This window comes from Eleginops maclovinus, chromosome 4, assembly GCF_036324505.1.
Source record: "Eleginops maclovinus isolate JMC-PN-2008 ecotype Puerto Natales chromosome 4, JC_Emac_rtc_rv5, whole genome shotgun sequence".
Taxonomy (NCBI): Eukaryota; Metazoa; Chordata; class Actinopteri; order Perciformes; family Eleginopidae; genus Eleginops; species Eleginops maclovinus.
The window spans coordinates 25,867,772-26,011,950 of record NC_086352.1 but is presented as its reverse complement, the minus strand read 5'-3'; the positions used below and the strand labels follow the sequence as shown (position 1 = coordinate 26,011,950).

General features: G+C 39.8%; 6 protein-coding genes and 2 long non-coding RNA genes across 10 annotated transcripts; 3 read left to right on the top strand and 5 right to left on the bottom strand.

Moving 5' to 3' along the window:
• Window positions 1–10,599: 10,599 nt before the first annotated feature.
• LOC134863337 (uncharacterized) lies at window positions 10,600–16,839 on the top strand. The gene is made up of 3 exons (XR_010165657.1): window positions 10,600–10,812; window positions 15,840–16,066; window positions 16,394–16,839. It is a non-coding gene; the product is annotated as an uncharacterized LOC134863337 (long non-coding RNA).
• hsd17b12b (hydroxysteroid (17-beta) dehydrogenase 12b) lies at window positions 16,747–33,671 on the bottom strand. 2 transcript variants are annotated; one of them, XM_063881802.1, is made up of 11 exons: window positions 33,329–33,671; window positions 26,558–26,604; window positions 25,656–25,731; window positions 24,906–25,013; window positions 24,553–24,617; window positions 23,659–23,703; window positions 22,827–22,861; window positions 20,882–20,963; window positions 20,149–20,214; window positions 19,545–19,704; window positions 16,747–18,101 (listed from the first exon to the last, which is right to left on the bottom strand). In XM_063881802.1, exons 1-11 carry the CDS (start codon window positions 33,504–33,506, stop codon window positions 17,950–17,952), a joined length of 1,014 nt encoding a protein of 337 aa, XP_063737872.1. In that variant the 5' UTR covers window positions 33,507–33,671; the 3' UTR covers window positions 16,747–17,949. The 2 variants fall into 2 exon arrangements, with proteins under 2 accessions (XP_063737872.1, XP_063737874.1); XM_063881804.1 differs by having other exon boundaries at window positions 19,555–19,704; window positions 33,329–33,669.
• A 1,738-nt stretch (window positions 33,672–35,409) lies between these two features.
• Window positions 35,410–40,529, bottom strand: LOC134863578 (uncharacterized). The gene is made up of 2 exons (XR_010165682.1): window positions 40,360–40,529; window positions 35,410–37,836 (listed from the first exon to the last, which is right to left on the bottom strand). It is a non-coding gene; the product is annotated as an uncharacterized LOC134863578 (long non-coding RNA).
• Window positions 40,530–51,284: 10,755 nt separating this feature from the next.
• ttc17 (tetratricopeptide repeat domain 17) lies at window positions 51,285–68,220 on the bottom strand. Its single transcript, XM_063882345.1, is given in 26 exon segments — window positions 51,285–52,256; window positions 52,827–52,970; window positions 53,063–53,182; window positions 53,638–53,721; window positions 55,043–55,202; window positions 55,767–55,887; window positions 55,992–56,145; window positions 56,604–56,671; window positions 56,674–56,898; window positions 57,607–57,726; window positions 59,336–59,570; window positions 60,258–60,482; window positions 60,981–61,052; window positions 61,212–61,368; window positions 61,519–61,634; window positions 62,212–62,364; window positions 62,540–62,652; window positions 63,031–63,191; window positions 63,706–63,845; window positions 64,399–64,546; window positions 64,713–64,822; window positions 65,218–65,349; window positions 66,577–66,688; window positions 66,844–67,013; window positions 67,313–67,402; window positions 67,998–68,220. Coding segments are annotated over 26 exon segments (3,633 nt in total). The 5' UTR covers window positions 68,169–68,220; the 3' UTR covers window positions 51,285–52,124.
• On the top strand, window positions 67,425–74,706 carry traf6 (TNF receptor-associated factor 6). 2 transcript variants are annotated; one of them, XM_063882347.1, is made up of 8 exons: window positions 67,425–68,333; window positions 69,218–69,543; window positions 69,706–69,856; window positions 70,316–70,474; window positions 70,576–70,647; window positions 71,511–71,588; window positions 71,691–72,020; window positions 72,662–74,706. In XM_063882347.1, exons 2-8 carry the CDS (start codon window positions 69,218–69,220, stop codon window positions 73,265–73,267), a joined length of 1,722 nt encoding a protein of 573 aa, XP_063738417.1. In that variant the 5' UTR covers window positions 67,425–68,333; the 3' UTR covers window positions 73,268–74,706. The 2 variants fall into 2 exon arrangements, with proteins under 2 accessions (XP_063738417.1, XP_063738416.1); XM_063882346.1 differs by having other exon boundaries at window positions 67,427–68,430.
• Window positions 74,707–75,073: 367 nt separating this feature from the next.
• Window positions 75,074–97,383, bottom strand: trpm5 (transient receptor potential cation channel, subfamily M, member 5). Its single transcript, XM_063882344.1, has 26 exons — window positions 97,263–97,383; window positions 95,555–95,622; window positions 92,811–92,967; window positions 92,522–92,702; window positions 91,455–91,630; window positions 91,154–91,331; window positions 90,343–90,407; window positions 89,766–89,951; window positions 89,342–89,441; window positions 89,084–89,202; window positions 88,027–88,374; window positions 86,298–86,441; window positions 84,019–84,142; window positions 83,668–83,813; window positions 82,791–82,903; window positions 82,600–82,701; window positions 81,464–81,722; window positions 79,098–79,216; window positions 78,813–78,945; window positions 77,694–77,868; window positions 77,353–77,521; window positions 77,074–77,252; window positions 76,510–76,642; window positions 75,694–75,766; window positions 75,501–75,591; window positions 75,074–75,381 (listed from the first exon to the last, which is right to left on the bottom strand). Exons 1-26 carry the CDS (start codon window positions 97,287–97,289, stop codon window positions 75,236–75,238), a joined length of 3,711 nt encoding a protein of 1,236 aa, XP_063738414.1. The 5' UTR covers window positions 97,290–97,383; the 3' UTR covers window positions 75,074–75,235.
• Window positions 97,384–99,062: 1,679 nt separating this feature from the next.
• cdkn1ca (cyclin dependent kinase inhibitor 1Ca) lies at window positions 99,063–100,193 on the top strand. The gene is made up of 2 exons (XM_063882552.1): window positions 99,063–99,542; window positions 99,655–100,193. Exons 1-2 carry the CDS (start codon window positions 99,119–99,121, stop codon window positions 99,753–99,755), a joined length of 525 nt encoding a protein of 174 aa, XP_063738622.1. The 5' UTR covers window positions 99,063–99,118; the 3' UTR covers window positions 99,756–100,193.
• Window positions 100,194–102,903: 2,710 nt separating this feature from the next.
• kcnq1.1 (potassium voltage-gated channel, KQT-like subfamily, member 1.1) lies at window positions 102,904–142,838 on the bottom strand. The gene is made up of 17 exons (XM_063880691.1): window positions 142,271–142,838; window positions 135,783–135,873; window positions 130,503–130,629; window positions 129,988–130,066; window positions 128,859–128,955; window positions 119,413–119,553; window positions 117,652–117,762; window positions 116,932–117,027; window positions 116,653–116,769; window positions 114,686–114,824; window positions 110,611–110,667; window positions 109,191–109,320; window positions 106,283–106,358; window positions 105,650–105,744; window positions 105,190–105,236; window positions 105,028–105,089; window positions 102,904–104,329 (listed from the first exon to the last, which is right to left on the bottom strand). The coding sequence occupies exons 1-17, from the start codon at window positions 142,627–142,629 to the stop codon at window positions 104,060–104,062; spliced, it is 2,094 nt and encodes a 697-aa protein (XP_063736761.1). The 5' UTR covers window positions 142,630–142,838; the 3' UTR covers window positions 102,904–104,059.
• Between the last annotated feature and the right edge of the window lie 1,341 nt (window positions 142,839–144,179).

The window sequence follows — 144,179 nt, the reverse complement described above, 5'->3', positions numbered from 1 at the left end:
TCGCGTGTATTCGTGAGAAAACGTAGTTTGGAGACCAGACAGACTCCTTGGGGATTTCTCGTGTAGTGTGTGTGACCCCCTGTCGCCATTCAATTGCATAGTGTGCACACCACAACGACTTCAAGACTCCCGAGCGAGTTGTGTAGTGTGAACTGGCAAGCGATCGTACGACTTTGAAAGTGGTGTAGTCTGTGCAAGGCATAACTGGGAGAGCAGATGTGAACAATTAGGACTTAGTGAAGAGAAATGTTTTGAGGTGCTTTTTGAACATGGGCAGGGATTGGGCAGAGCGGACGTGGAGTAGTAGACTGTTCCAGAGTGTGGGAGCATTGGCAGAGAAGGCCCTGTCCCCAAAAGTTTGCAATCTGGTGCGGGGAGTGGCCAGCAGGTCCTTGTCAGAGGACCGCAGGGAACGTGACTGAGTGTAAGGGTGGAGAAGATCTGTGAGGTATTGTCCATGGAGAGATTTGTAGGTGAGCAGGAGGATCTTGTAGGTGATGCATGACTTGACTGGCAACCAGTGGAGCTGTTGGAGGATGGGAGTGATATGCTGCCACGGCTTTGTGTGGGTTAGAACCCTGGCAGCTGAGTTCTGGACATACTGGAGTCTGCTAAGGGCCTTGGTGGGCAGTCCAGACAGGACACAGTTGCAGTAGTCCAGACTGGAGGTGATGAAGGCATGGATGAGTGTATCTGTGACTGAATGCGTGAGTGAAGGCCAGAGTCGTGAGATGTTTCTGAGGTGGTAGAAGGCAGACTTGGTGATGTTGTTGATGTGGGACCGGAAGGAGAGAGTGGAGTCCAGGATGACGCCCAGGTTGCGCACCTCAGGAGATGGGGAAATGGAGCAGCCATCCACAACCAGGGCCAGGTCACCAACTTTCCTGAGCAGTGGTGCAGTGGCCACCACATTGAGCTCTGTATTATTGTGTTTAGTTTGAGTAGATTTGTGGTCATCCATGATTTGAGTTCCTGCAGACAGTTAACAAGTTGTGTGGGTGGGAGCTGGGAGGAGGGGTTTGTGCTGATATAGAGTTGGGTATCATCGACGTAGCAGTGGAAGTTGAGTCCATGTTTACGGATGATATGACCTAGGGGTAGCATGTAAATATTGAACAGCAGAGGACCTAGCACCGAGCTCTGGGGCACGCCATGGTTGACGGGTGCTGTATGAGAGTTGGAGCCATTTAGGGTGATGAATTGTTTCCGGTCTTTGAGGTAGGACCTAAATCAGGACAGTGCTGAACCACTGAGCCCGATGAGCTCAGAGAGGCGGTGGAGAAGGATGGTATGGGAGACTGTATCAAAAGCTGCAGAAAGGTCAAGGAGGATGAGGATGGAGATGAGGCCATTGTCGGCAGCAAGCAGAAGGTTATTAATATCACTGTCGATGTCCAATGTCCAAAAACGACGCCCCACCCAAGTAAAGGCCCCAATGCAAATACCTACACCGCAGATGGACTCTGCCAAGTTAGCTCCCTGACTGCGGCCTCGGCTAGTCCCTCTGCTGTCAATAGCCAACCCAGCGATGTGGTAGCTGCTCTGACCACTGCCCTCACTACAGCCTTGATGAATGTGCAGGGACCGACCCTTTTCCCCAGAGAAGGCCAGCTAAAGGTCGGACGCTATGATGGACTCACTTCATGGGAAACTTACTGGGCCCAGTTCGACCTCCTAGCGACTGCGAATGGCTGGTCCCCTGCACAGAGAGCAGTCCAGTTAATCTCCGCCCTGGAGGGTGAAGCTAGGAAAGTACTGCTTGATGTGACTGCAGCTGATCTTGAGAACCCACTAGCTATTTCCAGAGCACTAGAGAGACATTTTGGAAATACTGCCCCGCAGTTGTGATGCGGCAGAGGTTTAATGAGCGGATGCGGGGCCCTGGAGAGAAGCTCTGAGTTTTTGCAGCGGAGCTGCGCTACCTGGCCCAAAGAGGATTCCCCGATTTCGATGATGCAACCCGCTTGGTGCTGACCAAGGAGGCATTCATTCGTGGCCTTCAACCCATCCCATTACGGCAGCAAGTCCGGCTCGCAGACCCACAGACCCGGGAAGCGGCTCTAGAGAAAGCACTGGCGGTGGAAGACATCCTCCTGGAGGGTTTTGAAAATGGCTCCACACAGACATTGAAACACCCTAAGACTCAAGCATATAAGCCTCCTAGACCAAACCCTCCTCCACTGGGCCCAGAGAGTCCACTGTTGCCCCCAGAGGATCGACAGAGTCAAGGCTGCTATAGATGCCATCAAAAAGGCCACACATGGCGCTTTTGTCCAACCCCTGTCACTGCTCTGGAGGTTTCAGTGCCGGGAAACGGGCGGGGCTCGGTGTAGAGGGGAGTCAACCAGGCCAACCCTTGCTCCCCAGAGACTGTGACACTCAGCCGGTGATTAGAACACTTCACCTCCCCTCTGCTCACACCCTTTGTTCCCTTGACACCTTCCCCACAGACTGCTGCAGAATACCTGTACTGGTTAATGGTTAAGGGACCCATGCCCTGCTGGACTCAGGCTCCACTGCAACTGTTCTACACCCGGATCTCCTGCCAGCCAGAACTCAACCCCAAGCCACAGAGGTCCCTCTCATTACTGTCACCGGGGGAGAGGCTCCCATGCTGGGGAGGTGTGAAGCACACATCCAACTGGTAGCATATTCAGTGGGTCAACCGGTCTGGGTTGCAGAACTCAGAGAGAACTGTTTGATTGGACAAGACTTTCTGTTGAGGGCAAGAGCAGCATTGGATTTTAACACACAAGCTATTACCTTTCCAGACGGGGAGTCTAACCCCTTCCTCAGGGACCAAATCTTCCGAGAAACTACTGAGGGCGCCGGGGACGTTGTCGTGCAGGGAGCCCGTCATTTCATTTTAAGCTGTGTGCAGAGGTTATTGATGTCAGTGAGGGGCATTTCTGTGATCCGAGGTAAGGCGTCAAAGTATGAGTTCCACCTTGTTATTGTGGGGACAATCAACTTTCTATCACTAACCTTTTCCAGGCCCCTGCTACGACTGTGGAGTGGCTGGCCTTCGTCCACAAAACTGAACATTTGGCTGTAGCACTACGATACACAGCCCTAGATTCCACGTTAGATGACAGCCATTTATCAACCTCCTTGTTCGCAACTACATTAAGTGTATGGGTAGGATAGGATGGCACCTTACAAAGGGGGACCAGCAACCAGCCTTTCCTGTGACCCCTACCAGAGCACGGCTCAGGCCCCCCCCCCCCCGCCGCTGGAGAGACCCACCGATGCTGCCGCTGGATGTCCTTCAGGGGGAGGTGGTGACCCCGCTGGGGGCAATAGTGCCACGGAATACTACTCCACAAGTGGATCATGTAGTAAGGAGGTCGCGGAGGGAGCGGCGGAGGCCGGATCGCTTTCAGGGTGTTGCTCTTCCTGGGGGACGAGGAATTACGGGGGGGGGGGGCAATGTAGCGACCCTGCAGCGCTGACGGGGGAGAGACTCAAAAACGAGGGGGGGGGGGATTTATGGGGGGAAGATGTTGCCCTAGTTAGCTGGACAGGGTGGATAGAAAGAGGGGGTGGGAATTATGAGAGTAGAAGAAGAGTGTGGAGCTGCAGAGATTGAGAAAAGCGAAGAAAGACAGAGAAAGACAATTGGGGAGAAGAACATGCGCCGCCTAGATAGTCTAGCCTGTTTTGGGCAGTCTTCCAACCCCGGGGTTAAGTCTGTTGTGAGGGTAATAAAACCCGGTTCTCTGGTTCAACTGAATCCTCCATGTCCTCTTCATTGAACTAGCTAGCCAGCCGTGCGGCAGAGCCGCCAATGCTGCTATATTATAATTTTAGTCTTAGAGTTTGGTTATCCTGTTGTGGCATGTACAGTAAGTGTTCTTTTTGGGGGTTTTAAGGGCTGCATTTACCATGATGTCGGTCATGTCATTTTATGAACTAACAAGAATCTTCTAGCTCTTCTGCTATTTGTCTTTGAACCACTTCATCGTCAGATTCACATTACTAATGATTATTTATCCAATATGCACGAGTCCCTTCATTCGTTATTGGTACTATAGGCAACTAATGGAAGCAGTCAAAAAGAATACAGCATATACAGGGGTAAGAACACAAAATAACTCTTCTGGTTTTTAAACACTCAGCACTTCATTCTTCATCATTACCTTTAATTTGACAGTAAATGACTGTCTATGTTTCCACTTATCTGTTTCATTGGAACAAAATGTTTTTCTTGACATCAATGCAGATATTGCACTAAGGGCTATATATCAAAAAGCTTCAGGTAATTCTCTGGAGAAAGTGATGGCATTGTTGACGATGATGCAGGTAAAAAATTGGATCGTGACCCTGCAGTGCAGTTTGAAAATGACTGAGCCTGATTCCTTTACTTTCAACACTAAAGCTCTGAAGTTTTTCTTTGTTTAATGAATGTCACCCGCTCAGCTGAATCAGACAGACTATGACGCATATCTTCTCCTGAATGTAGTTATTAGTCAACGGTCTTTATAGTCAATTTATACACTGCTTAAATATGTGGCTTTTGGGAATGGAGATTAAGTATTTTAAAACTGCAATACATGTACCTACATAACATTTAGAAACTGCATTTAGCAAATCTTAATTTTAGGAGCTATTATTTACACAGCGCTTGGGGAGCAGTGTGGGTCGAATCCATTGCTCAAGGACATCTCGTCAGTGCCCAGGAAGCAAAGTGTCACCTCTCTAGGTACCAGTTCACACTCTGTACTTGGCGACCCAAGCCAAATCTCTGCCACCCCCTTGACCTAGCATCTGTAGCTTGAGCTAAATGTAGATCTTATTTATCATAACATCTTTGGAGGTGTTCTTAATTATAGAAGAGGTGGAGCACATACACCATTAGAAAACTCTTTGTTTTAAAATAAAAGCATATCGGTGCAATAGAACCATCAACTGAAAAATATCACATATGCTTCTACATAATGCAACCATTGCCCTTTAAAATCCAATCAACTAAATAATCTTGACAAATGAGACACAGCTCTGTAGAATTATCAGAACATTTCAGAGTCGAATATTTTGTTTCGGCTGGTTAAAGGCGACTGGATTACCCTAGTGTTTCTGGAAATACAGTAATGTTCATTGTCATGCTTATTGAAGCAGAAGTCAACTTTGGTCCTATAATTATGCAATACTCACAGCTAAATACAGTGGGGCAAAAAAGTATTTAGTCAGCCACCAATTGTGCAAGTTCTCCCATTTAAAAAGATGAGAGATGCCTGTAATTTTCATCATAGGTACACTTCAACTATGAGAGACAGAATGGGGGAAACAATCCAGGAAATCACATTGTAGGATTTTTAATGAATTAATTGGTAAATTCCTCAGTAAAATAAGTATTTGGTCACCTACAAACAAGCAAGATTTCTGGCTCTCACAGACCTGTAACTTCTTCTTTAAGAGGCTCCTCTGTCCTCCACTCGTTACCTGTATTAATGGCACCTTTTTGAACTTGTTATCAGTATAAAAGACACCTGTCCACAACCTCAAACAGTCATACTCCAATCTCCACTATGGCCAAGACCAAAGAGCTGTCAAAGGAGACCAGAGACAAAATTGTAGACCTGCACCAGGCTGGGAAAACTGAATCTGCAATAGGTAAGCAGCTTGGTGTGAAGAAATCAACTGTGGGAGCAATTATTAGAAACTGGAAGACATACAAGACCACTGCTAATCTCCCCCGATCTGGGGCTCCACACAAGATCTCACCCCGTGGGGTCAAAATGATCACAAGAACGGTGAGCAAAAATCCCAGAACCACACGGGGGGACCTAGTGAATGACCTGCAGAGAGCTGGGACCAAAGTAACAGAGGCTACCATCCGTAACACACTACGCCGCCAGGGACTTAAATCCTGCAGTTCCAGACGTGTCCCCCTGCTTAAGCCAGTACATGTCCAGGCCCGTCTGAAGTTTGCTAGAGGGCATTTGGATGATCCATAAGAGGATTGGGAGAATGTCATATGGTCAGATGAAACCAAAATAGAACTTTTTGGTAAAAACTCGACTCGTCGTGTTTGGAGGAGAAAGAATGCAGAGTTGCATCCAAAGAACACCATACCTACTGTGAAGCATGGGGGTGGAAACATCATGCTCTGGGGCTGTTTTTCTGCAAAGGGACCAGGACGACTGATCCGTGTAAAGGAAAGAATGAATGGGGCCATGTATCGTGAGATTTTGAGTGAAAACCTCCTTCCATCAGCAAGGGCACTGAAGATGAAGCGTGGCTGGGTCTTTCAGCATGACAATGATCCCAAACACACCGCCAGGGCAACGAAGGAGTGGCTTCGTAAGAAGCATTTCAAGGTCCTGGAGTGGCCTAGCCAGTCTCCAGATCTCAACCCCATAGAAAATCTTTGGAGGGAGTTGAAAGTCCGTGTTGCCCAGCGACAGCCACAAAAACATCACTGCTTTAGAGGAGATCTGCATGGAGGAATGGGCCAAAATACCAGCAACAGTGTGTGAAAACCTTGTGAAGACTTACAGAAAACGTTTGACCTCTGTCATTGCCAACAAAGGGTATATAACAAAGTATTGAGATGAACTTTTGTTATTGACCAAATACTTATTTTCCACAATAATTTGAAAATAAATTCTTTAAAAATCCTACAATGTGATTTTCTGGATTTTTTTTCTCATTTTGTCGCTCATAGTTGAGGTATACCTATGATAAAAATGACAGGCCTCTCTCATCTTTTTAAATGGGAGAACTTGCACAATTGGTGGCTGACTAAATACTTTTTTGCCCCACTGTACAATAAAACACGACATGGGACTACTTGAACGCAGTATTTTTTCTAAAGTCTATTTTTAAAAAAGTCCTGAAACACGGATCAAACTTCTGTTCCTTTAAAAATAAACTCCTTTTCAGTTTTTGTATTTCGTTCCACTTACAAGCATAGCCAGTCCTATTCGATTGCTTTCCTCTCTTCTCTCATCCAACAAAAAAGAATGGCTGATTGCTTTGGGGCGGACAAAGTCCCACAGAGTAGCTCAATTATTGACTTTGCTAAGTCAACCTTTAACGTTCAAATCCTGCTCACACTCTTGTCCTTGTGGTGGCCCAGGGCCCACTGAAGGCACGTATTCAGCTCACAGTCCAGCAGACATTAATTCCTCTCAATCTTCACACTCAATTTAGTCTTGAATGTTCCTGCCAATATGGCTGAGCCTTGGAATTAGAAGTGGTAAATTATACAAATAACCCCTTAATAGCATGCCTGGCCCGAATGAAGTGAACCCTCCAATGTGGAGGCGATTTCCAGCGTGACAAGTGAAATGGAAGGGCAAGTCCAATCATGTACGTACATGTATTCAGTGAGCAAGATATGGTGGCATAATGAGCATTGGTGTCCACAACATAAATTATCTAGTGTTTTTTTGCTTGTCATTATTTTGGGCTTTCCATTTTCACAAAGAAGTGTCAACACATAAGTGGTGTGGAAATATTATGATAAGAATAGAAATATTTTCAAAAAAAGGCAGATAAAATGTGAGTCAGGGTTTACCTTCAAATTTATGTGGATAAGTATTTTCCAACAACGCAATGGCCTCAATGAATCAGAAATTCGGCCTTCCGATTTGCTCATGTAAGAATAATCAATTATTGAAATGGAACATTAAATTATATAATTCACTGTTTCTCGATGGGCTAGATTGTTGTACTTCCGGTCATACTGGATGTTATTGTTGCCTCAGTTAGCATGAAACTAATAGTATCGTATATTTGAGTGGAGGGAGAATGACACGTGGAGTTACATACTAAACACACCGCCTCTAACTCTCACTCATTGACGCTGCAATGATACTATTACGTGTTTAATAACCAATAAACCTCAGAAGAATTGTATAATAGAATATCATAATGGGAAGCATCATGACTACGCCAACACATGGCGATGGTGACTTCATATGCCCATGTGACGACAAGGGCCCAACAGGACCTGGTCCCCGCTGCCAACCAATAAGAGAATATGAGACCGGAAAGACCAGAGTAGAAATGTGTGATCTAAACAGAAGATAGGATCCTGAACATTTCATATTTCATTGTGACATGTTTGCAATAGAAAGAGAAAGGTTACATGATAAAGTCCAGAGGCGGGGAGGAAGTCGGATTTAATGGGGATACTGGGAACAGAGGGAGAGGGGGTAAGAGTCACCAGGAGGGCTCTCTTTACTATTTTAAATGACACAAGGCTGGTGAGTAGAATTTAAGAAAGGGTAAATGACATGATATCGAACGAACGACTCTTTAAAACAAACGAACTGACCTGATTGGTCGATTCACCTTCCTCTCGCTCGTTCTCCCACGGACTAGTCGCTGTGCCAATCGTATGCTGTTGTCTCTTCAGTCTAGGAAGCCCTCATTGAAATTTAGCCAATGAGAGACAGGAATGCTTCTCGTTTATTCCTCTCTAGTCATTCTCGTTCAGTCAGTCAGTCAGTCAGTCAGTCAGTAGCGCTAGCCTAGTAGGCTAAATGGGGACTTGAAACCTTTTCATCAATATAATCTTTCTGCCAAGCTTTTAAACATGTTTGTTGGCATATTGAGCCGTTATTTCTTTATTTAGTAGTCCTTGCTGAGAGAGAACAAAAAAAAGTAAGACAATAAATTTGCGGATCAAGCCGTAGTATACTCCATTAGTATTTACCTTCAGTAAATGTCAAGGTGAATATACACATTAGCCTCTGTTGTATTGTCTAAAAGTACACATAATCATGAAGTTGCAGCTATGTATTTGACTTGAACTACGGTGTTGTGTTGTTGACTGTTTCCACGATCGTTCGCGAACGAGGAGCTGAGAACCGTGCATTCCATGATTCCCCGCTGAATGACGTTGTACCGGAAACGCGACTGAACAAACGAACAACTCTGAACGATTCTTCTTGCCGAACTGACCGACGTGAACTGAATCCCGGAAAAGAATCATGAAATCCATCTCTAGTTACACACTCTTGTACAGTAGGTGGCGGTATGCACCTTAAAGTTGGTTGCGATCCGCCATTAAACCCAAAGAAGAAGATAGGGTCCTTCTCCATGCAGCTGTGGACAGCTAACTGCTTCAACGTGGACTGGGAATCAGTTGATATGGGGAAGCGCCACAGCTGTGTTTCTTTTGTAAACTTATCATATCATTTTATTAATAAATGCTGTTAAAATTAGATGAGAAGCTTCTTGGATTCTTTTCGCAAATTCCTCCTATGCTCGGAGTGAATATGTGGTGTTGGAATTGTCATTATCTGCGAGAAAACACCAACCTCAACACAGCAACAACTGGGTAGTGACGATAATAAACTGCCCTCAGGGGGACTTGGAGTCACAGCCTAAAATATGCTGGTGTGAAGGTGGGGTTTATGAAATGTTACAAGAAAGAAGCAATTGCAGCAGCAAGTTGTTGCAGCAGTGTAACTACAGAGTTAGCAAACTGGCCAATGGAGCCAACCATCAATCATAATATAAGTACTTTTTAGTAAAATCAGAAAGATTTATCTAAACCCCGCAATCCACCGGATATGCAGCAACAGGCTTAAAAAGACCAACTGTGCAGCAGATAAGTATTAGTTAATACTAATGCAGTGTCTATTCAGACATGCTCACAGCTTTCTTGAGAACTGCTTATCCAAAAAAGCTCCCTCAACACTGCATTAAACATAATCTGCAATACAACCACCATTTTATTTAGAATAAAATTATAAGACCTCAGGTTTAGAGGTTAAATTCCTCATTTCAAATACAGCAATGAACAACAGATGACTAGGTTGACAATGCAGGAAGCAGTTTTGTAAAATGCTAAGCAAGAACTTATCAGCTCTGATATGTAAATATGATCAAATAAATACCATGGAAATATGTTGAGTTCTAAAGGATATATTGCCGACTTCTCACTGCATTTGAAGCGTGTCAGAAATAAAGAATGTTACTGGGCTAATTTACCGGCCTTGTATTGAAAAGCCTAATTTTGTCATAAACATAAAAATAAAACAACAAAAGTGTGTTCAATTTTCAGGTAAGAAACAACCAGTTTAGGGGGAGATGCTTTCAATAAAAATGCTTATCCATATTTCATACATTATAGCAAATAGAGTGTATGCACATTCTAAACAACAACCATGCAGTGCAAATTCTGCACACACAGGCAGGAAAGGTTTACATCAGAAAATGTAGCTAGCGAAAAAAGCAGGACTAGCTGTACAGCAGCACATTCATTCTTAGCACAGGAGGAACAAATCTTACCTGGAAGATGTGATGCAGAAACAGGAGAAGCCCATTTTGAAGAGTTGCTGTCTGATGTTTAAGTAGCTATCCATTAAAGCAGACATACGACCAGTGTTGGGGAGTAACGGAATACATGTACCGGCGTTACGTATTTAGAATACGAATTATGAGTAACTGTATTCCGTTACAGTTACAATTTAAATAGATGGTATTCAGAATAGTTACAGTGTTGAAATCTGTTTCATGATTTTATTCACTCTCTTAATAAATTGAGGCAACGTGATGCATTTCCCAGAAGCCCCAACATGAAAACGAATGAAAATGAGCTATTTGAGTTGCGTGATCAGTTGCCTACAATGGAGTCGGAAGAGAAGCAGCTAGAGGTAGAGCTGGAGCCCGAGCCAGCAAAACAGAGCCAGGGCAGGAATATGTTTCTATCTTGGAAATTCAAACAGCATTTCACATTAAAGTAAGAGAAGGGAGAATTAAATATAACTGTGCAGTGCAACCTTTGCTTGTCAGCAACCAACCTCATTTCTGCGTCCAAAGAGTCCACCTCCAACCTGAAGAAGCATCTTAAAAGTTTGTAAAACATTTTTTTTTAATTAGCCAGGGGTAGTCATCTGCTGTAGTTTTACTGGTCACCTTGCTATTTTATAATTGTATCAGTATCTGTATCCGTATGTGCTGATTTACTAGCCCCGGAGCCATTGAAAGACTCTTGACTAGCCCTGTTTGACCTGCTAGTTATGGTTAGCTAAAATTGGCTCGTGTTAGCTTAGACTGCGGTTACATTTTTGGATTATGCAGATTTGGGCCTAACACATTTAGCCAATTGGAACAGAAGAACACACCAGAATAGGCCTGTTTAGTAAACAGGATTTGATGGCGGCATTCCTACACTTATAAAATGTAATTCAATCTGGAAGTATTCCAAGTATTAAGAATATGTTACTCAGATTGGGTAATATAACAGAATATGTTACAGATTACATTTTTGGGCTTGCATTCTGTATTCTGTGACGGAATACGTTTTGAAAGTATCCTTCCCAGCACTGCATACGACAAACATAATTAATATTAAAAGGGCTGTAGTTACCTGAAGCAAAACAAAACACGAATCATCGTCCACAAAACTGTACTCAAGCCACACCACCAAACAGGTTAGCTTAATCATAATATCCTATACGAACAGCAGTGTTGGCAAATTAGCATAGCAACAGCTGCAGGTAGAGACATCTTCACGCAGTCTGAAAAAACCGCCGCCATCATGACGAGGGTGCGTTTGATTTAGGGCGAGCCTCAGGTAGTCATCATGTGAGACGTCTGTCTCAATTTCCAAGAAAACTGTCACTTAGGCCTACCTAAAAAAAAAAAAAGAGAAAAGTTAAGTGAAGCGTAAATTCTTGAGTTTGGAATTTGTGTTATTCATCTAAAATGTTACTAAAAGTTGAATACATGAAAAACTATAGGTCTGGCAAAATATTATTATCGTGAATAAACAAACACTAGTTGACATACAGAAAATTACGGTGGTGTATTGCTATCACACTAAAAAAAAAAATAAGGCTCAGTATCAAGTAATTACGTGAAAGTTTCTTGTTATAACAAGATCTTTTTCACGTTTAAACAAGATAAGTATCATGTTATTACATGAAATTATCACGTTATTTCATGATAATTATATTTTCACGTTATAACGTGAAACGTTATAACCAACCTAAGGCTATTTAATAAACTGAGCATAGCCTATTTATCTTGTCAGTATGAAAATCAGTGAACTGATTCATTGTCCCTTCATAATTATGTCTCCTGCTAACTATGGGATAATGAATCAGTACGCTAACAAGCTAGACAGAGGTTGTAACGAGACCTACCGTGCCAAAAAAACGAATTACGGTAGGTCTAACGTCACTCCTCCACTCCTAGACCTACGTCTCAGGCGACAAGGGGAAAACTTTTTCTAGCGATAAAGTTAGGCCTACTGTAAAGGAAAGCTATTGTCTCACCAGGCTATCATCAAAATGATATTTATTTGGCACTGTATTGCAGAAAAGAAAATGAAAAATGAAGCTGCCATTTCACTAAACTCCAGTTAGCCCGTTCCTGTTTATTCCCCTTTCTTCTTCAGGTGATTCAAGCACGACTAATTAGGCTCACTACTGCTACTACAGGTGGAATTATAAAATAGCAACTGTGGAGAGCTTAGTTATTATCTTACGTTCGTCAGCCAGGTTCACAATAAAAATATTAGATGACAATTACTTAATCTAGATAATTTAGGCCTACCGGTAAATAACAGTTGTGAATATATTGCAACTAGATTAAACTTGAGTACAGTTGACAAAAAAACGAAATACCTTACCTTCAAAGTGTTATTCAGCTACCCGATGATGCGCTTCCAGAGACGCTAATGAGATGACACGAGACAGCTGAGATGGCTCCACAGAGCGGGAGATACGCGGCGTGATTGACAGCTTTGACACCAAATGGATATACTTGAAAATCAGATGACATGATTTCACAACTTTTCATTGGTCACTTAGGTACATGACGCATACTGTATACGGAAATGAACCTGGACATTGTATCCATCGTAAAATCTCAAAATCGGCAAAAATGGACATACGAGGTTTTCATCGGACAGCGACGCTATAAAGGAAGTAAAACGGCCCGACGCGCAACCGAATTGCCCGAGATGGATGTTTGTGATAATATATGCTTTTATTTCCTACTTGGCCTGAGACACTGGGAGATATTGGCATTTCTTAGGATGGACGGAATTATAATAAGCATGCCAACGCTAAGGAGGCGACTGAAGTTCTTGGGGTTGTTCAGGAGGAAAGCCCAGTCAGACTTGGTGGATTTCTTATCTCAGAATAACGTGATAGTTGCATATCTTGTAAAAACGTGAAAATATCATATCTTGAAATAACATGATATTTTCACGTTATAACGTGATAATTTCATGTAATAACATGATACTTATCTTGTTTAAACGTGAAAAAGATCTTGTTATAACAAGAAACTTTCACGTAATTACTTGATACTGAGCCTTATTTTTTTTTTTAGTGTGATAGCAATACACCACCGTAGAAAATAAAGATAGATCTTTGTTTGCCAGTTTTAAACAAACGATACGCATGTTAACAAAGAAAGGAAAAAAGTATTTATCGTTGAACATGATTTTATACATAATAGAAACCTACACTTTAGCTTAAGAAGGAACCCTTAATCGCTCCGGGACACCTCGGGGACTTGAACCGGTGACAAATACACGACAATATGCTGTTTGTTTTTGCTTCTGCAAGATAAATGATCCTATCTAAATGTAAACAAAACATATAAATACATTATTTTTTATGTTTTATATATTTTCTTGCCATACAACATGTAAAGATCCATCATCTCAGAAAAGTATTAGTAAATACTACTATTTGTCTAAAGACTTTCCTGTTTGAAACAGGAAAGTCTTTCCATAGACTTCGGTGTAAGAGGATAGTTCTTTATAAAAAAAATGATTTTAGCATATTTCTTATCCTAATCTAGGACAGAGTTAAAGGAACCTTGCAGCATAGTGTGTTTTATTCATCTATTTTTTTCGTGTGTGTGTGCCTTAAGTCTCTCAAGTTGAGATTTAGGGTTGCAGAATATCTCAGGACACTGAACAAAATCTTTTGGAGAAATGCTGCAATAAAAATCAATTTTAGTTCTGTCACCTCCCAATAAGTGTCATGAATTTGAAACAAATTTCATCCCTTGCAGAGTTTGCTTGTCCCCCCCGCATTTGCATGGTTTTCTTTCCCCTTCCTCAGTTCAAATAAATGCAGTTCAGCAATTTTAAATTGTCTATAGATGTGTGGCTGTCTCTCTGTGTTAGGCCCTGTAATAAACCGGTGACTTGTCCTGGGATAAACTCCAGGAACCCCATTGCGCCTGGACAGACACGAGTAGATACAGACTTGGATTTAAAGAATTGGTGAACTCTGCTTTTTTTCAGGAGTACATTGGCAATTTGAGGGTAACTTGAGGAGATTGCTTCAAATAACTTCACTTCCACTTCAATAAGTACACCTTAAGTCAGCAATTGTTGGGGAGATATCCAGGCTTTGATACTAACATTACCATACACTAGATAGTTAGTTTTTAACCCAATGCTTTTGTTGAGAAAATGGGATTCCTCCTAAAGTAAGTTTTTCATTTAATCGATTTGATTTAGACTGGCTGTTTTTAAATCATTAGACTACACAGTGGCTCAAGTATTTTGGAGCCTCTAATTGCCACCCCACATTGAATTAAGTGAAGAAGAGAACTGAAGTGAAAGTGTTGTTCTAAAGCATGCACATAAAACAAATTGAAAAATAAATTCCCCACACAAAGAAGCAAATCTGTATACAACAAATATTTGCATAACAACCACATGTTAAAATGGCTGCAGCTGGCACGCAGTTGTTGCATTCAAATAAATTTTGTAGCAAACATCTGTAGAGCATATTTTCATAGATATTTGTTGCTTTAATTCTGAAAATCATCAAGCATTGCAGTAGCAATATAATATATCTATGACTCAAACAACTGCTCATTCATCCTGTAATATTTGCTTAATAATTGTTTGTTTGCCACTTAACTACACTGCTTTACTATGCAGAGCTTGACTGTGCAAAAACCGCTGTGTTGATAGCTGAAGTGAATTGGTCACAGGAGGACTGAATTAGTGAAGGGGAAAAAAATCTACACAGTTAAAAGGGTGAAATTGTGAGTGTATTGCAAAGCCCCCTGCATGATAGCTGAGGGATTGTGGTGTGGCTTCATGATTCATCGCTGTGTTCTTTGTTTGTTCTAACAATCAAAGGTAATTAAATTCATGGTTCAGTTATATCAGAAAAGGCAGGGGCAATGCGCAGATTCCTGTTTGTATGCAGTCAGGCTCGAGTGAGAGGAGGGATTGTTGTGTAGTGCAGTTTGTGCTATTTGGCAAAAAAAAAAAGTGTATCAATAGTGCCACCACATGGAAAGGCCTGAAACATTCTAAGGGCTTTCTGTAAGCAAATATTTTTTTACAAAAACACTATATTGCTCAATGAGGACAAGAGTGTGTCATCAGTACATCTAACCCTTCTTTAAGCTTTATAATAAAGAAGACCAACCCTGAAATAAAGTAAAACATCAGCTTTATTTTATATATTCAATTCAGAATCTCAGCAGCAGGCAATATGAAAATTAAGATAAAGAAATACAATTGTACAATCTATAATAACAGCTTGGCATTGTGCAAGTAATGCTGTGCAGATCATCATCATACAACAAAGCATATTTACTTTAAAATATAGATAAAATAGTTAAAACTGTGCTTTTTGGCCAGCATGTTGAACTAGCTCTTGGAAGCGCTCCATTACTGTTCTTTGGTTCCTTCATTGACTCATCCTCTTCCACATAGTGTCCACCACTATGACTAACATATCACCAGCGATGGAGGTTTAATGTCAGCAAATTCCATAATACTGTAGACATCTGTTGGTATCCAGACGGGTGGCAGGGGAGCCAAATGGGTCAAACTTGTCAGTATCAAACGTTTCCTCTGGAAGTGCTCATCTTGTGCTCCTCCTCAGGCTCTCCACGGTCTGCAGGAAGGACCGCAGGGCTTGGTCCTCCTCCAGGGTGGAGCAGTCCTCCTCCTCCTCCTGAATGATGCCACACTGCATGCAGCGGAGGCGGGGCTCTCGTTGTCCGGCCCTGCAGACACAAGCTGTGGACAAAGACTGGGGGAACTCCTCCATCACCAGAGACAGCAGATGGGCAGGGAGCGTGTCCATGCTGGTCGCCATGGTGAACGAATGTGAGGATGATGAGCTGGAGACGATGATGCTTGAATTTAAATCCTTTGTGTGAAGAGTCTAGTGTATTGGATGGGATATCTTCACACGTTTTGGTAAAGACGATGCAAAAAATATCAGAAAAAAAAATCTGATAGAGTTGTTTAATATTCAGTCCTGAGGGCTCTGCTTTATGAGAGATGATTTCAGAGATCCTGTTTTGCTCTTCGCTCTGAAACTATGCTGTGAAATCTCAGAGAGTGTGATTGTGACTGAGCACCACCAAGCTCCTCTTTATATACTTCTCTGCAACCCACTTCTTTCTTCCTGTTGGGCATCCCTCCACACAGAGCCGCTCTCCCTCCTACATGATCAACGATGACACATTTCCGCAGCTTCCATACCAGTGCACCGGAAAAATCTCCCAGAAGCTGTTGGCATGGGAACCTAACGGTGTGATTTGAGAGGAGGCAGAACGTGAAAAGCTACTCACTTGTATGGACTGTGAGGATGACGAATAATGGAAGTTACACAAGCTGAGTGATGCTGGCATGTTTGAATAAACAGAAGAGTGTGTAGGCTATTTAAAGATAATGTTTGAGATGCCACTCAGTTTACAGACACTACACTTTACACATGCGATATCTGACTCCAAACTCATCGAGAATGTGATTCAAAAACAAGAATAACAGATGGACGGAAGTTATTTGTATTACTATTTATTGATGGTTGGAAACATGTAATTTGTTTTTTACAGTTTGTCCTGCTTTCATCCCCAACATGTACCCCAGGTAGTAGGATTACACCCTAAACCTAGAGAAAACACTTGAACGGAAATTGGTCCCTTGCTGCAGCACCCTTGAGTTAGTACGAGTAAAAAGTGCCCTTAAGTATTATTACAGTATAACTTAAAGTGATATCTGAGCAAAAACAAATGAGATTACCACAGATATAACAAAACAACTGAACAAAACTGTAGTTTTCAAAAGAGAGTATCAGATCTCATTGGTTTACCTAATTTCTATATTTGGTTTGGTTCCACATTTTAGAAAATCAATCCAATCAATACAAGTGAAAAGATGGAGCTTAATGTATGTCGTTATACCTGGATCTAATGTGAGATGAGTTTTAGTTTAGAAAGTCCTGTCAAACAGTAACACCAGCGGTACTAATTCATTTTAATCAATTTAGTTAGTAAACAAAACACACATTTGAACCTTTCAATTTCACCAAGACATCTCCCTCTCTGCTGGTTATCAATCTACAGCGGTTCCTCTTAATTAAATTAAACATGCACTCATTTCACCACCACATTAACACCTTTGAGAACATTTTAAGTAAAAAACAAACAAACAAGAGATCACTAAGCGTTTTGAATTGGTGCTGACGAAGAATCGTCTAAATCCGAGTGCAATAAAAATCCCATAGAAGGAGTTAATGAAGCCATTAATGTCCAACACGCAGGAAAAATATGCCTTTTAAATCTCAATAAAACATGTTTAAGTGCCCTCGAAAGTAAGTAAGTACCACCTCCAGTGTAAAACTAAAAAGCTTAAAGCTAGTAAACAAAGCCAGTGCACATACTCTGATACACAGAAATATACAGAGGCCTTGAACCTCACACACATCCAAATTTTTCCCTCAACTAGGCTTTCAATTTGCTCATGTTTAACAGACAGATGGATGGATTTGGGAATAGTTTTTAGTTTACGCAATAGTGTTCCATTCATTAAAGCTGATGAAGAGCACCACTTTGTTCAGTATTTTTATGTTTGAATTGAATATATGTAACACTGCCTCTCATCCTCAATGACGGGGAGTATGGGAGGGAGGGAAACTGGGATGTTGCCCAGAAACTGTCACATTCTCTCTTCCTGGTCCATGATGATGGTCGTGGGACGAGTGGTTAACACAGCTGGTCCCCTCTTCCTGCCGCCGCAGCGCGTCTATCTAACCCTGCTTTTGCTTCTTCAGGTAACGAGCACGCTGGGACAAACCTATCCCCATCACGTGGCTGTTGAGGATCTTGGCAGGGAGCAGATCTGTAGTCACCCAACCCTACAGAGGGAAATTACATGGTCAGCTGGTGGCCTTTACAAATAACAGATTAGCATTCATTATGTCGTTTCCAACCCACAGGAGCTACAATAGTGGCGAGAAAAGGAAAACTGAGGAGATTGTGCTGTTTTAATGTCTAGTATGTGACAGACATGGCTTCACATCTCACATCTAGATATTTACAGATTTTTTCAAAAGCTACAAAATCAATCCTTTTGTTTTTCTAGTGTCTTATAGTTAGCTGTAAAATACGGTCAACTCATCTTGCTGGATCATGGATTCACCGAGCAAATTGCTGTGCAGAAACAAGCAGGAAAATATGTTCTGCTTTGGCTCAGTATCAGCTTAAACTTGACAGTATGGCAGTTAAAAACAATGAGAAAGTCATCAGAAAATATCAGCTCTATAAAGCATCATTGACTTACCAGATTTAATTACAGAAAAACATTCTCTTTTCATTTAATGATATCAGTTTCTCATTCTGCTAATTTATCTTCAGCTTTGTTATTTTCTTAATTGAAATAGATATTATGAAAAACCCAGTGGATGTAATAATTGAAAATGAATTATGTTTGAACATGGTAATACATGTGTTGCAAGGGCACTTATTTTTATTGGTTAATTAAATATCTTTAAGACTTTTTATTTTTGCAATCCTAAAAATAAATGAAATCTGTTGAACTTGTTGAAGGTTTCAGCTCACAGCGGTGTAAATTACACTCTGGGTATGTGTGGATTATTACTGTGAGACGGGTAGAGCTGTGCTGCACAATTGAAGGCAGAGGGATTATCAGATAATCAGAGCAGACGCTGCTTGTCTGCAGCTTTTGGTTTAGTGTAATATCAAAGCTGGTGACAGGGAAGATCTGTGCTGAGTTCACAATATCTGCACCATATCCAGTGAGTGCACAGGATCCACAGAGGCTTTTTTACGCTGATAAAGAACATTAGTGTTGATATTAGGTCAACGTTGTTCAGCAGTGTGGAGGAAAAGTAAGGAGAAAATGTCAAACTAAACTTTCTGTCTCACTACAGAATAATTTCAGTGTTAGAATTCAGACTAAACTGCCAGATATGTAGATTTCAAAGGAAGCTCTTGCTACTTCCTGCTGATTATAAATGGACAACAATATGCGGAGGAAGATTTGGCCTGCAGTATGATTTTAAATTCCAACTGGCACTTTCTACTGATCTTGAGTCATTCTGAGTGGTGAGTGAGTTGTGAAGTACACGCAGCTGACAAAACAGTGCAGTTCCTCAGTTCGACTTCAACACCAGTTTCCAAAAGATGAGACATATCGACGGGAAGTTTCTGCCAGGCATTAAATAAAGCGGAACAGAACAGATAGAGGAACAATGAAGATAACATTTTACCGAATCACTGCACCTTGTTTTTCCAAGAAATTTTGACAAAATGTGGTTTTGGCTCCATGCGTTACATACCAAGACTTACCATAATGGCATGGGGCAGGTAGCCATTGGTCTGGGTCTGCAGACCCACAGTATTGAGCTCGGCTGACACGTAGCGCTGGGGACTGGGCTTGTCCAGTGTAGCACGCCGGATTTTACTCAGCTTGGTTGCAACATAAAATGGCAGAACACTCTGGGGGGGGGGGAGAAAAAAGACAAACGCACATGAAGCAACAGCATGTCTTATATCAAGAGTATCGATGCATTTACAGGACCACATTTCTTCAGTTTTTCAAGGTTTAAAGAGGACACATAACGCTCATTTTTAAATTCATACTTATCTTGCACTGTCTGAGTATACCTGTATTGTCCCACTGCCTGAAAGATCTGTTTAGGCACTGGTCTCTTTAAGCTACACTCCCAAAAAAAAGCCCAGTCTGCTCGGATTGGCTTGGGAAACAAATATGATTCCTTTTGCAATGGCAGTTCTCTATCTGTGGCTGGAAGAAAGGAGTTTTTCATAAAATGTCTCCTTTAAGGATGGTCCTTGAAAGTCCCTTTTGCGTGTACAAACTAGAGTTATGAACCTTCATCATCAAAAGCGTGTTTGATGTAAAGCTAAGGCTAGTTCATCTACCTGGATGATGATGCCTTTGCTCTTGTATTCAGCTTGTAGTCCTCGTGAAAAGAAGTCCACAAATGCCTGTGTAACACAAAAGCAGGTCATTAAGTCCAAACGTATGATTCCAGTAAAATAAATATGGTACTGAAAATAAAAATGCGTTCCTGTACACATTGCTGTCACAATGGTAAAGTGTAATGAACTGAGACGATCGTTAAAATGCACATTAAACAAAAGATTGACCCTGGATTGATTGTTGATGAACTTTTAAACCTGTATCGCAGATTGCAGGATTAAGTAGATAAACATGGCCCAGCATTAAGACACCGGCAAATTAATCTGCTGAAAGTGTGACCAGCAGGCTGTTTTTAAGCTAACAAACACACACGAAACCGTTATAAAATATTATGACGCCATATGCTCCTATGAACATTTTTAATTGGTACAATACCTCAGGACCCGGAGTTTGTCACAAACTTATTTATGTTCAACAATTAAAACGGTAAATATGAAAAAGGACACTTTATCCCTGCGTCCAAATAAAGGCTGAACAAACGTTAATCTTCATCAGTAGTGCCTCAATGTGTGTTAGAGGACTAGAGAGACCAACTCTTAACATGAGAAAAAGAAGATGGATCCCTCCTCATGGAGCGCAGGATGTAAACCGTTAATGGTCCTGGGATGCGCCTACCGATAACATGTCAGTTAACACTTGAAGAAAAGGTCATAAACCATGTACTCCAATTACCTTAGAGGCAGAGTAGACGGTGAGGAGAGGCACAGGGTACATCCCACTGGCAGAGGAGATGTTCAGGATGGCACCCTTCTTCCTGGAAACACAGGAATATAAGCAGAGGCTCCTTTAATCTGAATAGGAACTGCCTGAAATCAATCGCAGTATGATAGGAGAACATGGCACTGTGTGTGTGTGTGTGTGTGTGTGTGTGTGTGTGTGTGTGTGTGTGTGTGTGTGTGTGTGTGTGTGTGCGTGTGTGCTAGCTGAAGCAAAACTGCTCTGGTTGTATTTTACAGAAGAGCTGGTAGATATTGATCAAAGATACTGTAACATCAATACCTCAATGTATACGTTTTGATGTACTTTGCTACAGCCTTTGGTGCATTCATACAATATTGAATACAACCAAGAGGTGGATGATATTTCAGATGTGTATTTGATGGCCAGGCAGGTGGAAGCCTTCAGACTTACTTTCCCTCAGCTACAAAAAAAATATCAGAAAACTGTATCAGCTGTAAAGCAGACTTAAGGATTCTATCAGATAACAATAATAAATAGCAGATGGTACAGTATGTATTTTTAATAGAGAGTATATTCCTTCTAAAATAATAGTCTTGTCAATTAAAACTCTTTTCTCTAGATAAGATAGGTCATAGATTTGTTGTCCTGATTAAGTGTACAAACTGGACAGTTCCCTATGATGCATTATGTGATGCTGTGGTGGGGGATATATGTCAAATGAAAGGAAATTAAAGGAATAGTTGAACATTTTGGGAAATTCGTTAATAGGAATTTGCTGCGCCCGGCACAGAAGTTGTTTGGCATATAACCCTCATACGACCACAATGTGTTGTTATAACACATCAGTGTATGTAGTGATGAAACAATTAAGGTATAACACTGAAGGCAGATTTGATAAAACTTTTGAAAGAGTTCAAAACCCCCAGAAATACTTTAGAACAATGTGCAGGAAGGAACATAAGAAAGATTCTTCCCAAAATGTTCCTACACTATTCCTCATTCAATGCATTTCAAACAAATGTTCAGGTGTAAAATGGAATAAAAACAATTCAGATGAAAGGTAGCCGTTGATTAAAACGACACATCTTTCTAAAACCATGACATGATGTGATAATTTCATCCGCTCTCTAAAAGAAGGGACAGAGCAGACTCTCTCTGCTGATGAGACTGAGGTTTTTAGGGTGCAGGAGGCACTCCTGCAGACCTTCTATGACTCTGTGGTGGCATCAGCCATCTTCTATGGTGTGGCCTACTGGGGCTGCAGCATCTTGGTTGCTGACAGGAAGAGACTGAACAGACTAATAAAGAAGGCCAGCTCTGTTATGGGGAGTCGTCTGGACACTGTGGAGGTGGTGGGAGACAGGAGAATGGCAGCCAAGCTGTCCTTCCTGCTGGACAATGTGTCCCACCCCCTCCAGGACACCCTGTCTGCACTGTGCAGCTCCTTCAGCGACAGGCTGCTGCACCCGCGGTGTCTCACGGAGAGATACCGCAGGTCCTTCCTGCAGCAGTCAGACTGTACAACCAGCATGGCCCCTGGTAGACCCCCCATACATACAACAAAAACTGACTAGTTGTGCAATAACAATTTATGTGCTCTATATAAAGATACATTTGCCATATTTAATAACTGTGCAATATTTTCCTGGCTGCTATATCTCCTTACAGGATGTGTATTTAGTAAATTGTGTCTTGCCTTTATCTTAATATTTTTTTAATGCATATTTTTTCTTTTGTAAAGCTGTCTTTGGTTCTGTTGCTGCTCTAGCAAATTTAAATGTCCCATCTATGGGACGAATAAAGGGATTCTGATTCTGTATACCATTTCAAGTCAAAGCTCTCTATAGGCCTGTTTTGCCATTTGTGCTGGTGATAATTACTAGGAATCACAGTATTGTATCAGCAGATCAATTAGTGTTGAAGTCACACATCTTACCTCTCCACCATTCGAGGTAAAACAAGTCGTGTCATCTGGGATAGACAGTGGGAATGAAAAGAGAGATGAAGTGTGAGAAACGGAGTGAAAGCATTACACTGACAAAAATTGGTCTGTTGATGTGAGTGGGTTGTGGATAAGTGTGCGGAGGTGTGCATAAACATTTGTAACCGTATGTGTGTGGGTTGTGTGCAGAGAGGTGGTCGTGGAGGGGAAGAGAAGAAGAGAAAGGGACTGATAATGATCGCAGAGGGAGCAGTTTGAAGAAATATTGATGACATAAATTAGGTGTAAAGAGAGGGGGTGGACTTTAGCTGCTGCTATGGGAACTGCCAAACATGGAGAGGAGAGACGAAGTGACTTACTATGCTTTCCACGATTGTGCTCTGTGTGTATGATTATGGTCTGTGATTTCACAGTGGGTTTTAAACTATGTCAGCCATTTGAATCTACTTGGAGAAAGTTCATTATTTAAAGGCAACCCAGATGCCACAGTGAGACATACAACAAACATTTATGGGCAATATCCACAAAGTGCCTTTTGTGCAGGGCGGACCACAAATTATGATAATATAAACCAAGTGTCTTCAAGTCGAATACAAAATGAAGATCATTTTAGCACCCCTTAAACTTTGTCATTTTTCATTACTTTGAACTTGAGTAAAACGTAGACAGTTGGCTTTAATCTCTGCCAAAAGTGCCCGTAGTAAATTTCAACTTTAAAAGGGGAAATACTTATTAGTTTGATTTGTTTCGTCTTTGACACTAAAATGTCCTTTTTTGGTGAATCAAAAAGCTTCAATGACACATCAATGTTTTAGATCACGCTCACCTGGCAGACGGACGTTATGTTGATGTTGACCATGGTGTCGATGAACTGAAAGAAGAAGAACAGGAGCTTTGCTTCAACTAGGGCTCTGTGTTTGAGAATTAATATAATATTAATAAATGTAAACCATTACATTTTTTTAACTCAACTGCAGGTATTTCAGATGTCGTCTCATGATTTATAATAACACAAGAAGTTCCAATGTCAAAGGCTGTCACTATGTACATTTAAAAGAGGAACCTGCATGAACACTATCTTACAAATGAAAAATTCAATTTCTTAAGCAATAAAACTCACCGTTGCTTAATTGGACGGTGCTGCTGTAAACTTACTTAGCCTGGAATAACCACAAGAAGCTAACGGTGGCTAATATTAGCAAAATGTAGGTAGAAATTGCAGTTGCATTATAATGGCTCTCCTGTACTTATAATACTGCTACACTGCTCTTTAGTATGTGCAATATTTGCCACAAGTTGCCTTCTTTCAGCAGAAATGTTATGCAGGCAAGATAATATTATTACATTATGATACAAAAAATTAGCCCAAAACAAAAGTGTATAAGATAAAAAGTCATAACCTACATCTTATGGTATCTACTATTATACCCACCTCCGTTTCTTTTGACATTTTAATCTTCAAAAGACAGATATAATACAAATAACCATTGTCTTTTTATATTCTAGGATAACTAATATGTGCCTTTCTTCTAGATGTTAACATGTTAGCTTGTTTTGTATTATCGCATGGCTTTTTTTACCTGCTATGCCACCTTTGCGCCTAGGCCACTTTTGCTATAAAAATGTACATTTCCCCGCTGTGGGACTAATAAAGGGTTTCTACTTATCATTCTGATTATAAATTCATGGCAAATAGAATAACAATGAACATTAAACTTACAGTCTCCAGGTTGGGAACGTTGAGGAAGAATTCAGGGTAAGAATAGGATATTCCAACATTGTTCACTATAAACAAGAGATACAAAAACAGCACTGTGATATAATAAAGATAGAACATAATACAACATAAAAAGAGGTTAATGAGTGCTATTCCTCTTTCTAATCTTAGGAGGGCAGCAAAGGGCTGAAGAAACAGGATAAATTAACCTTTATGAGTACATGAAAAACTTACATTCAACAGAGTGGAGTTTAAAGCATTCCTTAAGTCTGCACTTCTTGATTGAGATTGACTTTGGGATCTCAAATGAGAAAATAATTCAAAGTGAGGTGGCCTAACACTTGATGCAGTCTTACCCAATACTCCGACCTCCAATCCTACAAGTCCATCTTCAATCCTGGAATAGATATCTACGGCGCTGAAGTCTGCTGCGATCGTTTTGGTCTCCACGCCACATTTGCTTGCTGAGGGCACAAAACACTTTCATTTTGAATATATGACAAGCGATTAAGCCATAAGTTGTTTAAAGCTTTTATTAATGACTCTTTTTCTTACAAATAGTCACATGAAAAAGGAAGAGCAGAGCAGAGGAGAAAAAATTAAACCCTGAGATAATCCGTCTTCATCAATGAGGATATCCCTCCCTTAAGATGAAGCTTTCATTTAATTGGACAGATTCCATTTAAGCTCCAGCAGGAGGCTTTACTGCCTCATAGCCAAAACACCAGGGTCCTGCTCAATCTCCACTCAATAAGGGCTCACTGATGGAAAACTCGCAACTCAATGTAATATCATTTAGTCTTTGTCATTTAGCCCTGTTGGACAATCAAAGCGCAATATGGATGCAACATTTCACATTCAGGATAAATGAGGCTGTGTGGATCATTAAGACTGAGCCCCCCTTTAGCAGCCGTCTTATTTTAACATATAAACTACATTAGCCCTGTGCCTTTGGACCACAGGTACCCTTGATTTTTCTCCACTGTAACATGAGGGATATGTTAGATTGATGGATTAAATAGAGTTGGATAGAACATTCATTTCCTGGCTACCTTTTGTCTGCAATCACTGCATTTATAAAAACACAAATAATTCAGCCAACTCACCGATCGCCTTTGAAACGTCATCCAGCTTCTCCTGAGAGCGGCTGATCAGCACGATGGCAAAGCCTCTGCGGGCAAGCTGCAAACACAAAAAACATGTCAATAAAGCAACACGGGTTTGTCACATGAAATTCAATCATGAACCTTTTTAGAATTCAGTTTGCTGGAAACAGAGCAGAGGCAGCATATAGCAAAGTTATTCATGGGATAGTCACCGCTTTCTTAAAAGTTGTGCTTTAAAATAGAGTTTTGTCATTGAAGTCCTTGTACATTAGATTTTGAATTGTAATTTCAGTTTCAAACATCTCATAAATCCAAAAAGGAATATTTGTTTTAATCTGAAGATTTTGGTTTTGCCTTTGAAGTTTGAGTTCAGATTCATGCGTGCAGAAGGGAGTTCACCGCTGGTTGGTCAACAAACATAACCTGGTAAAGCTTTTTGGGAAAAAAGCTATTTAGGGAAATATTTATGTGGGGCGATCCTCATAAAAGGTACGTAGCCAGCATGAAAGCATTATCCAGCATTCCTAAAATGTTACTTTGGAATTTAATCAAATGTAGATTGAAGGCATGGCTCTGAAAGCACACTTATGAAGGACCGTTTAAAGAAGCCTTAATACTCAGGCTCAAGAAAATAAATCTTCACTATACAAAACTAGGACTGATAATTACAGAGACGAATCAAAAGTGAATGTTTGCAGTACTAGTTTTAAAACACACCTACTGAAGCTTGCAAACCACCACCTTAAGTAAAAAAAACACAATGTAATAATATAAGTGTCATATTAGTTAATAAAAGTTAAATGTATGTGTTTGACAGAAACAGAGAGAACACCCCTCCAAATCTAGTTTCACTCTGGCCCTCTGTTGTCTAGGTTAGGAGTCTGAAGTCCGGGAAATCGTACCTCTTCTGCGTAAGCTTTCCCGATCCCATCTGTGGCTCCTGTCACGACTAAAAGGGGAAAAGGACAAATAGAGAAAAAAATCAGAAAAGTTGTACATAACATTATTTTCAAATAGGAAAACACACACTTTAATGAGGCAAGATATCCATATTAACTGAGGGAAATGCTAAATAAAAAAAGACTACAGATTACTTTAATCAACTTAACCGTGGGCTCAGTTGGTGGGTTCATTAAACTGAAAAATGGTTAGCCCATATGTGTTTCTTAGACTTATCTATATGACCCTATTTCAGGATCAAACGATCGGTATTAATCTGCTGCTATATTAGCCTTCACTCTTACAGGAAGAGTAGACTCAGAGATTTGAATCAAATATGAACAGAGCACAGAAAAACAAAGCGCCACATATGAACAGATAAAGTGCGCCACCTCCAGGAGAGTTGGCGCCACAGAAATCCAATGATAAAGATGTCAGAGTTATGGACTGCTTGACAGCTAAGGGCTCCCTGTAAAGGGCAGTGCAAAAAAGGAGAAAGGAAATGATGGACAAAAGTTCGAAGAGGCATTATGAAAAATAAAAATTAATTGACTTGTAAGGGTAAAGGGCTATATTTCAGTGTAGTTAGATATAGTGAGGTACACTGAGTATAGATGAGGGGAATAAGGAGAACGAAGAGAAAGGAAGAGTGAAAAATGGAGAGTGATAGAGATAAAGAGAGATAGGTCCTCTCCTTCAGCAGCGCCAGTGAAGCGAGCGGATGCCCTGGAACTGCCTGGCACAAACAGCAGTAGCAGCAGACTATTTTTAGCAATTGCCGTCTTCAAAAGGAACTATTCATCACACCTCTGGCTAAATATAACAAAAAGTGGGTGGGAGTGGGACGGAGGGTCAGGGCGTTACGATATGTCCCTGAATGACCTGCAAAGCCTAGCTCAAGGAGCATCTCATCCTTGTGGAAGCTTACATCGTGTGTATTCAGGTGGAACTATGTACTTATTATTGTTCTCATTTCCTTGTTTGTTGTTTAGACCTACTTGTGAGAGTGAGGGATATTTATGGTTTAGGTCAAATCAGTCTAAGTCATCGAAAGATGTTGTTTCGGGGAGATAAAGCAGTAAAATGACACTAGTTATTCTACAGTCATGGAGGAGCATTTGCTTAATTTGAAAGACTGCAGCTTAAACTTTAATTCTATAAAGGGTACTAAAGGTTGGTAAGCAACGCCAATTTGTCAATGCAGTTATCTCATTGAAATTAGTCCAAGATATATGTTTATTTAGACTAGGGGTGCACTGAATCTCCTTTTTTATCGAAACACCTCACCTCAGGGTATCAGAATCAGTGTTGAAACTAGGGGTGTCACGATATATCCCAGTGGTGACAATAACCATGAAGAAGTGTTGATAATACATACATAAAACTGTTGAGTATATTATTAAGTGCCTCTTAAATCTAACTGTTCATAAGTGCAATTGTTTGGTAACCGACGCTTCATCAACGTCCCCCATTCATATTTTGCTTGTAATTAAGATACCAACAAATGGTTTAATGATGTTAAGTGATTCCTAATCAAACATTTATTTTTATAAAAAGATGATTCTGTGGTTCTACTTCCTTTTTAAAATCAGTTTCAGTGGATGTACTGTTTATAGGTATGTGGTTAAGTAATATATTCTCTCTCTAAGTGTTAAGATAATGCAGAGAAAACATAAATCTTCATATTAAATAAGGCAATACTAATGTTTTAACTTAGGAAGAGTTTTGAAATCAATATCTGGTGGAATAACACACATCTATTCATTATTTCTCTTACTGATCTGTCCATCTACCCTTTGCTGTACCCATGTGCCCCTGCTGTGATCTTGCTAAGCACAGATGATGCCAAGGTGCCGAGCATCGTGTAGGGCTGCAGCGGAGACAAACAGAAGGGAGATGGGGAGGGGAGAAAATGACAAACACGAACATGGGGGATCCTGAGGCCAAGTAAAAATAGCACAGAGCAGAGGAGGGGAGAGTGATGGGGCGTCTGCAGGCACGATGATTAGGGAAACATAGGCTGGGGTTATTTTCAGCTGTTTTAAGAATTAACTATTTGAAGTTGGAAAAGGGAGGAAAAAAAAGAAGCTTTTACAGCGGAGTGCATGTTCCCTCTTGTCAAATCAACCAAAGTCTATTTTAAGAACTGCTGTCTTCTCCAAATGTAGGTTAGACAGGCTGGGTGCTCTGTTGATGGAGCTACTCTGTATCTGCATGGGGTTATTGGGTTTGATTGTCAGCGTCATTCGATTGTGGAACATAATTGAAGGACTGGAAGTAAATCACAATTATCTGCACCTATATATATATATATATATATAAGGGGTGGGCGATATGAGGTATCACGATATTTTTCACTGTCCAGACGATATCAATATTATATCACGATATATGAGGGGGAAAAAATCTGAATCACATTTGAATAGCCCTTCTTAGTTAAATGACATTGGTTGAGGCAAAATATGTATTTTAACATCATAAATCGACTTGGTTTACTTCGCCGTAAACTCTCTCCCGACATTCCAAGTAAAGTTGAGGCAGGCATTTCTTGCTGAAGTACTTGCGGCTCGGGATCTCGTACCTTGGGTCCAGAGTTTGAAGTAACTTTTTGAAACCCACTTTCTCCAGTTTGGATGGGTACCATGTCCTTCGCAATGTGATGGGTTATAGCCTCCGTGATGTCTCTCCATTTCTTGCTTGTCCGCTCAGAGCGAGTACCGGCAGCGAACGATGTTTGTAGTGATTGCTGAAGCGATTGAGTGGAAGTCTGGCTTGTCTTTGGTCGAGCTCCTGGGCTGATTGCTTCTCGCATTTTGATGCAATCTGCATATTCTCGTACATGCATCATTTTAAGATGATTTTAAGGTCGTCTTCTTCTTTTTCTTCTTCTTGTTGTTTTGGATCCACTATTGCTAGCACTACTTCCGCGCAGCAAAAAATGCTTGCAACGTACGCTCATAAAAATAGGTCTACACCGTAAACCCTCAAATTGTGGCCGAGTGCTTTTATTTACTTAGGCTGCACATCGAACTGGCCTTTATTTGGGGCAGGCTTGTATATGGACCAGGCCTTTATTTCTTGCTTACCTTCTGTTGTATTGTATTACTTAAATCAAATAATGGGCATAATTACAGTAGGCTAATATCATTCACTGCATTGCATTTAGCGTTGTGCGTCTCCTCACTGAAAAACCATTCCGCTCAAGCCAGCCCCTGCTTGCTAGAAGTTACGAAATCAGTCACGGGGGAAAAGATTTCCAAAACTTTGTTCTAAACACGCTATTATGCTTATCGCGGACTAAAAAATTCCGTTTCACATTTACATTCATGATTCTACTAGACATCGTGATGTCCTAAAATAATGTCATGATTTTGGTCGTTAAAGTTGCTTTCGCGTTGCCTGTGGAGTCTGGATTGTTCACACGGCCTGCATGCCCTATAAGGAGCTCGTGGAGCGTTTTTGTATGGAAATGAGGTGCACGAGAACTCTGTGCACAGCTGTTTTAGGAACAGACAGGCTGTTTAGGAACACGTCCAGGCATTCATTAATCCAGCGGAGATCTGTTGTTAGGTTAATCTTCCGAAGCCCGTTTGAATATACTTCAGAAGACAAAGAATGTTCGACAATGCGACCCAATATGAACGCCAATTTATGAATTTATGAATACTGCGGTATCAACGACATCTCAAAATTCATATCATGGCGCAGCACAATACCGGTTTTTACTATCATACCGGTATATCGCCCACCCCTAATATATATACACGTATATATATTTGTTAGGAGACAAGTTTAGAATATTATAGCAATAACTGCAATCTTTGTGTGGCCATGTGTGGACTACAGGCAGGATTAGACCATATGGGATAGCTAATGACATGTGAAAAGTGACATAAATGACAAGTACAGATGTCACGGCAGAGACAGAGGCTAATATTGCCGCCGTTCTCAACACACTTGGTGGGGGGGCTATTCTGCCTTGTTTAGGAAGTTCTAAAGCAAACTGAAAACAGCAAGTGATCAAACAGCTGGGATGTAGAGCCAAAATCTGGATTCCTAAAAAGCTGGGTAGATTGGCGAAAAAAAATCAGCAAACATTTTTACGAGTCCATTATTCGTTTCGATTAAATGCTGATTTATCGGAGACACATCTTTGGGGTTTGAAGATGGCACTTGAAGGACATGGACATGAGATGTGACATCATCATGTGGAATTTTCTGTCATTTTATACTTCAAAAAGATTATGAAAATAGTCATTAGTTGCAGCTTTAATGTAATGTTACATTGCATGCCCTATTGTAACATTAAAAAAATGGTTAACTTACTAGTAATTATATAACAAATGAAACCATTTGTATGTGTACATAAGTCAGCGTTAGCATCAGTGACTGAGCCATGGTTAGCTAGATACAGCTTTTATTTGGTCATCCGACTTGTAATATAAAACTATTTAAATGTAGGAACGTGGTCAAAGCACTCACGAGTTTTCATTGTATGTTTGTTCAGAGTTTATATCTCTAATGCACAACTAAGAAGATTTTTTTAAATCGCAATTGACACCATACAGTACATTTCATTATCACTGACATGATTGTGAGGAAGAAGCTGTAACTTTCTACATTTTCATTCTTATCAACTTACATAATAGAAGCGTTGTCTGAGATAGCATTAGTGGCTCTCCTTTATACTACCACAGACTCACACAAGGAAGTGAGATGTGGCAGTGAACCTGAATCCCGAGGATCCTCATCTCATTTATGAATGGCTCGGGTTACATAATCAGGGCTTCCTATTCAATCAAGTCCACCTCGCTAAGACAAACTTTGTGAATGAAGGCAGTGGCAGCAGCCGAGGCTAACGGGCTGGTTTGCTTCATTGGATATTCTGAATCATTTTGCATGTGTAATCCAAAAATAAATACACCCGCCTGACGCGTTCCCATTTTTAGCAGCACAAAAAAAGATCAAAGCCTGCATCCTCTCAAAATGTGGGTTTCTCTGGCAGCCTGATGCCACTGTGACTGCACAGGCTGAAAAAACACTGCTCAGATTGTGAGTGTCTAAGTAAAAAGATCAATAAACACACATAAAATGATTCAGGATTGGGATAAAAACACTGAAAATGGATGAAAGATTTATCCAAAAACGGACAAGTAACAAGGGTCTTTCTTCCTCCAGTGACTTCTACTGAGCATGGAGGATGCAAAGTAATACCACTGTATCTAAGAAGTTTTTCTTTCCAAACTACTTTATGATTATATCAATAATGGTACAGATTTATGTAATACCAGTGGTCTGACAGCTTTTTGTGTTATCATGTGAACCTTGGACACCAACATTACAACATTAAATCAATCTGCTCAAACTGCAAGGGTCAGTCAGTGAGCCGGCTGGACAGATGGACAACATTCAGTGTGATTTGATAATCCCCCTCGAGCCATAATCCCATGACAAGATTTACTATAGTTTACACCAGATGACAAAAGGCTGATCATTCCCTGCCCTTTGTTTTTTCCTTGTTAAAATGACCACAGACTAACACTGACTGCAGTCTGCTGCTGGGACAAAGGAACTATAGTGTGTAAATGTGTGTGCTGGAAAAATACCAGTAGACTAGAGAGACTACACAATCACTAGTGTTAAAGAGGCAGGGTGAACTATAGTGTCACTTGTCCAAGGCTTCATTTCTCAATAGCCTGCTATAACTGATAAGACCGTAGGATTGAAAAACTAAGTTAAAAGCTACATTTGAAAAAACATTGGATACAAAGATTATGTTAGCTGTTGCTACATAAAATCAAAGTACTATTGCAGAATTCAACTGGAGGCAAGTGATGGGTTGTTAAAAGCTGGGCTGCAGCTAACACAGATCAGTGATTATGGAAGAGGTCAGAGATGCAACAGAATATGACTTTCAGTCAGAAGGGGTTAGTGAACAGTGGATGTAAATGTCTGGTTAATTAAACCACAAGGAGGAGATTTGTTTTTCTTAAAAATATGAAGATTTGTTCCTTCAAGGTTATTATGTTTTACTTGAGTATTTTCATTTCCTGCTACATTTTTTTCTTCACTATAATTCCCAGGCTAATAATATAGTTCATACTCCACTACATTTATTTATATTTATATATAAATATATATATATGTATATATATAAATATATATACATATATATATATATATTATTCTAAATAAAAAAAAACGTAACTTCACTTTATAGATTAAGATGAAGCTTTATTGATCTTACAAGGTAAACTACTCAAGGAGTTAAGTAGACAAGCTTTGTCTTTACAAGCTGCAGCATTGAAGTAATGTGCACAATATTGCATCATTAACATTAAACATAATTCTGATATCTGCATGACCCTAAAATTAGCCATTGTGTTTGAAGAGTACTTCATGTTGGTGACAATACTTACGTGTTATAGATAAGAATTATTTATTAATCCCAGACTGGGACTAGCATTTTTTCAGGACTTGCACAGTATTTCATCACTGTGGTACTCATTTTAGTTAAGTACTAGATCTGAGAAGCCTTATAGTTTACCTCTGTTCAGAACAACCAGGAATCTAAATGCAATCTGATAGAAATTAATATGACGATTTCGAAATGGACTGACTTCAATCATAACTACGGTTTTATGTCTGTATGATATTATATCTTTAGTTGTTTCACTGTTTTCTGTGTTTATACAGTTTAAGTAAGCAACACAAGTGACAGAAACCTGTCTCACCTGCCCATTTCCCCAGTCTGGTAGGGGACACGAGCTTCCCGTTGCCCAGCACCCACACCCTGAGCCCGGAAAGCAGCCGATACACGGAGCACACAGACAGCCAGGCCGCGGTCAGGGCACCGAGGACCAGCAGCGGCTTCTCCACCGCCCGAAACAATGCTTCTCCGCTGGACGACATTGCTGCACAGCACACTCCTAAGTCTGCTTTATCTGTTTATAGTAACGCCTGGGTGTATAAAATATGTGTTAATGTAATAAATGTATGCTCAAAGTGCAAGTGCATGCGTCCTAAAAAGGAATGTTGCTTGCTTCCGCATTTGACACTTCCGCTTCAGCGCTTGGCTGTCTGTGATTGGTTCCTCTTCTTCTTCTTCTTTTTCTGATTGTATTAATACATTGCAAGGTATCTCAGCTTTACTACCATCTAGTGTTATACCGCAGTCCTTCATTTCCTCTGACCCGTATTTTAGAAACATTTGAATAAAATAAAAATGGAATATGTAATGTATGATATGGCTTTCCCTCAGATGTAATATTGTTTTATAATGTATGTCTTTGTCACCAGTGATCTCTTCCTGCTCATTGTGTTGCCCATAGGCCTAGTTTTGTTAGGGTTATGGTATTAAAGAATGCAATTCGAGCTGCAATGTTTTACATTGAGATGTAAAGGTTTACTATTTCTGAGAAGGTTGAAATACCTTGAAAGGATACATGTTCTCTTTCCATGATGTTTAATGTAAAACAAAAAGTATACAAAAAGTGTCCTATCAAAATTATTCATCCATTTTATTATTTTTTATGGAAAATCCATCTTGTATCACATTAAACCTGAAATTGGTAAGGTTTATTTGTAGTCTCCAATTGTACGTAAAAAGTAAAACTATAAAACAGCTTTATGCACGATTTTTTGTTGAATGTGTTATTTTGTGTTCATTGGGAAAAATGTCAATGTGTTTTATATTTTTTGCCATCAACACATATGCTTAGCTTTAAATGCATATGGGTTTTTTCTTTCTTTCTTTTATTTCCATTTTAATTTAATCTTTCTTTATAGAAGTAGCAACACATAATTGAATCTAACTAAGAATACACACACACACACACACACTCTCACACATACACACACACACACACACACACACACACACACACACACACACACACACACACACACACACACACACACACACACACACACACACACACACACACACACACACACACACACACACACACACACACAAACACACACCACAGAGTACACAATCCAGCCAAGTGGAGCAGACAGCAGCCGTCCATAATGTGAGAGTGAGCGTTACATAAGAGCATTGCATCTAAAAATAGAAATGCAGCAATGGTAAACAGGAGTCTAAACTGTTTGGCTGTAGGCTTTCAAAGGAACCTGAATGAAATTTAGATTAAAGAGCCATCTCGGACATAAATGGACCAGCTGCTCATCATAACCAGGAGAGCGTCACAGACGAGTAGCAGGCCTGATGTCCATGTGAGTGTGAAAGAGGTGTATGAAGCTGGTAAAGCTGGGCATTGATGAATGAAGAGAGGAGCTGATTTGTGAATTTTACAAAACATATTAAACCAGTTGAAAAGTCCTGAATGTGTATTCAGATCTTTTGATCACATGTTGCTCTACAGTCAGACATTCAGCACCACGTATTGACGGACAGCTCCTTATTATTATCTCGTGTGTATTTGTCATTTCTGAGAATGGACCTCATTGATCAAGACATATAGTTATCTAACACTTTTTACATTCAGGGAAATATGAATGTAATTGGACTAAACACACACAAAAACACACACACACACACACATACACACACACACACACAGAAAGAAACCATATTCACAGAGCAATTATTAGAAATATTGTACTTGATAAACTCAAGTGGATTTTACGAGACATAACACATTTTATTCTGTGTCTTCTTAACATCTGTTAGGTTCACAAGCATTTGTTCATGTTTATTTCATGTGTTTCTTTCAGGAAAAGGTCACACTTATAATGCTATGGTGTTTTTTCACGAACACTACACATAGAAAAGCAATAAGGACACACTATAGAAGATTTCAGTTTGGTTTTATTAAACAGCTGTTGTATGAAATGTGTGAAAAACCTCATTAATATTGAAATATATAGTATCACCTGAAACAAAACATACACACACAGTTAACTGTATACAATTCCACTGAAAATCTATTAGTCATCAGAGCGAATGTAAATATAAAGTTAACACATTACAACGTCACAAAGTATTTGTTGGCATATGGTAAAGGTTGGGTTTCATTGTTTTAATCGATTTGATTTATGATTCAATTTTATTCTCCATATTCCATAGACACTAGGATACAGTGTATTTGAACAAATAAAATAGAAAAGATATCACAATATAAGACGAACATGAAATGTGAAGTTTAAATACATTTGTGAAAAAAATGGAAATGGAAAAAAGACAGCACACATGGAGGGAGGGAAATTGTGAGGTAAAAGGTAACACACACACACACACACACACACACACACACACACACACACACACACACACACACACACATTATTGTCTCTGCCTATTGTTAAATAAAAAAACACCACAAATGAATTATTCAAGGGAATATTAATTTTCGTTAGGTGCCTAAACCGTTATTGTGTACCTCATTGTTTTCACTTAGATAGTTGAACACTTCTTAAGAGTGTTAGAAGAATTGCTTGCAGATTTCAAGTGAATTCAGTGCCCGGTTGCTTGGTGTGGGTGTAGCATTCTTGCATTGAAAATGTTGTTTGTATGAAAGTAGAAAAGTATTCAACCCATACAAATTTAAAGGAAAAGTACTTTTCCAGTGAATGTCATGTTATATCATTTAAATATAATTATTAATGCATTGATGTGTTCACTGTCCGTGTGGGAGCTGGTAAAGAAGGAACGTTTTTCCACTACATATACTGACCTGTAGTTTGTGCATTTTAACAAGGAAATAAAACTGTTTATCTAAACCTTGCATACTACACTATGAAGCATTTGTTGATTATATTTGGTATTATTGATCTGAATCCTCAACGTATCAAAGTGTGGGTTGTCATCAGTGGGCTTCTGTAAATGTAGTACACAGTATTGTCTCTAATTTGATTATATATAGAATATATTTATCAAAGACTTATATAGACATTACCATGTGTCTTGCCTTTCAGATAACATACATGTTTAAATGTGCTCATTATTGGACAAATACATTTAGAAATTCCTCTTTAATGTAGATGTGTTGTAAACTATAAAAGTGTTTGTTCACTAACAGCACATTACAGGCAGTAGGTTTGGTCCTCACTAAATCCAAAACACTTTGTAAACGTAAACCCTGTAAAAGAAAATCACACACCGTATCCCTGTATTTCCCTAAAATAGGAATTTTATTGAAGTATTTTTTAAATTATATTTTTAATATGGTTGTCTTTTACTGTAGACATTAAATCTAAAATAAAATCTTTTACCATTTATGACTTTTTACAAAGTTATTGTTTCCATCCTCTTGCCACATAAGACAGAGAACTACAGAAGCAGACCAGCGTGTGTATTTTGTGTAATTGTTATTAATTCTCCTTTAAGCAGGTGAGCTGATTAAAAAGGTGGCCTGGAGGTGAAATCGCAGGGAGAGGGAGGCTTAAACACATTCTCAATCCCCTGAAACAGGAGTTCCCTATTCACAAGAGCCAAGGGGCGTTTTTTAATTTCTCATGGCCATAGGTGAGACCCCAGGACCCAGGGTATCCTGTATGAAGTAACTCCTAATAAAATATCTCACAAAGCAAATTTAAAGGGCTCAGTCTTTCACGACAAATTAACAAAAAGCAACATAACATAAGTGAAACTGAGGGAAAGCTAGGGTTAGGGTATCATTTATCACCTAAGGTTTTCAGTTTGTGTTTGTGACTAATCGTCTCATTTTAACACTGAAGGTTTAGTTACAAGTTCCTGCCTGTTGAAGTATTTGCACACTAAAATATTATGAATCTTTGAAAATCAATACACTGGCATGTTGTGACACATAGAGTATTTAAGTGCTGAGTCTGAACAGGTTCAAATTAAATCCTTTGTAAGGAAGATAAATGATTAGGGCTCATTCCTCACTTGCAATAATAAGTAGTGACATTTTTTTATATTGTAGATAACACTGTTTAGTACACCCAAATATTGTTGTTGTAAGGGAAAAGCTGCGTAGACAACCTGTATTTCCATTGTTGTAATATTTGATGATCAAGAAGAACAAGAAGAAAAAGACAAACAAAAACAAGAAGAACACGTTTTTGGGTGGTGTAAAATGAATGCACACCTATGGTGCATGAACATGTTTCCAGACATTGTTGCTTAAAAATATGAAAATCTAAGGTTTACTTTTTCTCACACTTTCCCTCACTCACTCTGTGGATTCCACATGCTGACATTGTGGTCAGGTCACTGCTGCCGTCTCCCCAGCATAGTGTGTGTGATGTACACAACCTGTAAGTTCAAAAAGCACAAACAAAATGGATAAATGAAAAAGCAGAAGAAAGTATTTCATCCTGGTATGAAGAACCGCTCCTGATTAAGAGGTAACCTACTGTGATGTTGTCTACATTGGTACGTAGTGAGTGTTTCCCAAAAAATTCAAAAGACAACACATAAAACATCTTTATATGTCAGAGTGTGATTTCCTGGAATGGGAATACTTGCAATTTGCATTTTCTAACTCTAGGATCACAAAAGCATAACAAAGAAATAGAGGTGTATTTGCATGAACATTTTAAAAATGACGTACTGTAGGTGCACCACAAGTTTCTGCAATGGTCGAAATACTCACAGTACATAATTTCCAATTCAACATCTACGCAGAACACTCAAAACCCTAGAATCCTGTAGAAAGGTTTAAGTAAGTTTCTTAAAAAATATAGTTTCATTAGGAACTGTTGAGGTACTCCTTTGACCAAAATGCCTGATTCATTTTCCTCAAGAGTTAGAAACAACATGCTGCTAAAATCAAAAGCTTCTATTCAAGACAATGTTTGCAATTTTATTTGCTGATAAACAAGAAAATGTGCGGCATCTTTTAAAAATATAAATCACATAAGAACATAACAGTGAACATAATTGTATTCTGATGCAGCATAATTCCTTTATTCATCATTAAAACAATTTGTTTATTATAATAATGCATATATTTTGAAGTGTTGAGCCAAATCCTTAATATCTATTAACTCTTGTGACATGACAGAATAGTGAGCTAGTTAGACACATCACAAGCAGCCACTAGCACTGCTGAATGAGTGTACTGCTTTAGGCTGGAGGTGGTGTGGTGTGTTCGGAGGGGACAGGAACAGTCCTTATTTTTGACCTGTGCCCTCACTCACTTCACCCCCATGCATCTCAGCTGGAGGGAATAAATATTTGAATCCATTTAAATGTAACATGCTCGTGTTTTAGATCCCTTTGTGAGTCCAGACCTCAGCCTGTGTTCCCTGCACGACAACAAGAGCGACGTTCATTATCCTCCACAAATGCTTTTTGGGGTAAGGGCTTCCCAGATTCATGTATGCACAGCAAGCCCAGACCGCAAAAAGATTCGTGACGGACAACTGCTCCCAAAAAAATCCACATCCACTCCATTCCTCGGGTCTTCATCCTCAAAGTGTTTCCAGATAGAAAATACCTTTTTGCAACGGGGCGTTTGTGTACAAGCGGTTATTTTGGGTTACCATCCGATACCAAAAGTGAAAGCCACTGGGCTTGCTTTGCTTTGCAGCAGCACGCAGCCTTGTTATTAAAAAGAGCGGCGATGAGGAGAGGCGGCATCTCATTGCTGTTATATACTTTAACGCGCAGCAGAGGGATGACCGCCGTTTGATTGGACAGGGAGACTCGTCATCTACCAATAGCGATGCGAAAGAAAAAGAGCACCTAAGCAGGAGGTCAAAGCACCTGACAGCTTCATTACTGCCCCCCGACATCCACTCTGGACACCAGTGAGACGTTAAAATGATAACCCACATTAATACAGAATCTTGATCTGATGTGTGCGGATCACTTTACACTTAGGAAAAACACTATTTGACAACGAGCGGCGCCCCCAGTTTCATTAATAGTAAAGTTCCCTTTATTTACAAAGGGTTAATTTGGCTCCAAAGCTCCAGCTGCCGAAGCAGGGGCCCCACCCTCGCTCCGTTTTCATTGGGCCGTCCAGCCTTTCATTGGCGGACGCGTCTCCCAGCCGGTCACGATTCCCCCCATCTGTCTCAGACGCACCGGAGCCAGACGCCACTGACGCAGCACGCGCCTTACTCACTTTTAGCAGTCACGACTCGAGACTCATCGTGCACAAAAGGGAGAAAAACTGCAAACAACGATTGGATCGTAAAGGTAGCGATCTGCTCTTGGGATTGTCGCCCTTCAGCCTATGCATGCAAACAAAAACGAAATCTGAGCTTGTGCACGTTAAAACAGCAGAAAAATTAAAGAGCAAGCATAAAAAATGGAAATCGTAAAAGCCTCAAGCCTTTCGTTTGAAACATGGTGCATGGAACTTGATAAAAAATGCCCACTGTGATGTTGTAAGATCGCTCTGTGCAAAAAGGCAAAGCCATTCTTAAAGCCGTTCAGCACCGCAGCCGGAGGACAGCTCCCCACTCACTCTGAAATCATCCAAACATTAAAAAAATCTAGTTTTGATTCAACAGAATTCATCCCGAACAAAATATCAACTGCATTTAACTCAGAGAAGACAAATCCACCCTTTTTATTGAGAACTAAGGGTGATTCCCGTTTAGCTGCACACAGACTGGTTAGATATCCCTTCAAGCATAGTGGGGGGGAAAAAAGCAGAAATCCACACAAAACATTCATGACATGGCGTTTCGCGCACATCCCGCGTAAATCGAAAATAAGTTACACATCTACGTTTTGCATTTGTTTGAATACAAATGATACATAGAGCAGAGCCTGAAAGAAAGAGGAAACAGGTGCATCTGGAGAAAGGGTCACACAACTCACCATTGTAGCCTCGGAGCCTCCAGTAAAAACACGGAAAGTGACAGAAAAATAGCAATTTTCTCCATAAAATGTTCTCTGTCTTTTCGCTTCTTCAAACTGTGCACACACTGTACTCTTGAATGGTGAGCCTTTTATAGGAGTGATGCCCCCTATCTATTTCTGGATCACGATCCAACCCCGTTTCTATTTTTAGCTCGCGCGTGATGAAAAAAGAAAAGCTCGCAGAGGTTCCTTGGAGGAATTTCGAGCGTGCAGCGTTTGAGTGCTGCTGCGCGCTCCCGCCTTCTCCCTCCTTGCCTGCACGATGCATGCGCGTGCACGACAGCATCTTACTAACAGTGATGCTGTGTAAAAAACGGGATTTCAACAGAATCAAGGAAATGTGCTAAATCTGGCTTTTAATAATTTGCGATTTGCTACTGGAAACACCTGGTAGCCCTTCCCATGCACATACACGCAAGAGCAAAGCTTCCCCCTATCAAATAAAACACATTGTGACCAAAATGCTCGCACTAACCTACATATTGCCTCCTAATGGCAAATGAAAATATTATATCATTAAAAACTATAAATAGTTTTATTTTTGCGCCCTGCTTTATATTTAACCCCAACATCAATGGAGGAATACTTCCTTTTCCTGGGGGCTGCGTCAGTCACTAGACGTCAGGTGGAGAATCTCCCACTTTGAAGGTGGATGCAGGAGCTTCCGCTGTGTGTACGGTGGCTAAAAACCAGCGACCGTCCAATGAAACACCCGCTGAAAATGTCAAAAACAGATGATAGGCTAGAGAAGGAGCAACCCCCTCCCAATTTAAAACTGGAAAGAGCATTTTCCTCTAAACCTTTCTTCTTTGTCACTGGAAGCACATTTGTTATGAGCACCATTGTCCATCATGATCCAACACAACATCATGTCATATAAAGGTGTCATACAAAGGTGGTTAAAAATGACGTCCGGTTGGGTTTACCCTCCAGCAGAGCCAGAAGAGGCCCTCAGTGTGATGATGCAGAGACATAGAGACACACACACACACACACACACACACACACACACACACACACACACACACACACACACACACACACACACACACACACACACACACACACACACACACACACACACACACACACACACACACACACACACATAGTACAGGCTGCTGCTGCTGCTGCTGCTGCTGCTGCTGCTCCGTCCTGCAGACTCCCCCTGCACAGGGCAGAATGCTGAAGCGCGTAGTAACGGAGCGGCGCTTGGCCGACCGATGATGCTATTTTTAACTCTCATACTCAACATGCCTGGCGCTGCGGGTTTCTGCTCAGGGTAGCCTACTACTGTACGGAGAGACAAACATCAACACAGGGACAGCTTCCAGGCTCCATCTGGTCTCCCACAATAAGAAAAAAAAACAACAAAAAAACAATCCTCTTTGTTCTTTATCAATGTATCTCTTTAAGAATGAAACACTGTCTCATTCATTAAAGCTGCAACCTGTAGGATTGTCATGGTATTAGATTCTCAGGAGATGATATTTATTTTTGATGTTTTAATTACAACACATGATTCCGTATTACTTTATTTTTTTACATTAAAATGATAAATCTTTAAAAATAACAATAGAGCCTACACATCTGGCACACCAGTGAACTACAAACATCCCTATGACTACAGAGGATCTGTAGTCATAGTGATACTCAAAGCTCTTTCATATGAAAACATAAAGTTAGTTACTTTGCAGCTTCAGCACATGACACGATTAATAACTGATGGTGTACTGTACAGACAAGGAATGAAAGTGGAGGTTGCAAACAAGAGCAGCTGAAATTGAAGCTATCCTTAGTTCAATCTTAAAAGATCAACATCTGCTGTCTGTTTAAATCCACGTTAGTGCACTCACAAAAAGCCAAAATGGAAAATATTTAGTTTACAGGCCGGTTTAGGACTTGTGAATTGTTTGTTTTTATCTGGTATTTAATCACACCTGTGCACTTTGTCCTAATTGTAGAAAAGTCTAAGACATTTATGCTATGGAACCAGATTTAAAAGAAAAAAACCCAGATGGGTAAAGTCTTTCTCACAATCACAATGTATGACCTTTTTTCTGAGCCGTTTTATGTCTGTTTTTTCCTTTTGTCTCCCATCTTCGCAGTGTAACTGCAGTAGCAATCTGAGGAGATAGAGATAGTATTCCTGAAGAGCTGTCCGTGGTACTAAATCAACAGAGAAGCAGTAAACTGTCAGGAGTGAAGATCTGTTTATTAAAATGGAGAAAAAAGTTGTGTAGCTACCCTACGTAACACACACTGTAACATACAGAAATCAACTGGAGAGAAAAAGAGGGAAAAGTTAAAGTAGAGCATATTGGGAGATAAAAAGAAGGGTCTTTGGTGTTAATGACAGCAGAAACTATTGTCTCCAGAGGGCCAATACATTTATAATATAGAACTGAACTTTAATATTCAGGGAAATCCCTTGTGGATACAGCTTAGCAAAAGATAAATATGCTCTATTAATGTATAGCCATCAAGTACAGTATTTATATGCATTCGAACCAAAACATAAAGGGCTAATGTGGAGAAAATGTGCAGCTACACTAGTATTTTCCTTCACAAAACTTTGAGATCTCCTAATGCATGTCCATACTCAATTTAAACAGGAAATGTGAACATTAATAACATTATATAACGGTGTGTATGTTTGCAGAATTAATACATATTTAAATGACTTGGGATCTAAAGATCTGACTGATTATTGTTATACTAACATAATAATGTGCGATTATCTTCCATTTTCTCTGAATTGGTTACAGCAAAACACTGTAAAATGATTCTGATATCTAGAAAATACTATTACACATCCTGGCTTAATAAAGATCCAGCATTATTTCGCTGCAGTAACTGAGAAGTCATTGTCTAATATGAGATGATAATAAAAAAAACATGCAAATGTGTGAAAATCCCCCCATAAATGAGACACTGAAGCAAACTGACATGCTCTCATGTGTGTGGAAATCTTGCTCCACTCTTTGTCTCTGTGTCTTTAAAATAGTCATCTCCTTTCATGTCCGTGCGGACGATTCACTCTCATTATGTAATATGTTGCAGCAACATCCATTCAGTGTTACTATGTTTGGCCTCACTGAGCCAAATATATCCACTCACTGCGAGGTGCAATAACAATTTTCAACGTGGAGAAAGTTTTGCAACAGAACAAATGAGGAGCTCAAAACACTGCCCACTCGTTCCGATGGTCTTCACCCTGAGCGACTTTAGGGCTGCTATTCTACACCAAGTTTCACTGGCACATATACTAAGTTGCAAAAACAATGGTATTGATTTTACCCGCAGAGGGTGCTAGATAAAAATAGATGCTTTAACTATAGTGAACAACAAGTCAAAAGCAACTACTAGGGAAGATATGAGCAGCAATAATTACTCCATTGTACTCATGTGTTTTTCTGTGCTTGTATGCTCTTGTATGTTTTCTTTTAATGCCATAAGCCTGCCGGTGACTACAGATGATCGACTCAAGTTCTCATGGTAATTAATGTCCATTGTCCCTTCTTAAATAAATACATACAAAACATAAAATTGTCAGGTTAGTTTCCCACTATATTAATAAAGATATTATCTTTACCAGTCTCTTAGTTTCTTTAGTTAAAATATAGTGCAATAAATGGATACTATATGTTCAAATAAAAGTGGATATGATTAGTTTAAGATTAAAGTGTTAATATTTAATATTTATGAGCACACTCAACTTTAAATGTCTACAGCCGCGGAAAGAATTAAGAGACAACTTCAGCATTATTTCTCTTGTTTTACTATTTATAGGTATGTCTTTTTTTTTATTGTATTCTATAAAGTACTGACAACGTTTCTCTGTGTTGGAATTCAACAGACTCTGGAATGGCTGCCATACATGTAGAGATAAAGATTTAAGAAACATTTGGAGTGGTCTCTTAATTTTTTATGGTGTGTATATGTAGACATGTACAGTGGGGCAAAAAAGTATTTAGTCAGTCACCAATTGTGCAAGTTCTCCCATTTAAAAAGATGAGAGAGGCCTGTAATTTTTATCATAGGTATACCTCAACTATGAGAGACAGAATGAGAAAAGAAATCCAGGAAATCACATTGTAGGATTTTTAATGAATTTATTTTCAAATTATTGTGGAAAATAAGTATTTGGTCAATAACAAAAGTTCATCTCAATACTTTGTTGTATACCCTTTGTTGGCAATGACAGAGGTCAAACGTTTTCTGTAAGTCTTCACAAGGTTTTCACACACTGTTGCTGGTATTTTGGCCCATTCCTCCATGCAGATCTCCTCTAAAGCAGTGATGTTTTGGGGCTGTCGCTGGGCAACACGGACTTTCAACTCCCTCCAAAGATTTTCTATGGGGTTGAGATCTGGAGACTGGCTAGGCCACTCCAGGACCTTGAAATGCTTCTTACGAAGCCACTCCTTCGTTGCCCTGGCGGTGTGTTTGGGATCATTGTCATGCTGAAAGACCCAGCCACGCTTCATCTTCAGTGCCCTTGCTGATGGAAGGAGGTTTTCACTCAAAATCTCACGATACATGGCCCCATTCATTCTTTCCTTTACACGGATCAGTCGTCCTGGTCCCTTTGCAGAAAAACAGCCCCAAAACATGATGTTTCCACCCCCATGCTTCACAGTAGGTATGGTGTTCTTTGGAAGCAACTCTGCATTCTTTCTCCTCCAAACACGACGAGTTGAGTTTTTACCAAAAAGTTCTATTTTGGTTTCATCTGACTCTCCCAATCCTCTTCTGGATCATCCAAATGCCCTCTAGCAAACTTCAGACGGGCCTGGACATGTACTGGCTTAAGCAGGGGGACACGTCTGGAACTGCAGGATTTAAGTCCCTGGCTGCATAGTGTGTTACTGATGGTAGCCTCTGTTACTTTGGTCCCAGCTCTCTGCAGGTCATTCACTAGGTCCCCCCGTGTGGTTCTGGGATTTTTGCTCACCGTTCTTGTGATCATTTTGACCCCACGGGGTGAGATCTTGCGTGGAGCCCCAGATCGAGGGAGATTAGCAGTGGTCTTGTATGTCTTCCATTTTCTAATAATTGCTCCCACAGTTGATTTCTTCACAGCAAGCTGCTTACCTATTGCATATTCAGTTTTCCCAGCCTGGTGCAGGTCTACAATTTTGTCTCTGGTCTCCTTTGACAGCTCTTTGGTCTTGGCCATAGTGGAGTTTGGAGTATGACTGTTTGAGGTTGTGGACAGGTGTCTTTTATACTGATAACGAGTTCAAAAAGGTGCCATTAATACAGGTAACGAGTGGAGGACAGAGGAGCCTCTTAAAGAAGTTACAGGTCTGTGAGAGCCAGAAATCTTGCTTGTTTGTAGGTGACCAAATACTTATTTTACCGAGGAATTTACCAATTAATTCATTAAAAATCCTACAATGTGATTTCCTGGATTGTTTTTTCTCATTCTGTCTCTCATAGTTGAGGTATACCTATGATAAAAATTACAGGCCTCTCTCATCTTTTTAAATGGGAGAACTTGCAGTAGTGGTGGCTGACTAAATACTTTTTTGCCCCACTGTATGTGGTACTGTAAAGGGATCATTCAAATGTAAAAAAGGTGCATGTTAGCATTTTTATACTAATGCAATAATTAATAGTGCTGCCTGTGCTGCAGGAGAATTGACAAAGGAATCCCAGTGAGTATAATATCACTCTGTTTTTACTTAATGGCTACAGAGCATCACACATGCGTTACACACACACACACACACACACACACACACACACCTTTATTGTACCTTGTGCACTGCAAAGTCCTTCACAATCTGCTCCTTCTGACAACATAAACAGTCCTAGCAAAATGTTATGAACTTGCAGCATATTAGAAACACACACACACACACACACACACACACACACACACACACACACACAGACACACACACACACACACACACACACACACACACACACACACACACACACACACACACACACACACACACACACACACACACACACACACACACACACACACACACACACACACACCTCTTGGAGCGTCATTCTTCTTTTCTTGTTCACTGCAAAGTCGATCAAAATCTATTGCTTCTGAAATCATAACATAACCAGTCCACTTGATCTCTGCCATGTGTTCTTGGAGTTTTAAAACTTGCTGATCTGAATGCTGCTGAACTTTTATGAGGGCTCTCAAATATACATGTATGTTATTCTATTTAATATTCATATTAGTTTCAGTTTCTAATAACAACAGCAGGGACGGAGTTGATTTGATTAAGTAAATCCCCAAAACTTGCTTTGACTCTTTTAGAAAGAACTAAAGTAACACATGTATTGTAAAACATACAGATATATCGATAACATGTAGTCGTGTAACTTGTACTAATGGCTGTGTAATTTGGAATCAAACTCTGATAGTCATTTTTCTTTCTGTAAATGCTACTACAAAATGATTGTTATGGATCCTGTTTTTCGTGCTTGTTTCAATAAATGCAATACACAGTGGCACAAAATCGCGCTGGACAGACAGGTTTAAGAGGAGCGAGACGAGAGGGAAGAAACGCTAGATGAGAAGGCAGATGATCATTCAGGGGAGCTAAAATAGTTATACTACAGCTTGATTGCTGCATAAACACATAATATTGTTATATCAAGCAGAATTCTATAAAATATAAATAATGTAAATTAATAATCTAAATAAGCTAAAATAGGGCTGCTACTACTACGCTGCTATGGACAGTCATTTGCACTACTGTACATATCTTTATATGTTGTAATATTTTCATCCTCATCCATTGTGACTTATTTTGTATATATTGTCTTTTATTTATGCATCTTAATGTGTGCACATATATATGTATATATATATATACATATATATGTGTGTCTTTCTTTGATTATGTATGTGTATGTATATATAGAAGTGGTTTACAGTTGTGCATGTATGTATATATATATACAGTGGTATGCAAAAGTTTGGGCACCCCTCTGAGATTTCATGACAATTTGCTTTTCCTTTATAATAGAAGATCACAGCAACAACATTTGTTTTCCTACAAAGATGTAGACGTTTTAGTGTTTTCCAGACCAAAATTCTTAGGGTAGCATTACATAGTTTTATTATAATAAAATAAAATGCAAAAAATGGGATGTGCAAAAGTTTGGGCACCCTTATAAATAGCATTCATTTCAACACCTGTACGGATTTATAGCTGACAGGTTGCTGCACAAAATTGCTTTGATTAGCTCATTAGACCTTCAATTACAAAGACAGGTGGAACCAATCATGAAAAAGGCTATTTAACATAGGTAATAGCTGGCTGTGCCTGGCCTAGGTTCTTTCTTAGGGAGTGGCAAGATGGGGACCTCAAAACAACTCTCCACTGACCTGAAAGCTAAGATAATCCAACATTATAAATTAGGAGAAGGGTACAAAAAATTATCTGACAGGTTTAAACTGTCTGTCTCCACAGTCAGAAACGTAGTTGTGAAATGGAAGGCCACAGGAACAGTCCGTGTGAAGGAAAGATGTGGTAGGCCGACAAAAATAGGGGAAAGGCACAGGCGAAGGATGGTGAAAATGGTCACAGAGAAGCCACAGACCACCTCCAGAGAACTACAACAACATCTGGCTGCTGATGGTGTAGTTGTTCACCGTTCCACAATCCAGCGTACTTTGCACCAGGAAGAGCTCATTGGAAGGGTGATGTGCAAAAAGCCTTTCCTGAGTGTTAATCACAAGAAGAGTCGCATGAGGTATGCAAAAGCACATCTGGACAAGCCAGAAGCATTTTGGAACAAAATACTGTGGTCAGATGAGACCAAGATTGAGTTATTTGGTCATAACATGAACAGGTATGCATGGCGAAAAAAACACACTGCATTCAATGAAAAGAACTTGTTGCCCACTGTAAAATTTGGTGGAGGATCTATCATGTTATGGGGCTGTGTGGCTAGCACAGGTACTGGAAAACTTGTTAAAGTTGAGGGCCACATGAATTCCTTACAGTACCAGGAGATTCTTGACAAGAATGTTCTAGAGTCAGTCACAAAGTTGAAGCTACGCCGGGGTTGGATTTTTCAGCAGGACAATGATCCTAAGCACCGATCAAAATCCACCAAGGAATTCATGCAGAAGCACAGGTACAATGTTCTGGAATGGCCATCCCAGTCCCCAGACCTTAACATCATTGAAAATGTATGGATTTATTTGAAGAAGGCTGTCCATGCACGGAGGCCAAGAAACCTGACTGAACTGGAGACGTTTTGTGTGGAAGAATGGGCCAAAATACCACCTGCCAGGCTTAAGGGACTTGTCTGTGGCTACAGGAGGCGTCTACAGGCCGTTATTGCAGCAAAAGGAGGCAATACTAAATATTAATGGAATTATTTCTTAGGGGTGCCCAAATTTATGCACATGCCTATTTTTGTTTGAATGCACATAAACATGTTTCTGTTTGACCAATAAAAGTTATTTCACTACTGAGATGTTTCTGTTACCATAAGGTATAACATATGTTAAAATGAAGTTGCTGCTTCAAAAGCTCAGCAAGTGACAAACTGATGCAGTGGTTTTCCTAAGGGGTGCCCAAACTTTTGCATACCACTGTATATATATATATATATATATAAAGACCACTTCAGCATTATCAGTGTCTCTGGTTTTATTATTTATAGGTATGTCTTTGAGTGAAATGTTTTTTTGTATTATTATTATTGTATTCTATACACCACTGACAATTTCTGTGTTAGAATTAAACAGACACTAGAATGGCTGACATCCACTGGAGATAAAGATTTAAGAAACGAAAGAAAGAAAAAAGAAAGATCATTCAAGGGATTTTTATATGTATTAATTCTATTATTTAAGTGTTTCACATGTTTTATAGACATCATGATGTATTTGCAGTGTCTTTATGGTGTGCCAACTCACATGCCTATTACATAACTCTTACTCCCCGGCCTAAGACGCCCCTGACGAATCCATTCACGCTTTGCTGCACATGAGCTATTTATATAGTGCACCCAAGACAGGGCTGTTCAAAAATACCACTCCAGTCAATTATTCATTGAGAAACATTCCAAAACAGAGCGGGGAGTGGGTTTCGGCTGCACAGGAATACACCAAGGAGGCTAACAATAAATAGCGTCCATTAGCAATGCAGCAGCGCGTTTGTCCTCAGCGGTAACCAATCTGTGGGAGAAGGGCGGGAAACGTGGAGCTGCAAATTTGCCCTCTCATATGTTGTGCTCGTATTTATAGGAGTGTGTGCATACACTTCAGCTCCTCTGCAACTATCTTCTTCCCTTACAGGTTTCTAAAAATAGCAGGCTGCACTGTGCTCGTGCCAGTTTTAGCTGTCGCAATTTAAGGGCAAAAAAAAATAAAAGGCAGCAGGGGAAAATAGTGCTGTTTCGCAAGGATACCATGTGGGTGCACCTCTTCGTGGACACTCTGTTCCAGCTTTGTTCTAAGGTGCACCAAGTTGCATCGGCACCATCATATTCAAATAAACAGCTTTGAACTGCAACATTTTCATTCATTTCCAATGCATTATTATGCTCTTTATAAAACAGGTCTACTAGAAGGTACAAGTAAGTTGATCTAAAAGAGTATTTCACACCTGCAGGACAAACACAGCAGTACTTTAAGGTAGGGATGATTATTCATAAACCTGCCATCACAGTTGTTGGTTTGCTTTAGTAACACACACATTTTGCCAAGTTCCTCCTCACTGCCGTGCTACCTAAAGTCTTAAATATTCTACTGTTAATATCATTATTTCAACATTGCTGTTGTGTTTCAATACAACATGCATGGTGCTTGTATCAACTGGCTGAGGGTTGATTCATTTAAACAAAAATGTTTTTAAAAAATTGCAAAACCCAGTGTGACCTACTGCAATGTTTCAGTACTTTTCAGTAAAATTATAATACTATTTTGACCCAACAAAAACTATCTATTCCAGGAGGTGGTGAAAACCATCAGAGTGTAATCTGTATTCTCTTCTTTCAAATAAAGAAAATGTGAGAACACTTTTGGCAATATTAATCAGCTATCACATGGACTGATGATGTGGCTGTCGATTGAAAATGCCAGATATTGGAACTTTGCTTTTGAATAAACTTGATAGAAGTTGAAGCCATCATCAGAGGTGGTAGGAGTACTCAGATGTTGTACTTAAGTGAAAGTAAAAGTCCTGCATGCAACTTTTCACTCAAGTAAAAGTACATACATATTAGGATCAAAATAAACTTGAAGTACAGAAAGTAAAAGTACTTATTCTGCAGATTGGTCCATTTAAGAATAATATATATATGATATGCATTAACGTGTTATCAAAGCTGGTGAAGGTGCAGCTAGTTTCAATGACTTAGGGTAGCTTGTGGATTTACTCCAGGTTTAACTAAAGTCTGATTTAAGTGTCGATTATATTTCAAATCATTCATCCAAATCTGTAAAGTAACTAAAGGTATAAAACAAATGTAGTGGAGTAAAAGTATACGATTAACCTCTGAATTTTAGTGGGGTAAAAGTAGAAAGTAGCAATAAATTGAAATACTCAAGCAAAGTACAAGTATCTCAAAATTGTACTTCAGTACAGTACTTGAGTTTGTGTACTTAGGTACTTCTCACCTCTGGCTATCAAACAGAAAGGGAGGGATAGTAGCAGCTGATGAGAGGTCGCCAGTGCCACCATTTGGCCGGTTTGAAAAATGTTAACTAAAAAAGGTTGCAGTGATGTTTATGACAACAGTGTCCACATTAAGGTTTTGAGTGTGGCTGTAAAGTGTTAATGGTGAAATGCTATAACTTCTACGATCTAATTTAAGCTTCAACGAGACAAAACACTTTATTTCCCAGAGAGAAAAGAAATGGACGCAGAGAAGTGAACTAATGAAATCCACACACTGCCTTTAATACTGTACATTAAATACAGATTCCACTTTATTATAGATGGTGAATAGTAAATCCTTTTTCTGTCTTATGATTGCCATAAGTTAGGAAGCAAATGTAATAGCATATTTCAGTTTCTCTCTTTTGTATTTAACTAACCTTGGAGCAAAATCAAAAGTTTGTCGGTCCCATATAAATAGGAATGATAATGAAATAAAAGTGCAAAAAAAAACTGAGAATTCCCATCCATTTTATGAAACAATTGAGGGCATATATCTTTCAACGCAAACTCCTATAACCTCTGAGTGTAGAGGCACATTCCTAACCATCTCCGCGAAAGATTGCAAAACATCTCATTTGAAATTTCCAATTAAGGTACATTTAAACATGTATATCATCATCCTTTAGAACCACCAAATACCAAAATGCTTAAATGTCATGTAAGCTTTCCAGCCAATTAACCCAGGATACAATCCGAATATTGAATTAAATGGAATTTGCAAACCGTATTTGATTTTATTTCCCCTTCATTTTTGCAAGTTAAGCAAACCTTAAAAAAAAAAGTCTGACAGTCATGACTTCATGACAAGTCCTGCATTTAGAAGTTGTGGGGCAAAGTTATCTACAGTTGTACTCAGTGACGTTCCAAAACCGAATTTTCTTTGGGGGGATAGAACCCAGATTCCACTGGGTATGAATATTGATACCTCACCTTTAACCACGTGAAGGTTTTTGGCACTTGTGTGCAGCTTATCTGTGGTTTTCAGATGAGTGTGTGTCCGTGTGAGTGTTATTATCATGACTGCGGGGTTCTCCTGTGATGGAACCGGTTCAGGGATCAGGGCTGCCGGCGTTCCCTCTTGGTGAGCAGGTAACACTGAATGGTTCTGAGTCGATCTTTGGCAGGGGCAAACTCTGGCTGCAGCTTCAGAGTAGACTCGTACCAGCGCATCGCTTTCTCAAACTCCTCCTGTTGTCAAGAAACACAAGAAACACGTCACCATGGGAATACATGAACTGCTTCATTAAAGGGGCCTCTACTGTGACATGTCTCCATGCTTTAATGTCCAAAAGGCTCTTTATTTCCCTCATACTGCCTGTGCTGCAGCACCTGTTTTCATCCTCTGTCTGAAACCAGAGTCCAGTCTTGCCCTGATTGGTTAGCTGGTCGGCTCTGATGTAGTTATTCAACTGCTTCGAGATGTCCCGCCCCTTAGGCTATCGTACAATCTGTAGGGGCTAACCAATGGACAACATCACTGCCTAATAACGTCACTATGTTGCAGAATGTAAACAAAGGACTAAAATCGGGGCGTTTCAGGGGGTAAGAAACTCTCTCTGGGGGGATTTTAGCCTTTGCAGACCATTTACATGCACACAAACTTATATAAACACACTACAGGAAAGGGAAAACCCCACAAGGCATAATAGGGTCCCTTTAATGTCTTGACTTGCTTTTCATTAGTTAAACTTGAAGTGCTGAGCAGAGGGTCACAAACAATGATCAGATGGTGACAGTAAACGTGCTTGCAGCCGCTACCATTGCTATGTAGACGTTGGCGAGGGTAAAGTGGTTCACGACAAAGTGTGGGGCGATTTCTACGGCCATGCGAGCGACCGTAAGAGCGTCGTCCCATAGCCGAGCGTTCTGGAAGATGTTGGCCAGGCTGATGAGGGGCACGTCCTGGTTCAAGATTTAAGAAGAACAAACATTATTATTGCATTATTTAAAAACAATCCTTTGTAATCCTGACCAACAGTTCATGTGCAACTTGCCTTCATGTGGTGGGGGGCGTAGTTGAGGGCCTGTCTCAGGCAGTCGATGGCTCTCTTGCCTTGACCTTTGACCCTCCAGTACAGCGCAGCCATGCTGGATAAAACCCATGATGTCTGATTCTGCACTCAGGGAAGACAAAGAGGGATGAATGAGCGATTTGAATCCACAGTAATTATTTGTTTGAGCGTGCTGGTAAGGTGTCATAACTGCAGGGTGTTACTACTAAATTATGCACAGCAATGACACTTCCTTCAAATCATTGCTTATGTTTTTTATGCAACTGCACTGCTACTTCTTTTCTGATAATTATAATGACAGCAATAACGCACAAATAATACACCTATTGTTCTGTTGCCTCTTAGCATATTTAACACATTGTACAGTGTCCTTGGGTGTCATGAAAGGCGCCTAAAATAAAATGTATTATTATTATTATTGAACATCTTAAGAAAAAACGTTGTTTCACAGGTTTCTGTAGTGAAAGTGCGGTGGTACAATCAGTTGGTATTCATGATGTCATGTGATCCATTATTTTAATAGTTTCTCTTTGACTGAGAGCTGAGCGAGCGCTTACCTTCTCCAGGACTTTAGCGATGCGTGTTCCCACCTGCTCAAAGGACTGAGGGGGGAACTTATCTTTGCCGAGGTTCTGCAGGACCTGCGGGTCAGGACAAGAGGAGACAGGTCAGGGCTTTAACAGAGACGTGGGGCTGTGGTAGGGCTGTGCAATTAATCAAATTTTGATTGTGATTCAGATTTTTGGGTCCAAGATCTCCAAACTAATATAATCGAGTTGAAACGATTAATTTGGCATTTTCTGTTGTCTATGGTAGGCCTAGAGATTTTCTGAAAGAGACGCGCATGCGCAATTCAGTCCCTCCCCCAAAGCATTCAACTGACCCTGCTGACTGGCTCTCAAAGCAGCTGTAAAGTGAAGGATGCGAGTTGTGTGTGTGGTGACCCGCAGTATTCAAAAAACAGCGCGAGTGGAAAATGGCAGAGGGAGGGCAGCCCCGTTTGATTGACAAAAAGGGTAGAACAAGTCCTCTTGTATGGGAACACTTTGGATTCCAAGAATCCGACGAGGCACAGCACCACACAATGTGCTACAAAGTCATATCTGCGCTCCTTGGCAACACCACAACCTTATTCAATCACCTCAAACTTAAGCACAAAGTCGCTCACGACGTATCAGTAAAGAAACAAAAAGACAAGGCCACAACCCCCACGACATCAACACAGGCGTCGATTTCAAACACACTGTATAATGCGACTCCCTATCCGTCAAGTTCAATACAAAAATGTTAGATTCAGAATGTTGTGTCAGTGCACTTAAACACGAGAAAGTTTATTTTGGATTAACATACGTTTTTCTATGTCTATTTGATTTTCTAAGTATATTTATTTTATTCATGAAAAGTTGCTGGATCATATTTGTACATTATTTTCGATTTCAACATTTTCTATTTTTTTTATTTGAACATTTTGTGTAGTAGGCTTATCTTTTTAAGGGGAATTTCTCAGTTACAGTGAGGTGGTTTTTGGAGAGACATTCTGAATAAATGCATTGTGTTTTCAAACTTAAAAAATAATCGTTTGAATAATCCTGATTTCAATATTGACCAAAATAATCGTGATTATGATTTTTTCCATAATCGAGCAGCCCTAGGCTGTGGTTATGAATATTATTTAATCATAGATGACTGTACAAATATTTTGTAATGATTGACAGTCAGATTATAGCATTGATTTTCCAACTGAGACTGATTGAGCATGCATCAGCTTCCCTGGTTGCATGTGCTTTAACCAATCACTGTCTTAGCCTTAGATATAAACTATAGTGTACCCTTCTGTTTACATTATTCTCATAAGCTTGTTATAATAAAGGCTATATATAAGTATCCCTGTAGCACTGACACTGAACATATGAAATATTTAACTAGGAGTCTGCATGTTTATTCGTGTAATCCTCAGCCTACCTCCCGCAGTTGGCTCTCTCCGGTGTAGTGGATGGCGGCGCGGTTGGCAACCCCTGCCAGGTGGTCGAGTGTGTGCATACTGGCAGCGAGGTTGGCGTTGCATAAAGGTTCAGCAGCTGGCTCCTGGAGCGCCGTGGCAAAGTCTATATGCTCTGTGATGCTGAAAGAGAGTCAAAATCAAACGTTAGACTTTAAACTGCATTAAGTGAGTTTTGGCTGCTGATATCTTTCCTGTCGTCCAAGACTATCACGAGGCAGCAAGGTTTTCTTTTCCCCCCTTAGATTACCTGTCCCTCTTAGCTTTCTAAATACTATTCATTTGCTATAAACAGAGCTGTCAATTTATCACGACTTTCTACATGATTATTGTGTCTAAAAGAATGAAGGCTGATTCATTAGTATAACTATATATATATACCATAGACTGCATATATAAATATAAATATCTTTGAAAAAATGTGAAGAAAAAACATTTGATTGTGCACCTTTCTTTGTCAGTCAATACCAGTATGTTGCTACACTCCTAGCTTAAAACCACTTTCACAGTACCAACGTGTATTTTAAAAGCTTTGTAGATTTTATTTTCAAGTTGTTCTTTGAGCAAAAAAAAAGGAACATTAAAGCTGTTACTCCAAAAACTGAAATTGCCAATATTACAGACGTTCACCGTTACATATATGAGATGAGAAGGTGACCAGGACCAGGAGAACAGTAAGAGTCTTACTCGATGTTCTTGGCAGAAACAGCTAGCCAGGTGCTAGCTACAGTGGTGAGGTCCACCCTGCGTGTCCGCTGGCACTCCTCTGGGCCCGGCCAGCCAAGACTTGTGTAGTCCCTCCAGCGACCTGTACAAAAACACAGAAAGACATGAAGACATCTCCCTCAGCTGGGTGAAGTCCAGACCTGGTGCTTTTTCTGTGTTCAAGCAGGTGAAAAAAAGAAATGGTACCTGAAGGGCCAGGCGATGGGATAGTCGGCCCGCTTATCTCCAAGACAGAGTGTCCTCCAGGCAGGGACTCCCCGATCTGGCCTTCATCAGAGATGGACACTCCCTCTGTCCCATCCACCTTAGCCTTTCTCACCCGCTTTACCTGGAAGGTGATCTGAGGAACATAAGGCATGTTCGGTTTGGTTACGCACACTTCGGTGGCATTAGGGCTGGGCAACATGTTCATATTATATTGTGATAGTAGACTTAATGTAGTCTTGGATTTATGATATACATTGTATATGACATTGTAACATCTAAAGTGTTGTTTTCTCCTGGAGTTAAAGGCTACAGTAAAGTGATGTTGTTTTTATTACCACACTGTTATAGCTATTTTAATATTTGCCTTTACTCACGTAGTCATTAAAAGGTTTTTGCTGATGATTATTTATCAAAATCTCATAGTGTAAATATGTTCTGAAAGCACCAATGTCGATATTGAGCTTTTTTGGTCAATAACAGTGATATTTGAATGTCTTTTTATCGCCCAGCCCTCATCAGTCAATCTCACACACTTTAGTGTTGACTCAGATATATTTGTATTTCTTCAAAATGACAGGAATGTATACTGACCCACTCAGCTCCCTCGTCATCCTCACAGTTCCCGAAGCAGGGCCCGCCGCCGGCACGGGCACCCATACGCGGTCATTTTTGAGCACCCGGATCCCTCGCAGGTCCCCCCGTTTCCCCCCAACATCCAGCGCTCCCTCAAAAGCCCCCATCAGGTCCTCCTTCAGCTGCCACTCCTCCTCCCCTTCCACCGCTCCACTGCCGAATGGGGTGGCCATGTTAGTGGTTGCTGAGGCGGAGGGAGGATCCCTCTGTTGACCCGCTGCTTCACCTGACCCGTTACTGTCCAGGATCACCTCTGAGGAGAGAAAGAAAACAGGGCGGGACGGAAGAATAGAATACGAGAAGTGTTGAGTCTGTCTTAGCAGCACTTAATAAATGGTTTGTGGAAGCAAATTAAACCAACCGTCATCTGAGAATGTGATATTCCATTTTGTTCAGTTAACTGCTGAGTCAATGGATAAAAACAGATTTGACCAAAACAGATCACATATTTCTGCCCTAAATGAATGGGATCTGGCTAAAAAGATTCAAAATTCAAAGGCTTTAATGTCTAGAAATGGCAATGAAAATCTTAAGTCCCCAACATTGCAACATAGTTATATAAGACATACAACAGATCATTTCAAATGAGGGTTTTTAGGGGATTTATTGTTTTTCACACTTTCCCAGTCAGACAATATGTAGTTAGAAACTAATAAAGGCCTTAAGACCAATGATTCTTATGATTCTGGTGTAAATAATCTACAACATCCACTTGTTTATGATCCCTTAGGAGATTCAAGAATTGAGAGAAACTAAGCAATCAAACTAACTTTTTTCCAAGCTTTGTTTGAGACAAGGCCCACAATCCCAGCATTTGAAAACCCCTGCCAAATATCTAATAGTTACTGTTGAAATAAATTGTGTAAAAAGCAAATAGGACTGTAAAGTTAGTTTGGATGCAGCATACATTTCTTTACTGTTTGATATTGCCACTGTTTGTGTCGTTCAATCATGTTCTTACTCTCAAAGAGCAAGGAGTCCTCTATGGCAGAGAGGGCGGGTGCATCCTGCTTCTCCTCACTGCCTTCCCACTCCTCCAGCTGAATGGCAAGGTCCTTTTCAGCCAGACAGGCAGCGCCCTCTGCAGCAACACAAGGGAAGGTATTAGATTAAACACAGGTGACAAAAAATACTGTTAAACGTATTCTTCAACAGTGTGTCTTATACATAGATATTCTAGTTCATAATAGCTAAATAATAACACATATTGAATATTCTGAAAACCCAACCAGTTGTTAAAGGAACAACTTCCACCTTTTTTTTTTTTTTTACATCACTCTGTAAATGAGCGATTTAGTGATTCAAACAGCTAGATCAGGAAAGTGTTTCTCTTCCTCGGGAACAATTCTCCCCTGAACAGAAAGTGATGCATTTTATATTCTGAGTCACACGAACTGTGTTTGTTTTCTTGGAACAAACAAACAAGTCCCTTCAGCTTCCTTTTCTCTACACTCTGGTGACTCCATTCACTGTCTCAATTTACTCTAGCAAAGCTTACATATTTTTAAACTTGGAAACTCTGATCATTGCCAGAAGAAATAGGATGTGTGCATTTCATCACTGGTTGTCCCATTCTTATAGGAGCCATTGGACACCCATGAAAACAGCTGACTAGATGCAAGCGACACGTTCTAACTTGTTAAATTGCGAAAATGCCGTTATTGTTGCGGGCCTGTGTGGCTCTCTTTGCCGCACAGGCATGTTTGTTTCAGTAGGTGGCCAGAGATGCCATATGGATATAACCATATTTAGCTCTGAAGCTTTTCGCCATATTCTATAACCAAAAACTCAGGTAGGGTATTTAGACCTATCAATGCAACAGGATCAAACGTGGGAGAAACTGCAACAGATTTACCATGAGAAATGTTGTGTACTTTTTTGTATATTTAAACCTTTGACCTATCTCGGAGTGCGAGTGTGTTGCATAAGTGCTTTTGTAGTAATATTTAGCTTTTGAGATAAAATATAGACCTTTCTAAATTTGGCATTAGCTATGTTCTGCTGTCTGAATTATTGAGAGGCAAAAAGTCTCTACTTTAAAGGCCATCGCTTCTCTCCCACTGATATGTAAAAAAAAAAAGTGCAGTCTAATTTCACATCACAAGCGCAACATGCTACTTGTTTTTCACAGCGTCTCTTGCAGCATTAAGGGAAACATGGGGGGGGGGGGGGGGGGGGGTTGTTTTTAAGACTGAAAAACTAGTGCAAACCATTTCCAGGCCCAAAGCACACAAGTGTAATTTAAGCCAATGGCATAATTCAAGCTAAATGTAGGGGCTGGCAGAGCTGGACAACTAAGAGAAACAAAACTATATTTGTTTATAATCTATAAGGCTTAGATTATAAGCCAATATAGTTTGGTAGGTTAGGTTTTGTGCTATATATGTTCTTGTTATCAAAACCATAACTTAAGATCATCAGCTTTTAACAAATGTCATCATCATTAAACAGTATTACTTATTATTATTAGTTTAGTCTGAGGCTAAAGGATATTTAGATATAAATAATAGGTTTACAAGTTACAAGTGCTAGCTCCATAACAGTGTCTTCATATCTTCAATCATATTACAGAAAAATGTTGAGGATTTGAAACTTCACCACAGTTCCCAGTTTGTCTGCTCTAACACCACACCTCGAAAAGAGGTCCAATAATAAAGAGAAGTAAATATGTCTGTGCTCGATTGACTCACGTGAGCAGGGCTGTCGGTGAGAGAGGTTGTAGAGGAAGGGGTAGAACTGCAGACAGCGCAGCAGAGGAAGGCTGGCGCGACACTGTTCACAGCCAGCGAAGGAGGAGGAGGAGGAGGAGGAAGAGGAAGAGGAGGAGGAAAGTGCCGTCACCAGGATGTGGCGGAACAAGGCCAGTGCGCCGGTCACATTGCCCTGAGCCAACTGTACGCTCACCATGCTGATCAGGGTGTGGGGCTGCAGATGGAAGCAAAACCAGACATGGGATCATTAGCTGCTGAGTAACGGGGAAAACTAACCCTCGATAGATTTTGGGAAAACATTTGGAGGCTGACTATCTGAACAGCAGTCCTATGCACTTAACCAGTTCCAGTTTTACACACTGTAACTTCAGTACTCTTTTGGTTTGATATGTGGAGAACCTGCAGGTTCATAGGTCTAAATTCATATTTACAAACCTGGAATGACCTGGAGATGATATATATTTTGAGTCATGGCTCACTTTTAAAGCGAGATGCCAAAAACAAAAGGTAAATTAAGCTGCAAAAAGAAAAATGTGCTGTGTCCGCTACGTTTGTTCATAATGTGGCACTCAATGAAGCTCTATTAGTAGTCAGGGTTTTTTCAAAACATTTTACATGTTTTTATTGTATTGCAGGTAAAGATTTTGGAGTATTTACGCTTTGTTTGAGATAATAATGGACTAAAATAAAACAGATACACAATTGCATCTCATTGCTCTGTGATTACTGCAGAATGTTTAAAAGCTTATTTGGCTATCCTGAATCACATAACACTAAAGTTATGTTTTACAATAACAGTTAAAGTACGCTACGTTGAAACCATGTGACTATTGTGGCAAAAAATACAAAGGAAACTCTGAGATGGTAAAAACCAGCAGGTAATGAAGCGATGAGCCTTTACCTCTGATGCATTGATAGCCATTGCTTGCTCCAGCAGGTTGTGCGCGTGGGTGGTCAAGCCGTGATGTAGCAGCAGGTTAGCGGCGTTGGTGAGGGGAACGTGGCGGTGGGAAGGTGGGGCTGAGCTCAACACTTGGCGCAAGCACTGCAGGGCACGGCTGCCGTTGCCTTTGGCGTGCCAGAATAGAGCTGCCTCATTGTGGATCTGCCAGCGGGGGACAGTGGCCTATGTGTGCAAACAAACTTCTGTTAGCTCTGGAAAGGAATGACTATTGTGAGCAGAGTGATTCAAGAGACTTTTCCTCAACTGCAGTTTGACTGAAAAGGGCAAAGTTGTCCGGCAAATATTTTAATGTACCAGTATTGGCTTAAATAAAGCTGATAAAAATCTGATCTGTTCTTTAGTAAACTCTTCTGTAACGTGTCCACTTCAGCCTGCTAGTGTTGCATCATTGCTCCCCTTCAGCCGGGGCAACATTTCGCTCCATATGCAAGATTAAATAAGAGTGAGTAAAGGTTAAAAATGATTTGGTTACACCGATGATTGACTCTGTTCTGACCCCTGGGTTGGCTGAATTCATGCAGTGGAATAAGGTGTTGCGTGTATCCAGAGGGCCCTCGCTGCCTGGTTAGCGGCGAGATCTGGACACCGGTAACACAGGGGAGAATCCGCACACCGTTCCTTTGCACTAACTCCCCCCAAAAAAGTGAAAAGCCTTCTTACTTCTTTCATAGCTTGAGCTATTCTGGAGCCAATCTGCTCCAGCGTCCATCCTCCACTACGTAGCTGCAGGATCTGTAATCACACATAGTGACGTTAATGATTGCATATTATTCTGGAGACATGCTGTACACAACATACAAATACAGAGTAGGGGCATATACCTTCTGGAAGCAAACGGTATGAATCCATCTCCTATTCAGGTCATGTACACACACACAAATAATGAGATACCTGGGAGGCAGAGGGATCTGGGAGCTTCTTTTCTTCCAAAGGCCAGTCTATTGAGGCAGGCAGGAGGGCTGGGTATGGTTGAGTAACGGGGCCACAGTTTGGCAGAGCTTCCGTCAGAGGAGGACTGCTGCTCCCATAGAGGAGAGTTGCCACTGGGCTGTGTATAAACAAACAAGGCATTTATTATGTGCAATGTTTTGATATGCAACTCTAAAAAGCATATGCTGATTCTTTTCAGTATTATTGGACTTTTTGAATATGATTTAAAAAAACACCCAAACAGCACAATCCTGGTGTGTGCACTGACCTGAGGCCCTGTGTTTCAGGGGACAGGTAGAAGGTGGGCAGCAGGTGAGCAGGGGGAACACTCGGGTACTCGTGAGCACAGTCGTTCCTCTGAGGCCACAGCATCCTCTGTATGTCCTAAACGAAATAAGCAATTAGCTCTCAATCTCTAAAGCAATGGTGGTTGACTACGGTTTGATTAAACGGACATTTATTTCATTATTTTAATATTCAGACAAACTATTTGGGGAGAAAACAACAAAAATGACTCCAAACAAAACAGTAAAGCAGAAAAAGATGTCGAAAACAAGTCAAATATGAAACTACACTCCCTACTTGACGGATGCAAACCTGCCATTCTGATCTGTATTTTTAATATTTGCCCTCTAAATTTCCATGGCTTTGTTATATTAAGTATGCAATGATTTGCTCTATGTTAAATCACTATAATGTTTTCTAATTCCCTGCAATTCGTCTTAAATACTTGCAAACTGTTCATATGCAAGACACAATGTGATCCAGCATTTCCCACAGTAGCAAAACCAGGTCTAGAGTGGTCTCTGAATTTGGTCTGGTGGGCATTAGCATTGCAGAGGTATCATTTGTCCTTTCAGTTTTGATTTGACAGCATACCCCGCCATCCTTGGGTTGCAAAAAAGGATTTTTTACAGAAACAAAAGCATAACGTTATATATAATAATGTTCTCGTTCTTGCCTGTGTGTAATCCTGACGGCTGCCCCAGAGAGCAGCGGCAGGGTCCTGGTCTCCGGACACGGAGGGGTGGAGCTGGGGGCTGGCTGCCGACTGGTTGGAGTTGCGCTCTGACACAAGCGCCACACTGGATGCCACTGACATCTCCTCCCCAAACTATGAACAAAGAGAGAAACTGAAAGAAACAGGTCTCACAGGTAATGCTGCTTTGTTTGTTAGCTTCCTTCAATAAATATCCACTGAAATTGACCAGGAAGGACACAGATTTTGGGTGTTATGGCTTTCTTTTAAAACTTACAAATCAAGTAAATTGTAGTATTAAAACACTCACTTGGACATAGTTGACCTGCTCAAACAGATCACCACGGTGATAGCGCACAGGCAGGTCAAAGGGGCAGTAGAGGCTGCGCTGCTGATGACCCAGCCGACACATTTGATGGTTCCCTGGAGAACACAACACAAACAATATTCAGGTGGTGCTCTACACTTCCATCTCAACAATATACATGAATATCAAAGCTAACAAATCTACTCAAACAGAAAGCTTGCTAACATTTGCCTCTCATGAGTCCCACACAGTCACATTTTTCTCTAAAGGCAGTAGTAAAGCATTACTGTCCCAAAAAGGATATATTTAACCACACTGCAGAGAAACTGTCAGCTTATTACATTTATTTGTCATAATTATGAACATATGCATTCTTAAATCACAGCAAAAGCAACTAGCTCTTCTGTAGTCTGCAAACTTTACTAAAAAAAACAAAAAGCTGATATGTCTTGCACACATTACATGCTCTCAGTTCTTTGTGCTTGGCATCTTACCAAGTTGGGCTTCTTTGGCCATCTGGGTCTCATGGATAATGTTGCGCAGGATCTGCTCTTCCTGCAGCAGCTTGTGTTTGTCCAGTGCCTCCTGCTGGCGAAGGTAGTGATCATGCTGCTTCTGGTACTCCTTCAGTTCATTCAGTGTGCGCTGCAGGGATCTAAAAATATAGTAAAAATGAAGAAGGGGGAAACAGGACAGGCATAACTGGGAACTAGATATTACAAAAACGATCATCTGACAACAAGAAGACATACAGTATGTCAATTATTGGTATCTGCACCAAATCCCCCCTGCATTCATGAGAAACTCTCTGCCAGCTCAGGGGATTTCATATTGTGACTGATACATAAACAAGTCTATGTGCAATAAAACTTCCCTATGTGAAAAAGTGTCTTGGTTTTACTTTCATCACTAAAAAATCCCTTACACTGAATAACACCCTTTTACTTTCTAAAAGAAGGTGAAGAGTCCCTAGAAGTCTGATCTGCTACCCAGCATAGAAGCTTGTTTATAAAGAATTGGTGAAAGAGAGAGGGAAAACAAAGAATGGCTTTTCCGATCCAACCCAAGATCAAACATTACTGGTACGCTGGAGGTTTGTTGTTGATGGTGCTTCACAGATGTTTGAAAATGTCTAGGTATCTTGTCTGTATATACGAGTGGTTGCTTACCTGTGCTGGGCTTCCAGGCGCTGCTCCAGCTTCTGCTGACAGAGCACGGCATGTTTCCTCCTCAGGGCCTGCTCGAAGCCTGGCTGGGCCTGCAGTGCCTGCTCGTAACACAGCACTGAGTGGTTGTACTCCCCGAGCATCTGGTCAGACAGCAGTAGGAGAGGACACAGACACAGACATGGATACAGCAGTGGTCAAACGCAGGTGATTTCAAGGCAGAGTCGTTAACAAATATTTGTATTAAGGTGTATTGGATGGCAATATGCTGTACCTATACATTGAGAACAGTGTCTTCTATACCAAATGTAAAACAAATAGCTGACTGCTGAAGTGTGGAACAGGAACCCTGAAACTCACCCACAGATGGTGAGATAGTAAAAAACCTTATCATTAAACATGCCACCACATCACACTACTGAGAGTTGCTGTAGCAATAGTTCCCGGAATGAAAGCACAGGAATGAGCACTAGATTAGTTAATAATCCATTTACATGGTAGACTTCAAAATCTGCAGACTATGTTGTTGTTTGAGCTTTTACTTTAACATATATGGAGCTTATGCAAGAGAGTGTGTTTGGAAGCAAAAGCTGTGATTCTGACAGCAAACTAAATGATTAAGTAATCAGATGGTAAGTCTGTGGGTTAAATACACAAATGAGTACTGCGGTGTAACATTTCTTCCCTCCGACTTACAGCATAAATGTTGCCTAAGGTGTAGTGGCTGGTGAAGAGATCTGAAGTAAGGTCCAGGGCAGCGTGGGCAAGAATAGCAGCGTCAGCTGAGAAATGGGCACGGTGCAGGATGTTGGCCATGTTGACCAGAGCTACATCCTTGTGCTCCCTGCAAGACCAACCACAACAAAACACAACACCACACCCACACAACACACACACACACACACACACACACACACACACACACACACACACACACACCAGTGAGGATATGAACACCTGTGAGCAGTCTCACACAATAAACTGTATACTGCTGCAGTGGCCTTCTGTACCTTGGGGAGAAATGCAGAGCACGAACCACACAGTCCACTGCCCTCTGGGGCTCGTTCTTCATGCGCCAGTAAAAAGCCGCCATGTTGTAAAGCACCCAGGATGAGGAGTTCTGCAACACACAATCATTAACATCTGCACAATCACACACACACCAACTATTTTCACTGCTTCAAAAGAACTGCCTGCTCAATCTATTGAATCTTTGCTTTTCCCAATGACTTGGCGCCATTCAAACATTTTCTGAAACACACATTTTTTTTTATAACCCTGACTGGGAGAAAGGAAAATTAATCTACAAGTATACAGTCAAACATGTACACAAATCCTAAAAATACATATCTTCTCCCCATTAGCATGTATGATGTATTGTCCAGGCTTTAACATTTTTAAAACATCTGAATCTAATCCTAGTTTCATACTAGTGTCTAATATCTCTTAAGGGGAGAACTAAGCCCATAATATTTGTATGGTTTAGCGAGTTAAAGTTGTGCAGACAGACCTTACCCTCAGTAAGCCTTGATGGATGCGATGGCCCACATCATCCACACTGCGACCCAGTTTATGAGACAATGAACTAAGAATGGGATCCTCCTTAGAAAGCAGTGGGGAGGTCAAGTTTTCCCTCTCCTGCACACCCTAGAATAGACAAAAGGGAAGTGAACTAAATTGAAACACGTGATCAGTCACACAAAGTTTCATCATCAACTGACAGCATGGCTAGCTGGAATTCTAGGAAAGTATTTAACTTCTATATAAACAGCAAACATGAAATGTCTCTGCAGCCTTATATAAATAAATGTGATTTCCTGGAGAGCTCCCACTGGACTGTTAATGTGAGGTAAGAAAATAGACAGGTTTGACTATGACTGTATTTAAATATAGAATTTGTTTATTGTTACTTTACCCAAAAATCCTCATTATTAGAAATGGTGTCTGACTTGAGCTCGACCTTAAGATACAATCAAGTTGTTTTCCTGATCCACAGACAAAGATAACAATAATTTGCATATCTCCCGAGCAGAGATCATATCTATTGCTATAAACGTACCAATAAAAGGTTTACATAATACCATTTAAACAACCTTATTAATAAACTGCAACGAACGCTTAGCTTTTTGTTCAGAAACACAGCCAGCTTATCTCTGAGCTCGTCTTTTTTTTTCTGGATTATTGGACTGTCAATTACTGACATTCAACATCCACTCAAGGCATTTGGCGTACATTTGCCATTAAGCTCGAAGGGTCAAAACTGAAGATAGTTTCAAAGGGCTTCCCTTTTTAGGAACTTCAGTCATAAATCGGCCAAGTCCTTGTCAGAATATGGTCTTATCTTTGGTGCTCTTGATCTATGTCCATGCCTAACTTGCTATAGTGACCGAATGGTGTTTCAGCAACCCTGTGCCACGCTGCTTTTACTGTTAGCAGATCACCGGTTGATAGGAAAAATATACAAAAGCCACCAATCAAAACACATTCAGAAACTTGTTTGATTATCATCCCATGTTACCAATGAAGGATTTAACTGTGAACGCATTTCGCATTTTCTGGTTGTAATTTATTTTCTCCTGTATGCCTGTGTTCTTACATAACATGAATAATCTCCCAGAGTAAACAGAGCGCTGCAGTAAAATGTCAGCTCGGCAAAATTAAAGGTTAAATACACTCCCAAAAGAATGCTATCATTTGATGAATAAAAATGGGAAAGATCTTTTTTTGAAACAAACCTCAAGTGCATCCCCGCCTTTAAAAGAGGTTTGAGTTGGCTTACTTTAATAACTAAACTTGGATGGTACTTATTATCAAAAGTCATTCCCATGTTGTTCCATTTTAAGCAAACTTTTGACAAGGTTGGCAACTACTCACCCTGAGATGCTGGAAAGCATGGATACTATATGGCAGTTCAAACACCTTCACACAGTCAGGCTTTTCTAGATCTGGAGGCAGAGCTGACCGAGAATCCACAAAATCTTCAGGACTATAGGAGAGCAGAAAAATCTCTTTAGAACAACAGTTTTATCACAATCATAGAGACACTAAACATACTTTTAATGATGCCCTAACCACTTTACAAAAAACATTGTAGAGATAATAAGCATGTCGGAATTACCAATTTTATTGAGAAGAGCTTACCTGATGTCTTTGCTTTCAAGGGAAATATAAGTGCCATCATAAAGGTCCAGGTCTCCCAGGGGAACCTTAGCCATAACACAGTCTGCATCCTCTTTGTAGTGTCTCTGTTCCAGCCCTGTGTCTCTATCCTCGTTCTCCTCAATGTGAATTTTTTGTGCCACGAGCTGCTTCTGCTCATAAAAACCAGCACAATCCATCAGGGGAATAGTAAGCAAACAAAATGAATACCTGACAGAATAAGTAATGGACACCAATAAATAAAGTGGTGATGGAAGGCAGTCAAGTTCGAAATAAGAGAATGCTCTTTTTCTCCGCACAGAATTGAGATATGGTTACCTCTATTATGCACACATTAATCTGAAAGCAATAAACAATGCTGATAGAGGAGATACTCAGAAAGCAAACTCAGAGAGAAACTCACTGAAAACATGTTTGCATATGAAACTGACAAAGTGAAACCCACACTCACCTCCAGCTTCTTAAGGTAGTTAACACGAGTCTCCTGCCTCATGAAGATCACAACGTCTAGTGGATGCTTCAGATTCAAAGGTGAGTCAACCTAAAAACGAAAGTGTGGTAAGAAGGGGCATATATTCAACACATTAATTCCCATGGTAAACAGGTTACCAGGTGGAATAATCCAGTCGAATCTGGTGCTATCGGGCAACGTTTGAAATACTCTATTCAGCTTTAATTCGAGATGCAACGTTAATATCGCAAACTCAGCCTTAACACATAGGCCTACACATTAACACGACCTTCCTCTCTGGATGAAGGAAAGACTTGGCTGACAGTTGTCACCAAAACAATGCCTTATCCGTGGCATAACAAATACAGGGTTAACAACGCGGACGTAATCATGAGCCTGTAATAAATTGGTCATCTTGACCTCAAACACCTAACGATAACGTCAGGTTTGTGGTAGCCAATGTAAGCTAACCGACTTAGCCAAACAACATATGTGTTACGCTACCTCCTAACTCTATGTAACCGAAGCTGGCATAATATTCTTATTTAGTTTAAATAAAATACTTAATGTACGTTGACAAACCACATAACAAAACGTTACAGTTAATGCTAATAAATATAGCTTTACAAGCTAGCCACCTAACGTTCGCGTTAGCAGGTCAATGAGATAGCGTTAACTGTCATACTTGTTGTTGTATTTTCCCATCCTCTGTGACAACCCAGTGGGTCGTAGCCCCTCCGGAGTCCACTATAAGTATGCAGAGAAAGATAAAAAGCTTCCCCTGGAATGACGTTTTTCGCGAATAGTTTAGACGACAGGGCAAAGACTCAGGACAGACTTTCCTGACGTCCGCCATTTTTCTGTCTCATTTTGCTCTGTGGCAACAGTGCTCAGCCTCCGGCCACCGGGCGGCGCTCTCGCTCACACCGGGCCAAAACTCAACAGGTTAACTTTGATGACGTCTGGAAAACAAAACAGGAAACTGTAGAAACGAAAGGTTCGAGACGTTTTCAAGGCAAAGGTGGGTGGAATGATATAAGAATAATATCTGCTTTCACAAATAGAGGCAGTACCTATCTACTGTTGATGCTGAAGAGGAGTCGTGTTTGCGGTATTCGGTCAGTATGTTTTCTTTGAATTGCTCTTTAGCGCAGTGATGTTCAAACGTGTAGTTCCGCATCCAGGGGCATGACTACTACATCAAGTGACAACATTGTTCATTGTGTTCAATTATATAATTGCTATGATACAGTGTGGAATAATCTGAGTGTTAGCTAAGGTGCCACTTAAGTAAGGGCCTTGATGACTTATGCCAACTCTTCAACTGTACCTCCCACTGAAGGTGCAGTTTCACCTGAGTTAAGAATGGATTTCCAACGCCAATGATTTGCTATTAAAATATATTACTAGATATTTGAGCTGCACTGTAATTGTGTTTAAAGTAGTCGGTTTGTTGAATCTGCATATTTGTATATTTCTCCACGTAAAAAATATAACGAGAAGAGGAAAAATATATTCATCTCAAGTTCAGATTTCAAAATGTAGGATTCAACATAAGTGTCAGTTAGTAGAGGAGGTTGATGGTGGGTAGTTTAAGGTAAGTCCTTTAGGATCCTGTGTCCCTTTTCTGTAACCCAATGGTTTATATTTCATCAAAGGATGGAAGATTTTGGTTTCTTGGGATTTTTAAGGAAATACACCCGCTGTTTCCTGCAGAGTTCAGCTGTTTCCTTGAGCTTAGGTGTTGCTCTTCCACACGTTTTTAGCCGTCTTGAAAGTCTTTTACTGTTGTAGTATACCTCCAATAGTTGCTGATGCAAAACATTCAACACTAACATACAATATAAGGCAGTATTTCTTTTGCCATTTCACCCTTTAATTGTCCATTTTTGTCTCACTTCACAGATGGCCTGCTGTGAAAGCAATAAGGGGAGTTTGGAGGAGGACAGCTATGATGTAGCTGTTGGTGAAGAGCTGTCCGGCTGCGCGTTGGCAATGCTAGAAAAGGAGCGAGAATCCATCCTCAGCCCTTCAGAGAGCCCTCGCACCTTCAGCAGTAGCCTCTCCGCTAGCCTTCAGGCTGCTGTCCCCCTCCAGGGTTATGATGTGGAGTTTGACCCACCCTTAGAGAGTAAATACGAATGCCCTATCTGCCTCATGGCTTTAAGGAATGCCATTCAAACACCCTGTGGTCACCGTTTCTGCAAGAACTGCATTGAGAAGTCTATTCGGTATGCTATTATGCAGCCCTCTAACAATAAATGTGCTCTAGGTACAGTGTGCCTAGAAAATGCAACATTTATACAATCCTGCTCAAATATGGAGCACCATGCAAAACCTGGTATTCTTTGTGCCTTTACCTAAATTATAAATGTTCTTCCTCTTGAAAAAAGTGATGCAGGACAGAGGTGCCCAGTGGACAATGAAAGGCTGTCAGAAGAGCAGTTGTTCCCAGATAACTTTGCCAAGCGGGAGATTCTGTCGCTAATGGTTCGCTGTTCAAACTCTGGCTGCGGCGACAGAATGGAGCTCCGACATTTAGAGGTGAGCATTGTAAAGTAAAACAGGCATCAGGGATTTCAAATGCAACCAAAAACATGAAAACGGATAATCTTGTAAAAACAAAATCAAGAATTTACACAATGAGAGCATAGTTCGCTTTGAATGATATGTACATCATAGTTATCACTTATATCTGTTTATTAACTCTTTCATAACATAAGTGTGGTCACTGATGGTTCCATCCATCACTACTTGAAATTAAACATAAAAAAATAACTGCCTCAAAAAATATGGTAATAGAAAACTGGCAAGAAGTAAGCTTCTCCCCCTGTCAGCACCAACATAGTCAGGACAGAAACTTCCTTTTAGCGGTTTTGGCATCTACAAAAAATGCGTTAGGTGCCAAATAAGAACAGAATTCTTCTCTACGTTTTGTGAACCACTGCTATTTTACTACACAATAACATTAACTTCATTGTTTCAATGTCTTTCTCCTCCCAGAAACATTTGGCGCAGTGTGAGTTTGCCACGGTGCCCTGCCCGCAGTGCCAGCAGTCTGTGAGGCAGAGCCAGCTCGAGGAGCACACGACTGTGGAGTGCAAGAGGAGGCCTGTGTCATGCCCAGATTGTGTGGCGTGCTTTGTTCACGAGGACAGAGAGGTAATGTGGACTCACTTATCTAATTGCTTAAAAAAAAAAACAGCTGCATTGTGTATCAGCCGGGATTAGTCTCCTTACAATCTGTTTTGGTTTATCATCAGCTTCATGAGCAGCAGTGTCCCTTTGCCAATGTGAAGTGCCAGTACTGTGAGATGGATCTCATCAGAGACCAGGTGAGCAATGCAATCACAAAATATGTGAAAATGCCTGTGGTGAATCCAAACACTGACAAAAGGTCAGCAAAGCATTTTTGAAGGAGATTATGACAGAATTCTTTATTTTTCAGATTTGAAAAATAAAGAATTCACATGAAACCTACTTGAAATTGTTATATTTTCAAAGTTTGAATAATAATTGGTGATATACTTCCAGGATAAGGGCACTGTAAATTACCGAACACAAGTTGCTATATTCAGAGAACCTTACCTTTGTTCCTTGCCTTGTTCTGAATGAGACAAGTAAGCAGTTAAAACTACCAAAGGTGAAAGTTGATTGGTTTTAAACAGTATTTGGAGAGTTGTTTTGAAAGTTCCAAAAAACAAGAAGGAAACTCATCTCTGATTCAATATTCACATAAATAAATCTGCTTTCAATTCTTCAAAATCACTTGTTACATTTTCACTATTTGGGTAAATTGTGCGGCTCATCCGTTCTGTACTTTTATTGTTATGCATTTTATATAATATTAAATATCCATAAAATATGTTACTTACTCAAGGGTGAACAGTTGAATGTTAAAAAGGGATCCCTTTTAAGAGAACTTCTTTTATCAGCAACTTCTCTTTTGTTAAACAATGTTTAACTGTCACACACCTAGTCACTTTGAATTTCACAGTTGATGTGGGCTTCCACCACTTTCTGCAGCAAGTGCCATTGATATAAATGTTTTTATGTTTAAGACAGGAAATGTTTGTTATTTATGTCTTTCGCCAAAAATATGCTATGATAACAATCAAATATTTATAAATAACTGACTTGTTGGAATCCTGATTTGAATCAATAGATCTAAATGAAGCTGATGTTGTTTGTGTTTCAGATTGAATCTCATTGTGATACAGATTGCCCAAAAGCACCCATCGCCTGTAACTTTAGCACCTTTGGATGTAAGGAAAGGGTAGGTGATCAAGTTTAAGTCATATACTCACTGTTGAAATGTTGAAAAACATCTTTGTTATTAGTCCCAGATGTCACAAAGAGACATTATTTGCCTGTGCAGATGCAGCGCCACAACCTGGCTCAACACATGCAGGAGTTCACTCAGATGCACATGCGCTACATGGCTGAGTTCCTGCGTGGCTTCAGCCTCAATGGCACCACACCCAAATCTCTGTGGACGCTAGGACCATCTGTTTCCTCCGATGATCAGGGAGCAGGAGCCGCAGCAGCAGTCTCAGCCTGCAGTGGGCCCCGAGGAGCTGCAGGCTGCAGCAGCAACTGCGCCCCGTCTCCGCCTACGGAGGAGGTGCAGAGGCTCAGGGAGATGGATGGACGATTGGTGAGGCAGGATCATCAGCTGCGGGAGCTCATCATCTTAAAAGAAACACAGGTGATTAATATCCTCGGGCCTAACAGTATATATGCTGTGTGTGCATGTTTTTATGTGTTTTCGTAAAATCTGTTTTCCCAATTTAGGATGAACCTTGCCTTGCTTCATGCCCCTGTTATGACTTTGAAATCTTATCTATTAGAAAGTACCAACATATAATAAGAACTTAAAGGAGATCAATGAATGTAACCTGTTTTCCAGATGGTTCAACAGAAATAACCATTGAGCAGACCGCCATGCTGCTATTTGCGCTGTACCCTTGTAAAGACAGCCCTGACATTTAGTTTCACGTGCAAAAATACAGTGATTGTGAGATGGATTCCCAAGACACAGGTGTCGTTGTGCCTAAATGCACCCTTTGTTGACGCAGATAGAGCTCTGGATCAGAATCAGAAATACTTCATTTACAGCAGCGAAATACAAAAAGGAGCATAACAAATATTTAGATCTAAAAATAAAAATGAGAAATATACAAATGTACAAATAGTGCAATGAAATGGAATATTAAACAAGTATAATGTAAATGTAGAAAGTGGAGCTATTATTGCTGCTCTGCTTATTGCTGCTCTGCTAACAGCTCATGCTCTTGTTAAAGACATGTCCGCTTTGGATTTGAAACTATTGTTCCTTCTCTTTTTCAGTCCGGTCAGCTTGCAGAGCTCAGGCGCAGAGTGTCGTCACTGGAGGAGACGGTGAAGGAGCTGGAGTCGCAGCAGTGTCACGGTATCTTCATCTGGCGCCTCAGAGGTTTCGCCGCCCTCCTGCGGAACCAAGAAGCAGGCTTGCCCGTGGTGGAGCACAGCCCCGCCTTCTACACCGGTCGCCCAGGCTACAAGCTGTGCCTGCGCCTACACTTGCAGGCCCCAAACGCCCCACGCTGCTCCAACTACATCTCCCTCTTCGTCCACACCATGCAAGGAACATTTGACGGGCAGCTGACGTGGCCATTCCAGGGAACCATCCGCCTCACCATCCTAGACCAGGGCCCTGAGGGTCAGCACCACACAGAGGTGATGGAGACTAAACCAGACCTGCAAGCCTTCCAGAAGCCCACCATTCAGCGCAACCCCAAAGGATTCGGCTACGTCACCTTCCTGCACCTGCAACAGCTGAGTCAGAGAGCCTTTGTTAAGGAGGACACTTTACTCATCCGCTGTGAAGTCACACCGCGTTTTGACAATGTGATTCACCGCGAGGGCCCCACGGTGCAGCCTAGAGGACCTGAGGCTGCAATCTCGAGGGACTAAAACGTAAAACTATAGTTAGGATGTCAGCGTGGTAGTTCTGCCGGTGTTTGAACACCACTTAGTTCGTATTAAATAACGCAAATGGTATGGTCACACATATTTACATTTTGGACACTGCAAGTATTTATTTGTTTGCCAATTCTTTTGTTCGAAAAAATATAAAGTACAAACCTTTTATTTTATATTTGAAATGTATGTTCTCACCCACAAGGTACCCACAGTCAGCGCACCTCATAAGTACACATTTTGTAGATAGGCAATTATGCTCAATCAGCTGAGGATGACCATCCACTCTTGTTCTAGCAGTTGGAAACGCACTGAATGTTGAAGATAACCCGTGGAGTTTTTGACCCGGCTGGCCCTCTGAGCATTTTATTCTATACACCATCTTCTTATAGACAGATATTTGAATGATGAGACAGACATTATTAATGACGGCAGAGGGTGGTAACAATACGTTGCCCCCTCAAGTCATTATAATATGATGATTTGTTATGGTGACCGCAGTTGGCACCTGTTTCATGTGGCATCAAAAGGAACATGTTTCCTCACCAAATGATTTAAAGGAATTGTAAAAATAAACATGTTGCTTATTAAGTGCCATGAATCCAAAAACATGGTAACCTAAAGAGCCTTTTTTATTCTGTTCATGCACATGGTGAACTTTTATTGGATTAGGTGGGGTACTATGTTGGAACAGGATCTCCATTTTTTATTTTAAACATATCTATATAGGGGAGTGTCATGTCAACTGGAAATGATCAAGCAGCACTTAAAGCAAAGAAACAAATCTGATATTTGGTAATGGGAGTAATGGAAAGTGTCTCGGTTATGTTCCAGCCAAGGATGAAAATGTACGTATAGGTGTTTGGAAACAATGCAAAAAAAAGTCTGCTTTGCAAAATAATTGTTGGCTAGGAAATGCCGTCACCACAACAGTTGGACAATAATGCACACAGTGTATATTGTGCTTGTAGAAAATCTCCACAGTGTATCATTGTAATGAATTGGAAAGGACATTTATATGTTTTCCAAATTCTGCATTTGATGCTTCACTACTTTTCACTGTACTGTTATAAGGCCCCACTGTGACATAGCAAGATAAAACAGTGAAAGCACCTTCTTCACTAGGAGTTTCTGCTAACCTGGTTTCAGCACCGGTGCATAACACAGTAAAGCTATGCTGTATGCTCACAAAGTTATTCATTTAGTTTTTGACAGACTTGCATTTTACACTGTAAGTTCTTACCGTATGAGACCTTAAATGAGTATTTGAGTAGACATAAATCCAACATAATTGTGTCAATATGCTGCCTGTATAGCCTTTCACATTTATTATTGTCTTTAATATATTGCGGTTTGTTTTTACATCTGCAGTATTGCATTGTTGTGATGTCATTCAAAATGATCTGACTATTAAATGATTTCTTTAATTTAAATGATTGAATGAGATATTGTTTGCTATGCATATTTAACATACGATCCAATACTGAAAAAGAAAGCTAAGCTTACCTAAATATATTTCATTTAATACTTTTTCTTTAATACAAAAAAATGTTATTCTTTTTTGCTGCACTCAGATTAAAATGTTTCCTATAAGAAGAATACCATTATCTTGTCTTAAAACAACATGAGGCAGTATAACTATTAATGTGTCCTGAAATATAGTCTTTTACAGATGATTATAATTTAGCGAATCTTTTAGAATTGCAAGCTAAACTAATGTAGGAATGACATTAGTTTGTTTCCTAAGACACTGTATATACAAACATTTCTGCACCGCCACTCAAAAACCATGGCAACATCTGAGAAAAAAATCCAGCATCATTTTAATAATTCTTAGTCCAACAAAATAAATATTCCCAATTTCACCCCCATCAAATATATTATTATATATTAAACATCACAAATATAATAATATGTATAGTGTCATAAATAGCTTTCTGCGAGCCACCAGTTACTGTTGCTTTATTCATCAATGTAAGGAAATTTCTTGTTAGCTCCATATCCTGAGTGCCCTGGTCTGGCTTCAGCCGCTTCCTGTTTGACTTCTTTCTCTGGTTGACTTGGAGGTGGGTCTGTGGAGCTGCTTGCCTGGTAGCCTGTTAGAGACACTGAAAAATGTGATATTAATATAAAATGAGATTAAGATCCATACAGAAGTGCAAAGGTACAATCACTTTATTCTTTGTAACTTAGAGTCAATCGTTCCTGTTTTCAGTATTTGACTCACCGGGAGCTTTTGGAGCATCTGTCCCGCACTTCAGTGTGCTTTGGGAAAAGCACTCTGCCATCCAGGACAACACTTCTCCACAATATCTGACCTAGAGATGGAGCAGAATGAATGAGGGTACAGTCACAAGTTAGTATGACGTGTTTCTACAACTTGATTATGTCTCAAATGGTGCTTTTTGGGTCACTTTTACCTGAGCCTCCATGGACTGCTGTCGCTTCTCCTGGTCCTTGAACCCACCGACAATCCTCAGCAAGCTCTGAACCCTTGGTCACAATAAAAAAAATCAATTAGAATCGTATTCAATACTGCCTCATCAAAAACAACACATTACCACAAGGGGGCAGAAGAGTTTTGTCTTTAATCCTACTAACTGGGGTCCCTGCAGATCCTAGAAGTCTACTTTTTGTAGACAGATTTGATTTCTTTTCAATCTGTTCCAAATGACCTAATCTCTTTCTTTTTGTGTTTCTTTTTTGAATTGTTTTTAGGAAAAAAACACTTAATTCCCCTTAGTGCAGTTAAAAATATGTAACATAGATTTCAGGTTTGTCATGTGTGATTTAAAGTATCAGACTATATCTGCTGGGAGGGGGGGTCTTCAGTTATTTTGCAAGAGAGAGTCACAGATGCAGCAGATGACGGTGTGGGGGTCGGTGGTTTGATCCCTGGTCCCTCTAGTGTATGAACGTTTGTTTGTGGATGAGTGAATGTTGGCAATTGTTAAGAGCTCTGAGTGGTCACTGAATCATTCACACAGATTTTTCTCCATTTTCTTTTAACATTATATAACATCATATTTTCACTGTAACTTTTGTGAAGTTATAATAATCTGTGTTTTTAATGTATTGTGACTAAAGACATTTTCATATTTTATGATAGACTGTTAGGAAGAGAGTTACTCAAGGAACATTTTTGACAGATTGGTGTTCAGTGGGTTATTCAAAGCTAGTTTGCTAAAAAGATGATATCTTCTCATACTCCTTTACATTGCAAAAATAACCATTACTTTGAAGATGTGCTCTTGAGTCTCTCCTCACTGCTCTCCCAATGCTGCCGCTCCAGTTTGGCCAGGTAGTTCTCTTTCTGCACCGTCTCCCATGTTATCAGCCTCTGGTCTAGCCCCGCCGGCAGCTCCCTCTCTGGCAAATCAAACACACACACACCCACCCACACCCACCCACCCACACCCACCCACCCACCCACCCACCCACACACACACACACACACACACACACACACACACACACACACACACACACACACACACACACACACACACACACACACACACACACACACACACACACACACACACACACACACACACACACACACACACACACACACACACACACACACACACACACACACACACACACACACACACACACACACAGTCCAATAACCAATTAACAAACAGGCAATTTCCATGAATGGAACAGGTGAAGGACAGAGATAAGCACTCAATTTGTTTCCATTATTTCATTTGCTGCCATTTCTATAAATATCTGTTTGGAATAATGGCTTAATAGTGCCTAGTGGAAATATATTTAAATACACAGATTCGTACCTAAATGCTCCTGCTTGGATGCTGGCCTTTTGATCAGGCTAAGGAAGAGCTGAGACAAGTGGCTGATGATGATGAAGGGTGGGGCGAGTGCTGGGCGGCTGTGGTACTCCACTATCAGGTTGTACCTCTGGAACTTCCAGAAGATGTCTGTGTTACCCTGCACTATCTGGAATGTGTAGCTGTAAGAAAAGAAGCCAATAACATCAATTTGTGTTTTTTGATTTTATAAAGTATAAATAGGTCAACTGCATATGGCTTTCTGTATTCCCATCCTCTAACCTGAACATGGCAATGAGCAGGTTTAGCAGCAGGACATTGGTGACAAGAAGGAAGATAACCAGCAGCAGGATGACCAGCCAGTTGGCATAGACGTTGGGACACGGCGGCCGTAGGCCCAGGATAATCTCCTCCGAGTCATTGGTGCAGTTGATGTCAGGCATGTGAGCAGCTGTGCTCCGTTAATGAAAGAACAAAACATTTGATTAGAGGAAAAAACATTTAGGCCAAATACGGCATCCCTGATTGCACACAATTAAAATATAACATTCAGAGTTCACACATGAGTAAACAGACCAGATCTGAAGTGTTTATCTACTATTGGATACACTGCTGTAGATTACCATCTATGTGCTCCAAGGGGATCTGGCCAAAGATGTGCAGGTAGGGGCGGTACAAGGCCCTGCGAAACACCCAATCAATCCTCGGGTCATTGGGGTGGAGCAGAGCCTGTGTGGCAACGCCATACGCAATCATCCACACACTCAGGAAGAACAGGAAGAAGAAAACGTCCTTTATCTGTAAAGGAGAAACACACTTGTTCATATTGCACTATTATCAAGGACATCTGTGTGTTAGTCTGTCTGACAAAATAACAATTCATTTTATTGTGAAGAACCCCAGCCATTAGGGAATTTGCTCCCCATTTGAAATTGTTACCATGTGCATCAAGGTGAGGAGCAAAGGTTGTTTTTTATTATCCTATAAGGACAAATGTGCTATATCTGTATTGTATTTTAAATACTACCTAATGAACACACTTTAACAGAATAAAATATGGTAAGGCCAGAAGGTTGAGTGGGTTGAATTCCATATGTCAGTTAAAGCAACAACTCTCAAAGAGGGCAAAGCTGAAATGCCAGTTCACATGAAACCAATGCTGCTTAAGAGCAGATGCAAGGACTCAAGGTTGAGCTGGTAAAACAGGTCTGGTGAGGTGTTTCTCATGTTTATGTCATGGCTTCCTAGTTTGTCAGATGAGGAATGGTATGGCCCCATGAACTGCTAAATGCCAATTTAGTGTCAATCACTCTGAACAAATACAGTTAGAAATTGTGTAGACCTAATGTTATGAAATTAAGCCAGATAGTGATGTTAGGCCTTATTAAAATAAATATTTTGAACATCGTGTTAGTCCACGCCGCATTATTGTGGAGTTCAATTAAGAAGTTGTTTCACCTGTGAGGACCTGGGCAGTGACATACATTTGCAATGGGAAATTCCCCCGGTCACTTCATCAGTACCTTAGCTTTCTGAAAAGGTGGCACCCTGAACAATGTATTTGAAAAGCCCTAGTCTTTGTGAAACCGAAGAGCCCAATAAGCAGTAGCTTGAGCAGATCCCCTACATGCACTGCATTAGTATTGTGAATGGGCCGTCTCTGTATCTATAACCATGAACGTCACTTGAAGATCACATAGTAAGAAATTATTATATAGTTTATAAAGTAGTGTTTGTATCACCATTCTTTCCACAATGATGATCTTGGGGCCAAGCTGCTTATAGATGGCAAAGATGTGTATCAGACGTAGGGTGAAGACCATGAAGTCTATCGCCATAACTGTCCTTCCTGCTTCATAAGTGTTGTCCGCCATCCTGCAGGGTCAATGAAAACAACATTGCTGTGTGGCCTTCCTCCAAGTCAGTGACACATTCATTTAAGTACTCTATCCGAGACCTTCATAGCAACATATCTAGAGCATCACCACTGTTGTGTTGTGTTACAAATGTCCATGAAGATCATTTACCGGCATGAAACCCCAACGACAAAGAGTGAGATTGCAACCATGTCACTCTTGTTCCAGTTGTCCTCCACATACAGTTTGAACTTCTTCAAAATGTTCATCTCTTCATCCGTGAAGAAGCTCTGTGTCATCAAAGATAAAAGGTTTATTCATCATCACACGTAATTAAATGTACACTTTTGAAACATAAAAGAAAAGTAGTGTATTCATAAACCACAACATTATCTTTGCTTTCTTTCTACATCTCAGATTGTTTAGCATATTGTGTGCTTTAGTAGCATTAGTAATGTGGTAGAAGGTGTTCTATAAAGGGTTATAAACATACTTCTGTTTTCTTATCTGCTTATACCAAGGTATTTTTATAGTGATTAGCCATCATAAAGTCAAAAAAGCTCATTTTGAAGCATTTGTATAATGACTTACAATCTCAAGTATCAATTCATAATTGTTTTTTGCTAAGACTATTCCCCAGAATTGTAATAGGCTACATTTAATCATTTTATGATATATTATTTATCATATATTGCATTATAACCATAACCTTTATGCATTGCCTCTATTAATATTGAATTAGTAGAATATCAAAAAATATATATAATCATACTGTGTACAATATGTAGTTAAATCATACATGGCACTATAATCATGTTTTAAATTGTGGTGTAGTAATGGTAAGTATATAGTAAGTTTTTTCACTTTAAATTAAGTTAAAATGATTGTTATGAAGCATATTAAATATTATGAGAGCTTATAACTATAGTAACATACTGCTCAAAGGAGATTATAAAGCATTATTTGCATGTGTTTATGACTATAATGTATTATAGACATAGTAACTGCAAGTGTTATCATTGAAATATATGTTATACACGTTTTAATGTGTATGCTTATACCTTCTTTGAAATCTAGACACTAACCTAATATGTTGTACTATGGGACTGAAGTATAAATAGCATTACTTCAGAAAACATGTTTCTAAATGTCCTTTTCAGAGACACCTTCAGGGCCAAAGGGGAGTTATCAGGTACACAGCATTTCTGCCCTAGAAGCATCAGCAGTGTCCAAACCCTTAGCCCTATAATGTATGTGTTGCACTTAGAGTAGCAGGTGGAGTTCTCTCCTGTGGTTCAAACAGTACAAGTGCATCAAGAAACAGTGCTTGGTCCCAGGATGGAAAAATTGGTTAGTGGACAAGCTGAGGAAAGCATGTTGCTTTCATAAAGTGAAAGACTGACTGTCCTAACCTACGTCCTCTGCAGGACACATTTGTATCATCAGCACTATCACAACTGCTTAATTCAACCAATTTAGTTCAGAGCTTAAGTGGGTTTAAGAGACAGAATTACTGGACAAAAGAGTAAAATAACAGCATTAAGTGAGACTGGACTTCCTAGGCTTTTCATCCGCAGAACTGCTGATGGAGTCTGACATTTTCGGGCATAAATGATTTTCAAATAGAGCTGGAAGTTAACTAGGCATAAAGTGTAGACTTAGGGCTGAGGAAAAAACGATCAAATGTCATCGCAGATGTATTGGTATTGCAGTGGCAGTCATATATTCTGTATGAATAACAATAAAACAAAAACATTGATAATGTGAAATCTCTCCGACACTGACATTATACAAATTGTTTGGAATAATACATTGTTTGCACTTTAATGTAAAGAGAAGAAAATTCAACACCAGCATTGGTGAGGTCTGTCGATGTAATGAGACGCTACATATTGCTGCCAGCCCCTATCAATTCATGCAACAGCATATTGGTTTTTGTGAGAGCGAGCAGCCTTGCACCAGCCCATCCATCACATTTAAAAAGCTGTTAAACCTACACTCTCTCATTGTGTCATGACAAGTATGGCGAGAAGCAAGGCCCTTGTGGCATTGTCTTTCTTTGGGGAGAGGCAGGCACCCCTGGGCTTGGTAGAATGCCAGGGTCACGCAGCAGAAGCACTGTGCTTCTTTATTTGAAATCCATTGCATAGTTCTGTTCAGCTCAGGGGAGATACAACTGATCTCCCTCATCTGGGGCTTTGTGCCCAGGGGAGCTGGGCTCAGCGGGATCGTTGCAATAAGGGCTCATGCTTCTCTGACCTGGCTCACTGAGAGGGAGTCAGGCAGAAAGGTGAAAAGCTCATGAATCCTGAAAACCCCAGAGAAAATGAGCTAATTTTAGCAACTCATATGACCTCCTACTCAGATATGGCTGACTTCTCGGGCCTGAGTTCTGTCATGCAAACACATCTAATGACAGTGCGTCAAAATGTGTGTGACACTGCATGGATGTGGATCCATAACAAACACAACATAAGGATTTAAGATGTTTTTTTGAATTTGTGAAATGTTATTATAAAGTAATCCAATCCAGTCACCTGTCGAATTTCCTCCAGCACCAAGGTGAAGACCCAGAAGTAGAGCATGATCTCTGGGGCTCCAGGGCCTAAGGGAGGCGGTGGGCGGAAGTCTAGCAGGAGCACGTAGGTGAAGAGGAAGAGGAAAGCGAAGTACATGATGACATTACCAAGGAACACAGTGACAGGAGCACTCCAGAAGCGACGCCAGCGGCGGAGCAGGAAACGCCACCAGACAGAAGCACAGCTCTGAGCTGCAGGATCTCCAGCTGAGGAGTCCCTGGAGACAGAGAGTATAGATGACACCTGAGGTCTTTACAAACTATTTTAGGTCAATAAACAAACAAGTAACAAACTAACAAGTATATAATGATGTGATGATTGGAGCAGGGTAAGATTTTTGACATTGTTTTAGCTATTGCTGGTAAGGTTTGTTGATTCAGGCTAAATGTTCTATTATGTTGATTGTCCTGCTGTCACTGATGGACGTCGTCTGAGGTGAGCTTTAACATGTTTTTTTCTTTACTAATTTTCATTATGATGTTTTTGTTCAAGTACTTTTTCGCCCAGTGTTTAACTTGGCTGCGAAACAAATCCTGATTGGGGTCATTAAAAGGGAACACCACCTTAATGAGGAATTTCTAATTGTCAGTTTAATTGCCTGAAACATTGGGTACTCTTTAGTATAATGTTTTGAGCTGCTCCATGTGCAATGAATGCAAGACTGATTTGGTGGACACACAGTACGTTTCTTTATTTTTATATGCACGAGCATTATTCTATTGTAGTGTTCTCAGTTGTGAAATAGAAAATGTATTCATACTCTCAGACCATTGCCCTGTGTGCTCCCTCTGTTGCAAAATCTTCCCCAATGCATTTTCAGTAGCGCTGTTCCAGATTTTAAACTTGATAACAACACTTATTAGGATATGGCAGGGAGTTGTTTATTTTAAGCAACATTTGTGACTCTTAAGAAACAGCAATATTAATGAAAATGTGAATTGTTCCCCTTTAAAGTTGAAATGAACAGATGAACAACGGCAAGATGCAAGGCATTTAATTCTAAATATTTTAGAAAGACATCTTAAAAGAAGATGAACAAAGATCCTTTTCAGATTATTATCATCAAAGTGAATATTATTTCTTAGCAAACTCACAAAGCGTCATCATCATCAGTCATCAGTAAAGCCTTTTCTGTATCCAGACTGTCCAGCTCCACAAACTCCTCGCGGTTATTTCGATTATCAAATTCCTCTTCACTGAGAGGAAACATATCAGATTGTCAGAGAAAACAACAACATCCACATGGGAAGGAAGACAAATGCTGTGGCGGCATAAGATTGATCACCTGAACTTTATGAGGTTGGTCCAGATGAGTGGCGGACAGAAGAAAGACACCACGAGTTTGGAGATGGATGTGTCTGTTGTCATCGCACCCCACCAGATCTTTGTGAGGAGAGCCTGCAGTAAAAGTTTAGTTTTGTATTAATCAGGTTGAAATCAGACAGGGTAACACAAAGCAATTTAACGTCTCATTGACGTGTACCACAAGAGGGCACCACAGGCCTTAGAGTATTTCTGACCTAGAGTATTGGTACTAAATCCATTAAAGCATCATACACAGAGGTACTCCAGCTGGTTTACAGAAGAAAAATGCAAATTGCGCCTCCTCATCAAACCATTTCACAGGACGTGTGAACCGTTTCCTTCTCCACAGCTGTCTGGTTGCAGTTTGATGAGTCGCTTGAATGAAAGGACACCTGGTGCTTAGTCATGATTTTACCCACCTTTTGTACCATACCAGTAAAATCAACATTCTTTTGAAACATAACGCAGCTTCCTATGAAAAAAAAAAAGTGGTTTTCCCAGCTGTGTGCTTTAATAAAATACTTTGCTGTCAGGAGTTTTTCTGCATGCTCACTTTCCCTGCTGACATTGAATGGCAATTAACTCCCAATGGTGACTCTGTGTAAGATCAAGGACGTCTATTCGAGTGAAAATTGTATATTGAATGGAGTCCTGTGGCAAATTGATATGACTTTGAAATAAGCGTCCAATGGCATGCAATAGCCTTGAAAGTCATATTAAAACAACTTCAGTATTTTAACATAGAAGGTAGTGAAATTATCTAATTATATCTACACTAAAAGGAACAATACTGTGAAATGGTGGGTAAAAGTTCAATGTTTTATAATAGGTGAAAGACTGATGTGCCTCCTTATTACCTGAACTCCATCGTGGGCAAAGAAGGATTTTGCATCAGCCTCAGTGGCCAAGTTAAGGACGGTAGATTTGCTCCAGCAGTGAGTTCTCCTCACCAACAAAGCATAAGCCCTGTCTTCACTGTTGGAGTAACACTCTCCGAAGACATCTGCCACAATAAGAACAGTCAGTAAAAAGTGTCGACCAATCGGTTACATTAGAAGAATTTGCACAGATTCATATTTCAAACACTTCCAGTGGGATCTGTTTGTTTGTGTTGTTAAGGCCAGTGACTGAACCTCTTTCTAAGTTTGACCTTTGCCTTTTTCTAATCTCACTGCCAGCTTTTGTCATCGAGCAGTTTGTGTACTCACCAAGGGCGAATTGCTCATACTTCGCCTCCTTCATACTACGTGCAGACTCAGCCTCAGATTCAAGTCGTGCCATCTCTTTCAGAATCTTACAACCCGCCAGCGCTGCCGCAACTGCCTCAGGGCCCTGAAGGATTAAAAAAAAAAAACGGATCCAAGAAATAGGTCTGAGAGAAGAATCTGAGAAATCTACTTTAGAGTTTTAGAAAGCTGCATGCACTGTGTGAATCAGGCCGCAGTACATACATTTCTACCTGCAAGTCCACATAGTGTTTCTACAGCCTTTCAGGGGGATTTTAATTTGATAATAAAAAACTTACAATCCAATAATGTTAAATTCAAGACATGTATGTTATTGAAAGCAATTTTTGGGGGAAATTGTATATGTCTAAAACCCTTTTTCCCACTGATGTGAACACAATTTCACCAGCCTCAGGAAACATCCATGTCTTAGTTGTTATTATAGCCTGTCTGCACCTATCAGCCTGAGTGGGTGTGATAGTAAGTTCCAAACCCTATATTTAGGTGGTGGACTCGTCTCACCTTGGAGATGACTTAAATGCTGTTTTTACAGATCTAAGATGCAGTAAAACTACCCTCAAGCTTAAAACACTTTACCAGTGTTTGCAAATTTACAATAATTCATGCATACTTTAGTTAATTTCAGTGCACCTAAAAAACATTGTTAAAAAGGGGTAATTCATCATAGTCAACCATATGATTTCATTAACTTAAGTCTAAGTGAGATGATGCACTTGAATGTTCAGATTTATCTGAAAACGATACATCAGCATGTCTGCTTGTTGATGTTATAACTTACCAGAAGAAGTGGAAATGAAAGACTGTCTTGACCTGACGTTGCGAAACATATTTGGTCGTTTTTTAAACAACTCCTAAGTTTTCAGTAAAGGGTTAGAGATGTGCAAATCACTCTATGCTCCGTATTTTCTTACAATAACTTATATAAGATGGTTGATAACACTGTTATGTCTATTCATGCAATAGGAAGCCGGTGCCAGGAGAGAGTTAGCTTAGCTTTGCATAATGACTTGAAATTAAAACAACAAAGGCTCTTCTTTGTGTGAAACAACACTGCTTCAAGAAGTAGTAGGCTCACTACCCACAAGTAGTACATCAGGTTACCCCCTGTAAAAGCCACAAACACTTATCAGCCTTCTGAAGCATGTGTACACCAGGTTGTTTTGTTGTCAATCATACATACAAGAGGATTATTAAAGGAATACAGAAGATAACCAGTATATTATTTTCTGGTGATTTTCGTTTTCTTGTGATAGATTGGCATTGTATAATATGGTATTTTTTTTGTAAATGATGTATATTGTATGGTTTTTACTTCCTATAGAATAGCAGGTAATTGTTGCCTTTAATAACCTTTATTGGACAAACAATGTGTAAACAAAGAGCAATATACTGAAACAGAGGGCTCTCTATTTGAAATTCAACCCTCTTAAATCAAAAGATCAATACTTTAATATGTCTGGCTGTATAATGTTGCTCCTGGGTTCATTTATGCATTAAATATGAAACAATTTGCAAGCATAAGCAATCCTGCAAGGGTAATAATGATGAGGCCTTCAACACCAGAGATACTTCAAACAATGAAATTATGAATTCAGATATCCCAGCAAGAGTGAGAGTGGAAAAAAGATTTGCGGTGGGGGATGTACACACACTGAATGCAATTACCATAATTTCCGATAATGTTTGAAATAAGACGCAGTAAAGGAGCAGATGAGGGTGACCGCTTGTGAGATTACAATAATTGGTTCTTCTTAGTTCGGGAAAGGGCAATAAAGAAATAAAAGGTGTCTTGAAAAGATGTTGTAAACAAAGAACAATTATCATTGATTTGTGTCCTTTAAACTATTCATAGGGCATCAATCCCAAGTAAGGATATATTTCCCATTAACTTCATCAGGACAGCTTGTTGAATTTATGCTCCATGTCGCAGCATGACCTTCATTTGAATAATGTTCTTGGCGATAACATATATTTTCAGTTCACCTGAGTCCTTAAATATGATGTTTGCTTGGATCTTTTATCTTAAAGTGACATTTTCATATGGCAGGACTGACCTGCACCTGTGCTGTTCGGGCCTTCATCGCTCTTGTTCACCCTAAATGCAGAATACGATCTAGCACAGTATAATTAAGCTTGATTCAGTTTGGCTTAAATCGTTTTTTGTCACAGTTAGACTTCTAAACAGAGTTGAAATAGTATAAGTTGGAGCAGAACTGACTAAAGAAGGTGACAAGACTCACCATAGCCCAAAAGTAGTTAGCCATCTGCTGTCGGTTCTGAAGGACAGCCCAGAGGAAGAGATCCCTCCAAGGATGTTCACTGCGCTCCTCTAACTCGGGCAGGTTCTTCTGGCTGTGGAACAGTCGACCCTTTGCTGGCTTCTCCTGGAGCACACAGACATAATTTAATATGCATACTAAACAGAGAAGCTGCACATAGAAACCTTCAATTATTACATTCTATAAACTAATTACTTTTTGATGCCAATGAGGTTATTTTTGCCTGGGAGATGTCAACAGGAAATGTAGGATTTCAAAAATGTATGAAGCTTGCTAAACAGACAGACAAAGAGTGATACAGAGCAAACACCATACATTCCACAAAACAGAGATGGGAAACTAATTGCAAATTCTGAGGGAATATGTAGGGTGGTACAGCAAGTTTGGTGTGCTATGATCCATATCTTCCTTTTGTTGAGGTGAGCTTAAAGGCCCATTAGTTCACAACATGTATGTTCAGGGTGCGATTTGTAGGGGGGGATGGTGAGGATTTCCCCCCCTCTGGTTTTCCTATCCCTACCTCTGCTAAATTATTTGTATCTCCGGTGGGGACAAGGATTTCCCCCCCTTGATAGCGATGAATGCAACTTAACTGCTAGCCTACTTAAACTCTTGAAATCTAACGATCTTCAGTGTCTTTACATCAGAGTAGGCTATTCAGCAGCCTTCTGGCAGACGGTGCATATTTCTGAACGTCATCGAACACAAAAACATTGTAACATTTTTGTGCGGGAACTTCGCAGGAAAAACAGCGCTGAACCAAACATGAAACGCGTTCAGAGCAGCATATCATCTTACTTTACAGGACCCATTTGCAGAATTGTGGATAGAAGAGGGCCGAAATGCTGCAGACAATGCCCCGATAGGAAAAACGAAAAAGCCACCACAAATTTGTCACCAGAGCCGACTGTTTACTTTGTCTAGTTTTCCAGACCTGTCCCTGAGTGTTGACAGCACGTTGTGCTATTTAGTGAATTATTTTGAGTGTTTGATTTAAGTTAATTGGAGGGTCTTTTCATGGAGAGCATTGATGCTGTTCTATGGTGCTTTCTGCCTGTTAGTGCGTACGCATGTTTTTGTGACGTTGAATAGAAATCCATGTATGGGTTATTAAAAGTTTTGCCATGTTGTGATGGGGACTAATCCACGGACCCGAAAAAAGGGCCTGTCTACTTTTTGCGTTTTTTTCTCCCTAGTTATGCAAGTTAAAAGTCCAATGTTCTTGTCTATGAATAAATTTAAAAAAACATCCCCCCCTCTGTTTTTTTGTCAAATCGCACCCTGTGTATGTTGGTCTCAAGAAAATCTTAGGGTCCAGGTTGACCTCTATGATAGAAAACAGTAAAACTAGTGAAGATATGGGTTACCCAAAAGATGTGCAGCTAATTTTTCACTACGGGTGCAGTTTGAGGTTGCAATCAAACATTCATTGTTTTCCAGGGAGTAAGTTTACCACAAGGTCTGTATATTGACTTTCAGTGCATCTTTCAGACTTTTAAAGAAAAAGTCTGAGACGGAAATGTATTCTCTAGTCACAGCTCATAGAAAAATACAGACTGTGAGGTCATCTTAGGCCAAAAAAAGACGAGAACTGCTGCCAGAAGCAATACAAGGTGGAATTTTATTATAAAATGATTTCTTATTCATTGCTGTGAATATATTTGATTTATTGTAACGTTTGATTACTCACTGTGGGAATCTTTTGGTAAAAACCTTTGCAGGAGTCATGGAGAAAGTCCTTTAGCACTTTGGCAACCTCGTAGAGGGTGAAGCGAGGTTTGCGTTCCCCTTGCTCCGGCGGATGGTGCCCAGGTGGACCAGGTGTCCTGGCAGCTCCAAGCAGAATCTGCTTCTCCTCGTACTTTTTGAGGAGCAGGTTGTGAAAGAGACTTTTCTCCGACACAGACCAGTAAAGCTCCTGTAGACGACCGTAGGTAAGGAACTCTCCCAGGTTCACACCGTTGTCAACAAAGAGGCGCACAAAGTCAGGTTTGTCATTGATCAGTGCATCCATCATCACCTCTTCCAGGTCGCAGGCCTGTAAAGATCATGTAACTTCCCAATGATTCCTGAAGCACATGTTTTCCCTTCTTCCTGTTAAAATGTTATTGTTACTGTTGTGCTATTTCCCCTTTATTATAATGTACAGTGGCTTGCCACACTTATTTGTGTGGTATCTACTTATTAATCATTCAACAAACACCTTGGATATTGATCGAATAAAAATACTGCATAAGTAAATAACATAAAATATGAATGAAATGCTTACACTAACTAGATTTTGAACCCATTTAGCTTTAGCTACATGTCACCACAGACTATAATTGGTCAGCCCTCTGGTTGTTAATTTGGTTAGTAGGTCTTTTAGTTAGTGGGTTGGTTTGGTTAAAATATTAAATATCTTGAATAATATTGGATAGGATGCCAGTTTTGCACATTCATTGTCCCCAGAAGATGAATCCTACTCATTTTAAAGATCCCCTGATTCTTCCTCTAACGCCTGCATCAGGCTGACATGTGGTTTAAGTGAAATGTCTTGTCTTGTTGGTTATAACATGGACGTGTCTACAGAAACATTGTGCTAAAGTCCAGACTCATAGAACTGCTTGTCAGGTGGTAGACCCTCATTTGCAGTTAATTATGCTCAACTCTGACTTGATTGCAGATTGAACTTCACACTTTTGACCACACTGAATATTTTAATTACCTGAGTTTAAGAAATCCCTAATCCAATTATATTGTCTCACCTTCCACTCCACATCTCCATTAAATATGTCACTCTTGGCAATATCCACCCTGTTCCAGGCCACAGCCAGCTTCAGTTCATCCAGGAAGTCTTGAGCTTCCTGGCTTTGGCTCTTACAGGCTGATAAACACACACAACATCGAAATATGTCAACAACCAGGAAGTGCTCATTTAGTGATCTCTCCAACCAGTGCCGTAATTTGACATCCTTGGTAAATTGCAGTTTTCTTGATCAGGGATCTCTCACAAAGTACTCTACCTTTGACTAAAGCTTTGAGGATGACTGTATCGAGCTCAGAGCTCTCCTGTTCAGGGTCGTGGACGGTAAGGAGATGCCCATGATCAAGTATCTTCTGGATCTAATGGTAGGGTGACAGTTAGTTATTAATAATTCCTCATATGAGTAAGGCATTATACATTGTTGTTTTGTTTTCTGAAATAACAATCCCTTCAGTGTGTTTGTTAGCTTGAAAACATATTTCATTATAAGTACCTCTCCCTCCTCCTCCATATGCTTAATTAGGTCATCACATACACATTTTAAAGATAAGGATGGAAATCCCACATTAGCTTCCCTCACAATCTTCCCCAGTGTGCCCCATTTCCCTGGCATCGTTTAAAATCTTGTGATGTTAATATCCGTGTATGTGCCTGCCTCCATGCTGTGCACATCGCTCTCTCACCAGCTTGACCCAGTTACTGATATCCGTGCTGTGGTGGGCATTTGGAAAGGTGTCCAGCAGCAGCTCATGAACGCTGTCCATATCCCAGCAGCCCCTATTCATCAGTGTGACAAGGATGTCAGCCACGCCTCCCGAGCCTGCCAGGATCAGCCATGGTGTCGAATTGCCAATGCCTTTGTACAATCTCTGCAGACAGAGACAGAGTGAGCAGACTCCCAATCATCCGCATTCTCACTAAATAACTTCTCAACTAAACAATAAACAAGAATTATATTGATCAGTGTGAGCTGTTTTCCATAATTTGTGTTGCAGCTCTATTTATGCAAATGTGGTGGTTTGACAGGCTCTCAAACCCGAGAGATTATTTTTTGAGAAACACAGAGAGAATTTGTTTCTCAGTCTGGCTTTGGCCCGCGACTTCAGGAGGTGGCACAACCAAGAATCTAATCCTCAAACCTAAGCTACTGGTCAGATGCAAATTTATATGAGAAAGACATCTAGCCCTCAAAAGTTCTCTTCGCAGTCACTTCTTTAAAGTGCTTGACTAACTTTCACGACATATTGAAATTAAACTCACCTTTAGGATCTTGGGCTCTCCGTGCACCAAGAGACACAGAACAGGTATCTCAAAGCTGCCCGCACCTACAAGCACCAACAAGCACGATCACAATAACATCTTGCGCATCTCAGAGTGTCACACATTATTACCTATGATGTTAGATCTCGCTGTTGTGTAAATGGTGCATAGGGTTTCTGCTTTAAGCTGTAAAACAGCCATTTGTCTCCAAGTGGTGAGCAGTACATCAAAAAGTAATGGTTCATTCTCAGACTACATTTTCAGAGACGCATTGAGGTTAAACCACCCAGATTTAAAAAAGAACAGAACAAGGAAAAGTAAAACTGTTTCATTTCATACCATAGCATTTTTGTTATTTCTCACAGGTCTTACACAATTGTGATAAAAGGTTGAATTTATCTGAGGACTTAGTAAGCCCTGAACTGTATAATAATAGGAGCATCATCTACGCTAGTATTCACAGAAAAAAATACTATTACAACATTTTCACAAATCTTAGCTGGAAAGGCACAAGACTTAAATGTGACTGTACATTTTTTTCCATTGCAGCATGCCTTATCTATGTTTTTATGAATGAATCCCTGTCTGACCTGCATGAGCATGTGGGCGATGCAATATACATCCCTGATGCTCCTTTGAGGGTACTTCAGTGACTCACAGACAAGCATACTGAAGCAATACCCATCCAAGGCACAGAAGAAGAAGGCCGCAAGCTAGCCCAAATGGTACAACTTCTGGTTATTTTTCTTTCTTCTTAAGTACAGGGTTCACATTTCATTTGTTGTTCCCAGCAAGAGCTAAAGGGCTTTACCTCCATAACCAGTGCGCTGGAGAGAGATGTGCTTAAGCAGCTTCACCCTCATTTCACTGGTTGCCCCAGGTCTGTTGGGATCCTCCTCCACCAGCACAAAGTGGGAGTGGTGGCTGTCCAGGGAATACACTGAGCCATGGGGTAAGTCCTGTGGCTTGTATGCTGAAGGCTCATCCACCTTTAGAACATGAATGAAGGTATGCAGAAAACAGAGGACTGCATGAACACAATGATGTTAAAGACGTAAATGTATTTCTCAAATATCTGTTTTATTGCTCAGTTGAGTGTGTGAAGATAAAACCTTGGCGTAGTTGCTGGTGAGTAATGCCTCTCGGTTGTGGATCTTGTTCCAGGGTGTGATGCCAATGGCCACTACACGAACTTTAGAGGAAGTGCTGGCCAACGAGTGATCCCTCACCGCCTGGCCCAAGTGCTTAGTGATGCCAAAGCGAAGGCCATTAGTCAGAATCCAAGCCCCTAGAAAACAGAGAGGCAGCTGCAGTCTCTGCTATGTGTATGAATCGGACCAGAAAGTACTGTTCTGGATTTCATATGAACAGCTGGCCTAGTGATACTGCTAATTCAGTCATATTGTTTATAAGTGAGACTTTATAATAACCATCATAATAACAGGTAAATTAATATCTAATTAAATGTGTTACTCTGTTAATGGTTAATATTTATTGATTTATTAACCATCAATAAATAGGAATTGGATAGCTATTAATGGTTGAACTAATTATGATACGTTTCTAAATGGTCAATCAATACTTAAAAGCATCCATAAACATGATTTAGATGGATATTAAATAATTGTTCAATTGTTAATAACTGGTTTCTGGTTCATCTATTTATGTATTGTTTATAAATGTTTACACAACATTTCTTGAAGGTTTTTCAAACCCTATGGTAACAAATGCTTAATTTTGTATGTAAAATCCTGTTAAGTGGGAAAATCAACTGTAAATGAACAGTTTACATATGTAATCAGGATATAACTTTTTCGTGTCATATCATAAATGATACATTATATCATTTATAAACTAATCATTTTGAATTGATGGTTATTAATACATGTGTCACTTCCATATACAGTAAGTATATTTAAATAATTATGTGTAAGTCCTCCTTACAAGCATTAAAAATACATAAAAACATTCATCATGCAACTTCAAAACACATTATTTTGACCAAAAAAGTTGTCATACAAACTATAAAAAGACAAGGTCGGAATAACAGACAGGCTGCTACTTGATGAAGTGTTTCTATAACTCTGCTACCAGCCAATAGAGGGCAACATAGTACCAGCTCTCTGTGACTGAATGTTATTTCAAAAGCCAATCCCAGTGTAAACCCCATGATTATAACCTGTACTCTGTGCAGCCTTCACAAGCCCTTTTCTTAGAGTGTCCCTGAGCCAGGGCTTCATCTGAGCCAGCTCATCTCCTCCCACCAGTGACACCACAAGGTGTGGGGGTGCAAGGCCCCACTCCTCTGTCAGCATCTGGTAGATCTGCACCGGGTCTGTGTTGCTGCGAACCCTCACAAACTGGAGACAAAAAGAACAGATGATGCGTCATTATTTCCCTCTGAACATTTATTCTGCAAACTCCACCTGTGCTGTATATTCATTCTTTTTATTTGTTATCAGCTTTACCTTTCCTCTCGTCTTAGAAGTGCCAATGAAGTCAATGTCGCCCACTCTTCCCGCTGCCCAGGGGCTCTTCTCCCTCTTCATTCTGCTGGCCAGGCTTCTGGAAACATTCTCCAGTGTCTCATCCACTGTAGAAGAGCAGGAACAGCCCAGCAGGACACTGAGAGAAACACACATTCAATATGCATTATACAGTCCTTTCTATCAGCGCACAAAAGATAAGAAACTTGTACTGTAGCACACTATCGGATCTTCGGACCACCTGGAAGCTCCATCTCAGTATGGTCCTCCTAAACATGCAACAAGAATATTTTCTATTCATGCTCTCCTGTAGTGTAGTAATAATCTAAATGAAACTGTGGAATCCCTGTCCATTTTAAAACATTAAATTAAGGCTCACATTCACATTCATTCATACAAAAGTGAAATCTACCCTATAGCCATTAAATCAGTGCTTTATATAAACTCATTTGTAGTTCTGTCTGCCCAGGAGGTCATTGTGTGGTTCTGTTTGATTGTTTGAGAGTTTTTAAGCAGGAGGTTTCTAAAGCTATTCATCAATGATGCTTGCAGTAAAGTTAAGACACATGCCAATGACAAACAGATTAATACCACCACATGGTCATCTATTAACCCCTTCATAACTCATGGACAGTAAGGCAGGCATGTTCCATGGCAATTCAGTGTATGCCACATTTTCTGTCCAAAATCACCTCAACAAGGGGCAACCTCTGGCCTAAAAGTGATGCCAAAGTAGAATTGCCTTAATCTTCAATTCATTCTGATAGCCAGCAGGGATGACTCCAAATGATTCCTGATTGTGTAGAAGTCAATGAGAGAATCACTCTCATGCTCACTTAATTTATTATCTCGGTAAACACTGATGACTTTACAGTATGATCTCAATTGCTAGTTAAAGACTCTGCACTGCATGATTCAAGGTTTCAAGGTTTCAAGGTTTTATTTGTCATATGCACAGCAGATACAGCGTATATGTTGGCAATGAAAATCTTATGTCGCGTGCTCCTCCAACAACTCAACATACATGGTGCAAATAAGATAAATAAAATAGTGAAAAAGAGAGAAGAATATTTACAATAACAACAATAAAGATTTGAGGATGTGAAATATATACATATGTGGAATACATTGAAAGTATTTAAATACTTTACACTGTTGAATGAGGAGGTATGGACAGATGCATATATTATGTATAGCAGATGTATATGGCAGATATGTACAATATATAGATATGTGTACTATAAACAGATATGTATGGCAGATGTGTATAATATATATGTATGTGTGTACTATAAACAGATGTGAGTAGACATGATGTAGGTTTTGTAAATGATGGTCACAGTTAGAGTAAAACCGACGATAAATTACAATGTATGACAAGTCGCTACCACAGTGTTGTTTAGCAAGAATTGTATAAAAGACCATGGGTAGAACTGAATATGCCACCACTGCTCAGCCTTGCTTCCATTTTACTTCAGTGACCATTCGCAGTACTGTAACTAAAAATCCTCTGCAGCCTAAAAGAACAGCTCCCACTTAGACCCATAAAAGAGATGTCTGTCAAACTGTTAACAGGAAACTTACAGCTATAAAAATGGGGTCCATCTATATAATATCTATGTCAAAGTTTGTTTCTCTTCCTGCCTAAAGTCAATAAGCCTTTACTATCACAGTAACCATGAATTACCATGAATGGATAAACCTTGCCAACCAAGCCAGATGACCTGCTTTTGTTATAATAACAGAACTGCTCCTGTAGACCTTGCTCTTCCCCAGCTCACCATCTAGTCCAAATACTGTCAATTCTAGCTAAAATATGGCAATGGCCAAAAAGCAAACATTTAGGTTTAGGTAGTACACAAACCAATGGGTGACCTCACAAAGACAAGGTTCATTTCTTAAATAAAGAATGTAGGTTCCACCAATATCCAGGTTTTCTTAAAACCATGCTTCATATAAATCCAGTTTTTGCCATGTTTGGCATTAAACACAGTTGAATGATCACAAACCTTTTGGTATAACTTTTATACTTTTATTTTTTTTTATATACAATATTTGAAAAAAACAAACAAATTGGGCATTTCTCACTAGTGTGTACAACCTCTTTCATATTTAATTGGGCAAAGCCCTAACATTTCAAGACAGTGACAATCCAATTTATGTTAAATCTCATCAAAATGTTCTATCAATAAAAATATCTAATTAAGACGAGTGTGCCTAATTGGCAAGGATTTTTTGGTGCTTTTATCTTGAATCTGCAGTATAAAGGATAAGGCACACTGCCTATGCTCTAAGAGAAATCATTCTATTCTACAGCTACTTTTAAAATTCTCATGAATAATTTAAGTAGAAAAACTTTAAATGGGATTTAGTTTAGGCCTCTTTGTGCAGCACAAATGTTTGCTTCCTGTAGCACCTCTTCCTCTTAAGGCCTGCTAACCTCAAGTCTGATCTGATTGCTTGCAAATTGTGTGATGATGATCTATATGATGAATACTGAACAGCACTGACATTTGTTTGAGATAGCTGATTGTGTCAGGTGGCTAGGACACACACACACACACACACACACACACACACACACACACACACACACACACACACACACACACACACACACACACACACACACACACACACACACACACACACACACACACACACACACACACACACACACACACACACACACACACACACACACACACACACACACACACACACACCTGTTCTCCTCTGACCACTCCAGTGCGTCCCCACATCTCAAACATCGTGTCTGCGGCTTCAGTGTCCCCTGAAAACAAATACACATATATTATGTCCATTCTTCTAAAATCCATTATGACTTGCTCAGCACTCTTTTCACAGAGGGGAAGGCTCTGAGAAGTACTTGTGGTCAATGCAAAGTTGGCAGAATTTCCATCCTCGCCTCATATGCAAAGTGCTTCCTGCATGATTTCTGAACTAGAACTCCACAAAACACTGTCACTCATACACATGAAACAAATAAAACTAGGTCACAAAACACTGTGGCTTCCCCCCAGAATCTCTAAAAATAAAACCGCTCTGATATTATGTCAAATGACATGCATTTGGATTGTATTAAGTAGCCTGGGATTGTTTTTGGACTTTATGACTTTTTGACGTTAGTGTTTTACAATGAAAACAGTCACAGTCTGTTTATCTCAGAATGGTTAATTTCACAGAAATAAATGGCACTGAGTTCAGAGAGGAACCTCATTCATTATTGAAACGATTATATATTTGCCTGAGTAAACACAGACTTTTATCAGCCAGCCATATTTGCGTGGGCTGTTTAGGGAACATGATTAGAACAGAAATGCAGCCCAATCGCATATTTTCTCTATGGGTACTTTGAATATAGGAATGTGTTTGAATAGAATGGTGGTGCCCTGGTTAACACACAAACTCAGAGTCAATATGTGTTTAGCCTTCTGTTTTAATGTAAGTGAGCAGCGTGTTGTGAAGGCCTTTATTTGACTAGGGTCTGGATCTGGGAGGGGGGAGACTACTGGCTATGCAAACAGGGCAATTCTCATGCAAAGCTTTGTACACTCACTCACTCACTCACTCACTCACTCACTCACTCACTCACTCACTCACTCACTCACTCACTCACTCACTCACTCACTCACTCACTCACTCACTCACTCTCTCACTCTCTCACTCTCTCACTCTCTCACTCTCTCACTCACTCACTCTCTCACTCTCTCACTCTCTCACCACTCACTCACACCCCCACACCCCCCCCCCCCACACACACACACACACACTTAGCCTGTTTTAGCCAGGCATACTGAACTAATGAAGATGATGATGTGTGATGGCTTAATCTAGGATAGCAGGCAGCAGACAGACAGCTACATAAGCCCAGCAACTCCCTTCAGACTAGATTTCCTTAGAAATAGAACCATGTATGTTATGACAAAACGGTGATGCATAGGTCAACATCAATATTTGTTTTAGAATCTCAAAATTGTACAGCATATGAAAATTATATTGTGTAGAAAAATCGATATTTCACAAAAGGGGTACAATATTGCATACAAAAAGTGTGTGGAACAAATGTACGCATGTGCAAATGGGTAATTTAGGGATTTATTGTGAGATACTTAGGGATCTGTAGACATTTCTGTTGATTGCTATGGTTAACAAAAAAAGATTGGTTCCACAACTTTGGTATGTTCATCTTCAAGACACACTTGTAAAGACATCCTTTTAAATTGTACAATACAAAACATAAACCATATACCGTTTTTCCCATATTGTTATGTTACCCTTGACATACTGTACAAGTCAATGTATACATAAGACACTCTACTTTAAGTGAAAACATTGGACATTAAAGAAAAAACATGTGCAACAACAGTGAAGAACAGAAAAAAATAAAGGGGCTGCATTGCATTTACTCACCAGAGGTGTGCCTTGTTGCTCCTGCATGGCTCTATTAATGGTTCTTCTCCTCCTCCTGCTGAACCATCAGGGCAAAGATATTTTTCTTCACCGCCCTTAGGTCAGGTGAACTACCTGGGCCATCAGGAGGTGTTGCGAAGGTGGGGCTCTCCCTGTCTCTGGCCAATCCCAGACTCTGCTGTGCACCTTTGCTTTGCATGTCGCTGAGCGGCTCCCAATCAGCCTCATCAGGACTGCATATTCCAGCTGCCTAATGTAACAAGCTTACTCCAAATACTTTAAAAATGACCAGCTTTGTGTAAAATAGCAGAACGGCAAATAGATTCACATAAAAAGTGCAATATTTAATATGAGTTTAATGGAGGAATTTACGATTAGTATAGTGTTTCATCATACTAGTTTGCTTTAAGTGGCTCTGTGTACGTGTAACGCCTACAGTCTCCACTCAGCTATCATGATAGCTAAGAGAGTATATAGCCTGCAGTATTTTATCTGGGAACCATAATATTCACATAATTTGCATTTCTATCATAAAAGAACTCTGTGAAGGTGTTTAACTGTGTGAGTGAGCACAGGGCCTTCTTGAAATATCCTCTCTAATTAAGTAGAAACTATAATGTAATTATCATATGGTGGGAAAATTTATGTGGGGTTTCTAAAGAAACTGCAAGAATTAGAGCCACTCTCATCTGTCGGGAAACTTTTTTCTCGGTGGGTTAAAAAAGCAATTAAAGAAATGACGTTTTAATGAATGTAGTCAGACCTCTGTTAAACTAAATCCCATCTCTTGATTTAAACAATCTTTCCTTTTAGACCTTACTTTCTATTTCATTTTGGCAAACAGACCCTGAGGCAGACATGCCTGTAGTGGCCACTAATCACTGTTCCCGGTGCCCTGGGGGCTGACATGCTCTGCTGCATTTTGGTGCCCTTTCATTCAGAATATAATATATAAACAGAAATGTTATGAAAACACCAAGCTTTGAAGCATTGTTTTGCCCTTGCTAAATGGCTTGAAGTGCATTGAAACGAGAAATAGCTTGAAACCAGAAGAAAATAATGTGCACCAAGAACACTATCGGACAAGGAAATAATAAATGTATGTTATCATCACTTTATCTACACTTTATCACAGTAGCTTTGTACTTAAGTACAGTTTTGACATATTTTTACTTTATGTGCTGATATAGTATAATGCAGTACTGTATAACTAATCTACACTGTATTTGAAGTATCTAAATGTGGTCCACGTCAACAAACCACAATACTAACATACTATTCACATGATAAAACCAGGATAGTATAATAACTGTGAAAACATAAATTCTGCATAACAACTATTTTTGCTTTTGATAGTTGAAGTAGAAGATGATAGTGTTTCTATCCTTTTTTCTTATTGTGAATTTGGCCACTGTGCAGGATGAGTCCTTTTTCCTTTTGTATATGTTATACTATGTAATACATTTGTAGTTTTACTTTAGTAGAATAGTGAATTCAGGACTGACATGGAGTATTTTAAGACCATAGTATTTGTACTTTTACTTACCAATGATTCTGAGTAGGCCTACTTCTTTCAATATTGGCCCGAATAAGAATACCAAACTGACCAAAGACTTTTGTTGATGGTCACAATAGTCTTCACCACACAAAGAATGCAATCCGCCCCCTCCCCCTTTCGGCCAATTCAGGGAGCACTAGCCAATCAGCAGCCCGTGCTCATTGTGTACAAACAGAGCCTCGTGCGCCCTGGAGCCTTTAAATAGCCCTGCAAAGAAGTGATGACCACAGCACACCAGAGGCACACAGCAAAAGCAGCTACTACACAAAGATCTCTTCCCACCAAACAATCTAAAAGGATGGATCCCATCAGGCGCAGAGAGTCAGTTTGCAGGAGTCTGTTTGGCCCGGTGGACCGAGAGCAGCTGCGCCGTGAGCTGACGCAGAAGATGAGGGAGATCACAGAGCAGGACAGCCGCCGCTGGAACTTTAACTTCCAGACGGAGACTCCGCTGCAGGGCGGGTTTCAGTGGGAGGAGATACCCGCTGAGTCGGCTGCTAATGTCTACCAGGAGTCCGCACAGCAGAGGACGGGTGTATGTTCTGCACACACTGAGGAACATGAGAGGCTCAGCGACCGTGAGGAGAGTGGAGGGGCCGACCAGGAGAACTGCTCCAGCGTCTCCAACACACGGAAGTGTCCCGCAGAGGTGACACCAGTCCGGATGAAGAGGACGCTCTCAAAGTCTGCAACCAAGCCCAGGAGCAATGCGCGAATCACAGGTGAGGATCAAGTCCTGCAGATCCATCATAAGTTTGCTATTTCATGCTGTTGTTACCCAAGGTCTTTCAGTGATATGATGATTATATTAAACATTTTTTTCTTTCCTGGCAGATTTCTTTGCAAAGAGGAGGAGGACAACAGAAAGCAAGAGCATCTTGAACCCTTTCCACACAAGTTCCAGTGAAGCAGCTCTGTGCAAAACTATTCGGTGATCATGCTGCTTAAAATAATGGACTATATTTATACCTAATGGACTGAATCAAAGCCCATTCACTGCACCAAAGGATTTTATGTTATGTTTTTTTATTTTATTACTTCCTTTTATTTTATTGCCAACTTTAGCATTTGTGCACCATGGATAAGTTATACCACTTTCTGTCTATTTATATTATTTATGAACCTTTATTTAACGTCTTTGCTTTTTATGTTTAATTCACAAATATGTCTGTTCAAAGATTCATTTGCATTATTATGTGAGCAAGAACATTTCTACGACTGACTGATCCTTTGTTTCTGTACGTTTCATTTCTTTCTCAATGTTGTTGGTGGATTTTTGTATTATGACGTGCTTAACTAAATGGAACGGCACTGTTTTGTTCTTGTCATGTTTGCCTAGATTTACTGAGAATGTAAAGCCTTCCAATATTGCAATGTTAAATAAACTATTTTTTTAATGACGCTATTTCTGATTGAGGGATTATTATATTTCCTACTGTCTCGCTGGAGAATCTGCACTTTTCAGATACAGCACATTCAACATACTCAGACAAAGACCCCATTATTGGTGTTAAATGCTTATGCATGCATCCATTCTAACAAACTGGTTTGTATTTTGTAACTTGAGCAAAAAGTAGCTTGGAAAACTTCATAATTAGTTTTCTAAACAATGCGTCATGATTCCAAAGTCAAAATTTGGATTTGTCTATCTTAAGCATCCAAATGAACTGTGCCTTGCATACTGTACATACAACTTTAGGATATAAAACAATGATTTGTAATATACTAAATAAGGTATGATTATGTGCAACAAAGTTTTTGCACTGCATTTTTACATTGAGACAGTTGGTTTGACACAGACCCATTTGGAAATCCTTTACACTTTTAAATCTTTCTCCTTACACTCTGTCAAACATCTTGCAAGACACATTCAATGGAAACTGAAAGTGTGTTTTGATTAATATACAGTAATTTCAAATGCACTTTGAGGTTTTTAAAGTATTAAATAAACACTTTACCCAAAATAATTGCAAACAGGGCAAAAAAAAACAGACCCTGGAGTTCAATAATTACAGAGATCTGTGAACTGAATTTCAAATTATTAGCTTTTCAATTTGACTGCAGTCTTATGTGAAAGTACATCTTTGGTTTTATGCTGACTTTGTGGCAGCCACGGTTGAGTAAGCTTATAATAAGTGTGCCTCTAAAGCCATAGAAAAATCAATTCATGTTGCAAGTTTGGCAATCGAAGGAAGAAAAAAAACCTTTTGGAGTAATTGCATTTTCTGGGCTGTATTATGAGATGTTTCATAATCACAAAATTATAAGGACTGTGCTGTCAGGCTTGAAATTATATCCGTTAATATGAGCTGTAACTGCCAAATTAGCCCATTAAAGAGGCCAAATCCCACAGAAGCGTATTCCCTCCCACAGTGTTGGGGTTTCAGCTCTAAAGAAATTGGAGTGGCCATCTGGCTGCAGAGCAGAACAATGGCCACAAAGCAGAGTGTGCCGTCCATTTCACCTGCAAATCAGCTCTTAGAGCTCCCTGACCCCCCAGGTCCTCCCTAAACTCCCTTCCTTTCACCCCGTATCTTTTCATAGTCAATCCGCTATTATCACTGACATGTGCCCAAACAGATCCCACTAATGTTTATTCTGACTTGGGCTCATGTTTACTTGTATATGCTCCTGCATAAAGCAAGCATAAAAGAAACATAATTTACATTCTTAAATGACTAAATGCCAAGGACGGTCAATGTTAAATGTGTTATTTCTGCATTAGGAACAGATGATCTTACATAATGCACCACTTGATTCATGTTACCAGTCAATAAATCAATAATGAAACCATCCCGTGGGTGCAAAGTATCTCATGGGATCCCAATCTCTCCGCCCAACTCCTTCATTAGATTCATTTAAAGATGCACTTTACAAGCTGCTAGTACATTATCAGTGAATGAAGCTTTCCCCAGTGCAGGGATTGTGTCAATTAATACAGTTATATTGCTGAAGGATTTAGAAATGTAGGATCAAACAGATATAAAATCTAAGCTATAAACAGTATTGTACTACTTTCAAATTGTTCCAAAAGAAGCTAAATGAAAAAAATGCAAGGGAGGCAGATGTTAGGTTTGGCAAATCCAACTGTGATACTTTTTTTTTTTTACCTTTCCTCAAGCTGATGAATTAGCACTTGGAGCGTTTTAAGAAGTGAAAAAACATATTTTAGTATGTAGCTACATCTTAAGCTTTGTACATTTTATTCATGCTTGTAATTCAGTTCAGTTGCTGAGTATGCAAGTATGCCAGAAACGGTATTTCAATTTTCTGTATGTATAGCACATGTGGAAACTTTGACAATAAAGTGGACTTTTGACTTTGAGTAAGCCTTCATTGCAAATATTCTTCTTCAACTAAAGCTATTTAACCAGATCATGGCAGTAACGTTTTGTTGTTGTTTTCATGAATTGAGCATTTACATTTTTTTTTGTGTTTATGACGGTTGTTGGCTGATGCAGTCTTTGTTGTGTTTCTTTTAAAACCTCTACACCCTCCCTCTAGTGAATCTCTGCCCTCCCTCACCTCCTGAGCAGCACAAAGGCCATCCACCCTCAGCACACTTTAGGAGGATGGGGTCCATTGTTGTGGACACCAGAGGCAGATGGTGACTTGGGACTATTCTCCACATGGCCACTTGTGTGAAGGAATTCTTGGACACCCCATGGATGGCCAGCGGGGAAAAGGTCACCATCTGCTGCCCAAAGGTCAACCATGCAAAGAGAATGGTGCTAGCCATGGTTTTAGCTATCTCCATAAGTCAGCGGAGACAAAGCCTCCCCCACATCACAACAATAAAAGACATTCTGCTGCCTGCCACTATCAGGGGTACACTATTAGTTATTAGGGAAACAGTACCTTACATCAGTTTGATAAATGACTGAGGAGAAGAGAAATTGCAAAAACATTCACTATTAAATATGAAAACATAAGTTTTTGCTTCACCTCTGGCAGAAAGACAAGCTCTCCCTGTAAACTGAAATATTTAGCTCATTTGTTTTAGTCAGAGAATCCTTGCCTGAAGGCACCAGACACAATGCATAGACTCTTGTTAATAATAACTGCAATATTTTATTGCTACAGAAGAATATTTCTAAATATTACAAATGTGAAAAAACTGTGAAAACAGCATCTGATTAAATTGAAAGTCAAGTTTTGAAATGTAAGGCATTGTTCCTCAAATATAGTTTAAATCCTAAATCCATATGCTGTATTCCTACAAGAATACAGCATATTGAAGTACAGTACATGATGTCATAGCAGGGGCAACATGTTTGGCATTAATGTAACCTGAATCAATTTTAAGTTATATTAAAAAAAAGAAACTAAAAATCCAACAAGGAAATCATTTATGAAAGACATGAAACTAATGCTGACACAACATGCTGAAAATCATAGTTGAGATGTCAATAATAGATTGAATTCAGCAAAGCTGCTATAGCTAAATAAAGGCAGAGAGTAATATGATAAATTCAGAGTGGGTCAAATTTTGGACCTAGAATTTGGTGTTGGGCACGGCCACAAGGCCAAAGTGGGAGTGGCCTCCAGTACACATTACATTCAGTGTCAACAAACAACAATTGCTCTCTACAGTTAAGTTTTTTGCTAAGCGTTACCGATTTGCGTTACAGCTAAGCTAACTTATCAACAAGTAGTTCAACACTTTCTTTTCCGCGCTTTGTTCATTATTTGTCTCAAACACAAGTAGGTTTACAAGCACATTTTAAGCTAACAAATAATTGTCAAACAATGAATGATTAATCAACATGTACATTTTGGGCAATGCATTCCTTCTTTTTTGCGCTACACACAGACTGTTTACCTTCATTCAAGTAAAGCCCGCTCCTACATGATTGGCCAACACTTTTCAGACCATAGACAGGAACCACAACACTTCGGATACCACCATCTTCCCCTTTTACAGATTCTGCATTCATATGGATTTGTTGCACAAGTGCTATAGTTGTCTGTATCTCTGCTAGTTACCACAAAGGAAAAGGCTGTTTTCACAGAATAGATGTATACTTTATATTTTCTCTTGCATAATATATCCTGCATTTTAAAAAGAAAGGTAAAGTAAATCAGACATCAATAAGTCTTACTTAAGTCGTAAAGGATATTTGTATCTAAATTCTAGACAGCTGACGAACGGACAAACAGATAAACAGATTAATAGATAACTTAATTTGATCTGAATACATTTTATAAATTGTTTTAAAAAGAGAAAAATGTCCTGGTCTCAGCAGTTCTCCTCCCGACTGGCGTAGCTGCTAAGGGCATGGTTAGGGCCAGCTGCGGTGTTGGAGGAGAGGGAGGAAGGTGATGAAGACAGCTGGTCATAGCTTGGCAGACTGTCCTGACTCGGGAGGACATTACAGGTCCTTCCACGCCTTACTGTCACCCTGTCTCCCCCTTCCCCTCCACCTTCAGAATCACCCAGGGCCCTCTGGGCCAGCAGGAAGGTGAGAGACTCTGCGATGCGGTTTAGTGTTTGGTCCATGTGCGTTATCTACGAAAGATAAAATATATATTGATAAAAATAAACAAAATGTAATTTGGCACAAGTCAATAGGCATCATAGTTTTGACTTGTGCCAAATTGTTTTATAGCTGCATTGTGCATGGCTCATTAGAAATGAGTAAATAACACAAATACATTTAAAGTCATAGTAAAATATCTAACCCTTTAACAGCAAACATGGAAAAACCACACATTCACAACCAATTTATTTGACTTGAAGTAAACAAAAACACCTTGGTATTTACTGAATTCATTTAAGACTATAGATTTAATTTCACATGGTTTAGAGGAAGGTATGAGAGGTATTTGGGAAATAAGTTAAGTTAAATAAGAGGGAGGATGTCAACATTTGTGTTTTTCTTTGTTTTGACACATCTTTAAAAAGAATTGAAAGAAAAAAAACATAAAGGTTTCTCTTTGTTTGCTGCTTGCTGGCACAAGCTGTTCAAGTTTGTCTTTTGAATCCACATAACAGAGCCAAATGTCTGCAAAGTTATTTTATATAACAAAGCAAGGTGAACCTTTGTTGCATTACCCAATTTCAACTGTGCTACGGTATGGTCAATGGAAAAGCATGTTTTTATATATTCTCATAAAAGCTCCAAATATAAAATGGAAACATTTCTGAAACAGTAAAATTCAGAGTAGTATTGCAAAAGCTTTTGACAGAGTTTGAACAAACCCCACCTTGTCCTCCATCCTGTTGAGTCGGGATCCGATTGAATTGGTGCCTTTGTCTTTAGCTCGGTCTTCAGAGGGAAGTAAATAAAAAGACAGGGGGATTAGGACTGTGGTTTGTTCCATATTTACTGTCAAATATGTTCAGAGACCAGTGGAGTAATTCATTACCGGTGCCCGACTGGAACAAAGTTATCTTCCCTATTGACTGGTCCAGTCTGAGGGAAACAACAGGAAATGAATGAGAGTTGTATTTAATCTTCCTCTGTATTTTTCTCTGTCATCCCACACTTGTGTTTTGGATTGTTGTTTTGTTTAGGAATAAGATAATCCTTGATTAGTCCCACAATGCGGAAATGCTAAGTTTTACACCAGCAAAGTGACAGAACATCAACAAGGCGAAGTAAACTGTTTAAATAGTAAATCCAACATGAAGTGTCGAACTGAACATGGAATTGTAATTATTGCACATATGATATTGTTGGTCTACTGGGAGCAGTGCTTTTTTTACTTTCTGAAAGCAGAAGGAAGGCTTTGTCGTAAATTTTTTGTCTCAAAAACACCATCGTCTACCATTGTAGGTCTCAGTGTATACGAGTCATATGAAGCTGTTATTTATTAAGCACTGTACCTTCTTTGCAGCTCCTTAATTCGCACCATGAGGTTGAGGTGACCCTGAGAGTATTGCTCAATGACGTCCCGTACATCATAGGGCTTACGAGCTTGCTAAAAATGGGGAGAAAATGTTTGGAACTTTTATATCAAAGATTTGTCTTCATTATAAACGTCTTGTTGGGTACAACCCCTTTATATACATTAAATATGTAACAAATGTACATTGTATTTTCCTCATATATCAGTCTTATCTGTAGACAGATAGAAAATGAACAAACCCTGGGAGCAGGTTTAAGCAGAGTACTTGCTGCAGCAAATTGTTTGGAAAGAGGCAATCCATTTAAGCTGTCAACGCTCTGCTCTCTTTTCATTTGGAAAATCTGCTGTTATACTACTCCAAATTGTTATCAACTTCTATTCACCTGTAGGAAGGAATGTACATTCCCCTGCAGCATTTTTGGTACTCCCCAACCTCTACTGCAGAGTGTGTGTTTGCTTGCATGGAGTGTCGAGTCAGATGCTAAATAATAACTGTACCTACTATATAATCTGTTAAGAATAAATCATTTTCATGTAAGTTGGATATCTCAAATGTGAACACTGAAAAACCAGCTTGTGAGAAAAAGCTGTAAAATGGTGTCTCACGTACCTGGAAGTTTCTCTTGGCTACAAAATAACGCATTCTCTGGATCACCCGGATGGCTTTTCGGTGAGACTCTGTCAATCTGTGTAAAAGAGTTCCATATGAATGCTTTGAAGTTTCTCCTGAGAAAACGAAACAAAGCTGAGAGTGTGGTGAAAAGGACTTTTCACAGATGTGTGAGAGAAAGCATTAGAAAACAGAGAATAAACCTGGAAACTTTAACATCTAGGTCAGCTTTTAAAACTCCACATTTATTTTTCTTAAGTGAAACACATCATCGTGAAAAGATGGTTGATATATCCTTCACACCTAAACTTAGGGGAGAATATTTGATGTTCAGTCCACATCAAAAGCCTCTCCCTTAGGACTTTCTTTGAAGGGGATCAAGGTTTTTTAAGGGTTTGTGTGTTTCTCTGAAAATCATGAATAAAAGGCCCACAATAATTTCAGTTAATTTAGCCTCTATTATTAAACTGTGGAATTAATTGACTAGTTACAATCTGGCTTCATTACCATTGAAAGGCAATGAGTATGAGGGCTGAGCAGTACTATGTCAAGTCCAGATGAGACTGTGGGAACAAAGTGTGTGTTCGTTTCGTAATTGGCTTTTCATTGGCAAGGCAAGTGACATATTTCGCAACCTTTCATAATATATTTTCAAATTATAATCTGACAATGAAATCCCTATTATTGACATCCATTTCCACCACAAATGGTGGTTGTATAAGCAGAATCAGTCACTGACAAGGCTGCCGGATAGCTCAGTGGTTAGAGCTGCCAAGTACACAGCCTCGGGCAATGTCATCCCTTCTAGCGCTCCCTTTCAACAAAGTATCTTTAATAAAGGCTCTTTTAGGAGCAAATAATGTCTTTTAAAAAAAAGACACAGGCAGTGAGGCACACAGGGACACAATTTCTTTCAACTCTAAGTTATTCTACTAAAAGTAGAAAGTTTGCAACATTTGTAAAGGCACAGTCACTGAAGTATTACATGTGTCTCTCATTCTCTTACATTATATTTGAACAAAACGGTTAAAAAATGTGCAGCTAGTTTGTTTGGCTTCGTCATTTCCTGCATTTTGACCGTGCTCTGCTTCTTAATATAAAACTAAGTTCAAAACATTGAAAGAAATAGAAAGAAAGTGTTGGCAATTACGATTCTTTATAAGGATGAAGAGAGAGTCAGCTCGATATAAAACTGTAATCGGGAGGCAATAAGCGTGGCTTAGCTTATGACACAGGCTAAAGACGGGGAAAAAGTAGCCTGGGTCTATCCAAAGCATAAACAAAACCACAGAGGAGGATCCATAAAATATGCCTGTACAAAACATCACATTTATGCTTTTTTAGAGTGATGTGCAAAATTACTTTTAAGTCATCAATTTTATGCTCAAATAATCAGATATAAGGCTGTTGTCCAATCATGACATCAGTAATAATGTACCGGACAACAAGTTACAGAACAGTTTTTTTTTTTTAATTAAAACAAGGTGACCTGATGAATCCTTTTAACAAAACTTGAGGACATTCTGCCAAACCACCAAGACTGATTGTTTTTAAACCTGAGAGGGATCAGAAATCATCTGTTTAAAAGTGTTACTGTAGGTGAAACTTTAATTAAAAAACAATCAGTGTTAAAAGTGCATCTGTTGTGTATGTATACGATACTTGCTGTATATTTCTGAGAAGGTACATCCCTTCTCTTATATTGGGACTCAAGTTGGTGGTTTCTCTATTTGTAGAGCAGAGAGCTCATTCTTTAATACCAATCTTTTCCACCCATTGCTCTAAATTCGCAATTCTTTGACTGTTCATTAAGTTTGAGTATTCTTTCTACCAATTCAGAAGTAACTTTAGTAGCTATAACTGAAAGGGCTGTTACAAAAGTTGCATTATTTAAGTTTTCAACTAAATTGTGCTTCAATGTTTTCAATTAAAACTGCAACTGAAGCAAAGTATTTTGCCTCAGTTCAATGCGCACTCGGTGCTTAAATGGAACAGCTTCTGCACCTTTTGTTTTCTCGAGCAATTGGTTGAACTGCTTCTTGAGATAGAAAGAAACAATATAACGTGAGAAACATGACAAATGTTTTCTAGGAGGCTGAAAACCTTAGCCTCCCACCTACCTAACTGTTTCAATCCCAGCTTCTTCCGTTTCACTTTAAAGACCATGTCTGTTGTGTTCTGAGAGGTGCAATTTCTGTTTGTTTGTAACAAAAGTCTGGTAGTTTAGCTAAATCTCCTAAAACCTCAATCATCTTCAATTTACCATTACTTCACATCCTGCACTGTGTTGTCAATACCAAGGCATCTGCAGAAATACAACATCAAGAATATAAGCTTCATCTTCGATTTATTTACCAAAGGAATTCAGCAACACGGAAAAAGAAAGTCAATATTTTTTAAGCTTTAGAAGCTAGGCGTTATCATTTTCATTGGTAAGAAAGAAGAAATATCTCATAAAGATTCAATTAAGCTTGGATGTCATGTGGCGTTTGCTATATGAACAGCTGGTAACATATTTTGGAGTCAGCAGAGCACAGAGTGATTTTTGCCAAGAACGCTGTTGCATGCAATTCCCACTTTGCATCATTACCCCAGCGTTTAGAAGAGGAAATCCCATTGTTCAAAATTGTTGTGCCATTTGTTTCACTTACTATGTGCTTATACTACACTACAGTTACTTAACGCTCATTGCTCGTATCAATTTGAGTCTCTCCCTGTCCAAAGTGTCTCAGCATGCACAAGTGCTTTTCCCTAATAGAGAATAATTTCACAGCAGAGACATCTGCTTTGAGGCATGACACATTAAAAGCTTAGTTTAAAGAGAAAAAAATATGCACAAACATTATTGGATATTGTTTTTAAAAATACACTCGTAAACACAGCATCAATTCAATGGTGGCGAACTCACTGTGACCTGGAGCTGACAGGAACCAGATCATTGTACCGCTCCGCCTCTTGCTCCAGGTCATCTGCAAAGCTGCAGTTCCTCTGCATGGGAGGGGGGGAGTGGACGTCCAGCAGGCCTGGGCTTCTTTTCACTGCGATCACATGTAAACACACACATTAGACTATATCCATATAGCTGTGCTTCCAGGACAATCACAGATGCTGCTGATTAAGTTGTGATGTTATATAGATTTGGACTCGGGTCAGGTTGAGGTGTGGTGATTTACACATTTAATTCTTTTAAATGCTTGCTTTGATCTCTTGCTGCTTCTATCAATAAAACAGAAGTAATCAAGCCTATATATTGCATTTTCTTGCAGAGCTAAAAGTCACAGCAGAAATAAATGGCTAAAATAAAGAATAATATGTTGAAGAGTTTCACAATCCCTGATGCGTTGTGAAAAACAACATATCAATTTGGTATTGGAGTGCAAAAATAAAAACACAATTGAGGGAAACAAATAAAAATCTTGTGTTTTTCAAAAATATAAACCTTATTCTCCTTCTCTTTGGAAAAGGTGATCTTTGAGTTGTTTTTATTTAGGAGTAGAATCTGGCATTAGTTTCATAATCTGAAAAATCTGAATCTGAAAAATCTAAATGTATAAATTAATTCATGAATCTGTGCATTATTTAATTGTTGAGTTTGTGTGACACTCCAAATGAACCTCTGAATGGTTTAAATTCCCTTCACTTGATGTTCCTGAAAATATTAACATACTATAAATTGTACATGTGTTTCCCTGAGCAGGATGACTATAAAGCATAACATTATATCACAGATCAAAACAAAGAGGACTTGTTTGCTGTGTGGGGGTTTTCCCTTTCCTGTAGTGTATGACATAGGTTTTTGTGCATGTAAATGATCTGCAAAGGCTAAAATCAAAAAGTTCCATCCAGAGGGAGTTTCTCTCCCACTCACTCCCTCCCTCTGCAACAAACTCCTCCATTGGACTCCTTTGTTTACTTCCGTAACGTAGTGACTTCAAAATGTAACACTTGCGCTTCAATTGGCAAGCGCTTCAACACAATGTGCGTGATAAGCTAAGGGGCAGGACATGTCATAGTGTTTGAACACAACAAATGGTTGATCACAATAGAGCTGGCCAGCTAACCAGTCGTTTTAAACAGAGTAAAAAGAGGTGCTGCAGCACAGGCAGTATGAGAAAAATAAAGAACTTTTTGAACATTCAAGTATGTAAACATGTCACAGTAGAGGCGGCAAAAAATATATGAACCCGAAAATGAGCTTAATTAGGCCCCTTACAGACGCATTACATTGTAGTTTACCCTTCAGCTGATCTACAGTATTTGATGCAACTGTTTATATCTTAAGAGAAAACCAATCTCAATAAACCCATATCACAGCATCATGTTGTTACCTGGGGGCGGTGAGCTGAACTGAAGGGAGGACAAAGACGTCCAGGACTGCTGGCAATCTGAAACACACGTGAAAAGAAACAAAACCATGGGAAATCTTTACCACGGTACAAAAAAGGACAAAATTAATATTAGTTGCAAGCTATGGTGCAAAGCATTACATTTTCCACTCATCCCTCACATAATAACTCAAACATTAAACAAAGGGAGCATGCACTTATTTAAAAAGACTTCTGTAAGAAAAGAAGATTAAAAGAAGAGCAAGTGTGGACAGGAAGTGCAATGAGGATATGTGCAGGACGTGGACACTAACAGCAGCTCACCACATCCTCCCAGAGTGTGGGATCCTGCAGAACCAGTTACAGACCAAACATTGAGAGAGGAAAAGGACTCAGAAATAGGCAGCTGATTTAGATTAAAGAAGAACATTTAAAGACAGAATTAGAGAATATATATACAGACACACTGGGAGACATTTCTGTCATTAACCCTACTTTCATTGTTAGACTACATGGACTAAAACATGTGAACAATTAGCAGTTTGAAGCAATGCACACACTGCTTCCTCACAAATCATCACAAAGTTTAACAACCCTTTCTTACTACTTACCCCACTTGCTTGAACCACAACCATCTTCAAACAGAGCTTATATTTGGCTCTCAACTACAAACCTGTACACACATAGGTTTGTGACTGTTTCCTTCACAGTTGTGACTATAGAAAGAGCAGTGGGTATTTTTATGTTTACAGTTGCCATTGCAAAGAGCAGTAAACAGCGCAGCAGGTTATTCATTGGTCAATGCACAGAGCTGAGAGCCATTTCCTGTGGATCTAGTCAAATGGTCGAATCAAATACCTCTCTGCAACAATTCCAACAAAAGCTGCATTATAATTGTGATTAATTTATTGTACATCTGCTGTTGTGGACTGCATTTGTTTTAGATAGGTGTACCTCATGAACTGTTTGGAAATGGTAGTTGACTTTTCTTGAATTTAATATCCAGTAAGTAATTGTTTGTATAAGTAAACACAATTACATTTATGACTGAAATCATTTAATTTGAAAGACAGAGGTTATGTTTCTCTAAAGCCATGCACAGCATTAATGTTAGCTGACTCTGTAAGCAGTAAATCACTTATGTACCAAGCCAGTGTAACCACATACCAGATGGCAATGAGACAATTTAACTAAATGATTCATAGTTAAAAGCAGCATGCTATAGTTGTAAGATGTGCAGTGCGACCTGCGGAATCTATTTAGCTTCAAATCAAAGACACTGATTTTCATTCAACACGAAGCGAACAGACAAGCATACATCTTCACAACATGGCAAATTAAATTGTGCTGTAGCACTGAGGTCGGGGTGCGAAGCAAAACCATTTGCACGTCCACATGTTGGTGGCAGAACTGCAGTCACGCATCCAGGCAGCTTTCAGGTTACGAGCTGGTGTTAAATAAAAAGGTTATATAAGCACAACAAAGAGTGTGATCCAATGAGATGTTCACATATTACAGGCATGCTAAAAGTATCCATATTTATCTGCTATTGAAAACAAACACACTGTCCTCTCTTGTTCCCCATTTTGACCATTAATGCCCTCCATGCAGCACTGACTTCAAAAGGTATGTTTTCAAATAGTGGTATAATACACAATGACGAGAAAACATAAAGGGATATCACTAGGGATAAAATCAATAATTATGTAAAATGACTTACAGCAAAAAGGGATTTCAAAGATGATTTTGTATTTCTCGAGTGTTTGGTGCTCTGGGGATGTGTTTAGGTTTTAAGAAAACTGCTTGGTTACTCTTATTCCAAGGCTTTCAGAAAAACTGTCAGGAGGTTGCAGGTGGAGGATCATTTATGCACTAATTCATATTTGTAATATGCTGTCTGTCTGTTACTCTTAGTCGCAGCTCTATTTGATACCTCCTAAAATCCTTGAGTCTGCTTTCTGTGCTAAGAAAATAAGGGATGCAACAAACTCATGGTCGCAGGAACATAAAGTGAATATGAACTAAAAGCATGTTGATGTTAAAAGATGAACGGGATGATATACGAGGGCAGATTCATATTTGAGAGATCCGTTGATGGGTGAAACACTCACACACTGTTTTTCTCCTTACACAGACGACAAGTCTAAAGCTTCCCTAGCTCACTTTTGAGATATGAGCACACAGGTTGCATGACAGCACATCGCCACACAAAATGTCCAACTTTTTTTCCGATTTTAAGGCAATTCAGAAACATTACAATTGGAACATACTGGAAGGTTTTAAAGATCCCCTATTATACTCTTTTTCAACCATATATAATAGGTCTCATATAAACTTGTCTCGGAAGTGTTTGGCTTAAAACACCAAACAGATCATGTATTTTAGCATTCCATATATACCTTTGTTTCAGCCCGGTTCCAAAGGTGCTGATTCTGTATGTGTAGCTTCAAATGCTAATAAGATGCCACTACCCACCGCCCTCTGTGCTCTAGGATGAGATTCAGGTGATAAGGTGGGCGGGTGTTACCTTGCGCAATCCCCAAAAACATTGTAACATCACAAAGTGGCCAAATTCTGATCAGCTCATTTTCAGACAGGTTTTTATACAGATGGATCAGGACAAAAAGAGAGAAAATATTTTTTCCTGAAACTTTCCGAGTCTGTTAACACAGAGGGGACACATTATTATTCATAAAAGACATGAAAAAGTGTGTTTTACACAATAGGTGACCTTTAAGTATAAACACAATGAGGCTGCAAAAGCTGACTATTGAAGAACACCTAGACATCCTCTTTATTCCCATGTCACCCTTTTTTAAAGTCATTTAAAAGCATCCTGCATTTGAAGGTATGAGGTATTTAGCATTTTGAAAAAAACCTGAAAATATCTTAAGGGAGTGTTAAGTGCAGACCTTATTTCAGGCATCTAACACAAATAAACACTGAAAAAACCCAGAACAGAAACATCCTGACTTACCCTTCTTTCAGGAATCTCTTTCAGCTCTCTTTGTCAGAGCAGACAAATTAAAATGCATTATATCATCTGTTTTTATAACCGATGATGGCACGAGCCAGAGCATCACCAAGCCATTATATGGCACAGCTCATTCCCTTATAATCTCCCCTGCATATGTAGCAGCCCCACTTCCTGACTCATGTGCCATATACTGTAGTCTAATGTATCACACAGTCTTACTGGTCCATCCTTTGTTTTTGTTTCCAGACAGCTGATTCCCTGTTCTGCCTGAATGCCTGCCCCATTGCCTGTTTTGCTCGCCCTCACTGACTGATTGCTGGATTTGGCCTTGAACTTCTGATCAAGTAAAAGCTTGATTGCTATGAACTGCTCTGCCTGTGAGTCCACATCTCTGTGTGCAGAACCGTTACCGCACCGAAGGCATTTGTACATTTAAAGTCAACTGTGATTGTGCTATAAAAATGTTTTAAATTAACCAATAATTTATCACTTATTCTGCTATTCTAAAAACGGCAACACATTTTAAATGTATTGATCAGAGACGTGTGGAGAGAGAACATGCAGGCTGCTTTAAATGGCTTTACAAAGATGCAGTTTATGATTTGAATTGCTTCTTTATAAAACTCTTAGCCCTCAACTATTGATCCAGCAGTATACAGTAAACAGTGTGGAGTCTTCAAAGTTCAACAGGGCAATAGTGGAGTTTGTGTTCATCAATGCAACCTCACGTTTGATTGCTGCATTGTGCTCATCCATCTTTAATGCCTAGACTTGGTCCTCTCCACCTCCTGTGGCTACAACTGAAGCTGTAATCTTCCAACATTTCCTTTTTATTCTATCATCACTGAATGTGTGGTTCTTAGCCAGCGCAGCTGCAGGCTTTTTCTTACAAACTTGTGTTCACCTTGAGTGACATTGCGACAGGTAATGCAGATCTTAATTAAATCACGTAAATGACTGACTGAAAATTGTGAGCCCTATTTACTGTAACAGTGGGTAAATGCATTCTGTTGTATACAAGGTCTGTGCACTGATAAAGGAAAAAAAACAAAACCTACTGCATCAGAGATAAGCGTAATGTAGTGTTTGTCCTATCTTTACCTGTGCCTACAGTGCTGTACACATCTGAACTCAGCTCTCTGCCGCTGTCAAATACAGAGTCGAATGTGATGCTGGGTATTGTGGGAGAAGTTGGACCGTTGCCCTTGTCACTGCTCTTCAGCTTCCTCCTTATCTTCACCTGCAACAGAAATATAAAATTCTCAGCTCAAGAAAGTTTTCCTGTGGATCGCAAAACCCTGTTCACACTTTATGGACAGATAAAAATGCAGACATTCACATACTTATTAGGCTGTCACTGATACGGCCAAAATATGCAGCCTTGTGATTCTGTAGTCTGTAGACTGTATGTTAAAAAGCCAATAACACAAAAAATAAAGTTTTCAAGATATATATAAGAAATATACGTATATTTATATAATTTTATATTGTTGGGATTTCACAACTTCGAGCTGAGACCCTGAAAAGTCTGAAGGGAAGACTTTTGACACATAAACAACATTCTGAAGTGTATGCATTAGTGTGGGCATGGTTGGATACCCAAGTAGGCCTAGCAGCAATATTGAATAATCAATACTAATATTTAACTGCAGCTGGCGTTCTGCTGGCAGTAGCATAGCTTTTTTTCTTTTTCTGCCCTACTTTCTTTTGTTTTCCCCACAGAGATTTACCATCAACATACACAAAATTAGTTATTGATAATTATCAAATGTTTTACAAAAAGCATTCAGTGCAATTTTACTGCAGCAAACAGCTGCTGTCCATGTAAAGTAATATTGAAATAATAGCAGAGAATAAAGTCACTCTCCCTATGTTTTTGTTTTAGGCCTTCTCCCAGTTTCTATCTCTTCTTAAGTAGCTGGTCCAGCAGCGTGTCCCTGTGATTACATTTCTAAGTTTGAGGGGTTTTTCTCCATGTGACTTATGTGTCTCCATTTATGTAACAGGGCAGAGGCTGAGCCAGCAGCTAGCAACTAACATGCTAGCAAGGAGCGGTGCTAGCAGCTAACGGTAAAAGTACAATCAGAGCTAGCAGTGTTCACCTGGAGTAAACATAAGTGCATATTTTTGGTGGCCTATACTGTAGCTGTGCGACTCAGTTGTGTAGTGCTTGTTTGGCTTTATTTCTGCGAAGGATGGAAAGTATCAGCTGCCCACGGGTGCTTTATAGTAGCTCATGGTTTTGAGTGTTTGTGGTGATTTGAGTTGGTGTTGTGACACTGAAACATCCAGATATAAAGTTAAGTTTGCTGAGCTCAGGTTTAAATGGGATTTGCTCAGCTCTATCAGTGCTACAGAATAACAGAAGATGTATGATAATCGACAAACCTGCTGTATTAAATTCACGCATGTGCAGCATGTGTAGATTATTATACTACGCTATGTTAAATGGGTTAATGACACCTCAGCCATCTGAAAAGTTAACTTTATTTCTGGATTGTTCAAGTTCACAACATAAACACTCACTACCACAAAGACAGATGGCAGAAAGTAGGCGACTTCACAAACCAACACACAAAGAAACTCAGATTAGGCTATACAGTCTATGGCTACGACACAAATAGAAGACGTTTCACTTCATTCTCTGCTCAAGAAGACATTACTCCACTAAAGCAACATTAACATAGCATATACAGTAGTTGTTTGCTGCTATATTAATGTTCTGAATGTCATGTATAGGAACATTCACTTTCAAGTATTATCAACCAGTTTGTGTATTAATCCTTAAAAAAACATAACAATTGTGGTACACATAATGCAATTTTAATAATAATCCCTTCAGTCTGTCTAACACTGGACAGCAGGTCGAGTTGCTTTCCTTTGACTGTGATTTATTTCATTTATAAGTTACAGCTGAATATAGCATTACAGAAGTCCAACACACTACTAAAAATGTTGAGTATTGCATGGCTGTTGCTTCATATTGCATTCATTTTTGCTTTAAGATGGAAACTGAGCAGTAGCAGAAGAAGAAGGTTGCAATGAAATCTATGAAAATTGTTACAAACCGATTTCTTGGGCTTGGGGGAGGACAGAGAGGAGGCAGGGATGTTGGATCTCTTCTTCAAAAACATCTTGAATGTGGCTGAATCCAAGTTCTCCACTGCAAAACATCTCCATGATGTCTGAAAGGGGCATGAAAGAAAGCAATATATTGGTCGGACAGGACTTATTTCATGCCATGCAAGGAAGATAGTAAAGGATTGTCTCAATAACAACACTGGGGCTCAGAGATGGTTCTCTCCCCCGGCTGTATTGTTCTGTTTCAGTTTTATTTGGTCACATACCTGAATGAGACAGGCAGCTGCAGGGATCTGTCTGTTGAAGTGTTTTTGTCTTTGCTTCTGCTGCACCTTCAGGGCGAAGCCAGAGCCTAAGATTCCCTGTGAAGAAAAGCACAGCAGAGTTCCTGCTCATTAATTCCCTTTTAACGATTCACTTACAGGCAGCAGCAGGATTCAAAAGACAAAAATAAATTCAAAGTTAAACAAAAATTAAGGAATAATGGGCTGTTTCACGCTGAAATATTTCTCTACAATTCATTATGTATTTTATCATAATTGAGTATTTTAAATGCATGAAGATGTGAAACATTTAGGTAATTTCTCAACTAAAAATACAAGGATAATCTATTATCATTTAACAACAAAAGATTGTGCAAAGAAATGGAGTTACTGCACCAAAATATACACTATATTATATATTTGTTATGCAAAATGTGATGGGTATTTTGCTTGCCTAATTTCTAACACTTCTTCTTCTTCTTACAAAAATGACTTTTCTTTTAAACTACATATCTTTCAGAGCAGTTACTAAGCTTAGACAATACACTGTTGGTGCCAGGGGGGTTACCCTCACTCAAAATATTTTTAATTGAATTCAAACTAGCAGACAGTGTTCTCTTTATTTACATATAAATGACCCAACTAAATACACGTTTAGTTCAGTAGCGATTTATCTGATGGAATAGCAGACACCCTGGATCAACAAATTCTCTGTTCACTTACTGCAGGCAGAGCAAAGAAGGAAATGGCAAAGACTGAGAAACAGGATGCAATGGTCTTTCCAATCCAGGTTTGTGGCACTTTGTCTCCATACCCAATGGTAGTCACTGTCACCTTTGAAAAACAACAACAAAAGGAACTGATACAGGGGCTTTCATTCTGTAAAAACACTTATAACTGCTGTTAAAAGTGTTCCCACACACAACATTTGATTTATAGATAGGAGGAGAAAAGTATGAACACCTGTAATTATTCGTCACATTTTGAAGCAGCTACCAATATGTATACTCAAGACTACTTGAGTTTTTTCCCCAAAAATTTGAATTGGGGTTTTGACTTTAAACTGTTTCAGGGGGATGCTATGAGGCAAATGCTAACATCAGCATGCTAACATAGTGACAATGACAAGGCTTACATGCTGATGTTTAGCCGGTAAATAATCAGGGGGTAACTAAAGTCAGTAGGCACCATGATAATATGTATTTCATGTTAATACATTTGTTTCAGGCAAGATTAAAGTTGATCCGAGAAGATTGTGTAACCAACTAACAATGCATTAGAGCCATGTAGCTAGCATGGCTAATTAATAGCATTGAGAATATATATTCTTTCTAAACAAACTACAAACAATACAAACACAGCCTTAGAGAGAAAATGCTTTGTCATGTTGGTAGTCACAATGCTTGACATGTAAATGATTAGTGAACAAAAAAAAGTTCAGGTTGGCTGTCAAATCAGTCCACTGTGAGACTTATCTGAATTGCATGAGGCCTGAGCTTTCCCTGACCCTCCAAACACTCTGACCTTTTAACCCCTCTGACTCTCACTTACATGTTATTACACTGATAGTGCCCATGACTGCGAGTTGGACAGAGTTGACCCAAAGCTCATAAAACTCCTGGAATATAATCGGTAAATATTGCAAATACAATTTCATTTATATGGAGAAGTGGTTTTGACTCTGCTCTGTGTGGCCTTTTTTTTAATATCAGAGTCTCTGAAGTTTCCAAGCAGAGTGGGTGGTGACTTATTGTCTGAAAATACATTTCCATCCTTTATTCTCTGCACTATTTGTTTTGATGCTTGTATTAGCAGCCCACTGGATGTGCCCAAGGGTCTTAACAAAACTCCCACTGTAGCAACAGTAGTACAGATAAAGCAGTTTGTGTTTGACCTTTCACTTCACAAATACTGTTTAAAACAAATCTCTGTTTTCTGCACAATCTTACTCTTGGCGAGATTGGAAAGAACCAAAAATTGTTCTAAGAAAATAAAATATCTATGGTATTTTCAGTGAAACACAAGATGATCAAGGTCAACGTTGATGTTAGAAAGATAATAGTTCTGTGGATTTAAAGTATGATCATAGTCAGGCATAGTCTTCTTATAAAATCTTTGTTGTTTTCTGACTGTTTTATACAAAACAACCAAGACATAACGTGTTAATTAGTGAGCTTTGAACAGGCTTGTTGGCAGACCCTTTTTAACCTTTGAATAGAGCCTTTGTCCCCCAGCTCCTGGTCTTTATGCTAAGCTAACCATCCCCTGGTCACTGCTTGATATTTATCGTACAGACATGATATTGGAATCAATCTTTTCCTCTCATCTGCACCCACCAACATTTCAAACTATTCCTTTGATAAATAAAGGAATTCAACATTCTGCAATGAAGACGGCATCAATCAAAACGTATCATATCCTTTATATATCAAATGTGTACAAAAGCAGAGGTGAACAAAAAAACACACAAACAGATATTCTCACCACTCCCCACCACAGGGCATCGGCATAGTTTCCAAACTCGTTGGAGCCACTGCTGTCAACTGCATCTTTCTCTGCCAGGTAGACAAAGTATGAGGAGAAGATCAGGCTCAGAAAGCCAATGTATAAGGTAGTGATCAGCTCCTGAAATACAAACAAACAAATTCATGACATATTTCAAAATCAATAAGCCAAAGGGATCATGTCAAAGAACACAATAAGAGTATATGACGAATATGTGACATGATACATACTTTCTCATACATCCTTCATAATTGCCACAATGTGTCAGTTATATCACTTAACTTCTGCCTGGAGACTAGTGTTTGCTATTTATCGGACATATGGGTGTGAATATTCATGTCAATGTGTTGTAAATATGATGATTGAAATCTTTTTCTGACTAGTCTGCAGTCCCCCTCGCCTTGATGGCAAACTAAAAGTGGATACACACTTCAAGCACATTGGCTACTTTTTGGTGAAAAGACGTTTTAGAAGAAAAACAAGGCTGGCATTATTATTTTTTTTACCCTAAAGGATTAATTATTTATTGTCATTATGCACTACAGGGCTGCCCAAAGAAAATCGGTTGTAGCCTACTCCATCAATAAAGTTAAAACCAACAATGTCAGAGTGTTTTCCTCAATTCTCTGGTTCTCCGCCCAGAGCTCATTTGCTGCTACTTGAGACATATATCGGCAATTAAGATTGGTTACGAATGTATAATTTACATCTTTTCAGACAGCTCTGAATTTACCAAAACAGCTGGGCTTTATAGTTTTTCGCAAAAGTTGCTCAAACAGGAATAAGTTGTGCAATAGATATCTTTATAAAATTACTCTCAGACACAGATTAATACACATTCAGTGTGCTATTAAGTATCCATGTCAGCAGGATGGTGCATGTGGAGTTGCCTTAAAGTAAATAAAGTAACATGTCACACAGTGCACAGGTGTGGCTCAGTGAAGTGTTTTTAAGCATTGGAAAGCAACAGAGCCCGATGGCACTAGAATAAGTTACATCCGGCGTTGTCTACCTGGGTAACACTTGTTAATAGGATCCATTGTTGCTTTGGGAATTTTCCTGGGATTTGTTGACATACTTTCCACGCCAAAGCTTGCATATAATAATTGCTACACACATATCACAGTCAGGTCTAAACCATTTTTTTTAATGTTCTATGCCTGCTGAATGTAGTCCATTTGGTTTATATGGTAGCATAAACTATTGAACACAACACTACCACTAAGGCTTGAATTATAGAGCGGTCTTTTGTTGTTGTTGACTGTCTTTATAATTGGACTATATTTTAAAGAGCATATGTTCCATTCCCCCAGGAGCCTTATTTGGTGAACTGGGTTTGTTTAAAATTAGCATGTAAATTAGAATATGTTTCATGCCTGGATGTGATGTGTAAATAAACAACAGCAGACCAGAAAGACTCTCTGCAAAGCTGCACACTTCATGATACAATCATCCCTATTTTAGTTCTTTAAGCCCAAAATCAATTGAATTAAATTTAATTTGAAAGCAATTGTGTTACGTTTCTTTGATTAGCTTATTTTTTGGTCGTAACTTTAACATTGTCACACATGTCCATAAATGAGGATGATAAAAAGGATCAAATCGACTAAATATGGCCAAAACAACCAAAGACTTATGATCTCAAAACTAAATCTGAAAGCTGATCAAATTAACAAAACATCATAAGGTATATTTATTCCTTATCTTACAATTGATGTAAAGTATTTTATGCAGGAACCATAAGGGCAGCTAAGATAAAACTGAAAGGATGTTCACGTATAATCACTGGATGGGTGTTGATTGAATTCAGATGGGCACTATCTAATTTTAAATTAATTTGAACTCCGGACAGCTGATCTAATCCATCATATTTAAAGATAATTATGCATCTTATTGCAGATTCAATATGAGCTGTCTGTGTTTACAGGAGGTCTAATTGGTGTTGGCTCTCATCCTGTCTGACTGTAATTTGAATACTGCTTTGTGAAAGAGCTCTTAAAGTGAATCTTCTGCACTCTGTACTTAACTATAACATAATTTAACCATGTGTTTAACCAAAGGGAGTGGCAGAGCACTCACTGTACTTAACCTGACTGAATTCCTGATCAGTGAAATTCATATTTACTGTCACTCCCAGATTTCAGAGCAACAGAGAGAGTGAGAGCAGCAGTAAATTCTACAAAAAGAACCAAGGGATTGACTATGTTGGTATTTCTCGAAAACATAAATATAGCTACCTGCATTAATCTACCAAAGAAGTCCTTGTGGTTTTTTTCTTATGCTGCATTTGAGTCTGTATTTCCCTCATTTGACAGCACATTTCTTTGGAACATTTCTAGTCATCAAACCTTTGGCTGTGAATAGTTGAGCATGTTACACGTTTTAATAACACCACTGCTTAAAACATAAAAGTTCAGGAACAACATATTTGAGTCACTGCATGGGGTTGAGTAGATGTGTTGCCGCTGCTGCGACCCGGCAAACACATTCACGAAACATGTGCTGCTAATCTGCCAGCGACAAAACGAGGAGCAACTGTGCAAATTGTGTTTAGGAGCACTATACTCAATGTGGATTTAAATGCTGTAATTGAACAAAGACTGAATACTGATGGAAGTGACTGAAACTGTATTGACACTCAAACTTTAGCTGTTGACATAGAAGCGATGCAGTTTCATGTGCGTAGGTAGGAGAAATATTCAGGTCTTGTGTGGATTTAATAGTCAGAAAATCACCAAGGGACACCTTTTGGAGGTAGTGCACAGTGGGGTGAAAAGAGCTGTGATGGGTTTAACATGTAAATATTTAAATATAAAAAACTGGTCCAAGGTGAACAAAAATGAAAAATGAACGCACCACAGTTAAAACACCTTCCAAGCCCAAATCAGGATTTATTATAAACTGGACTATCCCAATGTTAATCACACACTTACAATCAGCCTCCATTTGTACATTTGTGTTGATAGATGTGCCATATTAAGTTTAATCTGAAGTGGTGTCTATCCACTTAAAAGCTCCATTTGTCCTCACCAGTGCTGACTTTTTATCCTCCACTACCTTGAATGCATGGGAGGTACAGGTGATGAATAAAGGAGGATACATCATATGAATTTAAATTCCACCTTGCTAATATTATTTCGGTCATGTACGTAGTGTAAATCACAGGTTCTCTCAACCCAGTGCTCAATAAATCTCAGACGTTCACAAGATAATTCATGGAATAGTAAAAGAAATGTGTTTCTGCTACATATTTCAGACTTTTTCGAGTGACCTCGGATATATTGGATGTCATCTCTTAAAGGGTTCTAAAAAGTCATTCAAATGAAGCAAATTGGGAAGAACAGAAGAAAAGAAACTCCTGCACGAAAGCGTGCACACAAGCAAAGCCTAAAACTGTGAAGTGGGTTATAACCAGACCTTATTTTTAATTTATTTGGGTCACACGCCAAAAGAGTTTTCATTGAAAACCTTGTAATGGAGGACGCATTAAAGCAAAATAAGAGTTACCATGACTATGTCTCTTGCTAAATGTATTTGATGACTTAAACCCATATGCTGCTTTAATTTAGCTACTAAAGAGTGCAGCATCTGTTGTATTGCACTTGGTGATTGCCAGTGGGATGTTATGCATTTGCAGGGAAACTAATCATATTAAAAGCTTAACAAGCAATCAAGATTTATTATTATTCATGGTGATAGACGTTTCACGGTTACAGCAAAAACTAAAAAACTTGCAAAGTTCACCTTTTATATTATTTCATATCCTGAATCTGAAGTTCACTTAATAGCAGCAGGTGCTATTTCCTGCAAAGTGATTTCTTATTGGAAAGTACCTGAATGTCTCCCTGCTGAGGTCAATGACTGTTGATGACCAGCCTCAGCCAGGAGCAATATGTCCATAAGCACTGTTGTGAATTATTATTTGAATCCAATAGTAAAATTGACATGATTATATTGTTTAGTTTAAAAACAGTTAGGAGAAAAGTATTTACATTATTTACAGTAGATATTTGGAGAATGTTACTTCCTGATGGTAAAATTATTAGTTTGAATGTGATAATGTGAGACCTTTATTTTGATGAACAGGAAGTAATGTGTAATGCGTATTCGTTGTATGAAGGATTCCAGAGATGAAGTCGCAAGTCGCAACCTGCCTTAGTTTAAATAAATACTACTTCTTTGTAATACTGTAATAGTGCATTTGGAAGTAAAGTTCCGTTCAAAGAAAACGTTTGATCATCATTAGAAGCTTAAAACTACACAACAATTTGGTGCCGAAACCCGGGAATTGAAGATTGAATTGACTGTGTCGAAGTTGGAAGCTAACGCTAGCTACATTGGCAGCAGAGATGGCCGAGCGTTTTGAACGGATGAAGAAGAAGAGAAAGACGGTACGCACATCTACAACGAAGTTGTTGAATCGCTTAGATGAGGAGGTGATCAATGAGGTGCCCGACTGTGATAAACTTCGTGAAATGCTGTCAGTATTGTCGACCAAGGAAGATATTTTAATGGACTTAAACAAAGGCATTGAAGATGAAACGTCGACAGACGACCTTGAGACGGAGATTGCTAGTACTCAGGAATACCAGGACCGCATTACCACGCTGAAGGCTCGTGCCACGAGGCTCATTCAGCCTGCACGTGATAACGTGAGTGTGCGGGTGAGCAATGCAAGTTCGAACTCCGTGAGACCAGTGAGTAGACAGACAGTTAAACTACCGAAGCTGGTGATAGAGAAATACAGTGGAGAAATTAGCCAGTGGCAAGAATTCTGGTCTCAGTATGAAACGGCTATTCATGAGAATGATGCACTGTGTAAGAGGGAGAAATTTACCTATCTGAGATCCTATTTGACTGGAGCAGCAGCAAGAGCTGTTGCAGGGCTTACTTTGAATGATAGCAATTATGACGCTGCAGTTGAATTGCTCCGCAATCGTTTTGGAAGGAAAGACATTGTAATTAGTGCACACATGTCCAAACTACTGAGCTTAACCCCTGTGAAAAGGTCATCAGATGTTGCAGCACTCAGGCACCTGTACGACGAATGTGAAATACAGATTCGCAGTCTAGAGTCCATGGGAGTTCACAGTGACACATATGGCTGCCTGCTATGTCCAGTACTGCTCCAGCTTCTGCCGGAAGACATAGCACTAGTCTACACGCGCAAGTCAGACCCCAATGACGAATGGAAGGTGCCAGAGCTCATCCAGTTCCTGCAAAAAGAGGTCCAAAGCAGAGAGAGAGCACTTCAGCTTACCAGACCAGGTAACACTCAAAGAGACATTCCACCAAGTAATAAACCATTCAGTAGGCCAGCACCCCCTTATGAAAACAAACCTAAAAAATGGAACGTGCCCTCAGCTACTGCGTTGCACACAGCAAGTAATGCACCACAGATCTGCATATATTGTGACAGTGCTAACCATAAACCAGAACATTGTACTGAGAATTCTGTGTCTACTCGCAAAGAAAAATTAAGAAAGCTTGGAAGATGCTACGTGTGCCTTGGTCCAAAACACATAGCAAAATTCTGCAAAGTTAAAGGTGTTTCATGCCCTCTGTGTGGTCGCAGACATCACCAGTCAGTTTGTGAGCAAGGTGAAGCAAAGGCAGATGTGGACAGTGGCAGCACAGAGGCTGTTGTGTCCTCTGTGTCCAGCACAGCGAAACAGAAAGCTAATTCACAGAACACAGTGTTGCTCCAGACAGTGAAAGCATGGACAGAGGGCCCAGCAGGGAGAAAAATCGTACGCTGTCTGTTAGATGGAGGCAGCCAGAGAAGCTTCATTCATGAGGGTGTGGTGAAAGCCTTAAGATTACCAGTGGTAAGACAAGAAACGCTGCATCTACACACCTTTGGATCTACAGCTCATGTGAAGGCACAGCGTAACATTGTGAAGGTCTCTCTGGAAAATGTGTGGAACACACAGCAAAGGATTGAGATTGAAGCTGTGGAAACCCCTCAAGTGTGCTCGGCAGTGATAAAGGTCCCCAGTGAACCCATCCAAGAGGAGCTCAGGAGAAAAGGTCTGCAGCTTGCTGATTTTCCACTGGACGGCCCTGATGACCCAGAACTGTCGATGCTCATAGGGGCAGACTATTACTGGAAAGTGGTGTCAGGCAAAGTCCAGAGAATAACAGAATCACTAGTGGCCGTAGAAAGCAGCTTCGGGTGGGCTTTGCAGGGGCCAGTTTCAACATCCAGTGTAACTGATGCTACTTGTATGCACATCAGCCTAGAAGAGGACACACAGATCTCAAAACAGCTACATGCCTTTTGGGAGGTGGAGTCACTGGGCATTGTTAATGAGAAGGCCCAGAGTGCAGTGGAAACTGACGCTCTACAGAACTTTGAACAGACTGTGACACACAAAGATGACCGCTACCAAGTTGAGTTACCATGGCGACCTGACAAACCGACACTCCCAGACAACTTCCGAGTGGCTAAAGGACGGTTCGAAGGCCTCAAGAGGAGACTCAAAATGGATGCAACCCTGTACTCAAGGTACAATGATGTCATACAGGATTATCTGCAGCAAGGCATCTGTGAGGATGTACCTGAGGATGTGTCAGCGGCAGAGCAGCCAGAGGCTGTGAGATACTACATGCCACATCATGCTGTTCTTCGAGAAGATAAGGTAACAACTAAACTGAGAATTGTATTTGATGCATCATCACATGAGGAAGGTTGCCCCTCCCTAAATGACTGTTTACTGACCGGGCCAAACCTTAATCCAAACCTGTTAGATGTGCTAATCAAATTCAGATTACATGAGATAGCCTTTACTGCAGACATTACCAAGGCTTTCCTGCAGATAGCTCTAGCAGAGAAGGACAAAGATGCTGTTAGGTTCCTGTGGCTACATGGACCTCTGACCAAAGATGCTGAAGGTGAGCTGCGGATTATGAGGATGAGTAGAGTAGTTTTCGGAGTGTCGCCCAGCCCATTCCTGTTAGCTGCCACCATAAGAAACCACATCAAGCAGTATGACAGTGAGCAGCCCAGGGCAGTGGAGGCACTGAGAGAGTCTCTCTACGTGGATGATCTGATCTACAGCTCAAGTAATGTGAATGAAGCCCTTTCAGTTTCCTCAACAGCAAAGGAGATCCTGTCCCATGCCGGCATGAACCTGTGCAAATGGGTAACCAACTCACCACATCTGAGAGCCAAGTGGGCAGAGAGTGGAGTGGAGCACGCGACAGAAACAGACACCTGTGGAAATGTGCTGAAAGTGTTGGGGTTAGTATGGAGATCAGAGAAAGATGAGTTTGTGTTTGATTTAAAGGGACTGTTGAACATTTTAAAGGGCAAAGAGAACACAAAGAGAAGTGTGCTACAGACATCAGCTCGTATCTTTGACCCTATTGGTTTCCTTACTCCATTCACCATACGGGTAAAGTGCCTGTTTCAAGAGCTGTGGGAGAGGGGAATCAGTTGGGATGAACAGTTGCCCACAGATTTGGCTGAAAAATGGAATCAGTGGTGTGCGGAGCTGCCGAAGCTACACCTTCTAGCCATTCCGAGATGGTACCACATTGACATTCAGCCAAACTCACAGACACTGAAACTGCACGTCTTCTGCGACGCCAGTGAGAAGGCATACGGTGCTGTTGCCTATCTACAAGGACCGAACAAGGAAGGGGAGATTGTGACAAGTTTTGTGGCATCCAAGGCAAAGGTAGCCCCATTAAAGAAATTGACTTTACCACGCTTAGAGCTTATGGGTGCACTGATTGGAGCAAGGTTAGGAAATAATCTTCTCAAGCCTCTGAACATGGAGAAAAATCAGCTGAGTATGAGAACAGATTCGATGATTGTTTTCCATTGGATACGCAGTGCAGCACAAAAATGGAAGCCGTTTGTGTCAAACCGAGTGACTGAGATACAAGGTCTCACCAATCCAGAACAGTGGTCTCACTGCCAGGGTAAAACCAATCCAGCTGATTTACCCACCAGAGGCCAGAGCGTCGAGAACCTCATCCAAAGCCGGCTGTGGTGGAGCGGCCCTCCGTCACTATCACCAACTGATGAGGCAGAGAACATTGATGAGGACCGTGTTGCGGATGAGGTGAGCACTGAGCTCAGATCCAAGTTCCAGACAGCAGTACAGCTCGCTAGCACTGAACAAGTTGAACCACTGTTAGACTTACACAAGTACAGCAGGTTAAAGACAGTGTTAAGAATAACTGCATGGGTGAAAAGGTTCATAGCTAATGCCCGCTCCAGTCTGAAAACGCAGGGAGAGCTAACTTCTGAGGAGCTCACTGCAGCAGAAGTGTACTGGGTGAAGATGACACAAGAGCAGAGCTTCAGCCAAGAAATTTGTCAGCTGACATCAGGTCAAGACATCAAGAGAGATTCGAAAATCAGAGACTTGAAATCAGCTCACAAGTGTGAGACACCTACACCCACTGTGCTGAAGGTGGGAGATGTCATCCTGATCGGAGAAGACAATGCACCCCGGCAGACCTGGAAAATAGGCAGAATAACAGAACTGTTTCCTGGAAGAGATGGACTCATTCGTTCCTGTACTGTTCGTACTTCTACGGGCAGTGTGTTAAGAAGACCTGTTCAGCTGATATATCCTTTGGAGATTAATTAAGTGGACTGAATAGTAATGAACAATTGTTCATTGGGCGGGAATGTTGTGAATTATTATTTGAATCCAATAGTAAAATTGACATGATTATATTGTTTAGTTTAAAAACAGTTAGGAGAAAAGTATTTACATTATTTACAGTAGATATTTGGAGAATGTTACTTCCTGATGGTAAAATTATTAGTTTGAATGTGATAATGTGAGACCTTTATTTTGATGAACAGGAAGTAATGTGTAATGCGTATTCGTTGTATGAAGGATTCCAGAGATGAAGTCGCAAGTCGCAACCTGCCTTAGTTTAAATAAATACTACTTCTTTGTAATACTGTAATAGTGCATTTGGAAGTAAAGTTCCGTTCAAAGAAAACGTTTGATCATCATTAGAAGCTTAAAACTACACAACAAGCACAGGGCAATACCAGCAAGCACTGCAGGCGGCCCCGGGGTAGCAACATCCCTGAGTCTCACCTTCATCACTCCCTGTTTTTATACAGACATCTAAGACAACCTCAGTGGCCCCTGGGGATAATCACAGGCACCTCTATTTCTCAGCTCAATGATACTGAGAGGGCTACAGTCCTCTACAGCAGAGGAGATTATGGCCGTAACCCTCTGCACAGTGGCTCTTTTCTTCTGGCTCTGCTGAATATTAATTTTCGCAGTAATCCAGAATACAAAAAGGAACAATTCTGCGTCATAATACATGACGAGAAGAGGTTATAAATCTCCTGACAGAAAGCCTCCAGCTTACTTTTAACCGTCAAAATCCCTGATGGCTTTAGACCTGAAAATGTAAAGTGATTTCAAATCTGCAATGTGTACCTGCCGATGGATAAAGACGACGGAGCCAAGCAGACGCCAGGTTCCTCCCTGCCGATCCACGTGAAGCATTCGCAGGATCTGCAGGAAGCGAATCCCTCTGAAAAATAACAAAGATGTTTAAATGCTGATCTCGTATTCAGGCCAATTGCAAGTATGTTTGTACACGCACATTTTCAGTGCAAAAATATGTGGATTCCCAAATATTATGGCTATATGTGATTGTTTAACATCTCATTCCACCGCCATGGTCATTATTCGGCTCCTGTAACAGCTTTCCACATGAAGCCTCATGGCAAGGATTTGCTCTTTCATGATGTCGCCATAGGTCAATTCATCCCAAGGTGTCATATGGGTTAAGGTCAGAGTGCTGTAGAGCTCAGGCATGTCCCTCCTCAGGTAACTGGAAAAAACATTCCTTGATGTGATCTGGTTTTGTGCAGTGGAGCATTGTGGTGTTGCAAAGGGAAATGGCCTTTCCCAAACAGTAACAACAATGTAAAAAGAACACAACTGTCTCAAATAACCTTGTCGGCAGTATTGTTGGGATATTCACCACAACTAAGGAGGTTATGTTTTTGGTGTGATTTGTCAGCAGGATTTTTGAAAAACTACTGAAACTGATTTTCAGGAAACTTAGGGTAACGGTGAAGCAGCATACAAGAAAGAACTGATTTCATTTTGGAGGGGGGGGGAACACAATCTTGAGTATTTATTGATGTTGGAGAAATTGGAATAATGCATCACGACTGGGCAAATTTGAAAGGCGAAATAACAATCTCTGAAGTTTTCCAAAAATGTTCTCAAACAACTGATGGCTCACTTCTTTTTTCTGTCATTTAAATACTGGAAATACTTTGAGAGATAAAACACGCCTACAACGCTTCTATGTTGTTTCCACATTGCGACTTAAAATTCACGATCACAGCAATGTCCAAAGAACCATAGGAAATGCGGGCCATCTGAGGAGAAGGTAAATCCACCATTGGCCTGTGCGGAGGTTGCCCTCTGAGTGCTATTCCAGTTCTTAATTTGAACCATGGGGCCTAACACAAACAATGAAAAACAACCCCCGCACTAAAAGAAGAAAAAAAGTGCTTATATACTTTTGGCCATATACAATGTCTCTTACCTTACAGCAGAGGTGGCAAAAACCTGGCCTTTCGAGCCCACTGACAGCACAATAATCGAGGCAGCAACTACAATCAGATCTATAAAAATAGGGAATGAGAGGCTGTAAGTATCAAAGTGAGCAGACGTTCATTACACAGAAATTCAGCATATTAAAAGCAAGCATTGTCCACTGTACTGTCCAAAAAGAAAGTGGATGTACTCTAATATGAAGTTATCTTTGGTTTTCATTAAAAAAGTATTCTATAAATTAATTGAAGTCAAAGGGGTTACCAATAATAGTAATGCTAATACTTATTGCTGCTTATTTAAAAGAACCTGGAGGTTCCAATTTGAAGAAGGTACAAAATAATTGCAGTGACAGTTTTAATTTCACGCTGAATTTGTCGGAGATATCTCATTTTGGGAAGAGGCTCAGGATATAGATATTGTTTAAATACTGTGTGTGGGTAGGGAGCGATATGTGTTTTTGTTAAAGTGCATCGATATGAGTGTGTATGGGGGTTGTGTTCCCACCTATAATAGATATCGGCTTCCTGGCAAAGCGTAGTCGGCCGCAGATGCCAACATATTTACTGCGGCAGCCTGCTGACCAGAGGCGGACAAAATACTCCACACCGAAGAACACCACAAGGACAATCTCCTGTCAGGGAAATGAGGGAAACAGAACAGACCAATGAGGGAGAAGGACAGGCGGGGGGGGGGAAATAGGATGTTGTTGCAGGCTATTGATTGCAAAAACACCTAAACAGCTGCTCAGACATCAGAAAAGAGCTTCAAAAACAGATATTTTTTAATTATAGATGCAATGATTGCACAACTGTTCTCTCAACTTCCTCTTTTTCTGTTAAGTGCAGCTTCTCTCATTAAAGCTGTCACAGCAATTCATTAAGGATTATTGATTCTCAATCAGCCGCTGCATCATCTGTCACTGTTTAATTTCTGTTACGACATTGATTTATTCTCCATTAAAGCTGCTACATGAACCTGGACCTGATTCATGGAAAAAGTGTTTCTTTAACCTTGATAAATAGTTAGGATATTTCTGCATATTTCTATTTTCTCTTTGATATTTCTAATTCGTATGACACTAACTGGAATGAGCCAAAACAGCAGGTGTCCAATGCTTAACATGAAGATTATACAATCAAAGCTGCTCCATTTCAATTCCATGTAAGGTTCCTTCAGTGCTCATTGAAGACAAATTGATAAAAAAAAATCTATTACAGCACACAATTACATCAATACATAGAAATTAATGAACTGGTGTGAATGAGAATGCTAATACCGCGACACGTCTGTAAATCATTGACTTGTATTTGGAAATGAAGCTGTCTGAAAGAGACTCAATGCTCTTTCATAGATTTTTAATGGTGACTTGATCATTTTGCAGTGAATGATGGGAGGAACAGCCTAGGGGGTGGGGGGGAATCAGGCACAAGATGTGATCCATGCTGTGCAGCAGGAGATGTTTCCAGCTTGGAATTATTGGATGCATTTGTATTCATCGCAGCCAAATATTTAAATGGCAGTGAATACAAAAATGCCACGTCTTGTTAAACATAAATTGGATAAATAATATGTTAAAATGTGTTCTTGGAAGCAAATATCTACGATGTTGTATTCCTTTATCTATTTGCTGAGGATTTGTACTTCAAGGTTGAAAAACAAGTTGCCTATCGAGGAAGCAGCACATTAACAAACAGGAAGGTAGTAGGAACAGGCATAGAGGAGAAGAAGAGCACTTCATTCTGACCTTGGAAAGAGAAGTCGACTACATTATCAATTTACCTGCTGGATCCTTCTATAAAACCACTTTAAAAACGGTAGATGTTGGCCTAAAATTGAAAATGGCTGCTAAATTGCAATTACAAATGACCTGCAAAGAATCAGTAACCCAACCTAAGCATCTAAATAAAAGAAATGTAACCTGATTACTTTTCAAATATCAAATGCAATGCAAAGAAACATCAATAGAACAGCTTTTACTTAAGTGTATTACGTAAGAATAAAAGTATGAAGCCAAAGCTATTTGCTGCCTTCATCCACAGTCAGTTAATAAAGGCTGTAATATTTGCCCGAGCATGAAATGACTGGATGTAGCAAAATATTTTTCTATGTCATCAGTAGGTGTCAATGCTCATGTTATGCCTGCACATAATGTATTTTAAAACCCTGCAGTGAAAGATTCAATTGACAGATTGAGCACAAAATAATGGTAAAATGTTCACTCCATGTAAGCATTCTTCGAACTACAGTCCACGATGATGACCTGGACGATAAGCTGTGGTTTTACTCGAGACTCATTTGAGACTTTTGGATTGTTGATATGTGTAAGCATGTGCTTCATCTCATGCAGGTATTTATTATAAAATGTATGTAGCAGTTTGATCCTGCTAGTAATCCCCATATTTAATGTACTAGTAAACTGTTAACTTATTTGTGTATGTAACGGTTAGGTTGTAACAGTTACTCATTTTTGTATCCTGGTTATGTAATTCTGATACATGTAATCCGTTATTCTCTAAGCCTGATTAGTGCTAACATTTTTTTAGGGTTAAAACTTTCAAACTGGGTGGTTAACAGTGTTAGGACAGCTGGTTAGAAATGTACAAATGTATGTATCATTGGTGTGTGAACAAAAAACAATACTCAATCGTATCCATATATTTACTGTAAACCTCACTCCTCTATCTCTCCCATCAAATCCCCCTTCTCTACTTTCTCACCCTTTTCACATATTAAAAAGGAACCACAAGGGGGACAACATAGCTCGGATGCCTCATCTGGTCATTGCTTCCAAACCTAGTCTCATTCCATCCACAACATCTTTTGACATAAACCCATCGTGGATCCCCATTTCACTCTCGGTTCATCCCCTCATGCTTGACCTTCATTTCATCCCTCTCTTCAATCTCGCCCCCCATCATCCCACGCTCACCAACACCCTTTATCCTCCTTTAAACTAATTTGCAATCACGTGTCTCACTGCATACCTTTCACATTCACTATTGTAATCTCTTAGTTTTTGTGAAAGCCGTTCTGGGGAATAAGCGCTATGATATTTGCATTGGATAGCTGTAAACAGTTGGTTCACCGTCTGTCTCATCCACTAAACCATAAATAAATAAAGTGTAGCTTTACTTTTTAAAGTTTACACTCGTTTTTGGATCCAAACAACAAACAAGCTCTTTTGGGAACGTGGATCCTTTGGGCTAACTGCCAAGCATCTGGCCAAACACACTACTACAAACACTGTCAGCCAACACCACATCTCCAAGTAAAGAACACAATAGTTGACCTTGAGTGTGAAGGGGAAAAAAAACAACACAAAGAAGATGCTTTTGTGGTGTGGGAAGGAGAAAATGAAAGAGTGGCGGGGTCACAGTAAATCTTTTAACTAGAAAGCACAGAACACAAAAAACAGCCCCTTTGGGATTGAGGATGGAAAGAGATGAGTGTTTGAGATTTTGGTTGGTTTCGTAGCATGGCAAATATTAATTATTCATAATCTTTGTCAAAGACAAGAATAAGAAGATTAAATATCTCCAGGGTAAACTTAAGACGGAAACACATTTGCCATAAGATGCATATTTCATTATATCGAGGTATTTATTTACACATTTTCCGTTCACTTTTCCTCATGATTACAGCCCCAACTGGAGCCTGAATCTCTGTTAATCCAATGAACCTGTAGGATTTCAGATTGTGTGCCGGCTCATAAAACACCATGACCATTTCATCCCATTATCATCGGGCCAAGGTGACCTCGTCACATGTGGCACGCTCCAGGCCTCCTCAAAGAAGTCCTTTTTATCCTTTCTTGGGGTTTTCTTTTGTTTGAGCTTTTGTGACTCACCCATCACACAAACAGTTCCTGTGCTCAGCAGCTAGTGTCTCAGGGTTAAGTTGATCCCATTTAGTATTGACTTTAGAAGAGGAGCCTTCGCCCTCTAAGGCCAGCGGGACGCCCTGCAAATGTTTGTCGAGTAAGAAGTCGATGCAGTTACAAATAAAGTGTCCTTAAATTGTTTTTTGTGAGGCAGCGGTTTGTGGAGAGTCAACTCTTTGAAATTGCTTTTCAAACAAAATAAACTGATTTTTATTTGTTTTTTCAGCAACATCCCCAATATCAGTGCTGCCATCGAAAATATACAAACAATTATAGTAAAAAGGTTATCAACAGGTGTTTCATTTCAAAAAACGCTATGAATAAATCAATGTCTTTTAACTGCATTGTTTCACAAGCAGCCCTATTTTTTATTTTTTTTTAAATGTGTTGTTTGACATGGAACGGGAACAAAACTATCGGAAGATGAGGGTCAGGTCTGTTTGCAGATGCCAGTCAACAGAAAGAGACAGAACAGAAGAGCAGAGCAGATGGTGAAAGACCAGATCAGGAGACAAGGCTGCAGGCTGCATCTACAATGTAAACAATCCTGTTATAATACAACATGTAGATAAGATGGAGATTATTTCACATCTCAATCACTCTGCCTGTATCTGTCGTTCATGGACCAGTGATCAGAATCATTAAAGATACAGTACACAAAACATGTCCTGCACACAGCAATTGTTTACGTTCATTGTTTCTTGCCTTAAAATATTCTCACAAATCCTTGAATCAAATCTTTGGATGCTTGCAACCTCATAAAATATCCGAAAGCTGATTGTTTGATTTTTTATTTTACTTATCATGATCCCTGCATTATTTAAAAGTGCACATATATTGGCGCACTGCTACCTTCTGGAGCATCGCTACAAACACAGGGTGTGAAATTTGACAGATAAATCTTTTGTCATGACCTTCATTGGTTATGAGCAAATGTAGTTGGTTATGCACCAAGACGTTAGCCAATTTAACATGCAGTAAGTGCTACACTGATCTATATCATCTTTATGGGAGTGTATCATTAGATTTGGAGCTGGAGTTAAAGCTACTTTTCTCTTTTTCTCAAACTCTCCTTAGCTCCTGCAAGGATTACTTTCAGATTCCAGTCTTTCAGTCTCTGATTGCTTCACACCACTGCATGACTTGAGAAAAAATATCTGGGTAGTGCTGATTTTATAAGGAAAAAGAGACACGGAGACTCTAAAAAGGAGAAAAAGTATATTATTATATACAACTTTATATATCCCTGGTCTGCACCACAACAGAGATGCAGTATGTATCCGCCGACTGCAGTTGTGAGAGAGCAGCATACGAATTAGTCCAAAATGTACCTCAAAAGTATACAGTTCCTCAATTTTCTTTCTTCAAGGTTTTACATTGGTGTGCACCTCCCACACTTAGTCAATTCTTAATGTGAAATGATAATATCATTAGGGCAACAAGGACATCTACCACAAGGGACTGAGTTCACAAAAGAGACTTAGCAAGTTTGGCAAACAACGTTATAAGTCAGAGCCACCCACTACTGGAAAAATCGTCCTATTGAATAAAGAGGGATCCCTTATTCACCCAACCTGAAAACACGAAGTTAAGAGGTAGCAAAACTGCAATGCTGATCTCTGGCAACGCAGCTAAATACTATAGTTGTGTATATACCTGCTTCTATTGTAATGCGTTTATGTACTCTATTTTAAATAAATCATCTTGGCCTATCTGACTCAAAACCCAGCTCTCAGCTCTGAGGGTAAGTGTTATCCAATTGGGATTAAAATCATCTTTTGCTTTTTAAATGTAAAACCTCTGTTTGAGGTAGATCAAATCTGACAAAAGAAAGAAATTACACAGAAAGAACAATGTTTCTGCAGTTAATCCCAGAGTTGATTTTGAACAAAATTAACACTCACCACCCAGAAGAGCGTTGTGTGAGCCAGGGCCTGGTACTGGTCGATGGTAGACAGAACGCTGAGGATCAGACAGGCCAGAACTATGAGAAACCTGTAGAAAATAATGCAGATAATACATAATTACAGTTCATGTTGGTGCTTATTTTTTTTCTTTTTTTTTTTTCTTATTTCATTCAATTGGGTAACAAAGTCCAGAATGCCTTTTTGACTTAAAAACAACCTCAATTCAAAGCTTTACATAACTTGTCATCAGACGGGTCTAAGAGGGAAAGACGGATCTCCCCAATCCACTTTCCAACTCCTATTCATGTCAACATTTTAGACTTTGATTTAAACTGCAAACCTCAGTCAGCTTTGGTGTGTGGTTTGAGTCAACAACTTCAAAAATAAAAAAGTTACAAGACAGCATAACATTACTTTATATTTTTGTCAGGAAAAGCATCTGACTGATTTTGAGCAAACATTCAAGGACAGCCCTCCCGAGGAAATACTGTGAACCTTCTGAACTCCACATGAATGCAAAACGCAGGATAAACTTGTCAAATAATGAGCAGACACACACACACACACACACACACACATGCACACACACGCACACAGTATCAACAAACACTAAATGGCTCCTTAACATTCTCCTTATTCCCCCACAAGGTCACACGTTTTTCAACTGCAGCAACAATCATCTGAAAGTCCTCAAACTACTTAATAGGAAGATGTTTTATCTCTTTCAGAGCACACTGCAAAACCATACCCCTCTCTTAAGTGGCTTTGGGTTTTTTAAATAAACGCTTACTGGCTCTTTCTTGTTATTTAAAAAATAAATAAAAAAAACACCAGCTCAGGCTTACATCTGGTATTTGCTATTATGTAAGTGGTAATCTTGTCACAGCTGTTCAAAAAAGTCATAGTTAGAGACCTGTTTAATGTGATGGTAGGAGAGTATGATGGGATGCATGGCTGTCAGAAAAAAAGGTGATAATCCATCCACACCAATGTATAGCCTTGTTCCGACATGTTTTAGTCCACAGAGCCAGAAAGGCATCAGTTCCTGTTTTTTAATTTGCGTAAGTGCAGCATTGTGTCCACTCTCAGAGTTTAAATTGAGGTTAGGTTTCACCCCATTTCATTATGCCTGTCAGTTTGCAAGCTATCTTAGAATATGAAGAATGAATGTGTGTTAGACTTTGTGAAAAGCTTGGCATTGTGGCAAGGACAAACTGATTACATTTTCATTTCCGCTGGCAGCAGATGTGGAAGGCAAAACTTCTGAATGGATTCACATGATACCATCTGAATTCATTAGCCAATCAGCTGACAGAAGAAGCTTCCATGATTGGACCAAACGAAAGAACACGGAGGCACAAGGAAGTTGGCTTTCTGTTAAGATATAGCTGCGTAGCCAATATGTATTTCAATGCTTGGTACTGTGACAGAAGAGCATGTCTTTGCTAACTGAACAAAAAGCTAGAGTATTCAGTAAAATTAGATGATTATGATACCTGGAAAGGGTTGTAATTTGGAGAAATTATAAAACTTTGTATGAAAATATTTAAAAAACAGAACTCACTGCTGTTCATATAAAAATGTAAAGATTAATGAGAAAGGTATACACTTGAAAATTGGCTAGAATGTTTGAAATGGGCTTTTATTTAGTGGTTAAATATGAGTTAAAGGTAAAAGGAAATAAGAAAAAACAGTGAGCAAGGACAATGCAGGTAAAAAGGCAAGTGCTCTTGTGAAAGTGGTACTGATTTATAAGAAAGACAGGGACATATTTTGAAAATACAGCACAGTGTTTGAACAATTTGCTCATCGTTCATATTGTTTCAAGCTATTGTTCAGAAAACATCCCTTACAGAATCCCTGTCTTGCTCCTATATACGAGATAACTTGATGGAAACTATGTGTAGAGGGAGTTTTAGTTTCCAGTCAGTGTTTGCACCATGGAGGCTTATCACCACATGCTACAGCCTGAGTTTATTGAAGACTGGCCAGGAATCCAAATACCCCCCTTTTAAGTAACACACACACACACACACACACACACACACACACACACACACACACACACACACACACACACACACACACACACACACACACACACACACACACACACACACACACACACACACACACACACACACACACACACACACACACACACACACACACACACACACACACACACACACACACACACACACACACACTGACGTGCACGCCACACGTCAACACAGATAAAAGGCCGCAGGGAGACCTGCTCAGGGAAGATGGACTGGCGTGTTTTGAAGCTATCAAAGCAGCTGCTTCTGTTCGAAAGAAAAGATAAAGTAGACAATACAAACCGGCAAAATGATTCTGTAGTTAACACTCTTATAGTTTATTTTTGAAAATGAACCTTAAGGAATGTCATTGACAACACTATTTTTAATGTTCTTTATACAGTAAATATAATTTCGGGTTGCTGTGTTGACGCTGTTCTTTTTCTTCTTTTTTTTATGTGTTGGTTTCCCAATCTTTATTTGAAAGTAATTGTAATGGTTAGCGTTATGTTTTGTTATTTGGTTAGTGTGAAGGGTCTGTTGATGTGGAAACATTGTTTGTCCTTGTCATTCATGAGAAAAACTAACTTGTAGTTTGGTAACAGTCTCTTTGGCAAAATATCCACAGCCTGCTATTTGTCTAAATGGAAGCTAATTGGTCTATTCCAAAGAGCAGGGAGCATAGACAAAAAGTGAAGATGCAGTATTATTTATGAAATATTATGTTCAGATATGACAGAGGAAGTTTAAAAGAAGATCAAAAGAGAAACAAATGAACATCAAACTTTCCAAGGCAAACACTATGCTATGCTAATGACTGTAATTTGTCAGCGAAGCGCTGCCTGAATTATTTCAGGGCATTTGAAATGCCAGTAAACATACATACTCAGTATGCTCAGCGTACACTTCTGCTTCTCTTTGAATCCATCCGAGCTGATTCGACTCGTCAGTTCTTCTCTACTAACTGCACCATCAGATTTTGTATCTTACCTCCAGTGGCCTTTGCAGAGCAATAGACAAAACAATACATAGGCTGAGCTACATAGGCCCCACTGAACTACAAACGGAAGCTCAAAGCATTGCCCCTATCTATTATTGATGGACAGATTCACTTGCAGTCCGCTGTGCACTGAGTGTAAAGACAAAGCAGGGGACAGGATAAGAATTAGTAGTGACGCTGCTGACCATGTCACTGGCTGTTACCATCAAATATCCTGTTTGGAACAACGATCATACTTTATTTGTATCACAGTGACTTAGCCTGTTAATAAAAGACAACAAATAAATCAAACAAAGCACTGGAACACAACCGAAATGAATACCTTGATAGAAGATAAACATCCAATGCATTCAAGTGATTATTTTATGTAATTTCGACAATAGAAGCCTATTTCAGAAACATTGGCTGTTATTGGGTTAATACCTCAGAAATATAAGGCAGGCAGTCACCAACAAGTGACCTTGTCTATGTGCTCCATTAAAAATCTGAGCTCCTACATTTTGTAAAGAAAGCAAAAGATAAAAGTATGAAAGCTTTTTCCCCAGACACTAAAATATAGCATGGAATACAAAACAGCTGGAGTCAAAAATGGCCCTCAATTTGAAAAGAAAAACAAGACATAAACTGCTAGCTGGTTTGCTGAATCATAAAAAAAATGGTGCCAGGATTGATTTCCTCTAACTTGATGCTGTTTGACAGAATATCTGGTATAGTTTAATTCCGCCGAGGTGGAAAAACGCTTTCTTATTTTGGTTTCCCTAACTCCTCTGATCGTCTCATCTACAACCAGCATGTGGGATGGACTCATGCTGTTTAAAACCAATATACACTGCGTTAACTCTTAGGTTGCAGCACACTGCAGAGAGACACCCAGCGAGAGCATGGGATATTCTCTTTTTAATTGGATAAAGTTAAATATATACAATTTTTCTTTCCAGTGAAATGCACTCCTTCTTTGTTCTTCACCAAAACAGACCTGAGGCTATGCTAGCACACAGGGGCAACACTATACAACAACACAAAAACTGACAAACATATGCATGTTCAAACACACACACACACACACACACACACACACACACACACACACACACACACACACACACACACACACACACACACACACACACACACACACACACACACACACACACACACACACACACACACACACACACACACACACACACACACACACACACACACACACACACACACACACACACACACACACACACACACACACACACAACCTCTGATAAGGACTCTGGTCACTCTGACGTTCACGTTCTGGGTTAATGATAAGGCTATGCTTGTTCTTAACTGCTCCCACACACTCATTTTCAAAACAAGGTCCCAAGAACCCTGCTGGCACCATGCTCTTAAAACAAAAACCTTTTATTACAGAATTTGGAGAGTTTGGTCTAAGCTAAACTACAATCCACTCAACTTTAACCTAATTAAATATAACATAACTCAAACTCTGAGTACACTGCTGACACTTCAAAAGTGTTCAGAAGGAAGTTTCTAAAAGGTTTATGTTTATGAAGCCTGGATTTGGGTGAACAGCTTCCTGCCAAACCTTTTCAGTGAAGATACGATCACATTTCACTTCTGTGCAAATATTGTCTCCCCCTCACGTCATTTGAAGCCCACACAACAGACACATGGATGTGCTTCCTTATTTGGCGCAATCTCCTCGCTGGCTGCAGTGGAGTTAAATGTTGATGATAACCATAGTTCAACTTTGACCATGTGTTCAGAGTCAATCGATAGAAACATAAACAAGTTCTCTAAAATGTAAAAATATCAGTGCGGCATCCTTCAATTGTCACTTGCTCATTGATAACAAACTGAAAAGGGAAAAAACAAATCCTTACCCTTGGGTTTTTCAAAAGGTCAGCAAAGGGCTACTCTACTATTTATAAAAAAGATATCTGATTGTAAAGAAGTCAATGAGAAAATGACCCTACTTCTAACTTCATTTAGTATTATCCTTTTTAGTTTATGGTCTCAAATCACTTGTCCAAAGTCTTCTTCAATACATAATTTGTATCCATCTTTACAGTAAAATGGACAATAAAGAAGCATATGCTTTAGGATGGGGCTGCCTTCCGATTGACAGGTGTATACCTTTGATGTCTGATTTGGGTTCTCTCTTTACTTTGAAAACCAAAGAGTGACTTCCCATGGCTTCATCCACTTCTTTAATGTTTGTTGGGTTTGCTTTCATTACATGCTGTCTTAGTCTTCTTGAAATCAGGATTGTAGTGGCCATTACAGGAATATTAAAGCACCTCACCTTGCTGGTTTGAACCTCATGTAGAGTATTATAATATAATATAATGAAAGTTGATGGCTAAACAACAGCAGTCACTAGCTCCTTTGTTATTGTGCTGCAGTGTGTTGGCTCTTGCTCCCTTTGAGTCACCAATACTCTAACCCACTTCGACAGGCTGTGTCCCCTCCAACACCGCAGGGTCACAGGGTGGCAGCGCCATACAGGGCTGCTACCTCCTCCTCAGCATACAACACACTGCCAAGTTTAGATGCCTGCTATCAGTGCCAGCAAGTGGGGACAGAAAGCACACATGGGGGTGAGCTGGTAGATCACAGCCCACATTCCTAAACCTCTGCCTGAACACTGGATCTATTGGACTGTCATTTTCCTGACTGTGGTTTATACCAAAAAAGACAAATGGTGAAATGTATCCTTTGGCATTACATCAGTGGAGTAAAGAGAGCTGCTTATCATGAGTAACATTTCATTTGTCAGGAAAAGACAGGTTTTCAAGCTACCTGACAAAACTGTCACATCAATTCTGAGGGGCGAACCATTATGTGACATATTCATGATATTGGAGCTTTAGCAGATACAATCCATCCCACAGTGGATTTATTTTCATTACTTGCTGTATTATTTATGTTTCGTTTTCATTAAACCAGTTAGTCTCACATACCTGTCATACTGTCAGAAAGGAAAAAAAGAAGGTACCTTAAATTTGAAAAACTTACTGAAGGAACACCAGACCCCACCTTGTGTTTTTGTATTCAAACTGTTTTTGGAAAATTAAATGTTCAATGAGAGTTGAGGAGATTAGGCTCCCAAATGAGATATCAATGTTATATTCCTTTAATGTTCCTGTGAGAGCTTACTTTCTCCGAGTTTCTCTTGTCTGTGATGAATTATATTCCATTTTTTAATCTGCTATGGCTAGACTTAAATTTCCCTATAATATTTCAAGAGGGACCTCCGTTTGTGTTGTGATATCTTTGCAGCATCTTTCTCAAATTCACAGGATTAACAGTTCTTTGTAGGGAGAGCTTCCAAGGCTCTACATGCGCAATTAACTCCCTGTTTAATTAGGATCTTACAGTTGCAATTATACCCTTGAATACCCCATGGATCTGGATGATTATGAAAATAAAAAAAACACACTCACACTGTGAAATGATACACGAAGCATTTCCAGCCAGACGGCCTTTCCAGGAAGTTATACACGCGTCCTTGGATGTAGGCGCGGGTGACGACTGGACGAACCCCGGTACTATACACCGACATCCGCACAGACATCCGGGGATGAGATAAATACGGGTGGAGGTGAACAGTTGGTACATTTGTTGACGAGTTACCATCCTCTGGCATTGTGTCTCTTTCAGAAAACGTGTCTTCGCCCACAGGTGTCTCCGGTTCAGGTGGGGTGAAAGTAGTTTCCGACAGCTCTAAATCCGGGGGTTTATTTGCACGTGCTACACCAGAAGACCTCCGTGTATTCCCGGCATAGGAACCCGAATTAGACATTGTAGCTTCCTCTTATTCCTCTGTTGCTGTGTCGACTTTGTCAAAGTTTGTTTTCGGTAACTGACTCAAATGTTCGCCCATGTGCGCGTACCTTCTGTTGTGCGCCTGATGTCACCACAGCGCATAAAGCTGCAACATAAACTGTGTTATTAATGCTCTAGATCACCAGGGCGGTGTTTCTTTAATTTAACTTTACAGCTCTCTGGGCTGTTGAGGTTATGGCGAGTCTCAGCCCTGAATGAATCCCCCCCTACCTCTCTCAGAGCACTTATCAGCCTGGAGAGCTGTGGGCGCCAGGCGGAGCGCTGTGAGTCGCCAGCTGTTCAGACATTTTACTGTTTGGCAAAATTGCTCCAAAGCAATATGCATCTGATGAACTACTTCCTCAGATCTATGTGAAAAATACAACACACACCATTAACTTTCCCCTCCTGTAGTTAGTTTGTCCACACAACAGGCAAATATGTAGCATTCCTGCAAAACTGTGAACACAAATGTAATGTTGTCGACCATTATAGGCTGAATTAAAGTCAAATAGATTTGGGATGAGATTCTGTCACTCTGCAGGCATGTGTGAATCTTTATGCATACCAAATGAAAAGCAAAGCATTACAATAACTCAAGGTTACCAGGTAACTGTGCAAAACTGTTAAAGCCTCTTGCATCACACTTAGGTAATCATACACTACCACATGTAAACTGAAGGGAGACTCTAACACCTAAATATGAAACACAAAATACAACCTGTTATCATGTTTCAGTTTATGGATTCGTCTTATAAAAGCAGTAAAAAATGGGTCTGTAACTTCAATTAGGAACAGCCAAAAAAAAAAAAAACACAAAACGATGACGTCTTTGTTTCAAGTTAGAATTCATATGTTTTGGTCACATTTGGGATTGAGTGTGTATGTGTAACACTTGTTTAAAATGTAAAGCATAAACTATTAGTCGCCTAATTGATAAATCGATTGACTGAAAGATAATAGGCAATACTTTCTTTAATGCAAATGCCAGAAATGGTACTTAATCTCTCAAATAAATTACTTTCCTTCTTTTTTGTTTTAAATTGTAGCTATTAATCTGAATATCTTTGTGTCTTTGCATTGACAAGACATTTACAAAAAAATCTACTCTGACTTTAACCTAAACTGCGATGGACATTTTTCATTATTTTCCCACATTTTATAGAACAAGCAGTTTATCTGAAGAATTATCGATAATAATAATAATAATAATAATAATAATAATAATAATAATAATAATAATAATAATAATAATAATAATAATAATAAGTTGTTGCTGACCTATTAGAGAGCAGATGTTTTTGACAATAAAAGTCAGCAATGTATATGTATATCCAGCAAAATATAAAGTAATGAAGGATCAAGTCACGGTTGAATGGAAGCCTTCAGCAGGTGCCTGCATTGTTGCAAGCGTAACAATGAGTTCATTTCTGTCGTGTGTTTAAACAGAGTTCATTTGTGCTTGTGTTTGAATGGCCTTTTGTTTGAGATGAACAACAGACAACATACAAATGAACTGTCAGTTGC

Coding starts and splice junctions, on each gene's coding strand:
- trpm5 (XM_063882344.1), bottom strand. CDS start 97,289: ATGCAGGAGCAACAAGGCACACCTCTG. Junction 86,442..88,026: donor TTTACCAAAAGATTCCCACA/GTGAGTAATCAA, acceptor TGTGTGCTCCAG/GAGAAGCCAGCAAAGGGTCG. Junction 75,382..75,500: donor AGATGCTCCAAAAGCTCCCG/GTGAGTCAAATA, acceptor CACATTTTTCAG/TGTCTCTAACAGGCTACCAG.
- hsd17b12b (XM_063881802.1), bottom strand. CDS start 33,506: ATGTCGTCCAGCGGAGAAGCATTGTTTCGGGCGGTGGAGAAGCCGCTG. Junction 26,605..33,328: donor CAGACTGGGGAAATGGGCAG/GTGAGACAGGTT, acceptor TTCCCCTTTTAG/TCGTGACAGGAGCCACAGAT. Junction 23,704..24,552: donor ACGTTCCCAACCTGGAGACT/GTAAGTTTAATG, acceptor TTCTTCTTTCAG/TTCATCGACACCATGGTCAA.
- kcnq1.1 (XM_063880691.1), bottom strand. CDS start 142,629: ATGTCTAATTCGGGTTCCTATGCCGGGAATACACGGAGGTCTTCTGGT. Junction 117,763..119,412: donor ATGCCCTGTGGTGGGGAGTG/GTGAGAATATCT, acceptor TGTTTTTCAAAG/GTGACAGTGACTACCATTGG. Junction 117,028..117,651: donor CCTTCTTTGCTCTGCCTGCA/GTAAGTGAACAG, acceptor TTTTCTTCACAG/GGAATCTTAGGCTCTGGCTT.
- traf6 (XM_063882347.1), top strand. CDS start 69,218: ATGGCCTGCTGTGAAAGCAATAAGGGGAGTTTGGAGGAGGACAGCTAT. Junction 69,857..70,315: donor TGGAGCTCCGACATTTAGAG/GTGAGCATTGTA, acceptor TTCTCCTCCCAG/AAACATTTGGCGCAGTGTGA. Junction 70,475..70,575: donor TTGTTCACGAGGACAGAGAG/GTAATGTGGACT, acceptor GTTTATCATCAG/CTTCATGAGCAGCAGTGTCC.
- cdkn1ca (XM_063882552.1), top strand. CDS start 99,119: ATGGATCCCATCAGGCGCAGAGAGTCAGTTTGCAGGAGTCTGTTTGGC. Junction 99,543..99,654: donor GAGCAATGCGCGAATCACAG/GTGAGGATCAAG, acceptor CTTTCCTGGCAG/ATTTCTTTGCAAAGAGGAGG.